This window comes from Carcharhinus amblyrhynchos, chromosome 6, assembly GCF_965287045.1.
Source record: "Carcharhinus amblyrhynchos chromosome 6, sCarAmb.v2.hapA, whole genome shotgun sequence".
Lineage (NCBI taxonomy): Eukaryota > Metazoa > Chordata > Chondrichthyes > Carcharhiniformes > Carcharhinidae > Carcharhinus > Carcharhinus amblyrhynchos.
In genome coordinates, this window is record NC_137329.1 from 114,449,383 (window position 1) to 114,593,561 (window position 144,179).

Below are 144,179 nucleotides of genomic sequence, written 5' to 3' on the forward strand. Positions count from 1 at the left end.
TGATAAGAGAGGGGATTAAGGGTTATGGGGAGAGGGCGGGAAAGTGGAACTGAGCCACAACAGATCAGCCATGATCTTATTGAATGGCGGGGCAGGCTCGAAGGGCTAGATGGCCTACTCCTGCTCCTATTTCTTATGTTCTTATGTTCTTATGTAATGGCACGATATAAATGCAAGTTCCGTCCTTCTTTCTAACAGATTTTGGAACTAGCCTGGTCTTTTCTAGGTCAGTAATTTCCATTGTTCCTATGTCAAGAGTGATTGAACAGTTTAGGCCTATACTCTCTGGAATTTAGAAGAATGGGGGTGGTGGTGATCTAATTGAGATGTATAAGATGATAAAAGGTATACATAAGGTGGCGTGGAGCGGATGCTTCCTCTTGTGGGGCATTGTAGGACGAGAGGGCATAGCACAAAGGGTAGCAAGTTTGAAACAGAGTTGAGGAGAAACTACTTCTCCCAAAGGATTGTGAATGTGTGGAATTTGCTACCCCAAAGTGTGGTGGATGCTGGGACAGTGAGTAAATCTAAGGAGTTAGACAGATTTTTAATTGATAATAGGTTGAAGGGTTATGGGGAGAAGGCAGGAAAATGGGGATGAAGAGCAGTCAAAATCAAATGGCGGAATGTACTCGATGGGCTGAATGGCCTAATTCTGCTTCTATATCTTATGAACGTATAGACTTAAGTGATGTAAAAGTAATGTTGCGAGTCTAACTGGCTTTTCACTCTTGTAGGGACTTCTTGTCAACCTGAGATGCAGAACGGAGACAAGAAAAATATGTTAAGCAGTTTTGTCAAAAATACAAAGATGATTGTAGTTGAACAAACCTGTAAAAGCATTGAAATGTACATAAGCATACAACACAGAACTGCCAAGGGATTTAAAATATCAAAAGAAAGGGACTTTAAACAAGTAAAATTAACAATATTTCTTTATTGCCTTATATCAAAAAAATACATTAAAAACCTTTGCGACATGTAATTGTGTGGCATGTTCCATTCCTTAACAGAAGTCTTAATGAAATAAGCTAGATTCTTCAAGATGAGTGTAGCTGCCTTGTCGCAGATGGTCATAAATAAATCAGAACAGCATTTCTTAAATGCAAATGCAGAGCCGAGTCAGCAGAAATTTATTCCGATGGTTAAAAAGGACCGTAGGAGGAGAGGTAATAAGCCGTGGATAACGAAGGAGGTGAAGGAAAGTGTTAAATTAAAAGTGGAGGCGTTTAGAGTAGCTAAGAGTAGTGGGCGAGAAGAGGATTGGGAGAGGTTTAAATGTCAACAAAGATTGACAAAGAAGTTGATAAAGAAGGGTAGGGTAAACTATGAAGCTCGGCTAGCGCTTAATATAAAAAAGGATAGCAAGAGTTTTTATAAATATATAAAAAGGAAGAGGCTGGCTAGGGTGAACGTTGGACCCTTAGAGGATGAGAGGGGGGACTTAGTGGTAGGGGATGGGGAAATGGCTGAGGCCTTGAATAACTTTTTTGTTTCGGTCTTCACGGAGGAGGACGTGAATAATTTGCCGGGTGTTAGCGATGGAAAGATGGTAGGACAGGAGAGTCTCAATTACATTATTGTTACTAGAGAGGCGGTGCTCGACAGACTGGAGGGACTGATTGTGGACAAGTCCCCAGGACCGGATGGAATGCATCCAAGAACATAAGAAATAGGAGCAGGAGTAGGCCATCTGGCCCTTCGAGCCTGCCCCGCCATTCAATAAGATCATGGCTGATCTGTCGTGGCTCAGTTCCACATTCCCGCCCTCTCCCCATAACCCTTAATCCCCTCTCTTATCAAAAACCCATCAACCCGCGTCTTAAAAATATTTAGCGAGGTAGCCTCCACCACTTCAACAGGCAGAGAATTCCAGAGATTCACCACCCTTTGAGTGAAGAAGTTCTTCCTCAACTCCGTTCTAAACCGCCCCCCCTTTATCTTGAGGCTGTGCCCCCGAGTCCTACTGTCCTTTCTGAGCGGGAAGAGTCTCTCCACCTCTATCCTATCCATCCCATTCATCATCTTATACGTCTCAATGAGATCTCCCCTCATTCTTCTAAACTCTAACGAGTACAAGCCTAGTTTATTCAGCCTCTCCTCATAGCTCAACCCCCTCAACTCCGGCATCAGCCTAGTAAACCTCCTCTGCACTCCCTCCAAGGCCAAAATATCCTTGCGTAAGTACGGCGCCCAAAACTGCACACAGGTTAATGAAATTCTGGTTTCTGTACAAAGTTGCTACCTACATGAATCATGCTTTATGAACATACAAAGTCAAGTCTCTTTAAACCAGAATTTCTGCACTCTGATAAAATCAGAATACATCTTGTAGAATCACAGAAGAGTGGCAGCTGCATTGCTGTGGCTCTGGAGTCAATATAGGCCAGACCAGCTAAGGATGGCAGATTTCCTTCCCTAAACGGTAGCAATTAGTGAACCAGATAGGTTTTCATAACAATGGTCATCATTATGATGTTTAAATCTTAATATCACTTGCCTTAACGGCCTCATCAGGGGAGGTCCTCAATAGCAAGGATCCTGTATGGTCGCCAGCAATGGGACTTGTCATGAAGCTCTCGCCGGTGGGACCGGAGGCCATTGAGGCTCCCTGGTGGTTGGGACGGGGGTGGGGGGGTCCTTCGGGAGTGGTCAGGACAGGGGAGGCATTGCCCCTTGGGCAGTGCTAACATGGCACACTGAGGCTCTTTGGGCTCCTGGCAATGCCAAGGGGCAGGGCCTAGGGAGAGATGGGGGGGGGATGCGGTTGTACACTCGGCAATCGGGGATTGCATGGGTGATGATCGACTGGGAGGGCGGGGAACGGGGGCATCAATCAGTGGGGGAGAGCAGTGATTTGGGAGTGGGGGGTGGTGATTGACTGGGGAATGTGGGTAATGGGGGTGGTGATCAGCCGGGGTGGGGGATGCAGACAAGGTGGGTGGTCAGGCAGTGGGTGGGGGGGGGGGCGCGGGTGCTGCAATCAGGTTGGGCAATTGGGCAGGTGTGACTTATCCCCCAGTGCATTAACCGTGTATTTTTGTAAACAGGTAGTGCACTGGGAGATTGGCACATGCGCAATGGCACCCTCTGCAATCAGCAGCCAGCACCCCAGCTTAAATAAACTCCATCCACTTCCTCTACCGATGAAAATCACGCCCTGTCTCTTTTTTTCTCTAAATGTCATTAGACTGTGTCTGAGTGCTTGCCCAAAAAATAGGCGTGATTCCCGTTTTCACACTTACTTAGCAATTTTTTTTGATAAGATTACCCCCATTGGCTTTGAAGTTGTCTGTTGCGTTCTATTTGATATAAAAATGAGGTTGGTGAAGCCAGCGTTGTTCTCCTTAAAGAGGAGGTTTTGAAGGGATTTGCCAGATGAAGAGTCATCTAGACAAGTGTAAATGAAGAGAAACTGCTTCCATCGGTGACAGGACTGAGAATCAGTGCACATCGATTTAAGGTGATTGGCAAAAGAGGAAAAGATGACATAAAGTGAAACCCTCTTACACAGTGAGAGCCTAGGATCTGCAAAGCATCATCCGAGTGTGTGATGGAGCGGATTCAACACTGACTCTCAAAAGGGAAATGGAGAAGCACCTGACAAGAAAAGAATGCAGGAGTATGGGGTGAGAGCAGGGGAGTGGGATCAGCTGAATTGCTCTTTCAGAGAGCTGGTATGGGTATTAAAAGGGTTAATAATCACACAAGTTTAAAAATCACACAAGCTGCAAGCTGTATCTCAGTCACACAGGGGAAGCTGCGTGAAAACGACAGGTCTTGATTAAAGCAGACTCAGGTAAGAGCCAAGGACCATTCAATTGAATAATGTGCAGCTGCAACTCACATTTGCCATTAGGACAAAGAACAATGGAAAGGGATGTAGAAATACATTGGTCAGAGATAGAACACTATGGACACTATACCCTTATGTATGCATGATATGACCTTAATCAATATCTGTGAGTGGATAGACATAGCTCCTCTGCCACAATTGGTATACGCTAATAACTTGTAATTGCATTTGAAACTATAACTACTTACATATTTCTGAATTCATAAGAACATAAGAAATAGGAGCAGGAGTAGGCCATCTAGCCCTTCCAGCCTGCCCCACCATTCAAAAGATCATGTCTGATCTGAAGTGGATCAGTTCCACTTTCCCACTTTCTCCCCATAACCCTAAATTCCCTTGTCTATCAGAATTCTATCTACCCGTGACTTAAATATATTCAATGAGGTAGCCTCCACCACTTCAATGGGCAGAGAATTCCAGAGATTCGCCACCCTTTGAGTGAAGAAGTTCCTCCTCAACTCCGTTCTAAACTGCAGCCCCCCCCCACCCCCCCCTATTTTGAGGCTGTGCCCTCTAGTTCTGTTTTCCTTTCTAAGCGGAAAGAATCTCTCTACCTCTACCCTATCTAGCCCCTTCATTATCTTGTAAGTCTCTATAAGATCCCCCCTCAGCCTTCTAAACTCTAATCAGTACAGGCCCAGTCTATTCAATCTCTCTTCAAAAGCTAACCCCCTCATCTCCGGTATCAGCCTGGTGAACCTACTCTGTACTCCCTCCAAGGCCAATATATCCTTTTGCAAATAAGGGGACCAAAACTGCACACAGTACTCCAGTTGCAGCCTCACCAGTGCCTTGTACAGTTGCAGCAAGACCTCCCTGCTTTTATATTCTATCCCCCTCGCTATAAAGGCCAACATTCCATTGGCCTTCTTGATCACCTGCTGCACCTGCAAACTGAGTTTTTGCGATTCGTGCACAAGGACCCCCAGGTTCCTCTGCACTGTAGCATGCTGCAGCTTTTCACCCTTTAAATAATAATCCCTCCTGCTATTATTCCTACCAAAGTGGATAACCTCACATTTGCTAATGTTATGCTCCATCTGCCAGGTCCTCGCCCACTCACTCAGCCTATCCGGATCTCACTGCAGACTTTCCGCGCCCTCCACGGAATTCGCTTTTCCACTCATCTTCGTGTCACCAGCAAATTTTGTCACCCTACACTCAGCCCCCTCCTCCAGGTCGTCTATGTAAATGGTAAACAGTTGAGGCCCCAGCACCGATCCCTGCGGCACTCCACTAGTCACCAACTGCCAACCAGAAAAGCACCCACTGATTCCAACTCTCTGCTTCCTGTTAGATAACCAATCCTCAATCCTACACTCCGATAGGTCTTGATGACTTAAGTCGGAGCCCATTAGCTATAATCTTTAATAAATCATCTTGAAACCACTCCACGACTTTGTCTGGCTACTTGAGGGAAATGATAGTTTTAAATACAACAAGTAAAACATTGTGACAGCCCTATAACAGGTATTAAGGGCTGAATGTCCTCCTCTGGGGTGAACATGCTATCAATCCAGATAACATTTTTCCTAACATGGGGTAACTAAATAACAGTCAAATAATAACCTAGAAAGTGCATTGTACTGATAATCACTTTTATCTATGGCATGCAGTTCTTTAACAGAAAGAAATATTGCTCCATTTGTCTCCATTGAAATTGAAAAGAGAGGGATTTAGGAAGAATGTGTTAAATCTTCATCTCTTTGTATCTAACGACATAATTTGAGTCAAATTTTACAATTGGGACCTTTTCCAATGGAGGTAACATTAATTTCCCCAATGGCCCGGCAGTGTGCCACAATGAAATAACTAATGGAGATGGCAGAGAGAAATTTGTATTGATTCACAGGAAATAAATCATCTTTTAAAATGTCTAATTAAAATGAAATAATCCTGCCAAGGGATTGGAAAAAATATGTTCATCTGGTAATTTAAGATTTAGAATTTCTGCAAATTCTGAATATTTCCGGCAAATTACATTTGCCAGTTTGGCAGGTAAAAATTATGTGGACAATTCAAAAACGTGGCAATGGAAATACATTCCAATGAGTTTCTTTTTCTAAGAAAAAAAGCAATGAAATTTTGGGACAATTTCAGAAACAAAATCCACTGATGATTGCCTATCAGCGAAGATTACAGCTTCAAAGTGGTGTCCGATCAAATTGTGATCAAAAAATGTTAAAGGGGTGCATATTCCTGCAATGACAATTCTTCCAAAAAGCCACCAAGTGCAGTAATTTCTGACGAACCAGACAGCACTTCAAACAAAGTGTGTTCAGAGGGTCCAGTAGAGAAAACTTGCCTTGTGCTTCATCCCGTTACTGATGTCAATCTTGCCCAGAGCAGCCGTCCATGGTAGTGCAATTGTCACTCCTCTGGCTCCATTCAATGAAGATCAATGGTACAGTAACAAACATGAAGATTATCCCGAAAGCCAGAAATGCCACAGCCTGGAAGAAGCAGGACACAAGAGGTAAATGACTTCTCGTTCAATAAAATTGATGTTGATCGGCATTTAAATCACCAGTGGCTTGCGCACCTGTGAGCTGTGGCCACGGTCATTCTGGCGGGGTCTGACATACACTTTAAGAAAGTGAGAACTGAGAGCAACAATTGCCAGCATCATCAGCAAGACGTCGCAGGACAGCACTCAGTCATTTCAAAATACTTACAATGGGATGTGCTTCGGTCAAAAGAGGAATGGTTATCTACTGCTGAAAGCATGTTAAAAAGGCAAGATGCATTCTAAGAACAAAGAAAAGTACAGCACAGGAACCAGGCCCTTCAGTCCTCCAAGCCCGTGCCAGTCATGATGCCGTAACTAAACTAAAAAAGAATTCTGCCCTTACTCAGCACATATTCCTCTACTTCCTCCCTATTCATGTGTCTCATCCAGATGCCTCTTGAATGTTGCTAATGTGCCTGCTTCCACCATCTCTGGCAGCACATTCCAGGCACTCACCACTGTCTGAGTGAAAAACTTCCCCCGCACATCTCCCTTAAACTTGCCCCCTCTCACGTTGAACCTGTGCCCTTTTGTATTTGACACTTACACCCTGGGAAAAAACCTCTGGCTCTCCAGCCTGTATATGACTCTCATAATTTTGTAGACCTCTATCTGATCTCTCCTCGGCTCAAAACAATTAAACTACAACACGTGTTGCACTCTCTGTAAAAATGACTACAAAAAAGCGCAGAAGTTGGTCATTTCTCTCTCCGAGTAGCAAACCAAGTTGAAAGCTCAAGAAGTGATGCAATATTGTCAGATGGACTGGAACATCTTTGCAGAGTTATATACAGTTCAAGGCGAATACTAGAGAAGCAGAAGGAGTCCCGTTGCTGGGGCAAAAAGTGGGGGAAGAAACTGCTCTAACAGTCAGCATGACCCGGAGCTGCCATGTCATTAAGGATAGTCATTTATCCCAAAAGCCAGTTAGTCAATCAGAGGACCAATAACTCAGCCAGTGTGGTGTCCAGGGCTGGATTTGGAGGAGGAGGTCACTATGATGGGCCAGCTGTGGGGAGGTGGGATGGAGGAAGGGCTGGAGGTTTGCTGATGGCACCCTTGCTGCAGCAGCAACTGCTGCTTTTGTGGGGGAGCAGCCTCTCCGTGGACCGAAGAGCAGCTAAAACATTACCCCCCCTTCCAATCCCTGGAGCCTGCTGGGAGGCAGCTAGAATTTGCCTGGCAGCCTCCCCAGATGGCAGACGGCCCCACAAGGGATGATAAAATGCCCAGAAGAGGTGGGACGAGGTCTTTAATTGGCTATTCCAGTGGCTCAATTGTTCTTTGAGCAGGAGACCCATCTGATGGGCATGCAACTCTCCACCTTCCCACACTATCTTGCCATCTCTCCGCCTCCCAGCCATTCCCCAATAGGGCTGGTAATACCCAGGCCTTTGTCTAGGGGCCCCTGCCATTCTAGCTTATTTGTCTATCCACTTCCTGCTGTCGTCTGCAGATGCAATTACCTCTGCAGCAGAATGAGATGGGTGCACACAAAAGACAGGTCCTCAAAAGTAAGAAGGCGCAAACAGAAGCAAACATTTGATATGAAGATGCATTATTTTCCAAAATGAATCTAGGTTGTAATTTTCATGCCCAGAAGCCATGTAATTGATGAGTGCAATATCAAATGTACTTACCCCAATCTTTTGCCAGCGACTTTGAGACTCAGCAAGTTTTAAATATAATGAAGCAGGAAGAATGAAGATCAGCATGTTAGCAGAAGTGGAGCCTGCACCATAGGAAAAAAATATACATTTGAGACTGATATCAAATGAAATGAAACCAATATCGTAATTCAGCTTGCACAGAAATTGCACCTACCAATGATGGCAAATACATCCCTTATCGTTGGAATGTATATGACCAAAAGGTCACAAGCAGCTAGAAGGAGGCCTGTAATTAGAAAATGATGACGCCAGCTGAACGTTCCCTGAAACAGCAACAGGACAATTGAAGAGCGGACCTGTGCAAAGAAAAATGACAAACATTTGTATTTAGCAACTGTTACAAACGCTGTCACAGTCAAATATTTCATATTAACTTCCTTCATGTTGCAAATCTCGACAATCTTTTTCTGTATGAATTGTTTAGCTGTATATATAAATATGATAAATTCATAATTACACACACATGTTGAATCACAGAATCCCTGCAGTGCAGAAGGGGACCATTCAGCCCATTGAGCCTCACTGACAACAATCCCACCCAGGTCCATGGCGGCATGGTAGCATAGTGGTTAGCACTGCTACTTCACAGCTCCGGGGTTCGATTCCCCATTTGGGTCACTGTCTGTGTGGAGTTTGCACATTCTTTCTGTGTCTGTGTGGGTTTCATCCGAGTTCTCCGGTTTTCTCCGACAGTCCAAAGATGTGTGGGTTAGGTTGATTAGCCAAGCTAAATTGCCCTTAGTGTCCCGGGATGCTTAGGTTAGAGGGATTAGTGAATAAATATGTAGAGATAAAGCCTGGATGGTCTATTGTTGGTGCAGACTCGATGGACCGAATGGCCTCTTGCTGCACTGTAGGGTTTGTATGGTTTCTTCTATGGTCCTATGCTCACAACCAGGTATATTTATCCTGCTAATCTCCCTGACACCAAGTGGCAATTTAGCATGGCCAATTAACCAAACCTGCAAATCTTTGGAATGTGGGAGGAAACTAGAGTACCTGGAGGAAACCCATGCAGACAGGGGGAGAATGTGCAAACTCCACACAGTTGTTCAAGGCCAGAATCGAATCCAGGTTTCTGATGCTGTGAAGCAGCGGTGCGTTTAGAAGGATGAGGGGGGATCTTATAGATATATAAGATAATGAAGGGGATGGATAGGGTAGAGGTAGAGAGATTCTTCCCGCTTAGAAAGGATAGCAGGGCTAGAGGACACAGCCTCAAGATAAGGCCGGGGGGGAAGGGTGCAGTTTAGATCAGAGTTGAGGAGGAACTTCTTCACTCAAAGGGTGGTGGATCTCTGGAATTCTCTGCCCGTTGAAGTGGTGGAGGCTACCTCGCTAAATATATTTAAGTCATGGGTAGATAGGTTTCTGATAGACAGGGGAATTAAGGGTTATGGGGAGAAAGCGGGAAAGTGGAACTGATCCACTTCAGATCAGCCATGATCTTATTGAATGGTGGGGCAGGCTCGAAGGGCTAGATGGCCTATTCCTGCTCCTATTTCTTATGTTCTTACCACTAAGCCACTGAGTCGTCCCACGTGAGCAAAAACCAAATGTGACGTTACAATGTGACATTTCACTGAACAGATGTTCTCAAGAATTGGATCTCTGCCAGAACATCACACACTGTAAAGCTATCCATTAATCAGATAAATTTTCCTCTAGCCAAAACGTTGAAATGGTCTGCGACTTGTTAACTTCTTCATAAAAATCATTAGTATCACTTTCTAATCTCTTACCAGTTATTATGCAATTAGGAAAAGTCACTTACTGAGCAATGAGTTCTGTGGAATGGAAACTTTTCAGTTCAGTGTGATGCACCATATTATTTACCCAATAATATAAATAAGATACATTCTCAAGATGCAGATAAAGAAAATGCAGCAAGATATCACAGCAGTAAGACACAACAAATAGGCCAGAATTTTCTGACCATTAACGCCAGCATGGTGTGAAGGGCAGGTAAGATCGTGCCCATAATCTCAAAAATTACATGTGCCGTTGTTTAATTAGCAAAAGGGCATTGCGATACCTAACTAAGCAGCATGAATAAGTAACAGAAGGGTTTTATTAATCATATTATGGAACCAATTCCCATCAGACTATATGCTTGTATTAGAAATATAATTTAATTCACTGCATCACCAATCAATAATGCTCCAGTAAATGAATAAGCTCAAAAATCTAAATGGAAGATGTCTAAAAAATCTAAATGGAGGTAAGTTCCCTTTATCCAATTATTGCTTTAAAACAAGTACCATTAAATGTATATGAACACTTCTCCATTACATTCCATGGAACTCAGAGTGATTTTCAGAGTGTTCCTTTAAAAATGGAGGATGGGATCTTGTTCTGGTACTCCCACCTCCAATTCCAACACTTCCAATTTTCACCAGCATAGGAAAAGGGTGCGGGCATTAAGCCCGCATTCTACACTCCCGACCTGGCTGGCTCCATTATGGGGGTAGGTATCTCTGAGCCTTCCACAGTTTTCATGGAGTGGGGCTAGCTTTTCAAGGACTCATGTTTCACAGCCCTTCAAAGATAACCATCGTCTGGATGAGTAAATCTTTTGAAAGGCAAATTCAAAAGATCTTACCCAGGCCCCCATGCAAACTTGTGCCCCATACCCATCCTCAATGACCTGTCACACTTTCCATCCCAGACGAGACATCCAGTCTGTCAAAGCAGCTGCACTTAAGGGAAGGTATTGTGCAATGGAGCTTTTTTTCTTCAATCTATTTTGTCAATTGCTCAACAGTTATTTACACAGGATAAACAGGTATCAAGTTACTGTGGTTTCTGCTATTGATAGTTTAACTAGTTGGTTGATTGACACTTTTATATTACGGTAACAACAGATCTTTTTAAGCAAGTTATGAATGAGTGGCTGTCTTTTAAGCTTCAACACACATGCCATTGTCACTACTGACTGATACATTGATTTTGTCAAGAGTGTCGTTCTGGTGAATGGGAATGGAAGTGCTTTGTGTTGGCATCGAAGGTATGAGGAGCCATTAGTGTGTGTGTGGGTTGGCATAAATAGGGCATGGGGAATTGGGAGGGTGGATAGGGTGAAGGCTAAAGGACCTAACTTTGAATAAAACAAGTGGGACAAGTCCACGGTGGACCTTTTAACCAAGCCGCCTTGGCATTCAGGAATCCTTGTGGCTACCTCCAAACTGTTTCCGGGGTGACAAGCCAGACTCCAGTATGCTGTGAGAATGTAAGGGGAAATCAATTTGTGGATCGTGTGCATCCTATTGACTTTTTGAAACAAAAATGTGCAGAACAAAATTGATCAATTTAACCAACTTAACCAGTAATACTCACAGTGAACAGAAGGACAGGCACAGTCAGGACTACTGCTATAATTACAGCCAAGCGAAGGATAATAATAATTAGGTCACTGCAGATAGCATAAGACAGGAGCAACTCTTCATTCACACAGTCTGTATGAAGAAAGAACAAGTAATCAGAAGTTCATTTTTTTAATGTCATTAGCTTGCTTTCCAAATTTACAAATAAACATAGAAGGTTTTGGAGCATAATTCTAGTTAATGCTCTTACCTAACTTAATTACAGATTTCTCATCATCCAGTTTCAATTAAATGTCACATATCCATTGTTATAGGGATACAGAAATGCATTGCTTATATGACAGGGTCAGTTCTTAAAGGAGTCACTGGGATGAGTGAAATATTGTGGACGGCATTTTCCCATCTCACCCGCCATGGGATGTAGCTACACAGACCATGCAAATGTCCATTGGCCTCAAATTGCATTTTCTGCAGCTGGAAAATCACACCCCATGGCTGGAATTTTACTGGCTCACCCACCCCAGAATCGTGGCTGGTAAAGCTTGCAGAATGGCATTCTCCATTGGCCTCGGGTGGGATCTTATGAGCCTTGGATGGACGAGGCGGTAAAATTCCGGCACGTTGGTCTAACTACTTTCTCTTGTGTTGAAGATAAGTGAATGCTTTCTGACTGGTTTCATCTCAACAACATTTTGCTGTTGAGGTGCTGGAATCCCATAACCCCACTCAGAAGCTATTGGCTAGAATGTAACCTCTTCACTTCCTTCCACTGACATTGCGTAAAAGAAAACGTAAAGAAAATTGCGTCTAAACTCTGACACCCAACCTAGGGCTGAATGTTTTTGTTTATTCCTGTCAACAGGATGATCTGGTCCCACCATTGGGTATCCCTCACCACGGGTTCCCCAGTCACGAAGGGTGTGATCAACAGTAAAACCCGTTGTTGCAGCGGGACTGGAAGATCCCATGGGGCACCTTTGCCGCTGCAAAACCCACAACGGGGGAAGGGGTGCGGAAAATCTCTTCTTAGGTTCCCTTTTGTGGTATCAGTGCCAGAAAAGAGAAATGCATGCTTTTAGTTAAAATTGAGAAATGTATTAGTTGGAAAATGGAACAAATCGACAAAGTAATTGAAACACATGTAGGAGGAGATAGAAGTTAGTCATATCAATGTTTGCTATGCCATTCCAATATCTGGCAGATCCCAGTGAGGGTCGGGTGAGGATGGGGTGGGTGGGTCAGGTTTTACAGGCCGGGGGAAGGGGGGTGGGGGGAGGGGGGTGAAGGGATAAAGGGATGGGTATGATCCATTTCTCTGTGCACAAAGAATTGCAGCGGAGGCAGACTGAGGTTCTTATGTGGCAATTAATTATCCACTAAATGGCCATAGTATGCCTTAAGGGTGGGCAGGCTGCCGGATACCTTTCCCACTCCTGGTATTATGGTGGATAGCTTGGGGATAGGTGGGAAGGTGGCGGACCAGCAGCCCACTTTATTTTACACGCTCCTCTCACCTTCAAACAGACGAGGATGGGGCAGGGGGCGGGGGTGTAATATTTCTGCCAAGAACTTTGAGTGCGGACAGAAAACGATTAAATGTTTATCATACTTACTATAGAAAGTCAGATATCCAAAGAGCGCTGTTAACAGGTACATCAAAAGCATTGAGGAGAAGGATATAGCTGAAACACATTCCATTTTTTTGTGTGTGTGACTGAAAAACAAAGTTTAAGTTTATTCATTATTATTATGAGTAGGCTTACATTAACACTGCAATGAAGTTACCGTGAAAATCCCCCACTCCAGCACCTTTTCAGATACTGAGGAAAAGTTTAGCGTGGCCAATGCACCTAACCAGCACGTCTTTTGAACTGGGAGAAGAAACCAGAACACGCGGAAGAAACCCACGCAGACACAGGGAGAACGTGCAGACTCCACAGAGACAGTGACCCAAGCCTGGAATCGAATCCAGGTCCCTGACACTGTGAAGCAGCGGTGCTAACCACTGTGCCACCATGCCTCCCTAATATAAGATTATTCCATTTATGGTCAACCTCACTGGAGTTGCAAATATATATTAAATATATAGCATACAGGGCTACGGACCAAGTGCCAGAAAATAAGATTAGAATAGATTGGTGCTTGGTGACCGAAAGACACAATGAGCCAAAGTGCCTCTTTCTGTGGTGCCAAGCTCTATGACTCTATCTATGGTTACATACTTAATTGAGTACACTTACTCCTTGAGCTCACGGTAGATGGGCAGGACTGATGGGTGGCACACAAAAGCAAAGGCTATGGTGGGCAAAGCAAAGACTGTCTGGAAAATAAAACAACAGTTCAAATTCAAGCATGACCAGAAACCAAAATCAACAACAAACATAAGCTTTAAGGTCACGGACACCACACAGGAAAATGTTACATTTTACATTTTTTCCAATGAATTTAAAATACTTTCAATGGCATTAATCTTGCTTGGGGGGGCTGATAAAGGTGTAAAACCTCACAGTCTTCAAAAAGTGTGTGGTATGAACATTTGAAACATTCAAGACTATGGGCTGGAAAGTGGGATTAGTGAAGATTCAGGTCATTCAGGACATCCTGGGCCACATTCTAGGCCCACCTGGCTACCAGTTAGCTTTGTTAGGGTTCCTTTCCCTTTATTAGATGGGAGCCCAGCCCCAAGAGCTGCAGGCCATTTGGAGCAACTGGGATAGTGGCCATTGCTGATACTGCGCCCAGCTGAGCAAACGTGGAAACTGCCCTCACAACTAGGTGAGTAAAGCCTGGAGTTCTCAGGACCAGCTGGGCAGGCCCTGTTGAGGGTACGGAATATGGATATATTTCTGAGGTCTGATGATGGTGTTGCCATGCGGGCAACCAATGGGGGTCCCTCCATGGGCTGCAGGGTCCCCAATTCGGCTGTCCCCTTCACAAGCCAGCAGATAGGTCACCAGGTTTCACCAGGCAGTTTCTCTATGTGGGGAAGTTTGGTACAGCTCTTTTGGGGAGGGAGGGGAGCGGTTTAAACTAATTTGTCAGGGGGATGGGAAAACGAGCTGTAGTCCAGAAACCAATGATGAGGGGAGTGAAGTACTGAGAAAGGTATCAAGGTCGCAGGAGTGTACAGGCAGACAGGATGGTGGGTTGAAGTGTATCTACTTCAATGCAAGGAGCAAACAGAATAAGGTAGGTGAACTTGGAGCATGGATTGGTACTTGGGATTACGATGTTGTGGTCATTATGAAGACATGGTTAGAACAGGGACAGGAATGGTTGTTGGTAGTTCCGGGGTATAGATGTTTCAGTAAGAGTAGGGAAGGCAGTAAAGAGGTAGAGGAGTAACATTGTTAATCATGGATAGTTTAAAGGCTGCTGAAAGGCATTGAGGGGGATCTGCCTATTGAGGTAATATGGGCTGAAGTTAGAAATAGGAAAGGAGCGGTCACGTTGTTAGGAGTTTTCTATAGGCCCCCAAATAGTAATAGAGATGTGGAGGAGGAAATGGCAAAGCAGGTTAAGGATAGGTGTGGAGGTCACAGGGTAGTTATCATGGGTGACTTTAACTGTCCAAAAGTGATTGGAACCTTTATAGGTCGAATAGCTCAGATGGGGCTCTTTTTGTACAGTGTGTGCAGGGGGATTTCCTGATGTGAATCAGCCAACAAGAGGTGGGGCCACATTGGACTTGGTACTGGGTAATGAACAGGGCCAAGTGTGAGATTTGTTTGTGGGAGAGCATTTTGGAGATAGTGACCACAATTTGGTGTCTTTCATTATTTCAATGGAGAGGGATAAGGTCACACGGCAGGGCAAGGTTTATAACTGGGGCAGGGGTAATTATGATGCAATTAGGCAAGAATTAGGGAGCATAAGATGGGAACAGAAATTGTCAGGTAAAGGCACAAATGAAAAGTGGAGCTTGTTCAAGGAACAAATACTGCGCGTCCTTGATAGCTACGTCCCTGTCAGGCAGGGAGAAAATGACTGAGTGAGGGAACCATAGTTCACAAAGAAGGCTGAATGTCTTGTCAAGAGTAAAAAGGAAGCTATGTAAGGATGAGAAAACAAGGTTCAGTTGGGTCGCTTGAGGATTACTGGGTAGCAAGGAATGAATTAAAAAAAGGGCTTAGGAGAGCTAGGAGGGGCCATGAGAAGTCCTTGGCGGGTCAGATAAAGGAAAACCCCAAGGCTTTTTACTCTTATGTGAGAAATAAAAGAATGACCAGGGTGAGGTTAGGGCTGGTCAAGGATAGCAGTGGGTAGTACATGGATTCAGAAGAGATAGGTGAGGCATTGAATGAATACTTTTCTTCTGTGTTCACTAAGGAGAGGGGCCATGTGATACAGGCTGATAGGATGGAGGAGGTAGATGTTCTGACGGAAGGTGTATTAGCAATTTTGAAAAACCTGAGAGTTGTTAAGTCCCCTGGGCCTGATGGAAGACATCCTAGGATACTTTGGGAGGCTAGGGATGAGATTGTAGAGCCTTTAGCTTTGATCTTTGGGTCCTCACTTCCACGGGGATTATGCCAGAGGACTGGAGAATGGCCAATGTTGTTCCTCTCTTCAAGAAAGGAAATAGGAATGACCCTGGTAATTATAGGGCAGTTAGTCGTACTTCAGTGGTCAATAAGTTAATGGAAAAGGTCCTGAGGGATAGGATTTACAACCATTTGGAAAAATGGAGCTTAATCTGGGACAGTCAGCACAGATTCGTGAAGGGTAAATTTTGCCTCGCAAATTTGATTGAATTCTTTGAGGAGGTAACTAAGTGTGTAGATGAAGATAGAGCAGTTGATGTCGTATACATGGATTTTTGTAAGGCGTTTGATAATGTTTCCCAAGGTAGGCTCATGAAGAAAGTAAGGACAGAAGGAAAGTTGGCCAATTGGATAAGTAACTGGCAGTCTCATAGAAGACAGAAGGTGGTGGTGGAAGGAAAATTTTCAGACTGGAGACCAGGTACCAGTGGTGTAACACGGGGATTAGTGCCGGGTCCTCTACTATTTGTGATTTTTATCAATGACTTGGAAGAGGGGGCTGAAGGGTGGGTTAGTAAATTTGCTAATGACACCAAAAGTGAAGGAGTAGTGGATGAGGTGGGGGACTCCTGTAGGCTGCAAAGAGACATTGATAGGAAGCAGAGCTGCGTCAAAAAGTGGCAGATGGAGTTTAACCCTGATAAGTGCAAGGTGATTCATTTTGGTAGGATAAACTTGAATATGCATTACAGGGTCAATGGCAGGGTTCTGAGGAACGTGGAGGAATAGAGAGGTCTTGGGGTTCATATCCACAGATCTCTGAAGGTTGCCATTCATGTGTATAGAGCGATGAAGAAGGCCCACAGTGTGTTAACGTTTATTAACAGGGAGTTTGAGTTTAAGAATTGTGGGGTTATGCTGCAACTATACAGGACCTTGGCAAGACCATTTGGAATACTGTGTGCAGTTCTAGTCACCTCACTATAAGAAGGATGTGGAAGCACTGGAGAGAGCATTGCAGAGGAGATTGATCAGGATGCTGCCTGGTTTGGAGGGTAGGTCTTATGAGGAAAGGTTGAGGGAGCTGGGGTTTTTCTCTCTAGAGTGGAGGAGGATGAGAGGCGACTTAATAGAGGTTTATAAGATGATGAGGGGGATAGATAGAGTGGACATTCAGAGACTATTTCCTCAGGTGGATGTAGCTGTTACTAGGGGACTTACTATAAGGTTCATAGTGGGAGATATAGGAAGGATGTCCGAGGTAGGTTCTTTATTCAGAGAGTGGTTGGAGTGTGGAGTGGACTGCCTGCTGTGATAGTGGAGTCGGACACTTTAGGAACTTTCAAGCAGTTTTTAGACAGGCACGTGGATCACACCAGAATGATAGGGAGTGGGATAGCTTGATCTTGGGTTCGGACATAGCTGGGCACAACATTGACGGCTGAAGGGCCTGTACTGTGCTGTATTGTTCTATGTTCTAAAGGGCCCACTCACTGCAAGTGGTAATGGGAAGAGGCACTTAATTTGCTACTTAAGTGGATCAATTGGTCAGTGGTTGGTGGGTCTATGATACAGAAACATAGATGTAAGATTCAGTATATGAGACTGAGCACAGCAGGAGAAACACAACAGGTTGTGAGGTTGTGCTACTTTATATATGTCCCCATTTGTTCCTCAGAAGTTCCTTATGCCACATATTATTTTTGCTCCCAGACCTTTTCCAGAACCAGTCTTGAGCTAACATTTGCAGGGCACAGGGCAGGTTAGATATCAATGTCCCCTACCAATTTTGTGCATCACATGTGTGTCCTGTACATTTGCTCTTGGAGTACCTTTAATAATTTTAAACAGCTGCACACACGTGTTACTTTAAAGCGGATGACTTGATAGAAACTTGCACAGTACCTCCCAAGGTTGCGGGACAGCCATGCAGAAGTATAGCTCACAAGAAACACTCACTCATTTTGTTGTCTTTCTAAGTATGCAGAACTAACTTTAATAATCACATGAATTAATTTAAGATCTCTTGACCCAAATAATTGCAACTGAAATATCTTAGTATTTCAATACTAAGATTTTTACTAAATACTATTTACTACTTATACTAGATAATGCTAAAAAATCTTATTATTGGGAATGCTCAATGAAACGCATTAGTACTTTAATAAAACCATCTGGGATATATTCATTCTGAAGGTTTGAATAATGAAATGGAAAATTTGGTACCTTATCATTCAAGACAAAAATCTTTGGTGTGGATATGACTGTACAAGAAATGTTTGAAACATTAGCCGGTACCAAAGGACAGAAATGGGCTGCCTGTTTGTAGATAACCTGAAATCAAGACAAACAATCACCACTTTTTATGTTTTTCTCGCCAATAATTTATAAACATACTTGACTTAACATATTTAATACCTGGTACAATCCTTTTTGTTTTAGTAGTGTCACAAGTAGGCTTACATTAACTCTGCAATGAAGTAACTGTGAAAATCCCCTACTCCGGTGCCTGATGGAGAATTTAGTACGGACAATGCACCTAACCAGCACTTTTTCAGACTGTGAGAGGAAATCGGGGCACCTGGAGGAAACCCACGCAGACATGGGAAGAACGTGCAGACTCTGCACAGACAGTGATGGGGAATCAAACTCCTGTCCTTGGCTCAGTGAGGCAGCAGTGCTAAACACAGTGCCACCATGCTGCCTAATCCTAATACCTATGCTCTGAATGCTGAAATACATTTCACACTTTGGCTGGAATTATCCAGCCATTCACGCCAGCAGGGTCCCCCAGTACCCTCGGCAGTGCACCCCCACCTGCCAGTTTCCTGTCGGTATGGGGTGATGCCAATGGGAATTCCCAGAGAATCCCGCCACTAGCAAATGCGCCACCACCCAGTGGCATGTAACAAGCGGCTGGGAGGCTGGAGAACCTTGCCACTGGTATTAGTCCTAATATATAGCCTATGCTTTCCAAAAGGCATATTCAACTTTTCCAGTAATGTATACTGTTATACAGTTTTATAACAATGTAATAGGAGCAAAATACTACAAAAGCTAGAAATCTGAAGTAAAAACAGGAAGTCCAGGTTCCAAAGAAGAACCATATTTGACTCGAAAAGGTGCCAGACTCACTGAGCATTTCCAGCACTTTGGTTTTGATTTATAACAATGTACTTAATTTCGCTGAATGGCATACGAAGTAATACTTACTACAATGAGGAAGAAAACCATGCAGGCAAGTGAAAATCCGCTGGTATATCCAAGGTACCCTATGAAGCAGAAGAATAATCTGTCACCTTGAATGTTGGTGCAATGTGTAACAGTGCAGAAGGCAGGGAGGGGTGGATTGATGGGAACAAGACATTTCTTTGGCCCTCACATTGTAAAGTTTTATATTCATTAACAGAATAATCACAGAAATCTTTACAATGCATTGGAAGTCTCCAAAATTTCAAAAGGTTTAGAAAATTACTCGATACTACTCTGTGTTCTGGCCTAGCAAAGCACATTGCCCGGATATTGCAATATATTAACCTGCGGAACCACTTCATCTTCTCCACCCTTGATGCCCTTTTCATTCAGTAAAATGTTTATTCTCTCTTATCATTGTCTGCTCCACTGGTATGGTCCCCATCTTCATTGCTCAGGTCTAAAAGTGTGCAAATGTGAGTAGATTTGGTGCACAACTGATTCAGCCATCCATCAGCAGGTGTGGGCAGACTATGTGAAGAAGCTTGCATCAGCCAAAGTAGAAAAGGAGTAGAATGACTTCAATGAGGCCAATGAGGTTGGTCTCTTAGAATATGGACTCCCTGTTTTAGCTTGACCTGGCAAGGCATGCCATCTACAGGTCCAGGCAGCGGGCAATCAAGGGGATCGTCCAACCCGACTGACTGCCTCTCTACCGTAGCTACATTAGCGGCTGGGTGTCCCTGGAAAGGGAGCATATGATGTCCAAGGGCATCGTTGAAGCCTTCCGTGCCCACTAGGCACCGCAGGCATGGGGATGTATTATTGACCCCTTTAATCACATTTTAATTTGATGTTTTAAATTTCCTTTCCGCTTTGCTTTTTGTTTCAGGCGGCTCCCCTCCTTTTAGGAAGCTGTTCTTTTTGAGTTGTCCCTAAGTTAATTTGATTTTGTTCATTTGGTTCGACACAAAAAGAGTTCCCTGATTGAGCTCCACATCAAAAGATGTCCCTGATTGAGCTCTGTCCAATCAGGGAGTCTTTGTTGGATATATAACTGGAGAGTGTCAGCTCTCCTGGCCTTCTGATTGCGGACTTAGAGATTGTAACACTCTATGAACTTAAATAGAGCTTGTAGATAAAGGGGAATCTAGTGAAAGGATACCAGCCTCTGCTGACTTATTTCAATGACGTGGCAAGGGGCAAGAGAAAGAAGAAGGGAAAGAAAAGGAACAGGATTGAATCTGGAGCAGCAACCAAAAGGCTCATGTCGATGGACAGAGAATTCATTTACAAAGGCCATCTCGCAATCTTTCATCCTCAACTTCCATGGGCTTAATGATTTTATTTCTTAGACAAATTACAGCAGCTGATTTTCATGCAATTACTAATGTTAGTTACTCTGGCTGGTATTTTCCCTCACCGCCGTGATGGGGCCTGGTGGTCCAGCCGAAACTCCATTGGCTTCCAGCAGGACCGGATGATCCCGGCAGTAACAGGACTGGAAAATCCCACCCTCTATTTTGTGATGCTGGTTAAGAGATGTGTATAAACTACAACAACAAAGAGCTCCCCTTCCTTCCTTGATCTGATAAGTCCACCCTGATGCAATATCTCATCTGAAAAACAGCCCCCACCAATGCAAAGCTCTCTCGGTACTTCACTCAAGTTTCAGCCTAACAGATGCTCAACCCCAGACTGGAACTTCACTGAAGCCACAACGTTCTGACTCATAGGCAAAAATGCTATCGAGAACAAAGCTGATAATTATTTTTTGCATACAGGAAGGGGATTTCCACACTTGGAGATAGATATCTTGCAATTAATTAAAAACAGGCCTGTACTGGAGCAAAACAGGGGAGAGTTTATATCAAAATATCCTAAGTGTAGTTTTGAAAATCCATTGATGGGGACCTGAACTTGGTTTATCAATCTATATTTTAGCGTCCAGAGATTGGAGTTTGAGCAAAAAAAAATTTTTATCAAAAGCAATAAAATACAAAAAAATCTTAGTTGAAATAAAAAAAAGTGAGCACTTTTTGGCCAGGGTTTGTGAGGTGATTTTCCACCGTCTGTTCAATGTTTAAAAGCTTCCTCAGTCTTGCACCATGCCCTACCTCCATATCAGTAGTGCAGTAACATAATGGAGCTCTTCCTGTCTCAATTCTTGACTCACTTTTGAATGGGGCAGCACAGTGGCACAATGGTTAGCACTGCTGCCTCACAGCGCCAGGGATCCGGGTTCAATTCCTGCCTCAGGTCACTGTCTGCGTGGAGTTTGCTCATTCTCCCTATGTATGTATGGGTTCCCTCTGAGTGCTCTGACTTCCTCCTACACTCCAAAGGTGTGTGGGTTAAGTTGATTGGCCATGTTAAATTGACCCTAGTGTCAGGGGATTGGCAGAGTAAATATGTGGGGTTTCAGGGATCGGGCCTGGATGGGATTGTGGTCATGTAGACTCGATGGGCTGAATGGCCTCTTTCTGCACAGTAGGGATTCTATGCTGGGCAGCGATGGGGATGGAGAAATTTAACTTGTACCAGATTTCAGTGTGAGTTGGGTGACATAATGCAGCCCAGGCCTGAGGGCCACAGCTCAAGACCTGTTGAAAATTTAATTGGAGGGGGAGGTGAACCAGAGGAAGCTCAGCCTGGGCTAGCAGCTCCCCACTGCACTTTTGTAGAAGCGCTGAGATGAAACTATCGGAAAGTTTTCCATAACTTCTCATGGGCGGCTTCCATACCTCACCTTAAAGACTCCTGATGGCCCATAACATCTGTGCAGGCCACAAGTGTGTCACACTGAGGGTTCTAAAGTTGGCTTTAAGACTCTAACGTGTAACTTCAAAGCATTGGTTTTAGGCATTGGATACAAGTGCACATTTCTGGAAGAAATAGGCCCAAAATTCACCACTCCAGCCTTAATTTCTCAACGTCTTACTCTCGCTATGGCAGGTGCTGGAATTTGAATTCAGTAAAAAAATGTCTGGAATTAAGAATCTACTGATGAAACAATTTGTCGATTGTCGGAAAAACCCATCTGGTTCACTAATGTCCTTTAGGGAAAGAAATCTGCCATCCTTACCCGGCCTGGCCTACATGTGACTCCTGAGCCACTGCAATGTAGTTGACTCTCAACTGCCCTCAGGCAACTAGGGATGGGCAACAAATGCTGCCAGTCAGCGACACCCATACCCCACAGATGAAAAAAGAAAAAGCACAGGAACCATCAGATTCCTAAGTATTTGGTCTCGGCCTCATTGTTCCTGTGGAGCAGAGTCGAGAGGCAGCGATTTTTTGGGCGTGTGAGGAGGCAAAAACAAGGTAAATTTTTCTGTTTATACCGTTTAACTTTTTATTTCTAGTACTAAGTCGCGAGTTTCGGCGGTTTTTTTTAAAATTAGTTAGAAACCGGAAGTCGTCACTAAGACGCTTACTGGTAGTTGTAGTTTTTTTTTCTCGTGCCCCTAACCCTACAAATTAGTGCAGAGAGGATACCCGATTCTCTACACTGGTAGAGAATCCCACCCTTCCACCTCCTCTAACCTAATTATAAGTGTGTAGGAAGTTTTTTTTTATATTTTTATTTTTCTGCTGGTAATTGATTCAGGGATGGCAGTTCAGGCAGTAAGCTGCATCTCCTGTGGGATGTATGTAGTGAGAGACTCCAGCAGTGTTTCAGGTGATTTTACTTGTAGGAAGTGTGATAGATTGCAGTTTCTGGAGGAGCGTGTTAAGGAGCTGGAGGTGGAATTAGAGGAGCTCCGCATAATTCGGGAAGTGGAGGAGGACATAGATAGGAGTTATAAGGAGTTAGTCACTCCTAGAAATAAGTCTTGGGTCACTGCCAGGAAGAGGGGAAAGAAGCAGTTGAGGGGACAATCCCCTGGGGCTGTTCCCCTCCAAAATAGGTTTTCGGTCCTGGAGGCTACAGTTGAGGAGAAATCAACTGGGGATAGCCAAAGGGAGCAGGTCTCTGGGGGTGAGCCTATTGGCAAGCCTCAGGTGGTTAGGGGTAAGAGATTGGGCCTCGTGATTGGGGACTCCACAGTTATGGGGACGGATAGGAGAGTTGGAGGTAAGGGTAGGGACTCAGGGCTGGTGTGTTGCCTACCAGGGGCTGGGGTCCGGGATGTATCGGACAGAGTATTCAGGACTCTTAGGGGAGAGGGAGATCAACCCCAAGTTATAGTTCATGTGGGGACACATGACATAGGGAGATTAAGGGAAGGGGATATTAAGCAAAGATTTATGGAGTTGGGGTGGAAACTAAAGGCAAAGTCTGAAAGAGTAGTTATATCTGGACTCTTGCCTGTGCCACGGGATAGTTTAGAGAGGAATAGAGAGAGGGAAAGTTTGAACTCGTGGCTGAGGGGATGGTGCAGGAGGGAGGGGTTCAGGTACTTGAGCAATTGGGGCTCATTCTGGGGAAGGTGGGACCTCTATAAGAGGGATGGTCTACACCTGAACCAGAGGGGAATCAATATCCTGGGGGGTAAATTTGCAAAGGCGATGCAGGGAGGTTTAAACTGATTCGGAGGAGGGGAGGGATAGTGAGGAAAGGGGGTGAAAGTGAGGGGGGCATAGTTGGGGAATGCAAGGCACGGCATAGTGGGGGTGGGGCGGAGCAGGGTTTGAAATGTGTGTACTTTAATGCGAGGAGTATTCGCAATAAAGTGGATGAACTTGCAGTGTGGATCAGTACCTGGGACTTTGATGTTGTGGCCATTTCAGAGACATGGATAGAGCAGGGTCAGGAATGGTTGTTGCAGGTTCCGGGGTACAAATGCTTTAGTCGGAGTAGAGATGAAGGTAGAAGGGGGGGTGGGGTAGCATTGCTAGTCAAGGACTGTATCACAGTGTCGGAGAGGAAGTTTGATGAGGACTTGTCAGTTGAGGTAGTATGGGCGGAGATTAGAAATAGGAGAGGAGAGGTCACCCTGTTGGGAGTCTTTTATAGACCTCCTAAAAGTTCTAGAGAGGTTGAGGAAAGGATTGCGGAGACAATCCTGGTTAGGAGTGAAAGTAATAGGGTAATTGTTATGGGGGACTTTAACTTTACGAATATTGATTGGAATTGCTATAGTTCTAGCTCGCTAGAGGGGTCAGTGTTTGTACAAAGCGTGCAGGAAGGTTTTTTGACTCAGTATGTAGATAGGCCAACTAGAGGTGAGGCTATATTGGATTTGGTGCTGGGAAATGAGCCAGACCAGGTGCTAGACTTGGAAGTTGGTGTGCATTTTGGTGATAGTGACCACAATTCGGTTACGTTCACCTTAGTGATGGGAAGGGATAGGCATGAACCTCGGGTCAGTAGTTTTAGCTGGGGTAAGGGCAATTATGAGGCTATTAGGAGTGAATTAGGAAGCATAGATTGGACTAGGAGATTACAGGGACTGGGAACGTCCGAAATGTGGAGTTTTTTCAAGGAGCAGCTACTGCGAGTCCTTGATAGGTATGTCCCTGTTAGGCATGGAGGATTTGGTAGATCTAGGGAACCGTGGTGCACTAAAAGAGTTGAGTCGATGGTTAAAAAGAAAAAGGAGGCTTATGTTCGGATGAGATTGGAGGGCTCAGATAGTGCACTAAAAAGCTTTAGATTGGCTAGGAGGGAGTTGAAGAGTGAGTTGAGAAGGGCTAAAAGAGGACATGAGAAGACTTTGGCTGATAGGATTAAGGAGAATCCTAAGGCGTTCTATAGGTATGTCAAGAACAGAAGGTTGGTCAGGGCAAGATTAGGGCCAGCTACAGACAGCAGGGGGAAGTTGTGTGTGGAACCGGAGGAGATTGGAGAAGTATTGAACCAATATTTCTCTTCGGTGTTCACGCAGGGGGACATGAATATAGCTGAGGAGGACATTGGGTTGCAGGGGTGTAAAATAGACAGTATTACGGTTGATAAGGGGGATGTGCTGGAAATTCTTGAGGGGCTGAAAATAGATAAGTCCCCTGGTCCGGATGGGATCTACCCTAGGATTCTCTGGGAGGCTAGAGAGGTGATTGCAGAGCCTCTGGCTCTGATCTTCAGGTCGTCATTGGTCTCTGGTGTAGTCCCGGAGGATTGGAGGATAGCGAACGTTGTCCCATTGTTTAAGAAGGGGAACAGAGACTTTGCCGGGAATTATAGACCGGTGAGTCTTACTTCTGTTGTGGGCAAGGTTTTAGAAAAAATTATTAGGGATAGGATTTATAGTTATTTGGAGTGTAATGAATTGATTAGAAATAGTCAGCATGGTTTTGTAGCGGGTAGGTCGTGCCTTACTAACCTTATTGAGTTTTTTGAGAAGGTGACCAAAGAGGTGGATGGGGGCAAGGCAGTTGACGTGGTATATATGGACTTTAGTAAGGCGTTCGATAAGGTTCACCATGGTAGGCTTCTGCAGAAAATGCAGATGTATGGGATTGTGGGTAATCTAGGAAGTTGGATCAGGAATTGGCTATCAGATAGGAGACAGAGGGTGGTGGTTGATGGTAAATATTCATCATGGGGTTCAGTTACGAGTGGTGTGCCTCAGGGATCTGTTTTGGGGCCAGTTGTTTGTAATTTTTATTAATGATCTGGATGAGGGTATAGTTGGGTGGATTAGTAAATTTGCTGATGACACCAAAGTTGGAGGTGTGGTAGATTGTGAGGAAGGGTGTCATAGTCTGCAGGGAGACTTAGATAGGTTGCAGAGCTGGGCCGAGAGGTGGCGGATGGAATTTAATGCGGAGAAGTGTGAGGTAATTCACTTTGGTAGGAGCAACAGATGTGTCGAGTATAGGGCTAACGGGAGGACTTTGAATAGTGTGGATGAACAGAGGGATCTAGGTGTATGTGTACGTAGATCCCTGAAAGTTGGGAATCAAGTAGATAAGGTTGTTAAGAAGGCGTACGGTGTCTTGGCGTTTATTGGTAGGGGGATTGAATTTAGGAGTCGCAGCGTCATGTTGCAACTGTACACTACTCTAGTGCGGCCGCACTTGGAGTACTGTGTGCAGTTCTGGTCCCCGCATTACAAGAAGGATGTGGAGGCGTTGGAGAGGGTGCAGAGGAGGTTTACTAGGATGTTGCCTGGTATGGTGGGGAGGACCTATGAGGAGAGACTGAGGGATTTAGGGTTGTTTTCGTTGGAAAGAAGGCGGCTAAGAGGGGATCTTATTGAAACATATAAGATGATTAGAGGTTTAGATAGGGTGGATAGTGATAGCCTTTTTCCTCGGATGGAGAAAGCTAGCACGAGGGGGCATGGCTTTAAATTAAGGGGGGGTAGCTACAGGACGGATGTCAGGGGTAGGTTCTTTACCCAGCGGGTGGTGAGGGATTGGAATGCCCTGCCTGCTGCAGTTGTAAATGCGTCTAGTTTGGGGGCGTTTAAGAGATCTCTGGATAGGTTTATGGACGAAAAGGGATTGGTATAGGCTAGTGGGTCATTGTTTTTGTAACTGGTCGGCGCAACATCGTGGGCCGAAGGGCCTGTTCTGCGCTGTAATGTTCTATGTTCTATTATTACAATCATCAGTTCCATTCTTCAGTAGGTCAACATTTAGCTTTTCATTCCCCTCCCCCTTAATTCTACCAATTTTCCACCTTGAAGATAGAACTACTATTGGTATCACTCACTCCTTCTTTCTTCATGGGGTGCAGTGCTTCATCCAACTAATTTTTTTAATTTTTTGATGAGATGTGGACACATGACAAGGCCAACATTTGTTGCCCAATCCAATTGCCCTTGAACTGAGTGGTCATTTCAGAGGGCATCTCATGCAGGCCAGACTGGACAAGGATGGCAAATTTCCTACCCTGAAGGGCATTCGTGAAACAGATGGGTTTTTAAATGATAATTGATGATAGCTTTTGGTTTATTAAAAATCCACCAACTGCTGCCATAGTGGAATTTGAACCCATGTCCCACAGCATTAGTCATAGTCATAGAGGTTTACACATGGAAACAGGCCCTTTGGTCCAACTTGTCCATGCAGCTAGTATTTACCACTAAGCTAATCCCAATTGCCTGCATTTGGCCCATATCCCTCTATACTCATCTTACCCATGTAACTGTCTAAATGCTTCTTAAATGACAAAGTTATACCCACCTCTATTACTGTCTTTGGCAGATCGTTCCAGACACTTTCAGTGAAAATATTGCCCCTCTAGGCCATTTTGTATTTCTCCACTCTCACCTTAAACCTATGCCCTCTAGTTGTAGACTCCCCTACCTTTGGGGAAGATATTGACTACCTACCTTTTCTAAGCCCTTCAATATTTGATAGACCTCTATAAGATCACCATGAAGCCTCCTACGTTCCAGGGAAAAAAAGCCCAGTCTATCCAGCCTCTCCATATAACTCAAACCATCAGGTCCTGGTAGTATCCTCATAAATCTATTATTCACTCTTTCTAGTTTAATCAAATCCTTTCCATAATTGGGGGACCAGAACTGTACACAGTATTCCAAGCGTGGCCTTACCAATGTCTTGTATAACTTCAACAAGACGTCCCAACTCCTGTATTCAATGTTCTGACCAATGAAACCAAGCATGTCGAATGCCTTCTTTACCACTCTGTCCACCTGTGACTCCACTTTCAAGGAGCTGTACTCCTAGATCTCCTCGTTCTATAACTCTCCCCAACATCCTACCATTAACTGAGTAGGTCCTGCCCCGATTCAATCTACAAAAATGGCTAGTCTGGATGTGTCTTCACCCCCTTTGGCACATTAGATACTTACCCAAGTTCTTGAATAGACACAAGGGTAAGATGACAACTAAAGTCACAAGCAAAACAAGGTAGTTGCCATACATAGACCACGATCTGAAAATAAATAAAAAGGGAGTATTACTTATCAGGAACAAGTGTCTAACTGAAAGGGCAACTTGCAACTTCGTTTCTTCAAGAGACTTACACAGACATGCAAATTCCAGAACTGTTCTCAGCTAGCCAGCGCATACAAGATATTCACAAGATATGTTCAAAATAATCAATGATTCTAACAGAGTAAATAAGGAGAAACTGTTTCTGGTGGCAAAAGGATTGATCGACAGGGAACACAGACTTAAAGGGAATTGGTGAAAGAGCTCGATATGGCACGAGGAAACTTTTTTTCCACAACAAGCTGTTGTAATTTGGAATGCTTTGCCTGAACAGGCGGTTGAAGCAGATTTGATGCCAATATTCAAAAGAGGTTTAGCTAAGTACTTGGAGGGTAAAAATGTTATGGGCTACAGAGGGATTAAAATCATTGAATCCCTGGGGAGCTGCTGTGAAGTGCGAAATTTCCATAACTGCAGATGAGCTGCACAAACAAGATGAACAAGAGTCAAGAGAATGGGAACATTGATAAATCACAAGGAAGTAAGCCAAGGCCTGCAGGTGTGGATCTTTCCATGGCGTAGCCATGCAAGCATGCTTCATTAGTTATTGAATAATATAATTGGGCAAACATGTAGAGGCTGTAATTTGTTAACTATATTCACTTGACACAAATGAAGTAATCAGAACTATTAGCTGTAATTGGACTTCAGAACAAATATATACTCATGATGGATTAATGCACATTACTTGTAGGATAACCATTACTGATACACTGTATCACTCAGGAAGTCTATATAACATCTTGTGGAGGCAGTCTTCCCTGCTGTGGCTTGAATAAAGGCCAATTTAAAACCCCAAAAGTTTTGTCTGGTCTCTTGAGGGGAGCCAAGTACATGGTAGCTGGATAGTTCTCTATTAGGCTATGGGATAGTAAGAGGAGAGCACTATGGCTTGCTTCAGTGTGGTACTGCTTCAGTTTTAGATGGTTAGAATCTGAAATTCTCCACCACGTACTGTTTTTGAAGTAGAATTCATGGTTTTTTCAAGGATGTTACAGAGCGTCATTTTGAATATAGAGTGTTATTCTCAAATGTTTCTCCTATTTAACTGATTTATTGAGGGCTCTGAGCATGTATGAGTCTTGGAGGGCTTTTCAGTCTGCCAGAGAGTGTTCTGCAAGCAAGACCTGTTTTACTAGTGCTTCTGTTTTCGCAGTTATGTCAGTACCATAGAGTTACTGTTAAGCTTTAATTATAATCAAGAAGATCATTCTTTGTACAACACATTCAACTATCTTTATTATGTTCACGTTTGCTTGAAAAAGAATATTAAGTAGTTTAGCGAATGAGCAGGAATACAGGATTAGAGCAGGTAGCTGGTGTGGAGGGGAATAATGGAGCTGTTATATTCTATGCATACAGTTGCAAGGTAGATACATTTAGCTTGAATTTTCCTTCACAGGATGAAACTTTGATGCCTGTTTTCATTGGTGCAAAACATTAAGGGGAACCAGGCCTGTAGTTATAAGATTCTCACTTAAGATGCTGAGTTTTTTTTTATATACACATGTATATACCCTAATTATCTGTCAATACCAAATGATGCAGCCAAACCTTCATAATGATTCCAACAATCTTGATACTAATTTTTTCACATTACTTGCATTTAATGAACCAACTTCTGTTAATGGATTTGTATATTTGAATTTGAATTTGAATAGATAAATGAATCATACTTACTGAGAATTGCTTTTCTCTGTAAAGAAGTAGATGACTTCTGGTAGCTCTTTCTTGACCACAAATAGGTAACTCAAAATGGCTAAAATAAAGGAAGGATTATTTTAATACAAAACCAGAGCAAATCATCATACTTTCCTCTACTTCGAGGAGGGCAGATGCATCACCATTCGCTAATTCCCCTGAGCGCCATCCTAACTTTGAACTCCATCGCCGTTCCTTCACTGGCACTCTGTCAAAATCCTCACAGCACCTTGGATGTACCTACACCAGATGGACTGCAGTCATTCAAGAAAGTGGCCCGCCATCACTTTCTTATGGGTAATTAGGGATGAGCAACACATGTTGGCCTTGTCAGCAACACCCACATTCCAGGAAGGAATTTACAAAAAACTTTTAACTTTCCTTCATAAACCAGACACATCCTATTACAGACCCTGTGGCATTCATCAGCAAAGTGCAACAGGAAAATGGGGGCCAAGTATAAAACTTTACAGGAAGGATATACTATGCCCAAGATGTTTCTATAGAATCCCTACAGTGCAGAACAAGGCCATTCAGCCCATTGAGTCTGCAGTGACCACAATCCCGAACCCTATCCCCATGACCCCATGCATTTACCCAGGCTAGTCCCCCTGACACTGAGGGGCAATTTAGTATGGCCAATTCACCTAACCCGCACATCTTTGGAGTGTGGGAGGAAACCAGAGCACCCAGAGGAAACCCACGCAGACACAAGGAGAACGTGCAAACTCCACAGAGTCAGTGATTCAGCATTGAACCTGGAAACCTGGAGCTGTGAGGCTACAGTGCTAACCACTGTGCCACTATGCTGCCCTTTGTTATATGTATTACCGTTCTGCCCTGTTGCTCTGCAATCAGTAACAGAAATTCTTAGCACCAATGCTGATATGAACTGGAATTTATATATCAAAGCAAATAAAATCAATATTCTATTTGATTTTTGTTATGTGTGTGCAGAAATACTTCTAACAGGCATGGAAGAATAGTCTCACAAGCTGCTGTAACTTAAATAAAGCAATCCTATTTATTGATTTTATGATTATTATTTCTCTTGTACCAAGTGCCAACAGCATCACCCCCCCACACTCCCTTTGCTGCACCATTCATGGCTGAGCATTCAGTAAGCTTGCCTGAAGCAACGAAAATCTCTCTAAATCTTCCTGCCTCCCTATCGCACTTCCTTTAGAAGTAAGGAAATTAGGAGCCACGACGGAAAAGGTTTCTGTTTCTCTGAACAGTTGACAACACAATGAAAGGTTTCAAGAGAAGATCTCCTGCTGTTCAAGTCATTGGGGTTCTCCAGTCCCACCAGCAGCGCACCCCTGACCGTGGATTTCACGCCAGCGTGGGGTGACATCTATGGGAAATCCCAATGATAACAGTGGGACCAGAGAATCCCACCACAAGTGGACAGCAAGCCTTCTCCCACCGGTGGGAGACACGTGGCTGGGAGGCGAGAGAATTTTGCCCAATATTAAATCCCATGAATGATAAAACGCTTCGTCCCGACAGTTTATCAATGTTATTTTAATATAAGTGTGAGTTGCCCTACTGTGCCTCAGGTTGGTGAGGAGATCCACACAAGTTCAGCCAATAAGCAACTCCTGGCAACTTAAAGGTTTGGCTGCACGGATTGACATGTGGGGTGAGGCTGGGATAGGAGGCGATGCATTGCGTAATTAAAGGGCCTTGTAGGAGCATGGGAAGGGGATATACAACCCCTGCTGAATTCCCAAAACTGCCAAATCAAGAAATTAATATTTCCAGGCAATGCTTATAAGCCACCACTTTAATTCACATTGGACATAGCCATCTCTGTGCCATTAATAAACAGTGAGAAAGAGAGCACCTGCTGGGGCTGAATAGAACAGCATTGTTGACCTAAAGATTCATTATTAATTTTGCATAGAATAACAATTTCTGGTGGAACCATTGGCTGCCTAAGTCCAAATCCAACTCAAACATTATTTCAGACTGGAAGTTTATTTTACTATTTATACCTCGCCCAGTTATTCTCTAAAAATCACAGGACTTAGGAGCTGGAGTAGCCTTCAGGCCTGTTCTGTCACGCAATAAGTTCATGATTGGTCTGTCTTTCACTTTCCAGCCCCATAACCCTCCACTCCCTTGTCTCTCCAAAAATCTAACTTAGCCTTGAATGAATTCAATGACCACATGTTTTCTGGGAAAGAGAATTCTACAGATTAACAGCCCTCTAAGAGTAAGCATCTCCATCTTAAAAGGGAAACCTTAATTTTAAATTGTATCTGCTAGTTTTAGTCTCTCCCGCTAGGGAGACATCTTCCTGGCGTCCAATCTACCTAGCCCCTCGAGATCACATGTGCTTCGTTACGATCGCCTCTCACAGTAAAACATTCTGAAGTGTTTTATAGGAGCATTATATTTGAAAATCAGACGGCAGCAAACCTCCAATGTATCCTGAGTTGAATGTAATCACACGTCATTCAGAAGACTGTATACAAAACTGGGGAACTAGTGATTTGAATGTTAACATAACACACTTGTGACTAAAATATCCACAGTTCTCTAAGCATTACCTCCAATGTTCTGTAGTGATGTTGATCCAAAGATTGCAAATTTGCCAGGTTTCCCAAATGCTAGTTGTCCCAGTGTTTCATAAACCACGGTATCTAAAGGCAGAAACATTTTTATTGATCAAAAGAAATTAAACTTTCAATGTAAAACTTCAAAGTGGTTAGATATGTTTTACAACAATTAGTTGCTTCATTAGTAGATAGAGATTGAAGTCACTGTGTTTTTTTTGTACATTTTCATTGACATGAGTGATATCTGATTTGAATTTTGCTGAAAAAAGACATTTTGTTGGAGCTTTGGATTGGACAACATTCGTCAAATAGTCCTCAGTGTGCTAAAATTATGCTGACAACTAACTTAGGATGGTCAGTCGGACTCCCTGCATGTACTGGAAGCTACATATATGAATACACAGGGTCCTGTTCTTTGTAGACAGAAAGAACTGGTGCATTCATTGCGCCTGTTTCAGCTAAAAAAAAATTAATAGCCATTCACTGATTCAATCCTCAGGGCAATGTTGTTACCAATCAGAATCCAGCTGCCTGGTTTGAATTTTCAAATGATTCTTGGTAGTTAACTGTTAGTCAACATTAACTGGTATATTCTCCTTGGCAACATCTCTATCAATCAGAGTCCACTTGCCAACAAATCAGCACTCTCTTCCCATACAAAGTTGTTGTTTCCCCTGGTATTGGTATTCTTGGAATTATCCTGATGAGTGCAAGACAGAAAGCTTAGACAAAATGTCTCCTCTCAGTAATGCTCAAATTCTGTGACACCAAACAACTATTTGTCTGATTTTGCCAATACAAGTTAAAGGCACGAAAGTTCTGCATTCTAAACAGTTCATTAGAAATGGTCTAAAACATGCTTCTCCCCCATTTTGGCTCCATCTCTCACTTGGGAGAATTAAATAAACTTTAGTGCCAGGTTTTCTGCTTACGTAAGTTTCTTTGTCTACATCACTTTTCTTTCCAGGGGTGTCAAATGTTAATGTCTTATTGATTACATTGTGAAGGTTTGCCAATGTCAGTTGTCAAAAGTTAAAAGGTGATGGGTGTAAATTGTCTTTGAGCATGTGTAAATAGGGGATCCTGTTCCTGGGCCTGACGAAGGTGGCCATTAGCAGATCCAAGCAGTGGCTGGTCAAGGGGGCTGTCCAACCCGATTGTCTGCCCCTCTACTGTGGCAATGTCCATAGTCTGGTGGTCCTGCAGAAGAAGCATGCAATGTCCACTGGTACGCTTCAGGCCTTCTGCTGCCAGAGGGTATCACGGGGGCTGGGGTGCATCATGACCCCCAGTAATGATGTTTAATTTTGATTAGCTAAGTTTCCTTTGAAGTTTTGATTTTTTGGTACAGTGCCTCACTAGAGGCTGTCACCTCCTCTTGTTAGTTTATTCTATAGACTTTTTTGGTTTATTTAAAAGATTATTTAGAGGGGATAGCTGGGACACTGGGCCGGAATTTTACTGGCAAGGCCACCTGAGGCTTCTAAGATTGCACCCTGAGGCCAACGGAGAATGCCATTCTGCGAGCTTTGCCCACCCCGAAATTGTGCCGGTAAGATCAGGGCCTAGGTGTGTGGGAGGAGAGTTGTGAGATTGACTAAGTTAACAAACTCCTTCAATGAGGAAAAGCACTGTGTCTTGGTTGTTGCTTCACTAACCGGCTTAAATCCTGTTAAAATGGAGTGCATCATGTCAAACCTCACACATTTATCCTGCTAATCCCCCTCACCTATACATCTTTGGACATTAAGGAGCAATTTAACATGGTCCATACATCTAACCTAGATATCTTTGGACTGTGGGAGAAAACCAGAGCATCCGGAGGAAACCCATGCAGACATGGGAAGAACATGCTAACTCCACACAGCCACCCAGAGCCCAAAGTGAACCCGAGTCCCTGGCATTATGAGGGCAGCAGCGCTAACCACTGTGTCACCGTGCTACCTTTAAATCATTTTATCTTGTAACATCTCTCACCAATATTCAAACATGAACTGATTGATAAGACTCTTTCTCGTCTGGATTATTGATCTAAATTTATGTATTCCAAGCAAGTAGGGACTAAAGTACTGAAGAGGCTACACTTGTGAGATAATGGATGGAATTCCCCAATCTCGTTCCCCTCCTGCTGCTGACGAGAACCGAGGATTTAGCGCTCAGCCAAAAACTCCACTCACTGCAACAGGAACGGAGAATCCCAACCTGCGGGGGAGGTTGGAGGTTTCTGGCAAATGTAATTAATAGGATTTTAGAATATATAAAACTGAAACTGCTTCTAACTTTTAATTTAAGGTAACTGTTAGGATTCAGTGCTTTAAAACATGATATGAATAAATCAATAAGTTCAAAAACATGGGAGGGAATTTTATCGTCCCACCCGCCACAGAATCGTAGTGGGCCCCGGGGGGGGTGGTGGTGGGAACTATACAAAGGTCTATTGTTCTCGGGTGGAATTTTCTGGTGTTGGGACGGGCACGCCAGGGAAATCCCACCCTTAGACCTGGTTGCTGGCTGTTTTTCCTCTTATTTATTTCCTTCAAAGGTTAATTTAATTAGTTAATTCTGTTTACAAGTTATTTAATTATCATTACAGATTCCTGATAAGAAACTCTTTTGTTCAAAAATAATATCTTGACAATCCGAAAGGGACTTTTGACTTTGTGGCACTTGAAAGCCTAGAAAATTCATGCTGTGACATATGTGCCCATTTTAGGTCATGAAGTGGGTGTAAACTTTGAAGTACAGCCAATGTGTTCTCCCATAGGGTTTTGTAATTTGCATATAACTTCCGCACATGGCCAAAAAAGTTAACCAGTGGGTTTCAAAGCCAGAACTGACATTTGTTTTATGAGTTGCTGACACATGCAATGAGTCCTGAAGATGGCAAGCAATTTAACAATGAGTTCTGGTGCTACAGTCTGAAAGAAAGTTCCATCATCTTACTTGTTAAGACTGAAATCTGGAGCAAAAGGTGAACAGAATAAAGCGACAACAGAGCCATACCAATTAAAAGGAACCTGCAGAAGAAAAAGGAAAAAAAGATATTTGTTCCCTTCTTAATTATGTTGCTTAGCACTTTCCAGATTTTTATTTTTATTTAAGCTTTGAAATAAAGAGATGTCTGACATAACCATTGACAAAGCAAAAGTGGGCATTTTGACTTTGGATAAGTAAAAAAAAAGAGTGATATTAACACCTCCCCTCATTATTCTTAAATGAAGATCAAAAGTGATACTTAACACAGATGAATCAACACCAACCATTTCACAGTACCAGCCAGAGTTAAAATCACCCTCAAATAATTGTTCTCATCCTTTTCCTTGATGATTTTGAAAGGACTTATGTTATGTATCCTCCTGAGCTTCATTTCACAACCTGCTTAAATACTATGGGTGGGATTTTCCGGCTGCACTCACCCCCAAGGCTGCAAATTCCCATCCAAGGTCAGTGGTCTTTTGCATGATCCGTCCTTCCACACTCCTATTCCCATGGCAGGCGGGACGGGAAAATTCCGCCCTATGGCCGGAACTATATAGCCCCTCCCACTGGTGGAATCTTCCGACCCAGCCCAAAGTCAAAGGACTTTTGAGCTGCTGTGATATTGTGGTTGCCTCTGTTGTTTAGAAACGCACTGCTGAACGCCTTATATTTATACTTACAAGAATTGTCAGACGCAAGCTAAAGGATCAAAAAACCCACAAGTAGCTAAAAGCAAAGAAATGATGCTGAAGGTGCCAACAGCCCTGGCTTACAGTAATGTATGCAGTCATGGTAAAAGACTAAATATGGTCAAATGCTATGTACAAATCTAGGTTAAGTGCCAGTAAAGCACCCGCAACAGACCACGTTTTACTAAAAAGGTATTCTTCCATTGAATGTGGGCGTATCTGGCAAGACCAACATCCACTGCTTTCCCAAATACCCTTTGAACTGAATGGTTTGCTCGGCCATTTCAGAGGGCAGGTAAGAGTCAACCACATTGTCCTGGATCTGCAGTCACATGCAGACCAGATCAGGTAAGGATGGCATTTTTTCATCCCTAAAGGACATTTGTGAACCTGATGGTTATTTACGACAACTGATGATGGCTTTGCGGTTACCGTTACTAAAACTAGCTTTCAATTCCAGATTTAATTAGAGAACAAAGAACAAAGAAAATTACAGCACAGGAACAGGCCCTTTAGCCCTCCAAGTCTGCACCGACCATGTTGCCCGACTGAACTAAAGCCCTCTACCCTTTCCAGAACTATATCCCTCTATTCCCATCCTATTTATGTCTTCGTCAAGATGCCCCTTAAAGGTCACTATCATATCTGTTTCCACCACCTCCCCTGGCAGCAAGTTCCAGGCACCCACCACTCTCTGTGTATAAAACTTGTCTTGTACATCTCCTTTCAAATTTACCCCTGGCATCTTAAACCTGTGCCCCTGAGTAACTAACTTTTCCACTCTGAGAAAGTGCTTGAACTTAAATTCTATCAGCTGCCATGATGGGATTTGAACATTCATCGTCAAAATATTGCCTGGCCATCTGGGTTACTCGCCCACTAGACAACTGTCTTCACCACCACCCCATTCTGCATCCCCCCACCCCGCCCGCCCATCTGCGAAGTTATTTGGGGTAACTTTCACAGGCAATTGTGGATGGGCAGCGTGCCATCCCACTGGAGTCAATGGGAAAGACTGGTGTTCATGTGTGTGTGCATGTGTCTTACAGTGAGTGGGTGACACATCGGTACATTTATTACTGTATATATTCAATTTTAGGAAGGTTGATTGTGAAGCTAGCAGGATTATAATACAGAGAACACACTGGAGAAATCACAAGATGGAAAATGTAAAATAAAATTAGAATACTTTTGAGATTGTTTTGGATAAGCTGCAAATGAAATGTATGCCATAACCAAGTAGCTGGTTAATACCAAAAACTGGAACTTGGTGATGACATAAAGGCCAAAACAGAGGGAAAAAATATTGGAAGCATTTTAAAAAACACAAAGAATGAAAGATCATGCAATGCATGAAAGAAAGCTAAAACTTCCAAATGCATTATCTATGGAGGATCAAATTAAAGAGTTCTAAGGAAAATGGGATTTTCCGTCCTTTCCTGATGGCGGGAGCTTCTAGTCTCACTGAAGACGACCCACCACCACTGGTTCCCCAGTGGCGGGGTGGGCAAGCCATGTGAAAGGCAAAACTGAAGGATCCCGCCCAAAAGACTTAACTATGTTCATGGAGAATTGAGCTTCAAAAAACAAGTGACTCTCTTAAAGACTAGTAAGGTGAGATAGTCGAAAAGGTAAAGATGCACACAGTTATGACATTTGTTTCTGCTGAAGAATTACAACATTCTTTTAACAGAAGATGTGTCTGCATTTCTTGAAAAATGGAGATTAGTAAATGAAATGCCATTTAAAAACTTGGGCACTTGAATATATATCAGGTGGAAAACTGAAATATGTTCAGGTACAAGATTAAGCAATGCAAGCTGCCGGAAAGAAAATTGTTGTAAATCCTTCATTGCATATCAATTATTATGAGTGATTATGAGATCCAGCACTCTCAGTCAAGAGAGATACTCATTCAAGGCACAACCACAATTAACCAAAGTATTTTCCCTGCAAGGGTTGTTCCCCAGTGGGAATGCTAAATTTTGCAATCAATCTACAGATGGGGCATTTTTTTTTTACAATTATTTTAAAATGCCAAAAAAAGGGTCCTTGCAATTAAGTCAATTAAATTAATATCCATAAAGGTGAAGGCATTGGAGCATTTCAGAAAGAAAACAATTCCACATCATTTAGCAAGCACGCAGGCAATAATTCGAAGATAACGCAGGTTAATGAAGGGAAACAATGAAAGTAGTGGTCATTAATTGCAACAATTCTCAACAGGCAGTTATAGTTGGAATATATCAGCACTCTGCCTGGAAACCTCTGCAGCTTACAACAGTTATAAATAATTGTGTTGACACTACTAAAAATGTCTTAAGTTTGAGAGCTACATACCTATTTATCAGTGAAAGCAAAGAATTCAGCAGAACATTAAGAAAAAAAACTCTATAGAGACTTAGTAACAGGATAGATGAATAAAAATGGGAATTAAAGTTGGGAAATATGAGCTAATACTAGTATTAATATTAGTATTCTGGGGAGGAAATGGTCACATGGTATTATCGCTAGAAACTCAGCTAATGTTCTGGGGACCCTGGTTCAAATCCTGCCATGGCAGATGGTGGAATTTGAACTCAATAAAAAAAAATCTGTAATTAAGAATCTATGTGAAACCATTGTTGATTGTCAGATAAACCCATCTGGTTCATTAATGTCCTTTAGGGAAGGAAATCTGCTGTCCTTACCTGGTCTGGTCTACCAGTGCCACAGCAATCATTTTAAAATGCCAAAATGATTGGATCCTCGCAATTAATAGTCAATTAAATTAACATTTAATGATATCTATTAACATCGGCTGGACAATCATTTTTAGCACTTCTGTTCTTCATCCTTACAACAATGACAAATATGTGTAGGTGGCTTTAAGGCACCAGTTCTATTGAGGATCTCGATGGAAATGAATCCTCATTTAATCTCCTATAATTCTTGAAGGAGACCAGTCAGTGTCCATGTGGATAGCCACGTGCATTCTAAGACAGTTGTGAGAACATATTAGCAAGCACTGAGCGCAGTCTCTTACTTTCTCTCTCTGGAAGTCGTAAGGTGTGTTATTCATTTTATGCACTTAGTGAAGATTAAAGTTTCAGTGGACTTTCTGGCCTGGATTTTCATGCTATCTAACAAGCTGTTCAACCAAGATTCAACTAATTTAGATGTATCTATTAATCTTCACTGGTTTCATTTACTGAGCAGTTTTCTAATGAAGCCAACTGCTCTGGATATGTTGAGCAAATTTCGCTGACTAAATGATTAGCAATTAAATCAATTCCCATTAAGTTGAAACTCGATCTCTTCCCATGTTTGTTATCAAATTATTTTCTTTTTCCTCGACAGGAAGTGAGCAAAATTGACCTGCATAAATATGCTGATTGTTCCTCACACAGTTCAAAGTGAGCTGGATACAATTTATCATGAGGCAAAAAAAAACAATCTGCTACACTTTGTCAGTGTACTTTATACAGCCAATCTCAGGCAGGATTTTCCGACTGTTCCCGTTAGTGGGTACTTCTGGTCCACTTGACGATGTACCCTGTCGCAGGTTTCCCAGCACTGCAGGGTGGATTCAATGGGAAATCCCATTGACAGTCCTGGGATCGGAAGATCCCACAGCAGGCCAATGGCAGGCTGCCACCGAGAAACACACTACGGGAGGCCAGAATGCATCCACATCCTAGACAGTTCCCTGTCATAAGTACAAACACAATTGCTCTCAAATCATCTTAGATTTTCTGATTAATGGAAGAGAATATGAGGGAGATCTTGACCCCATGCTTGCTGTCTGTGCAAATGCTGGAGGGTGCTTGCGATCCGGAAGTTTAGGAAGCAAGATTGGGGTTTCAGACCTTCCCCGCTTGCCGCCGGTGATCCAATCAGCATCATGCCGATAGCGGGCATGAATCTGCTTTACATGCATTTCAAACATTTTAGTACCATTAACTGGCCCCCTTGCCAGATATTTAACCCCGCCATGCATTGACACTTGTCCCGACATCAGGTTAACTTAGATATGAACCTGTCATAGGGATCTCCTCTGGGGCGCAAAGATAAGTATAACCCCTGTAGGAGAGGGACATAGGCAGATAATGGTCTGGCAATGCCCCCGGCACTGCCCCTTGGCACAGGTTGGCCCTGCCAGGTGGCACAGCGCCAACCTGTGCCAGGGAAAGTGCTGGAGATGGACCACAGTGGAGGTTCATGGAATGTCATTCGAATATGGAGGTGGGCTGGAGGGGACATGAGAGTTGGGGATACCGGCACTGGCCATTGGAGGTGAGGGAATGGAAGAGGAGGGGGTGCTGATGCTGACTGTTACGGAGAGTGGCGGGGGAGGGTCAACTGTTGGCTCCGACTGGGATGGAGTTGGAGGGGGGGATTGGAGGGAACCCTGAGACCACAATGGTGCGCTGAGGAGGAGGTTTATTGCTGTTCTGATCAGGGCACCCCGATCACTCCACAGCCATGTTTTGCCAGCATGTTAAGGCCTTCCCTCACCCATTTTCTTTGGCAAAGTGTCGTAAGATCTTGTGAGAAAGCTGACGTGTTTTGCTGTTTTTCTCACCAGAAACAACACTCTGCCATTTCTTTTGGAAGATTTTGCCCAGTGTTTGAAAGCAACTTTGAATGTGATGTGGATAATTCATATAGCATCTGAAAAGGCAAAATGCATTCTTAAAATTTTAGACAAATTTGATCAACAAAAATATTGTATTATAAATAAAATAGCATGCCACTGACCAATTGTTTTAAATCAAAAGAATCATGCAATGATCTCTTCAACAAACACAGCAATGCTGTGAGGTGTTAGTTTGAACAAAAGGAACTGTTCATTATAAGAAAAAGTATTAACTAATACATTAATGATAATTTTTCCATTTGATACTTACACAAACAGTACAATCCCTGTATTGGCCATTGCGTATGACAAGCCTAAGAGGCCAGTACCAACGATTGCATTGCTCAAGTTAAACACAGACATCGAAATGGAGGTTGTTCCCGCATACTAAAGAAAATAGAAAAATGTATTAATGTGACTTAATCAGACAAACAGACTATTTGTTTAACAAGCCTCCAACATATGAAAAGACACAATGCCATCCCAAACGATCATCAGAATTTTTAATATTTGCATTTTGTATAATGTAACTAAATTGGGGCGGCACAGTGACACAGTGCTTAGAACTGCTGCCTCACAGCTCCGGGGACCTGGGTTTGATTCCCAGCTTGGGTCACTATCTGTGTGGAGTTTGGACATTCTCCCTGTGTCTGTGTGGTTTTCGTCCGGGTGCTCCGGTTTCCTCCCACAGCCCAAAGATGTGCAGGTTACATTGATTGGCCAGAGCTATGAACCTGTACTCCTAGATCTTTTTGTTCTATAACTCTCCCCAACACCCTACCATTAACTGAGTAAGTCCTGCCCTGGTTCGATCTATCAAAATCACCTCGCATTTATCTAAATTAAACCCCATCTGCCATCCCTCGGCCCACTGGCCCAATTGATCAAGATCCCGTTGCAATCCCAGATCACTTTCTTCACTCTCCACTATGCCACCAATCTTGGTGTCATCTGCAAACTTACTAACTGTGCCTCCTATCTTCTCATCCAAATCATTAATATAAATGACAAATAACAGTGGACCCAGCGCTGATCCCTGAAGCACACTGCTGGTCACAGGTCTCGAGTTTGAAAAACAACTCTCTGCAACCACCCTCTGACTTCTGTCATCAAGCCAATTTTGTATCCAATTGACTAACTCACCCTGGATCTTGTGAAATTTAACTTTATGCAACAACCTACATTGGTACCTTGTCAAAGATCTTGCGGAAGTCCATGTGGACAACATCAACTGCACTGCCCTCATCTATCTTCTTGGTTACCCCTTCAAAAAACTGAGTCAAATTTATGAAAAATGATTTTCCACTCACAAAGTCATGTTGACTGTCCCTAATCAGTCCTTGCCTCTCTAAATGCATTCCAATAGTCAGCTTCACTAGACCACTGGCTACTTACATGCTCGTTTTCTTTCTGTCCATCATCAATACTTCTATGGCACACTGTACTTTCCAAATCACCTCCACCACATTTTCTGGAAAATAATTTAAAAAATCACGTAAATCTATGTTTATAGATGTGCTGTATTTAACCCTTGCTCTATTTCACATTCTCATTTTAATTATTGATTATACTATAATTAAAAATTTAATTAGGCATATTTTAAGTTCCCCAAAATAATTATAGTTAACATGGAACAGCATGGTGGCACAGTGTTTATCAATGCTGCCTCACAGCTCTGGGGACCTGGGTTTGATTCCAGGCTTGGGTCACTGTCTGTGTGGAGTTTGCAAATTCTCCCTGTGGCTGCGTGGATTTCCTCCAGGTGCTCCGGTTTCCTCCCACAGTCTAAAGATGTCCTGGTTAGGTTGATTGGCCATGCTAAATTGCCCCTTAGTGTCCAAGGATGTATAAGGTTAGATAAAAAATAGGGGTAAATGTGTGAGGTTGTGGGGATAGGGCCTGGGATGGGATTGTTGTCGGTGCAAACTCAATGGGCCAAATGGCCTCATTCTGCACTGTAGGGCCTCTATGATTCTACGATGATACAGCACTGAATTTGGGAAAATCCTTCATGTATTAGAAGTGAATTGACAGTTTTAATATAACTTATACTTAACTGTGCACCCTAATATTGAAAACCTTTATTTTGATGCTTAACAAGCAAGTACAACTGCAAAAAAGTTATGTATAGATTCCATGGTGTGGTATATCTTTCAATCCTCTATAGATCAATTAGCCTGACCTGGGTGTCTGATGAACAGAAATAATTCGAGAATTCTTATTCCATGATGTGAAAAAAGTGATTCTGATGAAACCACTGTCAATTGTCGGAAAAACCCAGCTGGTTCACTAAATATCCTTTAGGGAAGGAAATCTGCCGCTCTTAACTGATCTGGGCTGCATGTGACTCCATTGCCACAGCAATGTGGTTGACTCTCAATTACCCTCTGAAATGGCCTAGTAAGCCACTCAAGGGCAATTAGGGATGGGCAATAAATGCTAGCCAGCCACAAATGCCTATGCATCCATTTTGTAATACTAACTTTCCTAAGATACTGGAGCTGCACTCTTTTGGTGGCACAGTGGTTAGCACTGCTGCCTCACAGAGCCATTGACCCGGGTTCATTTCGGCTTTGGTTGACTGCGTGGAGTTTGCACATTCTCTCCGTGTCTGCATGGGTTTCCTCCAAATGCTCCGGTTTCCTCCACACTCCAAAGATGTGCAGTTTAGGTGGATTGGCCAAGCAAAATTGCTCCTTAGTGTCAGGGCAATTGGCAGGGTAAATGTGTGGGGTTAATGGGTTAGAGCCTGGGTGGGACTGTTGTCAGTGCAGGCTCGATGGGCTGAAGAACCTTTTTCTGCACGTTTTCTGCACTATGATGTCATGATTCTAACTGAAACTTTCCTTCCAAGGAAGTTAATTTGATACCTGTAATGAATACCCAAAATGTTACCATACAAATTATAAATAGAACAGACAAAAATGATCCTATTATTATGAATATTTTATAATAATGCTAAATATAAGTGAATTTTTACTGCATACCTTTCCATTGCAGCCCCTGCTTCTGCAACATCTTTTTTGGGTTTATCACCACCAGACTTGATACTACCCTTAGATTCCAAATCATCCATTCGAACTCCCAGTGCAGCTTTTGGAAACTTGCAGGTCGTGGAAGTCTTTACAAAAATTGTTCAATCTGATCTCAACGTGATTTTAACCTGTTTAGACCAACACATGATGTAATTTTAATCATTGGAAACAGGAATTAAAGGGAAGAACTATGCTGCTTGTTTATTTGGAGCGAGGTCAAACTTCTACAAAAATTATTTTGATTCATGCGATTGATGTGAATAACAAGGATTCTTCAATTAGTAAAAATGTGATGCATAAAACATTTAAGGAATCCCAAAATTAACATTGCTATGAAATAATTCTGGTCTTGTTGGAATGTGCAAAGCAGATTCTTTGTGGCAAACTCTTCTGGTGAAAGAGAGAGAGAGTTGGGGAAGAGATTACAACATGTTACGACTGTGTAAACTTTCAGGCTGTTAGCCCTAGGTTTTGTATTTTTGCTGAGTGACATTACTAGTCTTGGAAGAGCTGCAAAAGGATTCACCAAGAACACTGAGCATTGAGGAGAATGATGTGCAGAGAATACATCAAAATCAATCTGTTTATTGTTTATTTTTAATGAGGGCAGAAGCAACTTCACAGTGGCATAGTGATTAGCACTGCTGTTTTACAGTGCCAGAGGCTGAGGTTTGATTCCCAGCTTGGGGCATCCATGTCTACATGGGTTTCCTCCGGGTGTTGCGATTTCCTCCCACAGTTTGAAAGACGTGCTGGTTGGGAGCATTGGCCATGCTAAATTCTCTCTCAGTGTACCCGAGCAGGCGCTGGAACATGGCGATTAGGGATTTTCACAGTAACTTAATTGCAATGTTAATGTAAGGCTACTTGCGAGAATAATAAATAATTAAACTTTATTCTTTGGCAAAAATTAATAGTGAGGATTTAATCACTTGAAAGCAGTAACTGCACGGGATCAGCCACATAATTCTATGACTACATGAGCAGGAGATGAGTAATTCACCGAGAGGTTGGGTATTCTCTGGTGAATTACTCATCCCCTGTCTCCCAAAAGAATCGTCCACCCTCTACAAGATACAAGTCAAGTCTCTGATGGAAAATTCTCCTGGCTGGTTGAGTGCAGCTCCAACACTCAAGCAGCTTAACATCTCTCAAGATAAAGCAGCCCACTCTTCCCACCATCAGTGTACCAAGTCTACAGTATCTCCTATTTACATGATGCATTATTGCAACTTGGTAAAGCTTCTTGACAGCACCTCCCAAATGTGCAGCAGAAGCCTGGAGCACGTCACTTCCAACTTCCCCTCTGCCTCGCACACTATCCTGATTTGGAAATATATCTGCTTTCCTTCGCTGTCACTGGATAAAAATCTTGGAACACTCTGCCGCTGTTGAGTATCTTCACCATATGGAATGCAGCAATTCAAGAAGGTGGCTCCCACCACCTTCTCAAGAGAAATTAATCACAAAATTGTTACGGTGTAGAAGGAGGCTATTTGGCCCGTTGTGTCTACACCCAGCTCTCCAAACAAGCATTATGACTTAAAGTCATACTAAATACACAGTAATTGCTGGCCTTGCCTACAAACCCGCATCCTGTTGACGAATCAAAAATAAACAAGAGGTTACATGATGAACCCTGGGAAGCAGAAGGATCAGTGAGGGGGACATTTGTGTGTATATACGCTGGTCCTTTAAGGTAGCAGAGCAGCTAATAAGATTAAGAAGGCATATGGCATACTTGCTTTTCTTAGCTCAGGTGTAGAGTTTGAGAGCAGAGAGGTATGCTGAAACTGTATAAAACATTGGTTACATTATTGTGTGCAGTTCTGGAATCCACATTATAGGAGGGCTGTAGTAGCACTGGAAAGGGTGTGGAGGAGATTTACCAGAATGTTGCTTGGGCTGGAGAGTTGTAGTTATGAAGAGAGGCTTCCTTGGAGCTGAGGAGACTGAGGAGGGAGATGATTGAGATGTATAAAATTATGAGGGGCATAGAAAGATAGGAAGAAACTTTTCCCCATGGTGAAGGGATCAATGACCAATGGGCAGAGATTTAAGCTGAGGGGTTTAGAGGGGATGTGAGGAAAAACATTTGATGGGAATCTGGAATTCATTGCCTGAAAGGGTGGTGGAGGCACAGGCCCTCATAACATTTAAGAACTGTTTAGCTGTGCACTTGTGATGCCAAGGCATACAAGACTGTGGGCTAAGTGCTCGAAATTGAGATTAGAACAGTTGGATGGTTTATATTTGATTGGCATAGACACGAAGGGCTGAAGGACATTTTTCTAACCTGATTGTCTCTATGACTCTCTGGTATTCACGTATAAAACTTCAATAAGAAAAGTGATAATTCTAGACAACTGGTAAAAAGCATATGTAGTCCTTATCTTCAAAATGGGAGATAAAACCAAGAAAGATATAGACCAACTAGCTGAATGTCAACGTTATGAAAGGTACTAGAAAAAAATCAGTTAACAAGAGTGTGAAAGATAGCAGAAGCTTCTAAGAAGAAAGGTCATGTTTATCCACCCGTACTAAGTTGTTTGAAGAAACAGCAGAAAGTGCAGACAAGGCCAAGGCGTGGTACACAAGGCTTTTCAGAAAGCCTTTCATAAGGAACCTCAAAAGAAATTGAAGACAAAGACAAGTGACTGGATTGATAGCTGACTATAAAACAAATGGAACACATAAACAAGGAAGGGTAAAGTTACATGAATGTAGAACCATAGTTACCGAATCACTCTTGATCTACTTTATGCTGGTGAGGTGTAATGGTACATTTTAGATAAATATAAGTTTCCTTATACGTGATGGTTATCAATAAGCTTGAATTCAGATATAATCTATATTTACACCCAGCCACTTATGTTTTTTTTTAGTTCATTTGTGGGATATGGGTGTTGCTAGCTGGCCAGCATTTATTGTCCAACCTTAATGCCCTTGAACTGAGTGGCTTGAGAGGCCATTTCAGAGGGCAATTGAGAGTCAATCACATTGTTGTGCCTCTGAAGTCACAGGTAGGCCAAACCAGGTAAGGATGGCAGATTTCCTTCCCTTCCTTCCCTAGTCAACCAGATGGGCTTTTCTGACATTTGACTATGGTCATCAGTAGATTCTTAATTTCAGATATTTTTATTGAATTCAAATTCTACCATCTGCTATGATGGCGTTCGAACCTGAGTCCCCAGAGCAATCTCTCTTCATAACTAAAACTCTCCAGCCCAAGCAACATTCTGGTCAATCTCCTCTGCACCCTTCCCAGTGCTACCACATCCCTCCTAGTCAACGATAGTTTCACAGTTACTCTTTTTGTCTACATTTTGACAAGTTTTAAGTTTAGAGAAAGAAACATGGAACAGTTCTGTTTGGAATGCACTCCAGTTACTGCATAGAGGGAAGAGCTAAATGGCCTACTCCTGGTTCTATTTTCAATGTTTCTATGTTTCTGAAGCTCATGTTTCTCATCAGAACAAATGCAAGAAATTTGCATGTATCCTTTCTGGTCTTTCCAGCTCCTGTTACTACTTTTGGTGCTTTATGCATTGTTGTTTGGTCTCTTATCTTCCAAGGATTACATGGCCTCCTATATGCAGGGAGCCATTATCTGCAAAAATAAAGGAATATGGTCAAACCCTGCATCTTTCTTTGCATTACTTGGAAGCATGGGGAGTCTATAGTTTCCCATCACTTTCTCTATGGCAATGCCTCAACCAATCAACACTGTCTTTTCTCCAATGGTATAAATTGTTGTGGTTGTTTGAAATTTGGCATTCTTGCATTTGTCCTAATAGGTGCAAGACAAAAAGTTTCAGCAAGATGTCTCTCTTTTCAGTGATATTCACACTCCAATGTATTAAAATTTAAATGCAGATACAAATATAGTTCTCCTACATAGGTTGGATGCACACTAAGACAGTTCAAAATGTTTTTCTATCTGTGGCTTTAGTGAATCACAACCACAATATATTTTATTGATTGTATGCAGAAAATTCTGGCCCCTAAACCATTAAGCATCAATTAATTTTGAAGTTATGCATAATTTCTCAGCTATGTATAGCATATGGCATGTGGAAGATAACACATACATCACTGTAGACTACAAAACATTGGCATGGCAACCCATATATCTACAGCCAAAGCAAAGCCTTGCCATGATGCAAATATCACATTCTTACCCTTCATTTGAGTGTTAACTATTGTGTTTAGCCTACTATTTGGACTTATGTATGTCAATTGAAGCATTACTGTGCAACAGATATTCATCTCAGAGATTCATATGTATCTCTAATCATGACACTTTGTTTAAATGCAGATAGCATATTTCAATTTTGCTTATCAAAATGAGCAATGATTTAATGTTAAACTTCAATAAAAGATTCATAATTCTTATTGCCAATAAACACAAACATTGTAAGCTGTGGGGAGAGGAAATTTGGACCCTGAACTATGGCCATGATTTTCCAGCACCCCACCCCCCAGTTCCCTGGCATATTTTCCAGAAGCAGAGGTTTCTCCGGGATTCTCCGATCCTGCCGAAGTCTACGGCATTTTGCTTGGTTCGTCCAACCTGCCGCCGGGGAACTCACCATGAGGTGGTTGCCTTTGACGAGTCCAAAAGATCCAGGTGGCAGAAAGGGCTGGAAAATTTTGCCCTATATGTGCAACTTTAAGTAAGCAGAAGGGCGGATATAAACACAACTAAAATTACATTGCAAATGTGTTGTGAATTTGTAGAGGCGTCACCCAATGAACTAATGTGCTGGAAGTGTGTTCTGATTAATGATGCCCCTAGATAATAAATTTGTACTATTATTTCGAGACAATTGGATATAATTTAAAAATTTGTATTCAAACCGTATTCATAGTACTCTTAAAGATATATCACAACAGTAATATATCTACATGACAAAATAAATGGCCAGCTTATAAGCGATATATGTATTAGCCATGTTAATTGACACAAGAATTCAATTGACTATAGCTACCAAGCAACCTGATGACAATTACATGCATTAGACAGTTCGTGCCACAATTCTACCTGATCAAGTTATCAATTTGATTTAGCAATCCAGAATTCATCAAAATGAATACATTGATTTGTTCCGATTACTGCCAGCAGATGCTTCCCCTTGCAGTGATCCAAGGACTGGTTTGGGAGACGTCACACTTACGTTGGGTGGTGAGATTTTCAGCTGCTATGAGCAAATGTGGAAGAAAAGACAGATCATAGGAGCTTTCACACCCGCCCTGCTGACAACCAGCTGGCAATAAAGTTGGGAGTTATTGCTCTTTATACCAGGTTCAATGTATGAGAACATCGGAAAATTGCATGATAGAGTTATCAGGTTCACCCTACTCCTGTCGAAAAACAATTTGATTTGATTTGATTCATTATTGTCACATGTATTGGAATACAGTGAAAAGTTGTTTCTTGCGCGCTATACAGATAAAGCATATCATTCAAAGAGTACTTTGGGGAGAAGAAAAGGAGAGGGTGCAGAAAGTAGCACTACAGTCATGGCTGGGATGTAGCGAAAAGTCAAGTTAATATACAGTAGGTCCACTCAAAAGTCTAATGGCGGCAGGGAAGAAGCTTTTCTATATCTAGGCTGTACAGGCACAATCCACATCAATAACAAATGGGTAGAAAATTTACAAATACTAATTGAGTTGTGTGCAGCAGAAAAAGAATACAAAAATCAAAATGATTACATTCTTTTTATACAATTTAAAGCAGCTACGAATGAGCTAACGGAAATCTGATTGCTGCTGTTGGTCAGTATATTTCCTCATGGTGAAATAATGCAGTTTTGTAATTTGTGTGGTGTTTCTGACCACATCTTTGCTCATCGGTCTTGAATAGCTTGAGGTAGCACACATTGGAAAGACTTAAGCAGCCAGACCAGCTCACAAATGCTATTATTATAGTACTACTATACCATTAGTTAGATATTGACACCATGCACCCCTCCCACCAATGCTAGGCTTTTATAGGAGCATCCTTTCAGACTGGGCGGCACGGTCGCACAGCGGTTAGCATTGCTGTCTCACAGCACCAGAGGCCTGGGTTTGATTCTTGGCTTGGGTCACTGTCTATGTGGAGTCTGCACTTTCTCCTCATGTCTGCATGGGTTTCCTCCGGGTGCTCTGGTTTCTTCCCACAGTCTGAAAGACGTGCCAGTTAACGCATTGGTCATGCTAAATTCTCCCTCAGTGTACCAGAATAGGTGCTGGAGTGTAGTAACCAGGGGACTTTCACAGTAACTTCATTGTAATGTTAATGTAAGTCTACTTGTGACATTAATAAATAAACTTGGTGTTCACCATTTTAGCATAAGGGATAAAGAGAGGATTTCCCTAAATCTCCAAATACATTCAATGTTTCAATTGGTAATTGTAGAAGTGGGAGTGGGAGTGAGAGTTGGGGAGGGGGGTTACAAAGAGGTTTTTACTGCCAAGTTTACACTGAGCTCAGATTTTACATTTGGATTCAGTCAGCCATCACATCACCTACCCAAGACAGTATGCACAGGAGGTGCAGGAGTGTAAAATCCCTGGTGTAACAATACTGAAAATGCAAATCTTCCAAGGGAAGTAAGAATTGAAAACATATTCCAGTCAATGGAATGCGTTTCCCATCAAGCAGACTGTTTAGTGGCAGCCAAGTTGATGATGTCCACTTTATTCTATCACCCACAGTTAAAATGATACCCCTTTATACCAAATGGGCAGAAAGATTCCCCTCTCTGGGGGTGAGATGGGAACAACAAGTAAGAAGTGGAAGCGTTTTGGACAGAATCCCTTTCACCATCAGCCCTCTTATAGTCCATCCACACTTACCTGCCATTAATGCACTGGAGAAAACCTTGCTACAGATCGGTGGGTCAAAGAACAGAGAAGCCTGGGATTTCTGGCAATCCTGTTTAAAAGTAGTGTTCATACTTTGCAAACCGTTGATCAGAGCCTGCTTCACTCATTTCATCATTGCAGTTGATACTTCATGTAGCCATTCATTTCATTTGCAAACGTCTCTGACAACCTGCCACGCGGACATGATCCTTCATTCTCTCTGCAAGCACGTACAATGCAGTTGGAAAGCCTGCCAGGACATCAAACATTCTTTGCTGCTGCTCCAGAAGACATCTCCTCATCGACAGCTCCTTCCTTTAGGGAAGGGAGGGATTGGGCATCCTAAGAAGGGGTGTTGATGAGGGGTGGAGGAGTGGGTTTTGGAGGCCAGGCAGGGAGGCCCAAAGTGGGGTGGCAGCATATTGGGCATGCCGAGTGAGGGTTACCCTGATGCACATAGGGCACCTCCTGAAGGACGTATCCCCCCTCCCGCCTGCCTTTTAACCAGCTGAGTTGAAAAACAGCCTGCCCATTCCAATAATATTATGACTTGGGCAGCAGAATATTTGACTCCTGACGGCTGTTTTGAGGAAACCAGATTGGGCGGGGGGGTAGGTGTGGCTGCATGAGGGGGTTAGCCACCTGTGATATTTATGTGGTCTATTGACAAAAACATATCAGGTAGGAGGCTGTAAAAACCAGCCGAGGTAAAAATCCAATTATCTTCTTTACTGGTTCAACTGAAGTATGATTATTTGACCTGGTGCATAATCTGACTGTGTGCTCTGATGGTACACCCTCAGAGTGTGTGAGATCCTCTCAGGAATCTTCATCACCATCCTGGATTGTCTCCTGAAGGTTGTTTAATTGTGCCTTGGATGATTACGGATGAATTAGAACTGTCAAAATAGTAATGTTATCAGTGATCATTATGCACAAGATCATATTGACATCAAGTCAGCATGAGTGAGTACTGTCAAGTGGCTGCCTGATATTTATTTCTGTCTCTAGGTAGTTAGGAGGTGCCATCTCCAACACTCAGGCAAGCCAAAATTCTACTGCTTTACAGCATCTCCCCCTCTGCAGATGTTAGAAGTCAGATGACTGCAGCATGGCCTTTGTTTCTCTCCCTCTAGTTCTGTTCTGTTTTCAGACGAGAAGGTAAGGAAATGCACAGAGAGAGATGAATGTACAAAAATATACAAAGTAGGTGCAGGAATAGACCATACAGCCCGTTAAGCCTGCTCCACCATTCAATGTGATCACAGCTGATCTAGGGCTTCAACTCCACTTTTCCGTCCATTCCCTATATCCTTTGATTCCTTGAGAGACTATTGCATACCAGGTGGCATGGACAGGTTGGGTCGATTGGCCTGTTTCCATGCTATAAACCTCTATGACTCCTCTATGATTAAATATGTTCAAACATGGAGTATCCACAAATCTCTGGGCTGGAGAATTCCAAAGACTCCCAAAACTTTGACAGAATAGATTTCTCCCGATCTCAGTCCTAAGTGATCTTTGTCTGCAAGTTCAGGTGGTGAGTGGAGTGATGTAGTGATGTTGACTTGAGAGGATGGAGTGAGAGGGTTGATGTCACACACACATCAAAGTATGGTTGAATATACCACTGTACTCACTTTTCCTGCCCTGCGTAGGTCATCAAACCACTTTCAGCATCAAATCCACAGGCCTGACACCACACTCCTGCTGCTCACTTCTTGAGCAATGTTCCACTGCACCTTCTTGTTTAAAGATGCAAGCTTCTTCCTCCAGTCAGTGACACAGAGTATCTCCTGCAGGGCCTTACAGTCTGCAGTAATAAATTCAGGGAGGTTTCATTGAAGCACGACACAAGCTTAGCACAATGAGACTCGATTAGGGTATTTATTCCTTTTCTGTCTCCCATCGCCACAATCCCTGATTGACCCAAATTTGAGATTGACCCAAATGGCCTGTAATAATGCTTACTCATGCTGTTTGGTCAGGACCCTCAAGCGAGATGTATTTGCATTACTGTTTTGAAGAAAGTAGATCTGGGGGGTGGGGGGAAGGCGGGGTGTGGGAGGCATTTGGGTTAATAAGCTACTGATAGAGGCACTCTATATCTGGGCTCCCACGTGCAACTAAATACCACGTTTCCACTCACTGCCTCACCACACCCCACCCACTCATCATGCATGATTAAGTTAAAATCCCTCCCTCAGAGCACAAAGAAAATTTCTACAGGTTTGTAGTTGTTCCAGGGAAGGTCTAGGTTATCAAGATGTGAAAACCAAGCAGAAAATTGTTGGTTTGTTTTCCTATCTTAAACTGTGTATTATAACGGTCCCTGACAGACTGATGTATGCTGGTAACAAACTAGATGCAAGACTTTTAGAACACAGAACATAGAACACTGCAGCACAAACAGGCCGTTCGGCCCACTAGTTGTGCCGATCACTTCTATACCTACTAAGCCATAGACCTATCTATAACCCCCAATCCCAATAGATCCCATATACTCATCCAGAAGTCTTTTAAAAGACCTCCACCACCACCGACAGCAGCCGATTCCATTCACTCACCACCCTGAGTGAAAAACTTACCCCTAACATCTCCTCTGTACTTGCTTCCCTGCACCTTAAATCTGTGTCCTCTCGTAGCGACCATTTCAGCCCTGGGAAATAGCCTCTGAGAATCCACGCTATCTATTCCTCTCAACATCTTATAAACCTCTATCAGGTCGCCTCTCAACCTTCGTCTCTCCAGGGAGAAGAGTCCCAGCTCCCTCAACCTATCTTCATAAGGCATGCCTCCCAATCCAGGCAACATCCTTGTAAATCTCCTCTGCACCCTTTCAATAGCTTCCACGTCCTTCCTATAGTGAGGCAACCAGAACTGTGCACAGTACTCCAAGTGGGGTCTGACAAGGGTCTTATAAAGTTGCAGCATTACCTCCCGACTCCTAAACTCAATCCCTCGATTAATGAAAGCCAGTACACCATACGCCTTCTTGACCACATCCTCCACCTGCGAGGCCGATTTAAGAGACCTATGGACCCGGACCCCAAGATTCCTCTGCTCTTCAACACAGCTAAGACTCCTACCCTTGATATTGTCTTCCTTCATCCCATTGATCCTGCCAAAATGGACCACTACACATTTATCTGCGTTGAAGTCCATCTGCCACTTCTCCGCCCAGTCTTGCATCCTATCTATGTCCCGCTGCAACTTCTGACATCCCTCCAGACCATCCACAACACCACCAACCTTTGTATTGTCTGCGAACTTACTAACCCCTCCCTCCACTTCCTCATCCAGGTCATTTATGAAAATGACAAACAACAAGGGTCCTAGTACAGATCCCTGGGGCACTCCACTGGTGACTGACCTCCATGCAGAAAAAGACCCATCCACAACCACTCTCTGCCTTCTGCAGGCAAGTCAGTTCTGGATCCACAAGGCCAAAGCCCCCTGGATCCCATGCCCTCTCACCTTCTCAAGAAGTCTTGCATGGGGGACCTTATCAAACGCCTTGCTGAAGTCCATGTAAATCACGTCTACCGCTCTTCCTTCGTCAATGTGCTCAGTCACATTCTCAAAGAACTCAACTAGGCTCGTAAGGCACAATCTGCCCTTGACAAAACCATGTTGACTATTTCTGATCATTCTAAACTTCTCCAAATGCTCATAAATCTTGTCCCTCAGAAGCCTCTCCATCAACTTACCAACCACTGAGGTCAGACTCATCGGTCGGTAATTTCCCGGGCTATCCCTGTTCCCTTTCTTGAAAATAGGAACCACATCCGCAATCCTCCAATCCTCCGGAACCTCTCCCGTCTCCATCGATGATGCAAAGATCATCGCCAGGAGCTCTGCAGTCACTTCCCTCACCTCCCACAGTAACCTGGGGTACATCCCATCCGGTCTGTTTGCATTGATATGGCCAAATCTTACATTTGATTGTGGATACATTTATTTAATAAGTCAATTGTGGTGAATTCTTTTGTGCTAAGTAAGGAAGCTTTCAATAAATCTGTAATACTTATTGTCGGACTGACGTTTTCAGAGTGGGCAGTAAGGGGCGATGCTTTGAAGACAGAGCCCATGACAGGAAATTACATGGTGAATTGCTTCACTGTGATCTGTAGAAACTCAACTCACAGGATGGATGGAGGCTTTTCAATAGACCACATCTTTCATATAAACAGATAAATATATAAACAAATATTCTAAAGCTTGAATTTTATAACATAACAGATAATGAGGTTCGCAGCTGCTTCTGTATGAACTTTGAATGCTAGAAAAATCACTTATGTTGCAGCTGTCCTTTAATCAGAGATGAAGAATTATATTTATGTAGCTGTCTTGCTCTAAAACATAATGAAGTTGCTGAATCAGATCTTAAGCAAGGTTTAATTTCCTGACAATGAAAAGCAAAAAAAAATCTGGTGGTCGAAATGTATAGAGTGTTGAGATCATAGACTGATACAGGAGGATATTCAGTCCATTATGCCTGTACCAGCTCTTTCCTGTAGCCCTGCATGTTTTTGAAAATGTTCAAATATTTATTCAATTCACTTTTAAAAATAATTATTGACTCTGTGTCCACCAACCTTTCAAGTAATCCATTTCCAACGCCACTTCATTGAGTTACAAAGCTGCCTCCCAATGTTCCAGGTTGTTTTGCCATTCATCCTAAATCTTTGTCCTCTGGTGACCAACATTTCTGCCCCAATCTGAAACAGCTTCTTTTTTTTTGGTACCTTTTGATACTTTATTTCCAACCAAATAACTGAATTCAAAATGAATCCTATTCGTGATCTTCATGCAAGGGACAAATAATTTCCAAGCTAACAAGATAAGACATTGCACCCCATCTTGGGCTTGATTAAACAAGACCCAAGCTGACAGGATGAATAAGAAGTCTCACCAGGTTGGCAGGATGAGGCATTACACCCCATTCCCGGCTTGATCTAACATCTTTCAGACTGTGGGAGGAAACCGGATAAACCTTCTTCCTCCCAGAGAAACAGTCCCAGTTTCTCCAATTTATCCATATAACTTAAGTTCCTTTTCCCTTGAAACCTGTCTAAGGAATCTCTGTGAACCATTGTTTAAAGTTTATTTATTTGTGCCACAAGTAGACTTGCATTAACATTACAATGAAGCAACTGTGAAAATCCCCCAGTCCGGTAGCTGTTGCACCTAACCAGCATGTCTTTCGGATCTTGGGAGGGCACCGGAGGGCCCAGAGGAAACCCATACAGACACGGGGAGAACATGCAGACTCCGCACAGAAAGTGACCCAAGCTGGGAATCGAACCCAGGTCCCTGGCACTGTGAGACCGCCGTGCTAACCACTGTGCCTCCTTAAAGGGGAGAGAAGTTCATTATTTGATGCAGAGGAGGATGCAGGCCAGGGAAAGGGAGTAAAGAGGTAATAGAGGGATCCATCACAATAAGGAAAACTCCTCACCTACAGACTCTGCTGAATTCTTTCAGCCAGAAAGTTAATTCTTCATGCTCTGCTTATAAAATAATCCCCAAGAGAGCTTAAAGTTAGTCATGTAAAGGGAGAAATTGGAATTGCCGAATAAATAAAATACGTAATGGCAACATGTTACTCTTTCCATTGGTGATGATCACCTAGAGTTGAGGTTCCACCCATTTCGGAGTTCCCACTGAAAATCTTTCTGTGATATTCAACATTTAAGCTGCCGTACATACATATATATTCAAAAGTATTATTAAACTTGAATGGTAAAATGGAGAAAACGCGGTATCTCAACCGCAGATAAAGTCCCAAAAAACAGGAAATAGTTTCTCACTGCTTGAAAACATCCTGCCTTTGACACCAAATATGTTCTTATAATCTTAAAATGTAAGTTCTGATACCTTTACTGCCCTATTGTGTAAGGACATTAATACAAAAGACATCGAGGTAAATATAGGATTTTTTTAAAAAGTTTCACGTCTGCATATTTTTCCAGAATGCCCCAATTTTCTCCACAATTCAGTGAAAGCAATAATTAAACTTACACAATCTATCATTACAGAGACCCTCACTGAGATCCGATTCTATCAAGACAAGATTCCCTGTAAAGTAAGAAATAGAAGTAAGGCACGGATTCCGAAAGAGCGGTCAGAGCAAGTTTTAATTTTTTTACCTTTTACTTTCGAAGCTGGGCAAGTTCCCTGTTCTCTTGATGGGTTAGAAGAGTGGGTAAAATGTATTGTTGAGTGGATGTAGCTGGACCAGACCGCAACTGACTTTTATATCCGTGACTTTGAAAATTAGCGGGAAGATTTGCCTTCTGCAGGCGGTCCAGGATACTGATAAAGTGCTCTGCAGTTCAGTTACGGTCCCCCGCCTCGCCACCCTTATAATAGCATTCCACCACGTGATGTTAATCTTGCGGCAGTACATGTCAAGCAGGGTGAAAACATGTGTGAAAAATACACTCCCACATTTAATTGAGTGACATTCATAAACATGCAGCTCGAGGCTCCTAGACCATGTCCCAGCAGTTGTCCAGCACCCTAAATCGCTTCAAATCACTCAACATGTCAGTCAGCATCCCTGGGTACCCACCTGGACTTGTCTGCAGATGGTGACTCAGCTGCTGACTCCATCTTTGTTTTAACATAGAAAATAGAAGCAGGAGGAGGCCATTTGGCCCTTTCATCATAACCATTCGTTATGATCATGGCTTACCATCCAACTCAATAGCCCGATCCTGCCCATAACCTTTGATTCCCCTCACCTCAAGCGCTATATCCAACTGCATCTTAAAAAATATTTGATGTTTTGGCCTCAACTACTTGCTGTGGGAGTGAATTCCATAGTCTGACCACTCTCTGCGTAAAGAAATTTCTCCTCATCTTTGTCCTAAGCAGTTTATGTTTAGGTCTGACATCTGCAGTTTCATTTTGCCTTTATACAGAGTTAGGGAGAGGGGTCGGGGAGAAGTGGGAGATGGTTTTCCAAATGCTCTGGTTACATAAGAACATAACATAAGAACATAAGAAATAGGAGCAGGAGTAGGCCATCTAGCCCTTTGAGCCTGCCCCGCCATTCAATAAGATCATGGCTGATCTGTCGTGACTCAGTTCAGCCGTTTTCCCATTTTGTGCCACTTCTGTCAAACAATCAGCAATGAAGCAGAAGCATTCATTAGAATGAGGAAATCACGACCTCTGCTGTGTTTCCTGCCATTTATTTAGTTCAGACATTGAGTGCAGAAAGACTTAGGCTCTGGTGTCTAAGTCTGTAAAGTGGTAAATTTGGAAAAGGGCACCAGTAATCGCCCATAGTCAAATGGAAAGAAATTGCAAAGGTTAAGGAATAATGAAGTTTGTTTCAACAATCCCGATGGAAGGATTATGCCATTTGATTTGATTTGATTTATTATTGTCACATGTGTAGAGTGAAAAGTATTGTTTCTTGTGTGCTATACAGACAAAGCATACTCTTCATAGAGAAGAAAAGGAGAGGGTGCAGAATATACTGTTATAGGCATAGCCAGATCAACTTAATATAGGGTAGATCTATTCAAAAGTCTGAGGGCAACTGTTATTGAGTTGGTTGGTACGTGACCTCAGACTTTTGTATCTTTTTCCTGAGGGAAGAAGATGGAAGAGTGTATGTCCGGGGTGACATAATAAAAGCAACCAGAATAATCAAGGACCCCAAAGGGTCCTTGATTATGCTGGCTGCTTTTCCAATGCAGCGGGAAGTGTAGACAGTGTCAATGGATGGGAGGCTGGTTTGCGCGATGGACTGGGCATTGTTCAAGACCCTCTATAGTTTCTTGTGGTCTTGGTCAGTGTACCAAGCTGTGTTGCAACTAGAAAGGATGCTATCTATAGTGCATCTGTAAAAGTTGGCAAAAGCTGTAGCAGATATGTGTCCTTTGGTGGAATCTATGGGACTAAAATGGTAAATCTTCGCCTCTCCAAAAATAAACTGTGGGTGGGCATTGTTTGGTGAAAATGGCTTTGTGCTCTGTGGCTTGCCATATACATGTTACATTTGATGTCATGATATGTTAAGAGAAGCTTTCAGGTAGTAGCAATTTTACACAGCATGTGGAACATGGTGTCAGAAGTGAGCGACTGGGATTGAATGGATTTTAGTATTTGTCAGAGACAAAAGAAGAGAACAGGTTAAAATTGAGTCCTGTAATTTGGTGCGGGCATGTACGGCTGACTGAATCACCATGGTTTTGAAATTTCCAGTACCTGCTCCAATAAACATGAAGGTGGATTTGAGAGGGAGTTGGGAATTCTTCCAGTCTAAATGGCAGAATAATCAGATTGCCACAGAATTGAACATGAAACCTGAACAACTTTGAAAAGCAACCCTGTTGTTATTGATGGGAAGGAATGCCACAATCCAGCTGCATCTTCTGAGTTTGGACAACAGGACAGTGATCTCATCAGGGATAAGATTGCCGTTAGATCAAGAAATCCAGTCGGGACAGCATGTCTGCTGAGAGACGAGAAGCACATTCTCAAGGAAGTCACTGAATGTACGGAAGTTCTGAGGTGGCTAATCAAAGCAACCCTGTTGTTATTGATGGGAAAGAGTGCCACAAACTGCGCCAGACCTGTGAAATTATGGAGGCCTTGAAGATGAACTTTGAACTCTACGAATGTTATTTGTGAACATTACAAGTGGGACTTTCCACCTTCCCCCACCCCAGAGCTTCTTTGCAGTAGCAGAGATGGTCAGCCACTGACCAGCAGTGGGATCTACTGGTCTTGCCTTTGTTCGCACCCTGGGGAACCTGCTGTAGGGTGTTGCCGTCAGCACCAGAACATCCCATTGGCAGGAATGGCTTGAAAATTTTGGCCTATGTGTTTAACAATGAAGCTTATAAAAAGAGGGAGAATATTGATCAGGATGCGAGCGCTGTGAGAAATCTAGCAGCATTTTCTGGGCTTGGACAACAGAACAATCGTCTCATGAGGGATAGGATTGCCGTAGGAACAAGAAATCCAATCGGGATAGCACGTCTGCTGAGAGACGAGAAACATATTCTCAAGGAAGTCACGGAATGTACAGAAGTTCTGAGATGGCTAATCAACAGCTGTGATGGGAGAACCGATGAGGCTATACACTATGCTATACAGCAGTCCAAGCCATCCAAGGGCACATCAACAATAAAAAAGGAGAATTCTCAGAAGGTCCTGCAAAAAGACCAGAGCACCGGATGAAAATGCTGTGGAAAACACTACAAGAAGGAAATGGAAACATGCCCAATGTGAACAAAACAGTGTTTGGGCTGTGAGGCTGAATGACTTTGCCTGCAAATGTTTAGCTAGAAAGAAAAGCAAGTTTACAAAGATCATTGCTAGATAGATGTTGAATGACAATTCTGACAAATCTACTCTCTAGAACATGTCGGTGCCTTCAAGTCTCAAAGCAGAAAGTGGTTTTTGATAGTTGGAATGATGGCTGCAGAAGATGAAGATCAGTTTCCTGTGAAGTGTCAGGCAGGCACTGGTTCTATGTGCAGTATTATGAGCTTCGCAGAATAGTTAAAGTTGTTCAAGATGATCACATGAATGTGAAGCTGCCAACAGTCAAGTTGATGCTCTATGATGGACTGTTGCCTCTAGAGTATGCAGGTTCCCCCTCACCCACCTCTCCTTAGACCCCACCCCCATCATGACTCCACCCTTTCTCCTTAGACCTTGCCCTTCAGGGCATGCCCCCTTACCACTGCCTGGTGCCCTGTGGACAGTACCATGATGCCTGGTGGGCAGTGTCAGGGTCCCAGGCTGGCACTGCCCATGTAGTGCTGCCCTTCTGGCCTGACCTTCCAGAGAGCCTCAATAGCCTCTGATCCTACCAGTGAGGCCACCTCATCAAGTCACTGTTGACAGCGACCATATGTGATCCTCGCCAATGAAGACCTTCAACAGCAAGGCCGCTAAGGCAAGTGAATCCAGACAATTGCACCCCAGGCTCACTAATAATATTTAAATCATTATTTAAGTATTATATTTCTGGGTGTGAGGCTAATCTCAGTGGAAATCTGGGCCCAGTAAGATCGCAATACGAGAAAATCAGGCGCCAACTCAATTCTTTGCTTCTTGCACGATCTTGCCTGCCCATCCTGCTTGTCAATGGGTGGGACAAGCCAGTAAGATCTCTCCCATACAGTCATAGAGGCATGCAGCACGAAAAGGTCTTTCGGCCCTTTGGCTCTGCACTGACAATAACTACCATTAGATGTGCTGTAATCCTACTTTCCTGCACTTGTCCCATATCCCTGAAGGTTATGATATTTCAAGTGTTCTTTCAAATGCTTTTTAAAGATTGTAAGGTTTCCAGTCTTCGCTACCTTCCCAGGTGGTGCATTCCAGATTCCCACCACCCTCTGCAACAATTTGGCAAGCATTTTGTTCGGTAGCTTGGAGTCTATCTTTCCCAGTGTGGAATTAGTGACCAACTTTTTGAGCATGTTTGTTGACTCAACCATGGTATAGTGTCTGATGGCTGATACCTCAGCTTCCACTGCAGAAAAACAACATCCTAACAAGATACTGGCCCATAAAATCTATAAGCTGTGGACGCTGGAATGTGAAACAAAAACAGAAAATGCTGGAAAATCTCAGCAGGTCTGACAGCATATGTGGAGAGAGAACAGAGCCAACTTTTCCAGTCTGGATGATATTGGCCCACTTTTTGGGTGCTGCAATGTAAGCTCAGAGTGCAACCATTGTGCTTTGATGTACCAGTGTGCAAAGGAGCTCCCGGGATATCAAAACACTCCTGCAGTCTGTTCCTTATTGGGTTTGCTTAGTGAAGACTTCTAGCTGATGTGGTTTCTTGATGCAAGTCCTTCTCAACCTTTGCCTCACTGTATTCCTAGTAGCTGAACCTGCTGTACATGGTCTCTATTTATTGTCTGAGTTATGCTCAATGTCAAAAGGAAGCCCTACCCAGTCACCCATCTCTGGGGGCAACTGGCTTGAGGAGAAAGCTTGAGACCAGCAATGTATCCTTCACACACTTGGCATACCACTCCCTGTCGACATCTGTAAATTGAATCAACTATGGCAAGCAGCCAAAACAGGTAACACTGAGGCAGGTGTACCTATCCTAAACCAATGGTATATCTGCTTTGATTCTCAAATCCTGTTGCATTTGTTAAATGCATAAGGCACTGGCCTACTAAGCCAGAGACTGTGGGTTCATGTCCCATTTGGTATGAAATTATTTGAGGTCTCACAGTGGCACAGCTCTAGGGACCCAGGTTCAATTCTGGCCTTGGGTCGCTGTCTGTGTGGAGTCTGCACTTTGTCCCTGTATCTGTGTGGGTTTCCTCTGGGTGCTCCAGTTTCCTCCCACACTCCCAAGGTGTGTGGATGAGGTTAATTGGCCATGATAAATTGACTCTAGTGTTAGGGGTATTAGCAGGGTAAACATATGGGATTACAGGAATAGGGCCTGGGTGGGATTGTGGTCGGTACAGACTCGATGGGCCAAATAGCCTCCTTCTGTACTGTAGGGGTTTTATGATTTAATGTATTGCAATTTATCTCTAATGTATTTGATGCAATGTTCCCATATCTTTAGCTTGTTGTTAAAGTTATGGTTCTATTATAATTAATCTGATTTTCGATTTTTAATGGAAACGTGACCCTGTGAAGCCTGGAAAGTCCGATGTGTTTGTTTACAAGCAATAAAAAGCATTTGGCCAGAAGCGTGTTCCTGAAAACGTTGCCAATTTTAAAAGAAACAAAACGGTGGAACAAGTGCAAGTATTTCACGGATAACATACTTCATCCAATGAGGGTGTTCATTTTGAAATTGTCAGTAATTATTCTGGTTTTGTGCACTGTTTAATCTGCATAGGTTATGTTGCTAACTTAAGTTTATTGGATGCAGGATTTTTAAATTACTGTAAATTGTAGTGTATTAGTCAAGCTGGTGTGTAAGGTAACCTTCAAAATGATATTTTTGCTCACCCTCAGCAAATATAAACAGTCACAACGTGCTGTGCTCACATTGGGAGTAGTTCTCAATTTTTTCTCCCCACAAGTGCATATTTTACTCACCTTACCTTACACCTGGCCACTTGGGATCAAGCAGACAACATAGACCGTATTGCAAAGGTGCACAGGAATTTTAAAACATGCATCAGAAGCAGATAACATGTCAAAATAACAACTGCCCACAGTGGTGTTTCACTTTCATGCTCAACATGATAGGTGGCACGGTGGCACAGTGGTTAGCACTGATGCTCCACAGCACCAGGGAGCCAGGTTCGATTCCCAGCTTGGGTCACTGTCTGTATGGAATTGGCATGTTCTCCCCATGCCTGCATGGGTTTCCTCCAGGTGCTCCTGTTTCCTCCCACAGCCCGAAAGATTTGCTAGGTACATTGACCATGCTAAACTCTCCCTTCAGTGTACCCGAACAGGTGCCAGAGTGTAATGGTTAGGGGATCTTCAAAGTACCCTAAAATTGCACTGTTAATGTAAGCTTACTTGTGACACTAATAAACAAAATAAATATAAGTCAATCCAAGTTCATGGAGGGTTTTTTGATGTATACGTCGACATCTAGAATGCAGCACTAAGTTATATTGCTTGTAGGAGAGATCTGATTTTTGCATGATTATAATTGCAGGTATCTATAAGGACTAAACTGCTTTGTGTCTATAGGCAGGGAGGGGTGCATTCTATTTTTGTAAAGCTCTGCAAGAGCTCACACTCTGCAAAAACCCTATTATAAACGTGGTTCTGCCTTCAGATAAACTTGGAATGGGCCAAGTGTTGTTTTGACATAAGTTGGGAATGTTTAACAGGACAGATGGCTTTGGATAAAAAATGTGGAAAAATATCCATCTTTTGAGAATTTTAAACATATAAAAGAATAGGAGGATCATATTTTCAGCTGATTTATTGTGAGTTTGAGATTTTATGGTGAAAATAGAAGGATTGACTGTTAACTGGGTAGTGTACATGACAATGAAAGCAGAAAATGCTGGAAATACTCAGCAGGTATCCATGACCTTCTGAGAGAAAAGATTTCCTCTCATCGCTATCTATAAATATATACACAGGGTATGGCCCAAGCAATAATCTAACTTCATGTTTGTTACTACACAAATCTCTGTCCAGTCCACTACTGACTCTAGTCTCAGTTCATGTGTCTGATTACATCACGCGGTGGGCAATATTGTTTCACAACCCTTCTCTTGCAGTGTCAGATACCCTTATATTGCAACAGTGAAGTCTAGAGGTAATAGTGGCACAATTGAGGACTTTAGCAACTGATGAACTGACACAGGGGCAGAATCAAATGAACAATATACAAATGTATGGATTCAGAGCAAGAGTAGGCCATTTGGCCCCTCGAGCCTGCTCCATCATTCAATTAGATCATGGCTGATGCGATTGTGGCTTCAACTCCACATCCTGCCTGCCCCGATTACTTTTGATGCCCTTCTAAGTCAAGAATCTACCTCTGTCTTAAAATTATTCAATGACCCTGCCTCTGCTGTTCTTTGAAGAAGAGAGTTCCAAAGATTCATGACTTTCTGAGAGAAAATATTTCTTCTTACCTCCTTCTTCAATCGGAGACACCTTATTTTTAAACTGGCCTCTCTCACAAGGGGGAAACGCCTTTCAGCATCCACCCTGTCAAGTCTCCCCTAGGATCCTTATATTTTACAATAAGATTATCCCTCAGTCTTCCAAACTCCAATGGATTCAATTGCAGCTTGTCCAACATTTCCTCATGAGAGAACACTCCATCCCAAGTATCAACTGGGTGAGCCTTCTTTGTATGTATTTATGTCTTTTTTTTAAATAAGACCAAAACTGTATACAATATACCAAGTGATACCACCAATGTCTTGTTCAGCTTTAATGAAACATCCTTACTTTTATATTCCATTTCCCTTGCAATGAGCAACAACATTGTTCTCTCATTGCCTCCTGATCACTCGCTGCACCTGCACTCTAACATTTTGTGATTCAGATGCCTAAACACCCAATTCCTTTGCACCACAATCTCTCTCTAACTAATACGCTGCCATTCTGTTCTTCCTGACATAGTGGACAAGTTTATATTTCCCCATGTTATACTCCATCTACCAAATTTTTGTTTGCTCACTTAACGTATCTATGTCCCTTTGCAGACTCCTTTTGCCCTCTTCACAACTTGCTTCCTTACCTATCTTTGTGCCAACAGCAAACTTAACAATCATACATTCAGTCCTGCCATCCAAGTCATTGATATAAATTGTAGCTGCGGGTCTGGCACTGATCCCTGTGGCATTCCAGTCGCCACATCTCACCAAACAGAAAATGACTCATTATACCTACCCTCTGTTTCCTGTTATCCTCTACCCATAGGAAAATGTTACCCTCTACACCATGAGCTCTTCTTATTTTGCACAGTAATCTTTGATGTGGCACCCTGTTAAATGTCTTCTAGAAGTTTAAGTACTGCACACCAACAGCTTCCCCTTTATTCATTGCTTGTTACTTCATTAAAGAATCAGATGAGTTACAGAGATGAAAATATACCATCTTTGTGATGCCTTAGACGTGATCAAAAGCTTATTTTGGAGTCAGATACCATATTTGTGGACAATCTGATTCAGCCTCAAAAAGTTGCCAGGAAGAAGTTTAGAGTAGGTTGCTAAGAAATAGAGTTTCTGGTGGGGACTGAATACAATGGCTTTTTCTGCAACATAAAATCAATCCTTGAGTTTGGTTACTTTCTTCTTGTGTAACAATGTGCTATTGCAGAGCTCTCTGATTAGCTTTATCCCCACTGGTTTGAGACTGACTGACATGCGGAGTACATGTAACCAAGCATAATGCAACATTTGAAAGTTCCTCTAGTTACAGAGCCACCTGTCAAAGGAACTGCAAAGGATCCTGACCTTGTCATTCATTCAGATCTGACTTACACTGATATCGTTGTCAAGCCAAGCAATTACTTTAACAAGATTCCTTGTACGTCAGTCACTTGAGATATCTGAATTAACCTAACTTGTTTACGAGAAACTTATAGATCTGTTCCAATTACTTTGATCATACTGAATGCGTGAAATTAGCACTTGTTCAGACTGCTTTTAGGGACATGCCATAAAAGAAGGAAACTAATTTTTCTGCAGTCAATAGACATTACCATATATAATAAGCATTTGTCCCACAGGCATATTAATACATTGACATAAGCAATCAATATTTATATTCTTTGCAACTTGCAACAGAGCTAGCAGTACCCAATGGTAACCCCATGTGCATTTTGACATGCAAGAAAAAAAATCCATTAAATAATTCATTCATTGTTCACTGTGACAATATAATGAATGGAATTGTTCCTTCAGATATTACAGTCATAAAGCTAAAAATAAATGCATAGGAATAAGCCTCTGCAAGTCTTACAGAGAAAAAAAGCATTCCAACTTTACACTATGAAACCAGCTATTTGCCCTTCCCCAGACAATTGGAGAAATCTTTCAATGGCTTTTTCATTGTGCTCATTCTCTACTAACCTCAGAGGGTGGGCACAGCAATTTCCAGTGTGCTTGGGCATTCTGCAGTCTTTGGTCGCAAAATTGACTTGAACATTATAACTTCCACCTCCCTTCTGGCATGGATTGCTGGTGAGGTGGAATGGGTGAGTTGGGGAGAGGGAATTCAGGTTTATTTTTCCCATCTTTATCATTTCCCAATGTGAACCTCATTAATGGGGCTTTCTCATTATTTCTCAAATATTTTTGGGAATCTACCTTTGGGCCACTTACAGAAGGAGGTCATTTGACCGACTTGGGGGGGGGGGTTTCCGGCCTTATTCAACCCAAGGCCAGAAAATCCCAACTGAGGTCAACAGACCTTTGCACAGTCCGTCACCCGTCCCTATGATTCCCATGGTGGGCAGGGAGGGAAGATTCTTCCCATTGTGTCTGCGACAGAACTACCATTGCATCCTTCCTTGTTTGATGGGCCATATTTATTGGAGATATGTAAGACTAAGCTAAAATCAAATCAACAATTTGACTTTGTTAAGGTGTATAAACGAAAGGGGAAAGGAGAGAATAATTGTAGACCAGGACACATGGATTTTAGTCAGGCGTTTGATAAGGTTCCCCATGGTAGGCTCATGAAGAAAGTAAGGGGGTGTGGGATAGAGGGCAATTTGGTCGATTGGATAAGTAACTGGCTGTCTTATAGAGGACAGAGGATGGTGGTGGATGGAAAATTTTCAGACTGGAGACCGGTTATTAGCAGTGTACCACAGGGATCAGTGCTGGGTCCTCTGCTACTTGTGATTTTTATCAATGACTTGGAGGAGGGGGCTGAAGGGTGAGTCAGTAAATTTGCTGATGACACCAAGATTGGTGGAGTAGTGGACGAGGTGGAGGGCTGTTGTAGGCTGCAAAGAGGCATTGATAGGATGCAGAGCTGGGCCGAAAAACGGTAGGTGGAGTTTAACCCTGATAAGTGTGAGGTGATTAATTTTGGTAGGACGAATTTAAATGTGGATTACAGGGTCAACGGCAGGGTTCTGAGGAATGTGGAGGAACAGAGAGATCTTGGGGTTCATATCCACAGATCTCTGAAGGTTGCCACTCAAGTGGATAGAGCTGTGAAGAAGGCCTATAGTGTGTTAGCGTTTATTAACAAGGGGATTGAGTTTAAGAGCCATGGGGTTATGCTGCAACTGTCCAGGACTTTGGTGAGACCACGTTTAGAATATTGTGTGCAGTTCTGGTCACCTCACTATAAGAAGGATGTGGAAGCATTGGAGAGAGTGCAGGGGAGATTTACCAGGATGCTGCCTGGTTTGAGGGTAGGTCTTATGAGAAAAAGTTGAGGGAGGTGGGGCTTTTCTCTTTAGAGCGGAGAAGGATGAGAGATTTATAAGATGATGAGGGAGATAGATAGAGTGGACGTTCAGAGACTAATTCCTTGGGTGGATGTAACTGTTACTAGGGGACATAACTATAACGTTCATGGTGGGAGATATAGGAGGGATGTCCAAGGTAGATTCTTCATCCAGAGAGGGGTTGGGATGTGGAATGGACTGCCTGCTGTGATAGTGGAGTCGGACACTTTAGGAACTTTCAAGTGGTTATTGGATAGGCACATGGAGCACACCAGAATGATAGGGAGTGGGATAGCTTGACCTTGGTTTCCGACAAAGCTCAGCACAACATCAAGGGCCAAAGGGCCTGTACTGTGCTATACTGTTCTATGTTCTATATTGAAATGAAATGGCTACAAAATATGCTGAAAAGATTAAATGATTTATTCAAAGACAGGATTTACTCGGTGGAAATATTTATGTAAATTGCATAGAATGTACAGCACAGTAGGAGACTACTTAGCCCAATCAGTCCACTATCGGAGACAGACTGTAACACCCTCTCTATAAATCCTGTTGGAATTACCATTTGTAAATGTTGTCTCCCCTGATATATTTATCTTTTCAATGAAACTGGAGTGTTCTTTGCAAGGTGCGGGTTTATGGAGATCCAGAGCAACTCAAACATCAGGGTTCCCTTCTCAGCCTCCCTGTTTGTGTCCAAAGAAAGGTAAAACATTACTTCTGCCAGTCGATAGATTTAGATATCAGTGTGCTTTTAGGCTCATGAATGGATTTTTCTGTCAGTGTTTTCTCCTTCAGCCTTCATCTCGCCTGAGGTATTCACAAGGCAGTGGAACTATTTGCCAATAGCTTGGAGTTGAGTTGAAAAGTGCCAGGCTCCACATGCTGGTAAGCCTGTATACTGCATGCCTGGGAGTCAAATCTTCTCTGTGTTCCTCTGAAGCTTTAGCCTGGGTCTGTGAGGGATCCAGTTCCATGTGTCGCCACAAAGAGGCACATCTGAGAACTTGTGAATGGAGATGCTGCGAATAGACAGAGGGAGACTTACAGGGAGACTTGCACATTTTGTAACCCATTGGTGGAGGCTTAAAATGAGAAATAAACCAACATACTAAAGCAGAAAGCATGCTAACCCTCTTCACCCCACACACTGGATGCATAACATCGACTTATCTCTTTTGTAAATTGGAGGCAATAAAGAAATTCTCCTGTCCAGGTAAATGTGACAAGATCTGCAAATTTCCTCAGGGGTCATTGCAGATTTACAATTGCCCATAGAAATTTAGTTTTTAATATTCTTCTATTTGCAACAGTAGCAGGTGCAGCAGGTGGTCAGGAAGGCGAATGGGATGCTGGCCTTCATAGCGAGGGGGATTGAATATAAAAGTAGGGAGGTCTTGCTGCAGCTGTATAGGGCATTGGTGAGGCTGCAGCTGGAGTACTGTGTGCAGTTTTGGGCGCCGCACCTGCGCAAAGATATTTTGGCCTTGGAGGGAGTGCAGAGGAGGTTTACTAGGCTGATACCGGAGTTGAGGGGGTTGAGCTATGAGGAGAGGCTGAATAAACTGGGCTTGTACTCGTTAGAGTTTAGAAGAATGAGGGGAGATCTCATTGAGACGTATAAGATGATGAATGGGATGGATAGGATAGAGGTGGAGAGACTCTTCCCGCTCAAAAAAGACAGTAGGACTAGGGGGCACAGCCTCAAGATAAAGGGGGGGCGGTTTAGAACAGAGTTGAGGAGGAACTTCTTCACTCAAAGGGTGGTGAATCTCTGGAATTCTCTGCCCGTTGAAGTGGTGGAGGCTGCCTCGCTAAATATTTTTAAGACGCGGGTTGATGGGTTTTTGATAAGAGGGGGGATTAAGGGTTATGGGGAGAGGGCGGGAAAGTGGAACTGAGCCACGACAGATCAGCCATGATCTTATTGAATGGCGGGGCAGGCTCGAAGGGCCAGATGGCCTACTCCTGCTCCTATTTCTTATGTTCTTATGTAAACCAAGAATGTTGTATTAAAGTCATTACATTTATCAGGTTTATAAGATTATGTTTCGAACTGTATCCTTAAACTTAGGTTATAAATGAAGAGAATCATTTGACTATTCCAAATTCTCCTGAAAACACAACTGGGTAAGTCAAGATCTGACTGAGTAAGATGCAAAGTTCTCAGTTGGGAACAAAGGGCAAGGGCAGCTGTGCCAACTGTAAATAGGTTTGTTGGTATCAAGCTTTTGGGCAGAAGAGAAAAGCGAGAGAAGAAAGGAACAACAATTGGCATGGCAGTCAGAGAGAAGAGGCTACAGGTTCTTTATGAGCTACCAAAGTCAGACAACAAATGTCTTAGGCACATTCCAAAGACATCTAAGAAACCTGGGAGGTTCGTCCTGATATGTTCTTGCGGGGGGGGGGGGGGGAGGTGGAATAATCATTGGAGTGGCTGCTGGTAGTGGATTTGGAAAATTTTCCGAAAATTAATGGAAAGACCTGGAAACAGTCACTCGAAGTCACTACCTGACAAAATGGGAAAAGACAAACCTAACTGGAGCAACTATGAATTATTTGCTATGAGAGTGGAGAGTGCATAAGTAATAAAGGGGACATACCTTTCTGGAGTTTAAATTGTTGCTGACAAGATGGTATTGAGTTAATAGTATTTTTAGTCATTTGTTACAGTAAAAGTCTTGAAATATGAAATTTTGTCGTGACATCCTTTACCACTATTAATTGGAAGTGAGAATTTCATTTTAAATTTTATTGGTCTCCATGGGAATTGCGGCCAAGTATTACAAAAAAGCTACAATGAATGAAAAACTCATCAATGATAAAAACTAACACCGGGACCAAAATTCAACAAATGTGAATGTCAACTAAAAGAATACCAGAGCTTGTAAGCTAATTGTGCAATACAGATGTCCGTTAATGAATTCCATTTGGACACACCACATCACAAAATTCATCACATGCTAATGTTACATAGGCAAGCTCAACATGGGTTGGGGGAGGGAAGGAGGAGCAGCAGAGTTAAACACAAACTTCTACTCACTGTACAGTTGATATATAAATGTATTTGTACCAGAGTACAAAGTTATATTCTACAGAGCCTGAAGGGGAGTAAGGATTAAGGGAGAAGAAGGTCAGAGGAAAAGTTGAAGGGAAAAAAGTACCATTTGACTGCAGATGAAGATATGCAAAATGCCACGCACTTCGCCATGACTGAGAGAATTTAGTGTCCGGCATACTTTGGTGATCAGTCAGTGAGACCACATAAAAGTAGTCAGTGTTTGAATCAGACGCTCTGAAACCAGAGCCAAACTGATATATTCCTGGAGATCATAGATCATAGAAGGAGGCCACTCAGCCCATTGAGTCTGCACCAACAATCCCATCTAGGCCCTATCCCCATAACGCCACATATTTACCCCACTAATCCCATTAACCTACACATCCCGGGACACAGTGGCAATTTAACATGGCAAATGCACCTAACCCGCACATCTTTGGACTGTTGTGGAAACTTCATTTTTCCTAGCTGTCGGGAGAATAGGAATAAAGCTAAATGCTTAAATAGCAACTTGGAACTTTGGTTTTAGGTCCTTTTTTCGTTCATTTTAAATCCAGAGATTTAAAATGTATGTCCAAGGGTTAGGCAAACTAAAGGATCACCAATTTCTTCATCCAATTTGATAAACAGTCACATGCAGCCTAAATATGGAAGAACTATCTTAGGAAACTCTGAGGAAAATTTAATTTCTGTTATTTATACATAGTAAGTCTGCAACCACTTAATTTAGGGCTAAATGGTGAAAGGTCCAAATTAAAATTTCTCTTTCTGCTTTACAGCTATACTATATACATCCATTCCATTCCAATTTTCTTCCTGCATCTGCTGGTGCACTAAAGTGGGTTTTCTACTGTTTCCATAGTGAGTAATTCCTAGAACAGGTCACTAGTCTGTTGCCAGAGGTTCAGAGCTTGAGGGGTGCCACTCTCCACCAAACATGGCTCTTACTGCCAGCCATTGTCATGTTTGGAAGAATTTGCGGGTTGACACACTTAACGTTATGAATGCACCTTCCTTTACCATCAAGTCCTGCAGCAGGATTCGAACCCGGAGCTTCTGGCTCAAAGCCAGGGGTGCTACCCACTGCGCCACAACACCTCCTAAAATATATGTATACACACAAATGGCTATTTTGGCTTGTAACCCCCAGGCTCTTAATAAAGGTATTTTTATGTGTCGTAGTTCACACTGCACTTACATACTAAGCAAATGTTATTGTGAATTTTATGACTGTTGTGATGCTGTATGTGCATTCATATCACAATGCAAACTTAACTCGGATATAAATACATATGTATGGTGTAATATTAAATTAAAAACACAATGCTTGATTCAGCCACTGTGATTGTGATATATATCTTGACATAGGTTTCACATCCTGTGACATGTGAGGCTGCACGTTCTCCTTGCATCTGCTTGGGTTTCCTCCGGGTCCACTGGTTTCCTCCCACAGTCCAAAAGACCTGCTAGTTAGGTGCATTGGCCATGCTAAAGTCTCCTTCAGTGTCTCCAAACAGGCGCGGAGTGTGGCGACTAGAGGATTTTCACAGTAACTTCATTGCATTGTTAATGTAAACCTACTTGTGACACTAAATAAACTTAAAACATATCATTCTGCTGTAAAGTCCAGTATCCCCACTATTTTAGATTATAAGGTGAAAATGTATGTTGATGGAATTGTGTGAATCTGATCATAACTATTGTTGTATGTTGAATTAAGGTGGCTTAATGAATTTCATCACACCTCATCTCACATAATTGTTTGTTAGGCCTGTCCTTGAATTGCACTCGTTTGAAAATGTGATGATACTGTGCCTTTAAGAAATGTATTTTTGTCTTGTTTCTTGTAACAAGTATGTTTAAAATTCAGCTCTATTTTACATGGTGCCAATTTGTCTGCAGAACAAGCAACTCATATGCAGCGGAAGTCACTAAATGCCAGTAGGCAATCATGGCAGACCTGAAATTGTAGCAATATCAAAATGCATTGATGGAAAATTTGTTTCAGAGTATAACTTTATTTACAATATATACAGTACAGTCAGTGTTTCATTGAAACAAGAGTGTAGCATTGGCAATAATGGACTCTCTTTGCTAACAACCAAAATCCCTCCCTTCACATTGTCAGCCTTTCACAGTTAACGGTATAGAAATATACATACAAGATGACTTTTACATAATGTCAGGAAAAGCCTTTAACAGTGTCTGAAAATGCAACATACATGAAGGCATTCTACCCACATTAACTAAAAGGATATGCTAAGGGCAGCAGTCATGCTTTATAGGCTTTCTGCACTGCATGCTTGCACTGGTACAAATATTTAAGGTGATTTATACAAGTAATATCAATGCACAATCTCTTTTGTTAAAAGTTCTGGTTTTATGTCTTCAAAACATGAACTTCAGTAGTAAGTCACAGTTCATCCTAATGCATTTTCTCAAAGAGAATGAAAAATTAACATGTTAATTGGTTCTTTTTTTTAGAAGGGGCAATGGTTCGAGTTTTCTGTAGCAGTAAACTCTTCAAATATTCGTTTTCATTCACTACAATTTACTCTAATCCTTTCTGTCAAATCAAGTATGGTTACAAGGTTGAACGACTGAGAGTTCCGTTTTGACAGTAGTGACTGGTAGTTCAGAACTCAGGAAAGTTCAGTCACCCAACTACATTGTGCCAGTTCATTCATCAATTTGGCATGGTCACACCGTTTTAGCACTTGACATTGTGTTACACAAGTTACATCAAACAAAGTAAGCACAAAGCACTGAAACAGAATTCTTTCTACCAGTAGTCAGCCTAAGTTCTTCAAGAAGCCTTGTTGTAGCTTTTGCTTGTTGACTTAAATGAGGGTCCATTAACTGTTCTCATAAAGACTTCATGGAACCATAATACCTCTTAAATATTGACAATATATATGTACATGTTATCCAACAGTTATATACATTTGTATTTACATAGTCATAAATATGTTAAATTATACTGATTTCCTCCAGGTCTATAAATATTACATGAAAAATAGCAAATTAAAAAAAAACATCAGAGCAGGTTGAACTGTCATAGGAAGCACAATATGTAGGTTTTCTTTCAAGTAACCAGGGTGACAGCAGGATGACACTAAAACACTGCGAGGCAGAAAATCAGTCAGGATTCATGGGCAAATACTGAAAGACAATATAGCCTTGAATGCAATTTTACATTTTCATTTAGATCCCTCTTTCTAAGTTCCCCTACTGCCATATTCCACCACTTTGTCGTCACTTATTTGCGACAATGTTGAAAACGACTAAACTTTTTTTGTGCTAGCAACAGATGGCAAAGGGATGTAAAGGGACTGGAAGTGAGTAGTTTAGTGTTTTTTTTCAGCTTTAGTTGTTGATAAAAGTACCATATTGTTCATTACAATCACACAATTTCAACTACCAACAATTGCTGCTTGGTTTCAGACATGTGATGTAGAAGGGACAATGTAGTGGGGCTTTTCTGCTCATATGTTGTCACGAGTTCACTTTGTGAAGGGCTTAATACAGGTACGACAATGTGTGCCAGTGATTTTATAAGCAGAAAACAAAATGGCACTCCACAGAAAGAGACCACTCTCCCATGTCTACATCGCATGTCCAGCAACTGCTGACAACAAGTTTAGCAAATACAGACTAAAGTTTGAGAAGTGGAATAAATAATAAACCTATAGATCTGATTAAATGCTGCAACTGTGATGAACACAAGGTATAAAAGTTATCTGAAAAGTGTAAAATCTATTTAAATTAGTTAGTGTTAATTCAGATTCTAGATGCTAATTTTCTCATACTTATTATACACATTGTAGCACTGTAACAAACAGCATTATTAAACATGAAAACCCAGCTTCACAGAAATACTCTGAACATGCTATTTTTTTTACAATGTACGATACCATGCTTGACTCTATACACTATCTCCTCAAGCTTTTGCCAATTAAGGGAAGTTATAGCACTTCTGTAAAGTAAATCGGGCTATTTCAGAGTCAGAGCTTTCCACTGTGTGTTAATGTGTTCTTTTTATAAATATTATTCTGAACTGAAGTAAACACAACTCTCAACTAAAAATTCAGATTACTGTCTCAAAGTTGAACTATTCAAGTCAATGCCCATAAATAGCCTTTTTTTAAAAAAGGTCAAAAATATTGTTATATGTTTACGTGCTACTTTTTAATCTACCAATATACAGTGAACTATTCAGGCACACCTATGGGAATCGAGATACTGTATCTACAAACAAAAAACAATTTTAAGGGTCTGTAACATTTTGTTCTGCCAAACATGTGGCTTTATAAATACATACTGTACACCAATTAGTCCATTCTTTAGGAATGGTATTATTACTGTTGGGGTCCGACATTACTCAATAATGATTATATGACATATAATCTACTCTTTGCAAAACAATTGCTATCTTCTAAGAAGAGAGCAAGTGTGAAGTTTGCCTTCCTGAATTCTTGGAATTTTGAAGGGGGAAAAAATGCAGTTATTGTTCTTAGGGAGAAAGATTCATAGAATGTCTTTTTCCTTTCAGTTGAGTACGTGGTTTACTTTGCTCACACCTTAGTGACCATCACTCGTTGGTTGATGGTGGGTCCAGTCGACGATGATGAGTGTCATGCTTGCAATCATAACAAATATGCCAGTGATAAGGAAAATTAATGCCTAGACAAAAAAAAACTACTTAATACAGAATTCTTTTCACATGATTTATACAGTTAAAGATGCATTGCACATATGTAACACGATTCACAACAAGATATAACTGGGCAAGATTTTAATCTAACCAAAACCCAACTTTTTTTCAATTCATCTGTGGGACATGGGCATCGTTGGCTGGCCAGCATTTACTGCTCATCCCTAATTGCCTGAGAGCAGTTGAGAGTCAACCACATTACTGTGGCTCTGGAGTCACATGTAGGCCAGACCAGGTAAAAGGCAGCAGATTTCCTTCCCTAAAGGACATTAGTGAATCTGATGGGTTTTTCTGATAATTGACAATGGTCATTAGTAGATTCTTAACTCCAGATTTTCTTTATTGAATTCAAATTCCACCACCTGTCGTGGAGGGATTCAAATCCAGGTCCCCAGAACATTAGCTGAGTTTCTGGACTAATAGTCTAGTGATAATACCACTAGGTCATCACCTCCCTACTTGCACAAAGGTAAAATTAGGTCTCTTAATTATTCTATGGATGTAAAATTCAACTTTACACGGATTACTTAAGTATGTTCGTTGCCTAACTCTGAAGTCCTGAGAAAGGATTACAATGAAGAGACATACGAGGTAAAATTCAATTTGTCAGTGCTACACAACAATTGGCCTCCTGATACCCTCTGCACTCCATTTTCCTTTAGATCAGAAGTGGTATTATTTCCCTCAAACTTTTGAATTATATAACGACAGCTATAATTTCCTATAAAAAAATTCATACTATCTGCTGCCAAAATGATTTGATTGATTTATTAGTGTCACAAATAGGCTTACATTAACTGTGCAATGAAGTTACTGTGATAAGCCCCTAGCCGCCATACTTCGGCACCTGTTTCAGAACAAAGAGGAACATATTATCAAGACCAATGCACCTAACCAACATGTCTTTTGGACTGTGGAAGGAAACAGGAGCACCCGGAGAAAACCCACGCAGACACGGGGAGAATGTGTAAACTCCGCACAAATAGTGACCCAAGCTGGGAATCAAACTCAGTTCCTGGTGCTGTGAGGCAGCAGTGCTAACTAGCAGTGCAATGTGTAAATAGGACAGTGGAAATGTACGGTCATCTATCAAGGAATCTGCTTATATATAAACAGGAACTGAATTATTGGATCTTTGTTATTATTAACAAAACTATTCAATGTACTTCAAAAGCCAGCTTGATACATACCCCAATCTTCTGCATTGACTTCATAGGCTCTTTCTTTACAAGTTTGAGGTAAAATGCAGAAGGCAGTATGAAGATTAACATAGCAGCAGCAGAGGAACCTGAACAAAATGAGGAACAAAATTAGATTTGATGAACCTACATGAAGTTCAGTTCATTTCTGAAGTGCAGGTGAATGGCATTGAAAAGGAAACATCTCTTGCTTCATATGTACACTTACCTATGAACCCAAAGATATCTCGAATGGTAGGAACAAAGATAACCAGGCAATTGATGGAACCAAGAATTGCAACAGTGATTATGGTGTGACGTACCCAACTGAATTCTTTACTGGAAAACAGCAGCTGCTGAACAGAGGTACGGATCTGTGGAAAAAGATTATCATTATTTCAACATTCCTTCATGTGACACAACATTTATCAAAGTTCCAAGTATTATGCCACCAACAAATGACATGCAAATAAGGTCAAAGCATGGGTTATACCACTGCTGCAACATTATTAGTCTCTCATCCTGACATAAACCACCTAAGGAAATGGGCAACACAATGGCTTAATATTTATTAGTGTCACAAGTAACTTACATTAACATTGCAATGAAATTACTGTGAAAATCCCCTTGTTTCCACAATCCGGCGTCTGTTCGGGTACACTGAGGGAGAATTTAGCATGGCCAATGCATCTAACCAGCATGTTATTCGGACTTTGAGAGGAAACCAGAGGAAACCTATGCAGACACAGGGAGAATGTGAGGACTCCGCAGACAGTGACCCAAGTTGGGAATCGAACCTGGGTCCCTGATGCTGTGAGGCAGCAGTGCTAACCGCTGTGCACCCATGCCACCATGGGATAGACTGTAGGTGGATTCAGGTCTATCAATAATGGAAATTAAAATTACTTCCCTATTGAGAATAATGATTCCAAGTAAGGCTAGATTGGGAATATCTGACTTTACATTGTCCAAACTCGGTCTCATTCAAAGCCACAGGATAACTGGTTTTAAAAACCACATTGATGCAGCAAGTCTTTCTGTTCTCAGGTTGGGGCTTGGACACAATAGTAGGGCATAACAATTCAAGCTGTGAGGCAATATCTCTTTACCTTTATCAGAATTGTGCTATGTTTTACCAAAATGAAATACAAGGTTAATGGAACAAATTAATATTCTGAAACAGAATTTAATGTCCCATGAGAATAGAATCATAGAATCTTACAGTGCAGAAAGAGGCCATTCAGCCCATTGTGTCTATACTGATCACAATCCCACCCATGCCCTATCCCCAATAACTTCATACATTTATTTTAGCTCGCCACCCCCCCCCCCCCCCCCCCCGCCCCCCCAACCCCGCCTGAAACGAAAGGGTAATTTAGCATGGCCAATCCACCTAACCTGCACAACTTTGGATGATATTTCACAAGAGTACTTAAAGAAGAGCAGGAAAAAAATAATGAAGTGGGTCAACAAAACTGGCCAGCAATATGTTGATATCAGCTTTATCGGTTTATAAGACAAAGTATTCTTAAACTATGGGTGTGATCTTACCAGCCGTTCACATTGCGCTCCTGCTGCAGCAAGGTTGGAAAATCTGATGGTCAGCCAAACCTCCGTTCATTGCAGCAAGATGGGAAAATCCTGCTGGTATGAATGGCTGTAATGTCCTGGCCTACATCTTTTCCCAACTGAACTAGATGTAATCTTTCCTAGTTAACTTTTAGTGTACCAGAAAGGCATAACCGCAACGGTTTAAAAAATGTAAAAATTTATATATAGTGAACTTGAGTCAGGAGCCTTATTTTGATGGTAGATACAAGTGAAAGCACTCGACTATATTGAAGAGAAGATTTATGTTCACTGAATGTACTTACTGGAAATAGAACAACTGGAACTGTCAGTATAACAGCAATGAGCACAGCCAGACGAACAATAAGAAGGATAATATCAAATCGGTACACTTTTGAATAAGTGTGAAGCAACTCTGGCTCAACCTCTCCTGCAAAAAGGATTCAGATCATTAGTTTTCATTTTAAGTCTGATTTACTTTGCTTTGAAATATGCAGTGAAAGAAAATGCCTCAGGGTATTTTCCAAAAGATTTCCAGTCATTTCTTTTGGTAAATGTCTATCTCATTTAATTAGCAGCAATCATTTTATGACTGATTCTGAGAACTGGCGTTTAATGTTTTGACTCTAATTTGTCAATTCCTTTCTTGTAATGGCTTATTTGATCATTTATAATGAATAGTCAAGTTACCATGACTACACCACCAAATGCAGTTAAGATGTGAACTCAAGAGTTATACTGTATAATAAAGCTTGATCTATCACTTTTTTGTTTACAAGCTATCTTGCTGACTCCATGGCTCTTTAATATTATCCGAACCACCATTTTGTATTAAAATATACAACTAGGTTGCCTCAGTCATGCATTTATTGGAGTGTCTCATATGGCTAGTAAAACAGGCAACAATTCTCTGTTTCTATCAAGAGGCGCTAGATATAGCACTTGGGGCGAATGGGATCAAAGGTTATGGGGATTAGGCTGTTAAGTTGGACAATCAGCCATGATAGGGGTTCCATTCGTAGACATGCAGGGTAGAATAGGTGTAGGATGATGCGGCGGCGCGGGCTCGTTGGGCCGAAGGGCCTGTTTCCCGTGCTGGGTTGTTCTTTGTTGTATAACAAATGGTGGAGCAGGCGCGAAGGGCCGAATGGCGGCCTCGTGCTCCTATCTTCTATGTTTCTAACGCAGAAAAATGCATAAAATTTAACTGAGACATTCTAAAAGTTTAGTTCAATGAGTTTCACATCAGTCGAAATTAATGCAATCTGCATAACACATTTGTGATCATTTATTGAAACTCTCACCAAATATGCCAGAATTTTATACAGCAGAGTAAAAAGGGTACAGAATGTTAAGTGGAACTTACTATTGAAGGTCAGATAGCCAAAGAGAGCAGCCAACAGGTACATAATAAATATAAAGAGAAATGAAACATTGGACACCCTCTGCATTTTCTTGCGAGACCGACTGAAAGAGAAAGAGAATGTCGCTTTTATTAATTCATTCAACTCAATGGTACATTAGCCCCTAACTGGGTATAAATATTAATTTTATCAGAAAGCTGAAATTATTGGATTCATGAAAGTCGATTATAATAACTTATTAGTAAATGATCATGCACTTCAAGCTACAGCTTTGAAATGTGACGCTGAATATCTTATCTAGGGAATTAACAAGAAATATCCATTTATTGTCAAGTGTGAGTGCTGACTGTGAAGAACAGAATGTTTTTTTCACTCTGGGAAGCCGGTGTTAAGATCAGATTTGTTTATTGTTAATTCGTGAGACATGGGCGTCGCTGGCTGGCCAGCATTTATTGTCCATCCCTAGATGCCCTTGAACTGAGTGACTTGTTAGGCCACTTCACAGGGTTTTGGGAGTCAAACACATTGCTATGGCTCTGGAGTCACATGTAGGCCAGACCAGGTAAGGATGGCAGATTTCCTTTCCTAAAAGGACATTAGTGAACCAGATGGGTTTTTCCGACAATCGACAATAGTTTCATGCTCATCAGTAGATAGGTTTTTGATGGACAGGGGAATTAAGGGTTATGGGAAGAAAGCGGGAAAGTGGAACTGATCCACTTCAGATCAGCCATGATCTTATTGAATGGCGGGACAGGCTTGAGGGGCTAGATGGTCTACTCCTGCTCCTATTTCTTATGTTCATAGTAGATTCTTAATTCCAGATTTTTTTTTAAATGGAATTCAAATCCCACCAGCTGCTGTGACAGGATTTGAATCTAGGTCCCCAGAACATTAGCTGAGTTTTTGGATTGACAGCTTAGTGATAATACCACTAGGCCATCACCTCCCCATATGTAGATGTTGCAAGCTTTGGTAAACCAGATGCTAAAAACAGAAAACTGGTTCTTTCTAAGCAGCTCCTGAGACGTGCTTCACTATCAACCTCTGAAGAGTCCCTGTTATGAATTCTCAAATGCCTTAATTTAGGTGCACATACAAGAGGTCTCTTTTAGTCAGTGTCCACTTCTCCAAAACAATGAACAGTTTTAATCTGCAAATCTATTCAGCCTAGGGACTGAATTAGAACCATCCACAATTTATTTAATGGAGGATGCTTCCAATTAACCCAGAAAGGGGATCTCTAATCCTAGATTGAAGCAACATAAAAATTAAGGTATCCTTACTCTTTGAGTTCTTCATAGATGGGAAGTACAGCTGGGTGACACACAAATGCAAATGTCAGAATTGGCACAGCATAGACAGTCTGCAAAATAAACGGAGAATGGATGTGTCAATCACACATCAAAAAATAGAAGTACTCAACATGAATTTCAATAACAGATATTCAGTGATGTTTTGCAGCACAATAATTGCACTGTGAAATATCATAATTAACAGTGTCCCAATTACATACAAATACCATGGGTCATAAATTGGTGTGCTATATGAAAGTACACATTATATGATTAATTTATACATGCCTGTGAATTGAAGATAAAATATTTTGGCTTGCAGACGTCCTCATCGGTCACATTAAATAGTAAAGTGGACTCGGATCCACTTGTCACTGTTTTATATGCAGCCGTCACAGTTGCCATTATGGTGGCGTTCAAGGTTATATTCTCTAGATCTTGGTCCAGTTCAGGCAAAGGACAAGGGATATGAGCGCTCTTGTAAATCACCTGCAGGTTTTTGGAAAGTGAGATTATGGTTTAAAGGGCTACAAATGAATGGCTACAATACAGAATGATGATGAATGCAAAACACATTTACTTGCAGTTAAAAGATACTTCAATTTTTAAAAGATATTTTAAATTGTCCTGCCCAGCCCCTTGCCACCAGATCATCAGTGATGGCTCACTGAGTTCATGCCTCGTGTAATATGACACAAGCCAGGAAGATTCCAGATTCAGTGCATGCTCTGAACTGAACTAATGATTCTCAGAAATGCAGCAATACGCTTATCATAATGGATCTCAACATCTCCCAATGCAGGAGGGGACAACATCAGCCAAAGTTTCTGCTTTTGAATGACAATTAGAAATTGACTCTCCTGCAGAGCATCATACCTAAGTATTCCCCTCCCCCAATCCTATCTCTCCATGACCCCATGGATTTAGCCCACTAATCCCCCTAACCTACACATCTTGGGACACTAAGGAACAATTTGGTATGGCCAATCCACCTAACCTGCACATCTTTGGACTGTAGGAGGAAACCGGAGCACCCGGAGGAAACCCACCTAGACGTTGGAGAATGTGTAAACTCCACAGAGATAGTCACCTGATCGAACCTGGGACCCTGGCGCTGTGAGACAGCAATACCAACCACTGTGCCACCGTGCCACCCTGAATACAAGACCTTTGCCAGAGTTAGCACTTAAGGAGGAGTGGGGAGGAATCTGTAATGTGGGGTAATTATGAACTAAAACCTACTTTCCATTTCCCTGCAAACAATATAAACACAATGCAACTTGGCATTGAAAGGAAAGTCAAAGTCAATAAGACCCTCTGCAAGACTGAGACTGGCATTCAATATTTTACTCAGGCTGTGTTATCTTTTCTAACAGTATAAAACTAATCTCATACTTACAACTATTAGGAAGAAAAGCATACAAAGAAGAGACAGTCCACTGGTATAGCCCAGGTAACCTGTAAAATAGGACAAAAAATTGTGATGATTAGGAGTCAGCAATAACTTTCAACTCTTCTCCAACTAACGATTTAATACGTGTGCATAACAAGTGTAGCAAAATTAGAAATACATTTTTAATGAGGAGATTTACAATTTTGCCACACACACGAAAAACATTTTCCCTGAATTTTCTTCAGTTAAGTTTAAAGTTTAAGTATATTTATTCATAAGTAGGCATGCATTAACACTGCAATGAAGTTACTGTGAAAATCCGCACTCCGGCACCTAGTCGGGTACGCTGAAGGAAAATTTAGCATGGCCAGTGCACCTGACCAGCATATCTTTAGAACTGTGGGAGGAAACCAGAGCACCCAAAGGAAACCCAGCCAAACAGATGGAGGATGTGCAGACTCTGCATAGACAGTGAACCAAGCCGGGAATCGAATCCAGATCCCTGACGCTGTGAGGCAGCAGTACTAGCCACTGTGCCAAAAGTTGCTATTCAGATTCTTCTCCCAGTGATGAACAGATAAAACACAACAGAAGAAACTGACTGACTACCATCCCCCCTCAACTTTGAGTGTACCATTAAACTGTGCTGAGGTATGCAACATTTGGCACACACAGCAACTGCTGTTTGTCAAGTTCAAAACTGAACATGGCTACAGGATAGAGCTAGAGCTGGGTGTACATGATTTGAGTTCTGTCATTTGCCTTGCTAAAGACTAAGGTTCAGTGACTGTCTCAATCCTATCACACCGACCAACTTGTGCACATTATATCACAAAAAATTAAATGAAAATAGGTATGAGTTACAGCATCCTGATCTTTTTATATTGTGATTATAATTTTGGAAATTTCTAGACAAACCATGTAAAAACCAGACACTCTGCTCCAAAAGTAATAACTAGCATAAATCAAGGCTTCGTGCACCCACTGGCGACAAACTTGCAGTTCAAGCTGCTCACCTAAGTTCTTTAGAAGAGACAAAGGAAGAATTATGATGAAAGCCACCATAAGAACCAAGTAGTCACCATTCAGATACCAATGTCTGCAAAAAAAACAAATAAATTTCTATAAGCATTACTTTGAACAGAATGATGGAATTTTCTTAACACAGTTATTTTAACATTCTACATCTTTCCTAAAACTGTAATAAATTCTGAAATTTGGTTTAAAGCTTTGATATCAGGGTTGCTTTTGCAATTTAACTTCAACTTCATTTCAATGCAACTGTGATTTGTTTCCTCTATCCTTCCAGCTAAAGGAAAGCATTGCACGATACTGAGATCGGAGCCGGTTAGAACCAGTTTGTAGGCTTACTCCTAAATAAAAACATGAAAGTGGAACGAGATAATACCAGTCCAAAACATTCATTAGCCAGATGACACCTGAGACCGAGTGGCGCAAAAAGAAAAAACAGGTTGCAGCCATTCCTGACGCAGCAGAAAGACTCCGCCGCAGTTTTATAAATGGAAAGATAAATAACTAAAGTTTACCGCTCTTATTTGCCTTAATACTGGCATATTCATATCAAAATTTCTGACTGAAATGCATTTAACCACTCGTACAAAAATAACTGGAAAAATTTGCAGCATTTGTTTAAAGAAAATCCAGAAATTATTTTTACCCTTGACACAGGTTGATTTCTAATCTTTGCCAGGCAGCTTTGTGGTGTCTAAGCCTTCCTGGTCCAGGATTAAGAGTTTCCAACTCGTTATTGTGCTGCCAAGCATTTTTAAATTGGCCCAAGCACTTTGTCACTATTAATGGAGCCCTTTCTCATGGAGAAAGATATATTGTAGTTACTGATAGCGTTGCTATTCTACTGTTCCGAATGCCAACCTTATGGTTTGAAACAAACTGAACGTAGACTGATACTTTGACCTGTAACCATGGGTTACGCACCAGTTCATGTAGCTTCCAACATCATACATATTCATGTGAACTTGCTTCTGCAGGTTTCATGTCAATTGATTTGTCATTGCTATTGTGTCATAGTACATTAAAGGACTCAAAAATGAATTAAATAGTTATTTTCAGGAGTCATTTAATTAGAAATTGAGAGAGACAGAACTGTGTCATTGTAAAACTAATTTCTGTTACACTGTGAATAATGTGCAAAAGTAATCCAGTTATTAAAAATTACTATGCCATTCTTTACTGTTAGAAGGCACCCATGCTTTAGAAAAAGATTTAGGATAGTTAACCTAAAGCTGAACATAAGCCCAAGTTCTAATGTTACATTATCTCTTCGAAAGAAATTAGTTTATATCATTTAACAATAAGTATTGAAAATTCGAGGAAGAATGAATGTTCACATTTTAATGTGATTTCCCAATCACTGTTGTACTTATTCCATTACGTTGTTCCAAATTCTATGAATCATTTACAAAGTCTCCCATTATTATGTATCAGAAATAGGATTTACATTATATATTTGCATTGCTGAATAACTTTCAGTTTGGTGATACAGTGGACTGAGTTTTTCAGTCATTGGTGAACTGGTGGCACCAACCACTTACACTTGCCCATAGCCTCATTGTGGGGTTTTGCATTGGAACTTGCAGGGGTTAGTAAACTATTTTGGGGCAGCCCCCTCCACATGTGGTCTGTACGAACAAGTCAAGCAACAGTTTATCTTCTTAAGCAGACTGGGAAATTGTGACCGAGGACTGCATGGTTTGAAACAGATGCTGCAAGTTGGAATATTTACTTAAATGTCAAAACAAATAAGAAAAGTGAAAACAAGAGAGGGGGAAAGCAAGAGATTTAGAGAGAGAGGGATTGGAGACACAGGAAGAAAGTGAAACAAAAATCTAAGTCATTTTGCAAGATACTGTTATAGCAAAGCTTCTGGAGGAGCAGAGCAACTTGGACCCAATTTCCTGATTTCCATTTTTAATTGCATTTGTGCAGTCAACGGATGTTGTAGGCTGATTTTCACTTTGATAATTGTGCTGCTAGCCTCACCCTTAACTGTAAAATTTAGGTTATCAATGTGACCAGTGCTTCAAATTCAAACTGTTTACTCTCTTGTGACAGAATTCACAGCACCACTGGCAAGCTTGAAACAACGTCACTTGGCTCCATAGCTGAAATGCAAGCGAGACTGTTCTTTCCACAGAAGCTGACTCACTTACTGGGAATTTCAGTAATTCTCTGTTCTAAATTTCCAGCAACTGCAGTTTTTTTTTGCCTCTCACTTGGGCATATTTGTGTTTGTAGAGTTAATAGCCACAATTCTGACTTTAATGCAAATGCACATGCTTGGCCAAAAGCCATGACTGTGGCTCTGTGCTGACCTTAGAATTCACCGGCAAAAGAAGGTTATACATGTCAGGAGCACAGAAACCCCACTTCACTTCAGCCAAAACAAATTGGTGGCCTGTGGCATCCTACATGCAATCTATAATAAGAACATGCCAAGCACACATACTACTTTTCTTGGATTGTGTTTTGGCTAATGCAATTTTGGTTAGAATTATTGAATCATAGACTCCTACAGTGCAGAAGGAGGCCATTCGGGCCATCTATTCTGCACTGAACACAACCCCACCCATAACCCAGCCCTATCCCCATAACCCCATGCATTTACCCTAACTAGTCTCCCTGGCACGAAGGGATAATTTAGCATGGTCAATCCAGCTAACCCACACATCTTTGGACTGTGGGAGGAAACCGGAGCACCCGCAGGAAACCCACACAGACACAGGGAGAATGTGCAAACTCCACGCAGACAGCAACCCAAGCCGGGAATTGAACCTGGGTCAATGACACTGTAAGGCAGCAGTGCTGACCACTGTGCCACCCATCATTTAGTTAGAAACTAAAGATGTTACTTGTATATAAATTAAATGTTTAATTGTATTCACGAGGTTGGAATTCACTGGAGATTTAGCTGTACTCATACATATCAAAATTTGTTAAATGTTAAAAGACAATGCTCCAGTTCTATCCTTTGCCACCTGTCTATCCCAGTTGAAACACAAAAGGGTGGCACCATATTACATTCCAGGGCTGTGGCTGGATATCTTTGTCTGCTAATGAAAATTAGCCTTTCACAAAGCATGGGACACTAAATCAATAAGTAGCATTGTTAGAATAATGATGGATAACAACTCTATTGGGCCAAACATGGGCAATTGGGACTATGTGGGAGGGCACCATGGTTGACATGGACTGGTTGGGCTGAAGGGCCTGGTTCTGTGCTAAATTACTCTAAAACATGTGTGGCATCAAAATCCTCATAGTTTGAGTCAAATGAAGCTTTCTAATTAACCAAGGAACTAGTACAAACCAACATTCTGAACTAGATTCTGAAGAAACCAGAAAAATGTCATCTTAAATCTAAGCCTAGGTGCTTCTTGTTACAATGTGATTTAAGACCTTTACCTGCTATGGTAACTATTAGTAGGTGAGGGAGTTATTGACAAGATTAATATTTCTTGAACAGAGCTGAAATATATTGAAGATGTATTTGCCAAGGTGTGCCTAATATTATTAAGCAACTGATTCAACATACCCAGTATTTTCCTCAAGTCCCAGGAAAGCTTGAATGACTATTGGTAGCTCGTATTTCACTATGTAGAGGTAGCTTGATGTAGCTGCAGTCAGAAAATGAAAAGGGGGAGAAAACCAAAAAAATTATAGACTCTCTACACTATGATATTTAGTCTAAAAGTGCTTATGTTGGAATAAGTAAGACATTAGAGAGGAGATTGTCCTTTTAAACGAATAAACTGCTATTTTAGGGAGGCAAGTAGGATTTTACCTCCAAAATTCTGCATTGTAATTGAAGTAGACGCTGCCAATTTCCCCGGCAGTCCAAATGCTTTGAGTCCCAGCTGTTCATAGACCAGTGAACCTAGAACAACAACAAAAAAAGGTATAATAATTCAAGGCAAAGAAAATAGTTAATAAACACTGGTAGATTAGAAGAGTCACTTAAACCAAGAGTTTATCCATTACCTCCTTCTTTTGCAGTCTTCAACAAAAGATGTATAGAATATAATGAAAATATTGCTACAGCACTCAAAAGGATCCTGCAAAAGGAAGAAAAGCACATTATAATGAGAATATTAACAAAATATATTAACAAACAAAATTGAAACTAAAGCATTAACTGTCTCTGCCGTATTCTCCATGGCAAAACTGCTACCAGTTAGAGTCCACTTGCCAACCAGTCAGCACTTCCTTCACATGCAGTACGAATTGCTGTTCCCTTTACTGATGCTTTATCTACTGTTTCTGTCCTGATGAGTGTACGATGTAAAGCTTTGATATTATGTCTCTTTTTTCAGCAACGCACAATATTTTTAATATGATGAGAAGCAATGAATCAAAGACAACAGGGTGAATCCTCCTTAACTGGCATTTGGAATTTAATTCGCACTAAAATCAAAATAACTGGCTTCAGTATGAACAAACATGTGTTTAATTGTAATTAAATGAAGTGATTATAATCAATTTTTCATTATTTGTCTCAAAAGAAAAATTGGTTTGCTGGTTTGAAAATTGGTGTTCACAAAATTAATTTTAAAATGTTAACAGTTTGAATTTGGATAAAAAGCAGGCAGTCTTGACAATACTAAATCATTATTAAACCGTGCCGATTAAGAATGGAATATCTTATAAAGCAGAATTTACTGCAACTTTACCACTCACTATATCTAACGTTAGAAAGTGTCTTTATTTGATTTCATAGGTTTCAGCACGTGGATGACTTACTGGGTACAGAACTGAGTTTCACATACTAGGGACACTTCCTGACAATCTCTTCCTTATATTGAACATTTGAAATATGGATTGCTCTCATTCACAGCAGATCAAATTCTCAGAGTAACAGCAAATGTGAATCAACTGATACTACACTCGAACTATAAATAACTCCTTTTGGAATAAAGTGTAATCCATTGTCTTTGTAATCCATTGTCTTTCTTCCCCAGTGACATAAAACTATGTGGCACATACAAATATTGAACTCACTCCTTTGTTCAAACCTTTGTGAAGCTTGGGCAGATCTTATGATCATTCATGATAATATTAAACCAGCGCAAAGATGCATGAACAACTGGCCACTTCTCTTACTGGTTTCTGACTCCATTTTAAAGATATACATTAACTCTTTTCAGTTGCTCTGTCTGGGATACATTTCAAAATAAATAGATCAATAGAACTGTACTGGGCTACAGACATCCTTCAAAGGCAATATTTTTAAGGAAAAATTCAAAGTATCTAAATAAACGTAGGAAGTTACTTTCTTACAATTATCCTCAAGATTAGAATTCAGGAATAGCACTTTCAATTTCCCTGAATGCATTGAACAAGCAATCAAATCTGAACTATTCCATTGTTTCTTTGTCCACTCTTGTAAATGTTGATCAACTGTGCCTTTGCGTACTGCAATAGCAGCAACACTAAATGTACTTAGCTTTTAAAGATGTTTATTTGAACACAGATGCACTTCACAGTTAAGAAATTTTTGATATTTTCATTGATGAACCACTATGTTGTTTAATTAAAGCTTCTGTCGCTATATGGACATGACTAATCTCACTGGGATAAAGATCTGAGCCTCCTTCTTTGAGGTTGTCACAAGATCACTTATCTTAAACTATAAGTTTAGGAGCTCAATTATTTACTTTGTTGATTCAAAGAAACACATCCTTATTAGATAAGTCATTTGAGGACAAATATTTTAAATGTCCCTTGGCTATGAGTTTAAGGTATGAATGACAACAGCTTCCCTTATTAATACTACCAACACACATTTCATTGTGTTCATCCCTTAAAAAGATATCAAATAAATAAATGTTTTGCCACACTACAGCCTGCATATTTTGCCCTGTTACATTTTGCCTAGCTGCAATCACATGATAAATCCATTCCTGCAACATAATCTACTGTCTGATCATTAAGGCAATTACAGTATTTATCACAAGTCTGACCTTCTTAAACAGGCTTAGAAACATAATTCTGTTAATTCATTCATTCAATTGAATGCAACTGATCACTGTTGAATGCTTTGTTTGTAAACACCCCTTGGTCACTGCACCCCTTCCCCCACACACCCCTTCCCGACAAAGAAATATTGCCAGCGTCTCAGCCTTGTCTTGCACAATTACTCAAGGTTGCATTTAACGAGTAACCGACAAGAACAGAAGGATGCCACCTTGAGTTCTACTAATAGATGATTAATCTTGAACTCATTGAACCAGCAACCAAGTCTGAACTGTTCCACGCTGCTTTCGTCTACTCATCCCAACACATACAGACGTATCCATTACTCATTATTACCTGAGTTGGCTTATGACTGTTAAAATGACATTTCAGGATGATTTAAAATACTGAAGTTACCACAGAATATAGAATGGCCAGAGACAGTGACAAGAAGCCCCAACTTTCCTTCTTATTTAAAATCTGCAGTTTTTCCATATTGAATTATTTACTCGCTGGTAACCGTGTGGAAGCTATTATCAGCTCTCCACCCACCGCCCCCCCCACCCCCCATTAAGCTACCAATTTTATCAAGGCAGCACATTCTTATATGCAACAATGGATTGTTGCTGCTAGTGTATCTGTCTGCAATAATATTTCAAATGTCAATCCAAGGGTTGTTGGTATACTGAAATCTCATGATTTTAAAGCACAGTATTGTTTCCCTCCCCTCCCCCCTCTCTTAGGCATGTGATTAAACAGGAGGTAAGGCATACAGTAAAGGACCGCATTAGGTTCTGCTGCAGTCAGTGCTGCACTGCAGTGTCAGCAGGTTAAGAGCTGCATCTTAGAAAACACGTGCTTTTTGTTTTGTCGTATTTCAGCCACTTACACAAAAAGTGCGATCCCAGTGTTGGCCATGGCATATGCCAGTCCGAGGATTCCGCTGCCCATGATTGCATTGCTGAGGTTGAATGCAGAAATTCCAAATGAGGTATTGCCCGCTCTCTGCAAGAAAGAAAATAATAATACAGGTCACCAGAGTCACAGCTGCTCCGCAGTAGCAGGTTTTCAGGTATATCAGATGCCCGATACTCGAAGGAGGGTGATGATAAACAGAACATGGTACACTTACATATTCTTCTTCAAATTTCTTCTTCCCGTAATATAGATTTGGCAGAAAATTCTGGCTCTCTGCATCGATATCAACATACTGACTGTAAAAAAAAATACAGTTGTGGTATTATACAAAACTGATTTGCTGGTATACTAATGCTAAATGTAAATCATTAATTTTTAATGCATCGAATCACGAGTTGAGAGATTTGAATTATTCATTACACCATGTGATGGGCTTTCCATTTCAATGCAGTGGCGATGGTACTAAATAATTAGGTATTGCAAATAGTGTTCTGTTAAGTAGAATCAACAATAGTATTTTATACAATTTAACTTGCCATTTCTCATTCTGAGAGATTAGAGGCCACCCCTTACCTACTGATGGGAACCTTTTTAGTGGTAGCATTTTCTGGGTAGCTGTATTCATTGCTGTTAGTGCTGCTGCTGTCGTCATCAGGACTGATGTTGAATTTGTTCATCTCCGTTATAGTCATGGTATAGCCAGCGGATTTTCTAGAACGCTGCAAGTGTTGTGTCGGGTTCTTCTGCTCTTGTTGTTGCTGGTGCTGGGAGATGCAATCCTCTCCCTCTCTCTCTGTTTTCCCTCCCTCGAGTCTTGCCTCCTTCTTTTTGCCTGCGCTTTGGTCCGTGTGGTCCCTAAGGAATGAGTGAAACATCAGTAACCAAGTCCCACCGGCAGAATAGCCTGCTTTAATTGTCTTCTTCACACGTGACTCCGCAATGAGTACAAGCAACCTCGAATGGAAAAGTACTGAGCGGCAATGTGCGGGAGTGCTGAGCGGTGTAAAACACCATCAACACAACAGCAGCTACGACACACAGCAACAACAAAAAAAATCCTGGATACATTCGAACCGAGAATTAGCCTGTGCACTTACTGACAAATGATGCGGCAAGCTCTCAGATCTGTCCTTCCTGACAAGTCAGTTTCATATTTGCGGCTAACCTTTATTTTTATTTATTTTTGATAGCCGCCCCTCTTCTGAAATTAAACATATCTAACGTGGGAGAAAGATCACGATCAAAACAGTGCTCTGCGCTGGTGACCACTTCTGCTGATCCCACCTGGAGGGCAGGGTGGCAGTGACTCACGAGGCTACAACATTGAGATGAATAGAATTCCTTACCGCATGGCTGATTAAAGCGCCAATTCATACAGGGAAACAAAAGTCGAGATACGTAGGGTCGAAATAAAGTCAGATTCACACATGGTGCATACAAAATGAAAACATATCCTTCGAAACAAACACACACACACACACACACACAAACCTGATCATTCATGTGTTTTTATCACAGAAAGCGAGCAGACAAAATCGAGTTGTTACATCATCTTCCCCTTCTGAGAATCCGCATTACACATCAATGCTAAATGTATCCAAATATATAAAAATGCCGCCCGCAATAAAATCCAATCCATGTTAGACATATACCTCCATTGTTTAGCAGTGTATCAAATCATTCTGGGATAATACATTTAATCTGTTGGTTACATAGACAATAGCTCGAACACAATCTCACCTCCCAGGCGATGACCTTCTCGATCCGGCTCCTTGCTCCTTTATTTACAATTCAGATGGGTATATGAAATAAGCAAATCTCTGTTTTGGATCCAAAGTCAAACACAAATCAGCATTCAATAAGAGTTCGAATTATTTCAAGTGGCAGAGATATGTTTTCAAACACTTAGTTCTCAGGCTGTCTGCTTTGAACGTTGTTCCAGTTGATATATATATATATATACGTACTTCTATAAATAAATTAATTAAGGGCTGCACATTAAAGGATTGAGGTGATGTCCGAATAATCCACAGCACAATGACTAAATCTATGTTACTCCGGCGCGTATCTCATCTCGAATGAACGGTAGGTCTCTCTGACTGATATAAGAAGCAGTTGGAATTGCATCAGGCGGGGAGTGGCTTGTCTTGAAACTCCGTGCCATTCATTGGTGAGGATCAACCTTGCCCACAACTGTAAATGAAAGATGTATAGAATTTAATGTTTGTAAACAGAACCTTACTTTGATCTGCATTAAGCGTTAACACGGATTCACGCAATGTTTTAGTGATTGCAGGGGCTATGCTTTTGTTTTCGGGGGCGGGGGGAGGCGAATGCTAGAATAAATGAAAATATTTCTCATCTGACACCCTTTCTATATTTCCTGCCGCGAATTCATGCACACTCACAACAGAATCAAATCCCCTGCTTACAACCCAACCTCAAAATAAGCCATGACACGAAACACCGCGGGGTTGAATTTAAACGTGGGTAAATCATTTGCTTCGAACGAGAGGGGGGGAATCAGCCGTTCAAATTAAGGTAGGCGTTACAGAGAGCGATGTAAGGCAACACGCCATTATTTAAACACCCGCCACTTTAAACACGATGAATGGAATCTTTTTTGTGTGTGGAAGAGACATTAAAACATGATTAGCTGGCAAATTAAATGTAACCCATGCAAGGGTTACAGATCAACGTACACAGAGATGCGATGCTTTTTCAGATTTTGCCCCCTAGAGAAATAATGAACTCAAAATCCCCAGAGTAACAGGTATTTTTGGTACAGCTGGTTGTTGTTTACATTGTGAATTAAATGTTTCTTTGTCGGCGAACACGTGGCTGGAAAAATACCACGTTCCTTTTATTATTTTCCATCGCCCCCAGTTAACGAGTCTTGTCAAAGAATAAAAAGACTCAATTACTCATAACCAGTCGACTCAAGAATTCATGCGTCGCCGTGACTCAAAATGCAGCCACCCCTTAGTTCAACTTCCCCAGAAGGTGACTATCCCTGCTGGAATGGGTGTACCACATCACACATACACATGTTTGTATACAGCCGCATGGGCGCTGCCAAGGACATGTCTGGGGCGAATAACATGCTCAGAATCATAAAATCTACTGAACACACATGGAATTGCGACAGACATACAACCACTTCCATTTTTAACCCGAAAAGCGTCTGCCTTTACATAGGATACGATGCTATTGAATGCAAATGCATTTAAAAGCGCAATTCTTTCACAGCAAATCGCACCACCTGTCGGAACATTCTGTCCAACATCTGAGAAACCAACAGAAATTGCATCAATTGAGGAGGAGTTTTAACTGACATCCTTCACAGTGAGGCTAATCTCGCCGCCAAAAGAAATACAGAAATATGTAATACTGGTTGAAGTACATCGTCCTTTCTTTGTTGAAAGTGTGGTCAATTTTGAAATCGAATGTGTGGCGTAAAAAAAACAACAAACTGTGCAATTTCCTCCACGAACTTGTACTGAAAATGACCAATCATTAAGTCAGACGGTTGAGACCAGTAAATCCTGAATTGATTAGAACTGTTGCAGACATTTGGAATGGGCAGCACAAGTGGCACAGTGGTTAGCACTGCTGCCTCACAGCGCCAGGGACCCACTGTCTGTGTGGAGTTTGCATGCTCTCCCTGTGTCTGCATGGTTTCCTCCAGATGCTCCAATTTCCTCCCACAGTCCAAAGATGTGCAGGTTGGGCTGATTGGCCATGCGAAATTGCAGGGGAAATATGTGGGATTATGGGAACGGGGCTGAGATGGGATTGTGGTCCATGCAGACTCGATGGGCCAAATGGTCTCCTTCTGCACTATAGGGATTCTATGGTAATAGATTTAGGAGTGTGCAAGTTCCTTTCCAAGTCACTCACCATTCTGACTTGGAAATTTATTGCCATTCCTTCGCAGTCGCTGGGTCAAAATCCTGGAATTCCCACCCTAATGGCATTGTGGGTCAAACCGCAGTATGTGGACTACAGTACTTCAAGATGGCAGCTCACCACCGCCTTCTCAAGGGCAACTAGGAATGGGCAATAAATGCTGACCAGCCAGCGACGCCCATGTCCCACGAATGAATAAAAAAATGGAGCAGTGGACTGGATCAGTATGTCATTGGTAGGGTTTCAAACTCTGAACATATTTCTGGATGCCTTGTCAGATAGAACCTTCCCCCCTCCCTCACCATCTCCAACAGCCCAGCCAGGTTAAACAGCCTCCCCCCAACTTCCAAAATATTTATATCTTAAAATGTCAAACATAAACTAAAACAAAACATATTTTTAACGCTCCTGACTTTTCCTCCCCAGATTGCTTGCGATAGTATCTAGGCGATTAAGCTTTGTTTTCCTGGACATTCCAGAGCAATCCTGGAGGATTAGCAATGATCAACAAAGCAAATGGAATGTTGAACTATTGTAAAATAAACTCTGCAGATGCTGGAAGTCACAACATCAAAAAAAAGGGGAAACGTGTCCGAGGTCAGTCAGCATTCAAAGGGGAACAGAAGTTTTTGAGCACAATAGTGCATTAATGACAGAGCAAATTATGTATGGTGCTCTGTTGGAATTCATCCTGAGTGCAGTGCCCACCTTTGGTTATCAAGACAGAAGAAAGTGTAGGATTTTGGGTCTTCACCTGGATTCATTAACTGCTAAAGGAATCAAATCCGGTTAAAAGACTATTAAAGTGACTTGATTTTGATTTGATTTGATATCATCACATATATTGGGATACAGTGAAAAGTATTATTTCTTGCACGCCATACAGACAAAGCATACCATTCATAGAATGGGGGAGTAGGAAGGGAGAACGTGCAGTTGTTACTGTCATAGCTAGGATGTAAAAAAAGTCAACTTAATATAAAGTATGTCCATTCAGAAGTCTGATGGAAGCAGGGAAGAAGCTGCTCTTGATTTGCTTGGTAGGTGACCTCAGATTTTTGTATGTTTTTCGCAATGGGAGAGAGCACGTCTGGGGTATGTGAGATCCTTGATTATGCTGGCTGCTTTTCCGAGGCAGTGGGAAGTGTAGACAGAGTAAATAGTTGGGAGTTTGTACAGCGTGATGGACTGGGCTACATTCAAAACCCTTTGTAGTTTCTTGCTATCTTGGTCAGAGTAGGAGCCATACCAAGGTGTGATACATCCAGAAAGGGAGCTTTCTATGGTGCATCTATAAAAGTTGGTGAGAGTCATAATGGACATTTTCAATGATGCGCTGGAGGCATGATAGAGCTCCAATACTGTTGTACAATCTGTCTCAAAATCTATAGGTAAAGAAGATTTTGAAAGACTGTCATACAAAAACAAGCACAGACATTTTTGGCAGCTTTAGTGTGTGCAACCATGGGAAAAAAAGACAATGGAAAATTACCGAGAAGTTCTGATTGCCAGCAAACATGATATAAGCAACATTCTACAAGACCGACCAGCGCTCACTGCATGGGTTAGATCGGAAGAACGTGATTCATGAGTCAGTATGTTGGTGGATTATTAACCTTTTAACAAGCAACATGTCAGCTGAGAATTAACCTTCCATTTTCATGTGTCAAAAGAATCAACCATTTATAAGTTTCAAATTGTATTCCTGATTTAAAGATCTCTATAAACCTCGACTGCACTAATGCTAATAAAACCATTAGTTGGAGAAGTTTAAAGTCAGTGTCATTACAAACAGAAGGTGGCCACTCGGCCCATTGAGTCTGGTCTTTCTGTATATGCAATTTAGTCAATCCTGCAGCCCTGCAGGCTTATTTCCCTTGAGGTGCCTTTCCAATTTCATTTGGAATTTATTTATTAAAACCCTTTCTACTTCCCCTTTAGGCAGCAATTCCAGATCACAATTATTCAATCTTGATTGATCTCTCTTTCATTACCCTACTAGGTAAAACAAAATACCCTACAAAAAGATATTCAAACACTTGGGTGGGGGGGGGGGGGGTCAAAGGACAGTACAAAGCAAATGCCTCACTTCAGATTCAAATCTAAAGACTGTAAAATGTTGGACTTTCATGTCTTCAAAGAGGAAATTGAAAGGTGGCCTCATTATGTTACATAATCTTAGATGTTCCTGTTGGGTGTTGAAAGCATTGACGTGTTCGAGCAGCCATGGTCATTGTGACGATTCCATGCCTTTAAGAAACATATTTCACATCATGTTTCTGGTGAAGGGAATGTTTAAAAGACAGCTCTGTTTAACAATGCCAAATTGTCTACGACTGGTAGCCCACATGCTGAGCGCGCAGAAGGATAATTATTCCTAATTATTGGAGTGCTTACTTCAATCTGAGCTGATGCATTTTTGTTACTCTTAGGTTTGCCCCCTGGGATTTCAGAGTAAGGATTAATTATGTTGATTGACAAGAAGAAAATCATGTGAATGGATCGAGCTAGGATTGCAGAGAGAAAAATCAGGCAGTTGCTATTTGAATTTATAATAGCAGGAGCTGTTTTCCTCTCTCCATCTCTGTCTCTCTTGGAAATTGAAGTTTGGGACCTGCTAGAAAATGAGTATCTCTCTCCACAGTGTGTAAAGGGCAAGAAATGTTTTCTCCCTCTCCCTTTGTATCCTTCTCTCTCTGGAGTTCTGCTGTGTGAAGACAGATTTATCTCTGGAGCCTGCTGTCTGACAATCAGAAGGCAACCGTCTCTCTATATCTCTGTCCAGGGATTAAAAGGCTGGAGGTCTGGTAACTTGTGTAAGCTTATGTGTCTTGCTAACTGATCTTGAAGAGAAGTTTATATGTATGGGGATGTTGCTTAAATTGGAACTGATAGATAGCTAACTGTTAGCAATTATACCTTGCTATATTTAAATATTTCAATTGGTAAAAATTATGCTAATTCTTTTTGTTGCATTTTAACTGTATGGCTAATTAAAGCTTGTTTAATAAAAGCTTCCTGGTAGGTCAATAGGATCACATCTGGAATGAAACATCTTATGCTCACACTAATACCAAAATCAAAAATAGTTGGAGTCTAGGCTGACTTCACCCCCTGGAGTTTCTGATCTGGTTCCTAATGCTATATTAAATGGTGGAGCATGCTTGAAGTGCTGAAAGGCCTTCTTCTGTAGTTATATTCCTGGCTTCCTATGCATAAGATATGCATTCATGTGAAAAAGGTAGATTTAAAAAATTACTTTATACTAAATTATGAGGGCAGAATGGTGGCACAGTTGTTGCACTGCTGCCTCTCAGCGCCATGGACCCAGGTTTGATTCTTGGCTTGGGTAACTGCGTAGAATTTGCACGTTTCCCTCCCGCGCCCCACCATATGTCTGCATGGATTTCCTCAGGGTGCTCCGGTTTCCACCCACATTCCCAAAGACATGCTGGTTAGGTGCATTGGCCATGCTAAATTCTCCCTCAGTTTACCTGAACTGGCACCGGAGTGTAGTGACTCAGGGATTTTCACAGTAACTTCATTGCAGTGAAAATGTAAGACTACTTGTGACACCAGCAAATAAATAAAAATAATAGAACGAGAAAGTTCATGTCCAAACTAGCAAAGGCAACTCTAGCACTCATATTAGAAAGTTTGCCACACATTGACTCATCAGTGTGCTAGGATTCAGGTGTGCACCAATTCAATAACTTTATTCGAGATATTCTGATGGTTGTTTTGGGGATTAATGTGATTTTATAAAGCCCTGTCTCTCCCTCCTGTTTACTGCACAGGGCTATCCGAGAGAGGAATGCCACACTTTTAGAGAGCTGCTAATAAACACATTTAATCCACAGATGGGGGAACAAAAATAACACTAGCAGCTGCCTTTGACAGGAGTGCCTCCCTTTCCCAGCAATACTGCTGCTCCCCAACAGTCAGTCTTACAGTATCGAGAATTCCCCAAGGCAGGTTGTGATTAGAGGAGAAAAGCTATAGTATTCAAAAGAGGAGGCAGATGTCAGTCCATTACCCTCTTGTGGGAGTTGACTGGGGTATTTATTTTGTGTGGATCAGCTGTTTCTGTTAATGTGTTTTTCTTCAATCAGAAGTTACTCAGCCAGCCATTAGAAGTGACAAAATGAACTGAATTTTGGCTGAAACTGGATACTTGTGCATCGGAGCATCAATTGTATACTGGGTGTATGTTCATGTCTACAATCCTCATAGTGATGAACTCTGGAGTCTTGATCATGATGTAATTGCAAAGTCTACACAACTCCTGTCCATTGGAAGAAAAGTTCAGAGGGAAAGTTATTCTGGGCTACTCTTACCTGCGAGAAAAATATTGACAATGTCAAAGACTTGAGAACAAGTAATAATACCAGTCTCTGTATAGGAGCTGAGAGTAATGAGCAATGTACAAACAGGGATTCAGATGATAAACCTAATTAAAGAGTTGGATTCATTGTCCAATGTTAATGTGCTAAAGTCAATTAAAAGGGAGATGACAGACATTAGGACTGCTGCAATTTGAACCAGTACCTCTTGATGGGGAAGAGTATGCAATTCAGGCAGGGTTCCTACCCCTGAGGAAGGGCTATTGTTGGTGCAGATATTGTCTGTGTACTATAAGTTTCAACAAAGTAAACTTGTGTGCAAAAACCCTCTTTTGCTACGTAAAGTGCACAAAGAAGTCTCTCCCTCTGATTATGACATGGCGGCACCTGCTGCAAATGACACTGGACAAGGTCGAGATTAGGTTTAGTTGTAATCCCTCCCTTTCCCAAGCAGCATTTAAACCCCACACCCACACATTAAAAAATGTCAACTAGCCAAGGAGCCTGTGATACCGTATCTGAGCACCAGAGAGGAGGATAGAAAAGTGAAGAAAATTGATAAAATTGGTATCCGGCTGTCCCGGTAATTGTAATGTTTTCCTCCTTGAGCATTTCAATTCCTGCCTGTTAGTTTGCTTCTTTTATTTCCAACCTTTCCCTCATTTCTTCTGACTCTACTGAGTTTTACTGGGGTAATAAGCCCATTCACCTTTTGCCATTCTTTACTCTACCGATGACCCATTCTTATGTATGGAATCTGACGAGGAAAAGTTTACATTTGTACGCATTTCACAATCTCAGAATGTCCCAAAGCACTTTATTTTCAGCAAAGTACTTTTGAAATGTAGTCAGTGTTGTAATACAGCAAATGTGGCAGTTAATTTGCATCATGCCTGCTCCCACCAAGAACAATGTGGTAATAATTGACCAATTTGCTTTTTAGAGACGTATGATTGAGGGATAAGTATTGGCTATGATGCAGCAGAATCTCTCCCTGCTCTTCTTTGAAGTAGTCTCATGAGATTTGAGTTATAAGGAGAGGCTGGATAGACTGAGACTTTTTTCCTTGCAGTGTAGGAGGCTGAGGGGTGATCTTATAGAGGTCTATAAAATAATAAGGGGCATAGATCAGCTAGATAGTCAATATCTTTTCCCAAAGGTAGGGGAGTCTAAGACTAGAGGGCATAGGTTTAAGGTGAAAGTGGAGAGATACAAAAGGGTCCAGAGAACCAATTTTTTCACGTAGAGGATGGTGAGTGTCTGGAACAAGCTGCCATAGGTAGTAGTAGAAGTGGGTACAATTTTTCCTTTTAAAAATCATTTTTCTTTTTAAAAGCATTACATGGGTAAGATGGATATAGAGGGATAGGGACCAAATGCAGGAAATTGGGACTAGCTTAGTGGTTATGAAAAGGGAAGGCATGGACAAGTTGGGCCAAAGGGCCTATTTCCATACTGTAAACCTCTATGATTCTATGACTCTATGAGGCCTTTTACACTCACGTGAAAGGTCCAGCAGAGCCTGAATCTGACATCTCATCCAGATATTGGCATCTCTAGCAAGCAGTTTGTCCCTATGTACTGTACTGGAGAGTCAGCCTAGACTTTTGTGCTCAAGTCTTGATCCTGAGAAGATGTGAGCATGGGCAGTCATGGCATTTAAATCAGTCTCCACCTCCCCATCCCATTCTTTCATACACCTCTGCCCTTGTATAGACTGGGCAGGGATTGTATTTCTGACAAGGCCTATGGAATCCTAGTCAGAGGTCAGGACCTGATGTGTATGATCCCTGAAAGCTGTGTAGGTTGTGAGACTTGAACCTACAGAAAAACGAGTGCTGCTAATTGTGCCAAGGCTAGAGAAACAAAACAAGTCAGACATGGCACCTAAAGACCCAAATTGCTGAAAATCAGTTTGAATTGCAATGTGAATGCGTCCACTGAAGATCTCCACCATTGACCCTGACCCAACATGGGGATTTCCCCCTTTGTGTGCTGGAGGTGAGCGCCTGGATTACGAAGTGAAAATCAGAGGCATGCAGTGGTTGAAGAATGCCACAGGATTGTGGCACTGTTTGCCAGGTCTGGAAAGGAGATGGCAAATGTTATTTAAAAACTTGCATATCCTCATTGATCCTGAGAAGATGGGAGCATTGGAGTCAGCCTCTGGCTTCCCATTCGTGAGGTGGGCAGAGGTTTCAAGGCCTGTGGAATCCCAGTCTGTGATCAGGATCTAGTCTGTATCTCCCTGAAAGGTGTGCAGCTCTTGAGGGGTGAGTCTTATAGTAGGATGCACTGAAAAGGCCATGGATTGTCGATTCCACATCGTTAATCAGTGGATAGCAGGAAAGACAGAATGGCTGAGGTAAATAGCCTAAACGATCACCATACTAATCAATTAGAACAGCAAAATTAGTGATGGCAATAGATATGGAGGGCTCCTTCGATCATTGTAACAATGTTTTGGGAAGATAGGCAATTAATAGCTGGGAAGAGTTGATCATAGGAATCAAACCGAAGCAAAAGATGTTATGTTAATGAAGGGTTTAATCCTGGCTAATCCCAATTTAATCATTCAGAACATCAAAAGATAACAATTATCAACCATTTCAGAAATCAGCTGCTATCTACTGAAGTGTCCCATTCACTGCCAGCTGTTCTTTTCCCATGCTTGTGAGACATTATGCAGCACATTAAAGGTCACTGCTTAGCTCCTGACATAATAAAGTCAGGAGACTCAAATCCTCTCACCAGATTTTAGATAGACTTATGGACAAGTTGAGCAAGCAGCTGATTCTCAGGAACACAGATTCTGTATCGAACTGAATGGCTGGATTTGTACTGTACACATTGTATACGAAAACCGTGACAAAATGTGAAATCCAACAGATATATTCTCACGATTCTAAACTTGATGTAAATGGGGAAGTCTCAAAAAGAACAATTTTGAGCAAGAAAAGTTCAACTTAAATTAATCTATTAGACTCCAGTTGAAACTTCAGTAAATTTAGTGTTCACAATATGAAATGCATTTGAACCTAAACTATCAATGGAACGTCATGATCAGAAAATCATAGCTCACCCTCAGCAAATTTAACATTAATAAAACTCAGGTCCAGACTTACCTAAATTTATGATGTCTAAACAAAGAACTGAATTTTCCATTGTGCATAATGATCTCTGAACGCCTTTCGACAAGTATATCTTTTTTAAAACTTGGCACGTCAATTGCCGATTTGAAAATAGAGGTCATTGCCGAAATCGCGAACTGCAAATTTTCTCCAGGTCGTATCGGGAAATGCGTGTGTCTGCCATTTTGCGGGTTCCCTGCGAGCATTTACCAGCCATGCGCATCTCCAAATGGAAAAAAATGGCACTGCCGGGGCCATGCAGAAAACTAGCTGATTTATGTTACTTTCCGTACTTTAGCATGCCATTATCAGGATAGACACGGCAATCTCCGCCCACGTTAAGAGTCTCCCACCTCTTTGGTGTGAAGTCACTTTGATGTGAATCAGAGTAGGTACGTAAAAGTCTGAACTTGGTGTGGCAGCCTTGAACTGGCGTGAGGAGGTAAGTGATGCTAGCGGAGCACGGGGAATGTTGCATACAGGCCCTGGAGATACTGGTGGTCTTCTTCCTGCTGTCTCCAGTTGCTGGTCCATAGACCAGTGACATCTGGGGTACGAAGTTCGGGGGGGCTTATATTCTTACAGCACTCAGTGTCGGAGGTTCCATCAAGGAGTCTTGCTCGCCCTTACCCTCCACAGCGGCGCTGTAGCTCAGTGCGGAAGGCCCCATCAAGGAGTCCTGCTTACCCTTCTCCTCCAGGACAGCGCTGTAGCTCAGTGCGGAAGGCCCCATCAAGGAGTCCTGATCACCCCTCTTGACTTTGCAGTGGCATTGTCTTGCTGTGGGGTGTGGCTGGGGACTCGGCTGAGTGCTGGTGTTCCGGGGTGGGGGAGAAGTGCACCATGTGCTGACTGAGGCCTAACCAGATGAAGCAGCTGCTGCTCCAGGCCGAGGTGCAAAGGTTCAGATATGGACTGCATGGAATCTGCTGTCACTGGGCGCACATCTAGTGCTGATTTGCAGTCTGTTTCAGCCCTGTGACATGGATCAGCAACACATGCCTTAACGGATGCTGCAGTTGCACACATAACAATGGCTCAAGCTTGCACATTGCCCACGTCTGCCCACTGACCTGCAAAATCTGTGCCAGCGTTTGCCATGATGAGAATCTCTCACAGTCTTCATCAGGGCACGCATGGCACCATGGATTGTGTGGTGTTGCCAACACCCATAAGTAGGGGTACAGGCCTAAGTGAGGGATTGGGGTGGTGCTGGGTCTACGCAGCCAATGATAATAATCCGTCATCCTGCGCCCTTTCCAAACCCCACTGTGGGGATGGATCTCGGTTTGCTCGATCTGGAACTGGCCTTGATGGTGGCAGCAGGGATGGAGGAGGAAGAAGCAGCTCAGGATGGGCCGGGCGTGGAGGGGTCACTGCAGGAGCAGTCACTACCGGTCTTCCAGGAAGGAGGGCAGGGGGCTGCCGCTCAGGGCCAGGAGGTGAGTGAGCAGGTTCCTGAAATGGTGCACAGAAGGCAGAGGAGGTACTGGCCCCACAAGTCATTCGAGGCCCTCTCGGAGGGGATGTGACGTCGCTGGCTGTGACTCTCCAAGACCACAGTGGGACACATTTATGAGGTGCTCACACACCTGGCACCTCAGGGGAGGGGGTAGCCACCCGCTCCCTGTTGATGTGAAGGTTACGGCTGTCCTGAATTTTTATGCCTCTGGCTCATTTCAGGCACCCAGTGGTGATGGCAGGGTGACTGGCCTGAGCTCCAGAAGCTCCGGCGTTACCTGGCTTTGCCAGTCCTGGAGGCCTCGTTGTGTCTGCCCCTTGATCTGTGATTCCTCAGCCCTGGCCCTCTGAGACCGAGGAAAGCTCTGGAGTCCCTCCGCTACAGCATTCTGTGAGCGAGCCAGGCTCTGGAGCCCCTCAGCAGTAGCCCTCTGAGCCTGGGCTAAATTGTCAATGCCCACAGCCACAGCCTGCTGTGTCTCCAGAATGCCAGCGAGAGCCCCAGCCATGGCCAGCAGTGTCTCCCACATGCCCCTGACACCCATGGCCATCAAACGCTACGCCTTCTGGATGCTGGAAACACACTCGTCGGTAGCCCATTGTATCTCCAGGATGGCCTGGACCCTGTCACCCATGAGGACAGGCCCCTGAGCCAGACTTTCCACTGCAGTCGCTACCCTTGCAGTGTTGGCCTGGTTCGCACGCTGTGTTGGCACCACCTCCTGCAACAGCACTCTGTTGGATGCCCCTAAACAGCCTTGCAGTCGTAGCATGGGTGCTGATGCATCTTCACCAGACTTGGGAGGAACAAACCCAGAGGCCCAGCAGCTGGCTTGAGGACAGCTAAATCCTGGTTGTCGGCAAACCTCCTTGTGCCCGAACCCTCGGATGTGCCCACCTCCCCCTGATGTGCGTCAGTGCCTTTGATGCACGCATCAGTTCGTGACGCAGAAGCCTCAACACTAAATGTACCCACCTTGGCGATAGTCTCTGTGTTGGTGGGTTGTGTGGTACATTTTGGTGACACTTCAGTGATGCTGCCCTCAGAGGGTTCCTCAGTGCCTCTCTCCGAGGTGTCATCCCGGGGGTCATGGGCAGTTTGTTCCAGAGCAGCAGGGGCGGTGACAACACCCTAGGGGCTGGGCTCCTCTGGGTCCAGAGCTGGAAAAAAAGTAGACATGTTAGGGAAAGGGAGGCAAAAGCATCACGTTTACTTTGAGGAGGACCTAGGTTGAGGGTGCACTTCTGCTCACTTACATGCTGGACACTGCCCTGGCTGTCGGTGACCAATTGGGAAGGCCCGCCATCCCCTGCCACATGCTCCTCCATGCTACTCTGCTGCTGCAGGTCAGGCACACCACCACCAGTCTGTGTCGTCTCCCGTACATTGTGAATGTTCTTTTCTAGTGGGGACATAAGGTGGATAGCAAGCATTAATATATTGCAGTGCATGGTGTACAATGTGTGCCTGTGTCTTGGGCATTGTGCTGGCAGTTTTGGGGAAAGTGGTCACCACTGAAGGGTGCTTGTTGAGGAGTGAGGGGAAAGGGTTAGATTCTGTTCCTGGGAGAAGGGTAATTTGTTGCATGCCCTTCAGGTGTCTAAGCAGGGTTCGAGATCCGTGCCAAGCATGTGCAGTGTTCCAAGTGGGGCGCTCACTCACCCTTGCTGCTGAAAGAAGGTTGTACATTTTTTTCCGACACTGCCAGCCAGAGCGTGGTGTCAGGCTCCTGCCATTCATCACTTCTGCCACCTCCTCCCACAATGTTTTGGCGGATACATCCCTTGGGTTGGGGCTCTCTCCGGGGAAGATTTGCTCACACCTCTCCTCCATCGCATCTAGCAGGTGCTCCTGGTCGGCCTCAGTGAATCTGGGTGCAAGTTTGCGTACAGATATCTTTGTGGTGTGACTGGCTGCGTGTCCATTCCTGCAGCTTATATACAGCTCTGGCTTATTAGGGGAATGCGGGTACAGTGAACGTAGCCAGTCAAGGGCCCGTTGGCAACAAATACTTATGAGAAACTTTGCTAGGTCCAAGGGTGGTGCAATACTCAGAACTCCTAATCGATAAGCACCCCAAGATGCACCCAATTTCCTGTTAGTTTTGGCCCTTGGACGAGTCCAAACTGATCCAACCGAAGTTGGATTTTTGACTAAAAGTTTTAAATGGTAGGTTCAGCTTTAAGAGGTCATTGAAATCCAAGATGGCTTCACCAATTGTTTGATGGCAAAATCAAAGACCAACCTTGGTGACCATCCACTGCAGTGGCACTTACGCTCTGCCTTGAAAAAGTGTAAACAATGGCTGGTTAGACTTACTAGGTGCAGACTTTTCCTTTCCATTGTTATGGCACAGTGGCGCAATGGTTAGCATTGCTGCCTCACAGCTCCAGGGACCAAGGTTCAATTCCTTGCTATGATCACTGTCTGCGTGGAGTTTGTACATTCCTCCCGTGTCTGCGTGGGTTTCCTCCGGGTGCTCAGTTTCCTCTCACAGTCCGAAAGACGTGCTGGTTAGGTACATTGGCCATGCTAAATTCTCCCTCAGTGTACCTGAACAGGTGCTGGAGTGTGGCGACTAGAGGATTTTCACAGTAACTTCTTTGCAGTGTGAATGTAAGCCTATTTGTGACTAATAAATAAACTTATAACTTACTTTTAGGGCCACAAAATCCTTAACTTTGCTAATCTTTAAAGCTGGTTCTTTATTCGCCATTCTTCCAAATCAATAAATTAATGTTACATTTTCCTTTTTGGAGCGAGCACGGATCTCATGGGTTAAGACACCGGCTCGGGGATTAGGCTTCTCTGATGGAATTTTTAAATGGCAATTTCTGACCACTGATCTATTAAGATATTTTTCATGGCATTTGAATGTTTTAGCTCACCCCTGCTAAGTCTACTGGTTCTGCACTCTGGGGATTGAAGTTGGATTTCCAAGAAATCCCATGGATTCTTCTGCTGCAGCCAGGAATATTAAATGTCTGCCTTCAGATTTCAAGCCTTTCTTTGGAACTTTTCCTCAGCATTTTAAGTAGATTAGCTGTTGGTATTTATTAACTGCAAGAGCTAGGTACATGTACATAAATAATAAGGGGGTCAAGAGTTTGCAAATTCTCCTCGTGTCTGCGTGGGTTTCCTCCAGGTGCTCTGGTTTCCTCCCACAGTCCAAAGATGTGCAGGTTAGGTGACTGGCCATGCTATAAATTGCCCCTTAGAGTCCTGAGATGCGTAGGTTAGAGGGATTAGCGGGTAAATATGTTAAGGATATGGGGGTAGGGCCTGCCTGGGGTTGTGGTCGGTGCAGACTCAATGGGCTGAATAACTCCTTTCTGCACTGTAGGGTTTCTATGATTCAATCTAGAAGCTGTCTCCACACTTGCTTGTGCACAGGGCTCTATTTAACACTAGTTGGGCCCCTAGGTGTGGGTCATGTGTTTTCTTACATCAGAATGTGGGTGGTACTGTGCTCAGTCCCACTTTAACCCAATTCGTGCTTATGCTACAAGTCCCAGGAATCATATAAGGCACAACTTAAGCAATCTTCGCCAGTTAACTCTGCAAAGTCCTCCTCTAACATCAAGCTGGGATATGTATATGGCAGATTGTTCAACAGACTCCATCTCCTATCCTGGATACTCTTTACCACTCACAGAATAGAATCAGAAGCGCAGACATACCAGAAAGCAGTTGTGTTGGAATCCTTAGCTTTAGATCTGGACTGCATGAAGTCCCGTCATTATGACTGGTGACTTTGGACCTTTAGCTCTCAAAGCCTTATACCATTTGCTATTTCCTCATGTCATGCCTCTCTCTGTCTGTTACAAATTAATTAATAGCGATGATTAATTAACATCATTGTGTCTTATGACTATCACGAGATGGACCAAATCAATCATGATTTTTTTAACCTCCGGCAATCCCTACGTTCTGTGGTTCTAAGTGACTGGATTCAGATTTAAAAGTGAGGGCAAAATTCAGTGAACACAACTGGTAGCTAGGCTGTGTTTTTTGAAACAAAGGGACGTAATTACAGTATATATGCATTTTCAATAATAAATCACAGACTGGAACAAACTGCTGTCTATCTCATGTCTGCTCTACAGTATTTATGCTCCATTGAAAACAATCTTACTTGGGTGATATCCATCCTGGTTCACAGAAGCTTTTATGCATGGTACAATCTTCTATCTAGAGATAATTGCACATCCAATATCCTTTTTGACCACCCTGCAGTATGAAGCGGATTCCTTCGGATTGTGGAACAGTCTGTTTCACGTTAGGATCAGGACTCATTATCCTGAGCCTAATTTACAATGGCATAATTCTGTGAATACCATCCTAACACTTCATGGTAATGTGCACTTCAGAATAGTATTAGGACATCAAAGAGATACAGAATTTGGCTATGTCTAGACTGACCCAAACCAGTATGCATGTGATTTTCTCTAGCTGAGCACAGCACCAGCTAGTTTCAGGTGATAAACATGCCTTGCCTAAGAAACTGTGCAGGGATCTCATATATGTTCATTGTCACACCTTGAACGGGATTGACCTCCCAACTACACATTGGCTTTGGGAGCAGTAATCTGTGCTACTCACCTACTCACCTTGCATTCCTCTCCACTGTACAACTAAATTCCTTGTCACGGCTGTTTCAAAGCATCAAGGTGGGCTGTGATCCCCACAGAAGCTGCTTAGGCGCCCACTTTGGTCATTTCAATGAAACTGAATATTCAGAAGTGTCATGATTGTAAGGATTTGCCAGACAATGGCACAGTGGTTAACACTGCTGCCTTATAGCGCCAGGGACCTGGGTTCAATTCTGACCTCAGGTCACTGTCTTTGTGGAGTTTGCACATTCTCCCCATATCTGCATGGGTTTCCTCTGGGTGTTTCGGTTTCCTCCCACAGTCCAAAGATGTGCAGGTTAAGTTGATTAGCCATGCTCAGTTGACCCTAGTGTCAGGGGATTAGCATGATGAATATGTGAGGTTACGGGAATAGGGACTGGGTGGATTGTGGTCAGAGCAGACTCAATGGGCTGAATGGCCTCCTTCTGCACTGTAGGGACTCTATGAGGATTCTATAAAGATCTTGAAAGAGCTGTAACAGAATGTGGTCGGTCAGGACTTCTGCCAATACAATGACCTCACATTTATACCACCAGAAATCATTGAGCCAAAGATATGCATGTTAGGTGGATTGGCTGTGCTAAATTGACCCTTAGTGTTCAAAGATGTGTAGGTTAGGGGGATTAGCATGATAAATGTGTAGGGTTATAGGGATAGGGCAGGGGGTGGGTCTGGGTAAGATGCTCTGTCAGAGAGTCAGTGCAGACTTGATGGGCGGAATGGCCTCTTTCTGCGCTGTAGGGATTCTATGAACTCATTAGAATATTATTAAATGAGAAGTTTGCCCAGCAATTGTTACACTGCACTTGGGGGAGTTGGGGAAATCTGTCAGAGGAGTGTTTATGATCGTGTGGCGGTGTGGGGGGGGTGGTAGTGGCAGGGAGGAGGGAGTGGATAAAAACCATTCCATGAGTGCAGCTGAAGCTTTTAAAAAATCAGAGTACTTTAAGAGAAGAGCTGTGTGTATAGGAAGTTAAATGTGGTTTCAACAGAAGCAAAGAGCAAACCTTTCAGGCAGTAATATAAACTTTCTTCTTACTGAAATTAGGCTTAGAAAGAGTGGATGGCAAGGCTGATTCAGCAGTCAGAACCATATGATAGGAAGTGGTGAAGTTAGTAATCGATAATTGCCTAACCACTAGGATGCCTCGTCAGTGAACCCAAAAGCACATTGAATGCCAGCAAGAATGTTTATGGTTGTTAGCCACTTTTAATGGAAGTCAGACAGTAGGCATATGTATGTTTACACCTTGTCCAATTTTGAAATCATTCAATGTTGAAATTGGGCTGGACAGCCCAAGCCTGTTCTTGTCCCTTATGATAAAGGCAAAATACAATGGAAACTGGAATCTGAAACAAAAACAGAAAATGCTGGAGAAACTCAGCATATGCTTGTCTACATCAATGGGGACAAAGTAGAAAGGGTCGAGAACTTCAAGTATTTAAGTCAGCAGATCACCAACAACCTGGCGTGGTCTCCCCATGCCGACACCATAGTTAAGAAAGCCCACTAATGCCTCTACTTTCTCAGAAGACTAAGGAAATTTGGCACGTCAGCGACGACTCTCACCAACTTTTACAGGTACACCATAGAAAGCATTCTTTCTGGTTGTATCACAGCTTGTAATGGCTCCTGCTTTGCCCAAGACTGGACGGCACTACAAAAGGTCATGAATGTAGCCCAATTCATCACGCAAACCAACCTCCCATCCACTGACACTGTCCACTGCCTTGGCAAAGCAGCAAATGTAATTAAGGACCCCACGCACGCTGGACATTCTCTCTTCCACCTTCTTCCTTCAGGAAAAAGGTACAAAAGTCTGAGGTCATGTACCAATCAACTCAAGAACAGCTTTTTCCCTGCTGCTCTCAGACTTTTGAATGGATTTACCTTGCATTAAGTTGATCTTTCTCTACACCCTGGCTATGATTCTAACATTACATTCTGCATTCCCTTGTTTCCTTCTCTATGAATGGTATGTTTTGTCCGCATAGCATGCAAGAAACAATACTTTTCACTGTACGTTAATATATGTGACAAGAACAAATCAAATCATATCAAAAATCTGTAGCGAGAGGATAGAGATAATATTTTGAGTTGGCATTGATGGAAGGTTACCTTGACTGGAAAAGGTGGTTCTCTTCTCTTGCCACAGATTCTATCAGATCTATTGAGTTCCTCCAGCATTTCCTGTTTCTGGTCTTGTTCCCACTGGGCAAGTTAAAATATGAAGCATAGTCTTGATTTTAAGTTAAGTATTAGTCCTGTGGCAAAAAATGCCATACAAGTTCAGTGTAAATGTACACCTGAAATTCTGACTTTCACATTATGTAAAATGCAGTGTGTAATTAATGAGCAGCCATTGTACTGCTGTTATTGTGGGATTATCTCAGGGTTACTTGAGAAAAGCCCTTGTTGGAGCAGTGTTTTTTTTTGTTCAATAACATTTATTTACACACTAACTATTTTAAAAGTTTAAATAAGACCAAGGTATAGCTGGAGCTACTCTCTGAGATGCTTCACACCATTTCCTGCTCGGTAAGTGACATCGCTCATTACGCATACGCTCAATAGAATCACAGAATCCATAGAATTCCTACACTGCAGAGGGAGGCCATTCAGCCCATTGAGCCTGCACAGACTCTCTGACATTGCACACGGGACCACACCCCCATTCTTTCCCTGAAACCCCATGCACTTACCCTGCTGGCCTCCTAACGTATGCACTAAGGGGCAATTTAACATGGCCAATCCACTTAACTCGTACATCTTTGGACTGTGGGAGGAAACTGGAACATCTGGAGGAAACCCATGCAGGCACGGGGAAAACATGAAAACTCCACACAGACAGTTATCCAAGGTCATAATTGAACACTGGTCCAAGGAGATGTGAGGTACCAGTGCCAACCGCTATGCCACTATATATCTATCATTAACCCTTTACTGTGCATCTCCTCCTCCCCACAAGCCTTTATCCCCATGCTTTATACACCCATTCACCTATACCTCACTCCAAAGTCTCTTAAGAAGGGGAAAATTCTACTCTAAGCGTCAACTTAACATGGTCAACTAACCTAATCCACACCTAACCTGTGGGAGGAAACTGGAGGAAACCCACGCAGGCATGGTGAGAATGTGTCACCCAAGGTGGGAAACCTGCGGGCGGGGGTGTGCTGCCAGTAGGACTGGAGAATCTGGCTGGCATGAACAGCCAGAGAATTCTGACCAATGTTGGAAAACCCCGCCAGTTGCTTTGAATTTAAGAAGAATGTCAATTAATTGGAGTGCCATTTAAAACCATTTATTTGAGTAAGTAATGGTTTCCCAAGTTAAGTCACTTAATATATAAAATATTATATAAATTCATTGAGATTAAATGTTGAATATTAAGAGTTGTTAGATTGTCAGCCAGAAGTGCATGTATTTTATACTTGAAAATTATTCAATAAATAGCACAAGCAGTGTTTTATTTATTTGCCTGGTTTTGATTTTTATTTATTCTACTATTCATCTTCGTGGTACATTAAGAATTTACAAATGAATAGGATCGTCACTAATTTGATGATTTGAGGAAGCACTGAGATGTGATTTTCATTGATTCACTTTAGATGGTTTCACAAGCATTAAAGCTCTATGATATTACAATGTTTAGTGTGATGAATTTAATTATGGCATCCCCTTGGGATTGGTATTTAACCATCTGAAAAGCCATTATGCAAACCAGCCTCCCATCCATTGACTCTGTCTACATTTCCCTCTGTCTTGGCAACATAATTAAGGACCCCACGCACCCTGGACATTCTCTCTTCCATCTTCTTCTGTCGGGAAAAAGATACAAAAGTCTGAGGTCATGTACCAACTGACTCAAGAGCAGCTTCTTCCCTGCTGCTGTCAGACTTATGAATGGACTTACCTTGCATTGAGTTGATCTTTCACTATACCTTAGCTATGACTGTAACACTTCATTCTGCACTCTGTCATTTTCTTCTCTGTGAACGGTGTGCTTTGTCTGCATAGTGTGCAAGAAACAATACATTTCACTGCATGTTAGTACATGTGTCAATAATAAATCAAATCAAATCAAAGCTATGAATTTGAATATGAAGCACGTGAACATTTCAGATGGGACCTTTGTCTTTAGATCCACAGTAACAAAATGTAAAAATCCACTGCTGAACATGGTCGAAAGCTTCAAGTTTCTAGGTGTTCAGGTCACTAACAACCTGTCCTGGTCCCAACACACCAACGTTATAGTTAAGAAAGTCCACCAATGCCTCTACTTTCGCAGGAGGTTAAGGAAATTCAGCATATCCACTACAACTCTCACCCATTTTTGCAACTGCATCATAGAAAGCATCCTATCTAGATGTATCACAGCTTGGTATGGCTCCTGCTCTGTCCAAAGTCGCAGAAAACCACAAAGGGGTTGTGAAAATAGTCCAGTCCATCCCGTGGGGGTGGCACAGTGGCAGAGTGGTTAGCACTGTTGTCTCACGGTGCCAGGGATCCAGGTTCAATTCTGGCCTGGGGTGACTGCCTGTATGGAGCTTGCACATTCTCCCTGTGTCTGTGTTTCCTTCAGGTGCTCTGGTTTTCTCCCACACTCCAAAGATGTGCAGATTAGATGGATTGGCTGTGCTAAATTGCGTCTTAGTATCCCAAGATGTGTAGGATAGGGGGATTAGTGGGATAAATACTTGGAGTTATGGAAAACAGATCTGGGTGGGATTGCCCCTTAATGTCTGGGGGGTTATGTAAGGTTACAAAGATAGGGCCTGGGCGGGCTTGTTGCCGGTGCAGAGTCGATGGGCTGAATGGCCCCCTTCTGCACTGTAGGGATTCTATGATTCTACAAAACAGTGTCTCATCTATTGATTCCGTCCACACTTCCCACTGCCTTGGAAAGGCAGTCAGTATAATCAAGCACCCAGCACATACTCTCTTCCAATTTCTTCCATTGGGAAAAAGATGCAAAAGTCTGAGATCATGTACCAACCGACTCAAGTACAGCTTCTTCTCTGCTACCATCAGACGTTTGAATGAATTTAAAATATATTAAGCTGATCTTTCTCTATGATTCATTGATGAAAACAGACAAATTACTTACCTTCTGACTTTCCTTTGATTGAGATTAATAATAAACAAAACAATGAGAAGCAGGCAGAGTGAGAAGGAGTTTTCAGTTAAGGAGAGGAGGCAAGATCCGAGACAAAGCAGAATCAAGCAGGGCCAAACTTACAAATTCAAAACTCAAAGGAAAAAGGGCTTCTGCCAACTGAATGAACTGTACTTTCTGTAGGGAAGTGGGGGGGCAAACAAGAATTGTTGTTATCTATTCATGTTTTTTAAAATTTAAATGCACCCCCCTCCCTCCCCATTGTGGCAAGCCCACAATGGTTTCATTTGTCCTGCTATCTGAACCATTAATGACCCACTAGTGAACCTAGAGTCACAAAACAAATGTTCAGAATGTGTTTGTAACCTATTTGTAAATAAACAAGCAAAAGCTGATGTACTAGAATTCAGTGGTAGATGCTTTGGGGCTTCAATGATCTTTACAGTATCGCATCCGCCATTAACCAACTGCATTAAAAAGCATTTATATGGCCAATCATCATATCGAGTTATTGAGTAATATAATTCCAAAAATAGACAATAAATCAACTAACAATTTAAAATCCAATCAACGTGTTCTCATAGTGCATTCCATTAGATGGTTATCGTAAAAGAATTGCAATATGTTTGATTTGATTATTATTGTCACGTGTATTCGTATACAGTGGAAAGTTTTGTTTCTTGTGTGCTATACAGACAAAGCACACTGTACTTAGAGAAAGAAATGAGAGATTGCAGAATGTAGTGTTACAGTCATAGCTGGGGTACAGAGAAAGATCAACTTAATACGAGGTAGGTCCATTCAAATGTCTGATGACAGCAGGGAAGAAGCTGTTCTTGAATTAGTTGGTACATGTCCTCAGACTTTTGTATATTTTTCCCGATGGAAGAAGATGGAAGAGAGTATGTTCGGGGTGCTCAGTGTCCTTGGTTATGCTGGTTGCTTTTCTGAGGTAGCAGGAAGTATAGACAGAATCAATGGACGGGAGGCTGGTTTGAATGATGGACTGGGTTTCGCCCACGGCCCTTTGTTGTTCTTTGTGATCTTGGACAGAGTAGAGCCATACCAAGTTGTGATACAATCAGAAAGAATGCTTTCTATGGTGCATCTGTAAAAGTTGGTGAGAGTTGTAGCGACCATGCTAAATTTCCTTAATCGCCTGAGAAAGTAGAGGCATTGGTGGGCCATCTTAACTATGTGGAAGGACTAGGACAAGTTTTGGTGATCTGGACACCTAGAAACTTGAAGCTCTCGATCATTTCTACTTCGTCCCCATTGATGTAGACAGGAGGATGTCCTTCCCTATGCTTCCTGAAATCGTGACTATTTCCTTTGTTTTGTTGACATTGAAGGAGAGATTATTGTCATTGCACCAGTTCAGCAGATTCTCTATCTCATTCCTGTACTCCATCTCATCATTGTTTGAGATCCAAGCCACAAGGGTGGTGTCATCAGCAAACTTGAAAATCGAATAGGAGGGGAATTTGGCCACACAGACATGGGTGTATAAGGAGTATAGTAGGGGACTGAGAACATAGCCCTGTGGGGCACAGGAGTTGAGGATGATTGTGGAGGAGGTGTTCTCACCATTTATTACTGAGTGCATGCATTTTGATAAACATTAAACTAAAAGTTTAGAGTTTATTTATTAGTGTCACAAGTAGGCTTGCATTAACACTGCAATGAAGTTACTGTGAAAATCCCCTAGTCGCTACATTCTGGCACTGAGGGAGAATTTAACATGGCCAATGCATTTAACCAGCATGTCTTTGTGTCTGAGGAAGGAAACCGGAGCACCCGGAGGAAATCCACGCAGACATGAGCAAAATGTGCAGACTCTGCACTTCCCAAGCTGGGAATCGAACTTGGGCTCCTGACGCTGTGAGGCAGCAGTGCTAACCGCGGTGCCACTCTGCTGCCCACAGTAGAATCAAATGCTATCCTTTCTCTCTTGTGGTTCTAACACCAATAATCAATATGACAATTAACAATATTCAATTACAAATAAAATTGAATGTGAGGCTACTCCACTAGGCTTATGATTTTGACTCAGGGGATAAGCAAAAACCCAGCCAGTTTCAGCTTAATTGTGTTCCATTGGCAGCACGCGCATGGAGAGAGAGAGGTGTCATCATTGCTCTGACTGACGCCAAGATAGGGTTGGGTCATAGGTGGAGCAAGCAAAGGTGATCATCAAAGGTTCAGTCGTTAGTATGGATGACATTGAAACCGGGAGACTAACACTTCAGAAAACCTACCTTCTCTTTTCATTAAAAAAGACCCCAATGGACTCAAAGTATTCTCTATTATTTCTATGTTCTGTTTGTTCTGTGTTCCACTGTTGTAATCTAGGCCCTGCACTCACATACATAACATTGTATGGAATACCATTTATTTATATTGGCTATCAGGGAGGCAGCTCCATATATGCAATGTCAAAGAGCTTATCTAAATTCAGGTAACAAATAGCTTCAGTGATGGTGGGAAAAGATGTGAAAAAGAGGGAACAACTTAACTAAACCAAATAAATAACTGTGAGAGACGATGGAAAGAGAGAAAAAAGTAAGCTTTTCTGAGCAGAGTGTCTAGTTAGTGAAAGTTTACCTCAGGGTTATGAAGAAAGAAACACTTGGTAAGAAGGCTAAGGAAGACAAGTGCTGTCTACTGTTCACAAGCGCTGTTTTCTAACATTTGTTCATGGGATGTGAACATTGCTGGCTAGGCCAGCATTTACCGCCCATCCTTAATTTCTTTTGAAAACTAATGGTGAGCTGCCTTCTTGATGTGCTGTGGTCCATGTGCTGTACTTGATCTGCTGTGGTCCATGTGTTGTACTTGATCTGCTGTGGTCCATGTGCTGTACTTGATCTGCTGTGGTCCATGTGCTGTACTTGATCTGCTGTGGTCCATGTGCTGTACTTGATCTGCTGTGGTCCATGTGCTGTACTTGATCTGCTGTGGTCCATGTGCTGTACTTGATCTGCTGTAGTCTATGTGTTGTACTTGATCTGCTGTGGTCCATGTGCTGTACTTGATCTGCTGTAGTCTATGTGTTGTACTTGATCTGCTGTGGTCCATGTGCTGTACTTGATCTGCTGTGGTCCATGTGCTGTACTTGATCTGCTGTAGTCCATGTGTTGTACTTGATCTGCTGTGGTCCATGTGTTGTACTTGATCTGCTGTGGTCCATGTGCTGTACTTGATCTGCTGTGGTCCATGTGTTGTACTTGATCTGCTGTGGTCCATGTGTTGTACTTGATCTGCTGTGGTCCATGTGCTGTACTTGATCTGCTGTGGTCCATGTGTTGTACTTGATCTGCTGTGGTCCATGTGTTGTACTTGATCTGCTGTAGTCCATGTGTTGTACTTGATCTGCTGTGGTCCATGTGTTGTACTTGATCTGCTGTAGTCCATGTGTTGTAATTGATCTGCTGTGGTCCATGTGTTGTACTTGATCTGCTGTGGTCCATGTGCTGTACTTGATCTGCTGTGGTCCATGTGCTGTACTTGATCTGCTGTGGTCCATGTGTTGTACTTGATCTGCTGTGGTCCATGTGCTGTACTTGACCTGCTGTGGTCCATGTGCTGTACTTGATCTGCTGTGGTCCATGTGTTGTACTTGATCAGCTGTGGTCCATGTGCTGTACTTGATCTGCTGTGGTCCATGTGTTGTAGGAACAACCACAGTGCTATGAGGAAGGGAATTCCAGGCTTTTGACCTCCAGTGACATGCGACATTCAGAATCTTTTGCCCATGGTTACTGACTGCTCCTTACACTCTTTCAATTAATTCATTAGCTCTTCCATTTGTTTCTTAGAACTTTCCTTTTCTGCATTTAAAGACAGGATTTGCTCTTACAAAAATCTAAGATGGCGTACTCTCTTCAGTAAGAAGTCTGACAACACCAGGTTATGCAGCACTTTTCCAGCAATTCCTGGTTTTGGCAGGCACCTGCAGTAATGGTGTTCACAATCTCAGCATTGATATTTTTTCAATAATTTCTGCCTAGATCGATTGGCTTGAGTTTTCCCTGCCTGAGCACAATGTCGTCAGGTCCTGGAAGCATCAAATTCGGGCTTTTACCAAAGCCACCTACTCAGTCACAGTTCATTAATTAGCATTTTTTCTTTGCTCAGAGTGAGCTTTGTCGCCTCGTGTTCAGGTGTCAACTTGCTAATTGGATTTCTCAGATTGCATTTGAAATTGCAATTTCTGATAATTGCAGTACTTAATTTATTTTTCATGACTTACGTTGCCCAAAGATTTAAATTTTTAGCTCATCCCTGCTAGATTTGCTGACATTGTACACTCTGGGTACTGAAGCTGCACCTTTATGGGTGTCAAATGCAGTGACAAATTTAATTTCTGCCTTCAGCTTCTAAGCCTTTCTTTGGAGATGTTTTCTGGTGGTCTCTTTCTGCGCCTTCACTTCTTGAGCTTTTCCTCAGCTTAGAATAATTATTTTTTTCCTTTAGTCTTACAGAATTTTAATTTTCTTCTGCAGTCTCTATGAAAGTTTGAGATCTTTGGAAGGTGCTTTCGAAGGCTTTTTAGTGAGTTGCTACCTTGTAGATGGTACACATTGCTACCACTGGCATCAGTGGTGAAGGGAGTAAACGCTGAAGGTGGTGGATGAGGTGTCAATCAAGTTTTGTCCTGGATGATATCGAGCTTCTTGTGTGTTGTTGGGGCTTCACTTATCCAGACAGATGGAGCATATTCTATCATATTCCTTACTTGTGCTTCGTAGCTGTTGGACAGGCTTTGTTGCTTCAGGAGGTGAATTACTCTCTGTAGACTTCCCAGCCTCTGAGCTGCTCTTGTACCCATTGTATTCATTGACAGCTCTAGATCAATTTCTCATCAATGGCAACCCCCAGGATGTTGGTGACTAGGGAGTCAACAGTGGTAATGCCATTGTACCTACACCATTACCGAAACTAGCTTTATATTTCAGATTTCTTAATTGAATTCAAATATCATTAGCTACCTTGGCGGGATTTGAACCCATGTTCCAGGGCATCAACCTGGGCCTCTGGGTTACCAGTCCAATGTCACGACCACCATACCACCATCTCCCCCCCAAATTCCTGATTCAAAATTGTGGAATTTCATACCTAACAGCATTGTAGAGGTACCTTCATCACTGCATGAACAGCACTGGCGGAGGCAAGTGCCTGACCACCATCTTAAGAAGAATTAAGAATTGGCAATGAATGTTGGCCTTTCCAGCATTACCCGCATTCCATGACTGAATATATATTTTTCAAATTGTTTACCTGCAATCATTGCATTACCTATAGCATTGAGAGTGGCGAGATGGAGGCTGTGTTTTTGTGAGGGGAGGCAGTAGGGTGTGCGGAGGCTCTGTGGCAATAGATAGAAAGGCCATTGATCTTTTGGTGCGTGGGATTTTTGCTCATTGCTTCTGAACAACAGCCAATTGTTCCTGTAATCAGCAGATGGCCCATGACTGCAGGTCTCCTGGGGCACAACATGTTTACTGCTGGCGGTTCAACAATCTTATCAAATGGAGAACCCACACAAACTTTGCAGGTGTGTTTTCTTGATTCCCCCGGGCGCATGCTCCAATTACGCCTCTCCATTTTGTGCTCGTTTCTGACACTAGTTGAATCTGCTCAGTTTACTGATAGCCTTCACATGCCCACTAGGGAGATTGGTAACTTTTCACTGCAACTGTAACATGCCACCTTCTGAGTGACAGTGAGTTTTAGTAATAATGCATTCTCTTTCCAATAATGAGTGAAATGTAAACTTTCCCACTCTCTCAATGTGTTCTCTTCCGAAGCACAACTGGTGTACAAAATGGAGCTGTTCTTTAGAGATTTGCAGCCATTCCTGTTCTTTGGGCCAAATTGTCTGCATCCTGTGGTGGCAATGTTGGTGTGTATTGGGAAATTGTGGACAGTGTACCTGGGTAAGGTGCTCTGCTGGAGAGTCAGTATGGGCATGATGGCCTCCTTCTGCGCTGTAGGAATTCGGTGGTTCTATGATCCCTTTACCTTCCATTGCTAACATTTGAATTTCATGAACATATGATTTGTAGTCCACCTCAGCCACTTCTGGTGTCCTGTATAGAGTTACTAACATTTTTTCCTTGAAGAATGAAATAGTATTTTGTTACCACAATCAAAGAGGTGCGGGAGGAGTGGAGAGGTGAACCTGTGAGGGAGACTAGAGGGCAAGTGAGAGGTAGAAAAAAAATCAAATCGTGACATCGCAACCAGCAGGTAGGTGATTGGCTGGTGTCTGGTAAATTATTTTTCTTTCTTCTTTGTTCCTTTCTTTCTCTTGGCATTATAGTTGTTGTTGTAAGTTAACCCTTAATGGCAGGAGATCCTAAACCCATGTCATGCTCCTCTTGTGAGATGTGGGAATTCAAGGAACTTTCATGTACCTCTGGCTCCTTCATGTGCAAGAAGTGTGTACAACTGCAGCCCCAGTTAGACTGCTTGATGGCTCTGGAACTGTGGATGGATTCACTTAGGAGCATCCACAATGCTGAGGAGGTCGTGGATAGCATGTTCAGTGAGTTAGTCACACCGCAGATAAAAATTACTGAGGGAGGTAGGGAATGGGTGAACACCAGACAAAGAAAGAGTAGGAAGGCAGCGCAGAGGTCTTCTGCGGTTATCTCCCTCCAAAACAGATATACTGTTTTGGATACTGTTGGGAGATGGCTCACTGCGGAAGGTGGCAACAGCCAGGTTCATGGCATCGTGGACGGCTCTGTTGCACAAGAGGGCAGAAAAAAGAGTGGCAGGTAGTGATAGGGGATTTAATTGTAAGGGGAATAGACAGGCGTTTCTGTGGATGCAAATGAGATTCCAGGATAGTATATTGCCTCCCTGGTCCAAGGATCAAGGATGTCTTGCAGCGGCTGCATGGCCTTTTAGAGGGGGAGGATGAACAGCCAACTGTTGTGGTGCTTAAAGGCACCAACAATATAGGTAAAAAATGGGATGAGTTCCTACAAGCTGAATTTAGGGAGTTAGGAGTTAAAATAAAAAGCAGGACCTCAAAGGTTACTCCCTCTAAGGGTTGCTCCCACTGCCATGTGCTAGCCAGAGTAGGGACAAAAGGAGAGCCAAGATGAATATGTAGCTTGCAGGATGGTGCAAGAGGGAGGGATTCAAATTCCTGGGACATTGGAACTAATTCTGGGGGAGGTGGGACCAATACAAATCTGCACCTGGGCAGCACTGGAATCAATGTCCGAGGGAGAGTGTTTGCTGGTGCTATTGGAGAGGGTTTAAATTAATATGGCAGGGGGAAGGGAACCGATGCAGGAAATCAGAGGGAAGTAAATTGAGGGGCAGAAACAAAGACAACAATCAAAATGGGCCACAGTACAGAGCAGAGACTGTAGAGAACTCAGTGAATGAGTCCAATAAGGCTAAGAGAAATAAAACACAGGGAGAGTGTACAAAACATGACAGTGCAGATGGTCTGAGGTGCGTTTGCTTTAACGCAAGGAGTATGATAGGTAGGATTAATGAACTTAAAATTTGGATTATTGCATGGAACTATGACGGAGACTTGGATGAAAGAAGGGCAGGAATGGCAACTTAGGATTTAGATGCTTCAGGCGAGATAGAAATAGTGACAAAAGAGATGGGGGTGTTGCTTTACTGATTATGGAGAATGTCACAGCTAAACAGAGGGAGGACACCTTGGTGGGACCATGCAGTGAGGCCATATGGATAGAACTCAGGAACAGGGGTCGTGCAATCACACTGTTGGGGTTGTTCTCCGGACCTTCCAACAGCCAATGTGAAGTGGAGGAGCTGATATGTCAGCAGATTATGGGAAGATATAAAAGCAACAGAGTTGTTGTGATGGGTGGTTTTAACTTCCCCAACATAGACTAGGATTCCTTTAGTGCCAGGACTTGGATGGGGAAGAGTTTGTTCAGTGTGTTCAAGAGTGCTTCTTGAGGTAGTCCAACCTGGTTCTGGGAAAAGAGCCTGGACAAGTGATTACTATCTTAGTGGGGGACCATTTTGGGAACAAAGTCACAATTCTATAAGCTTTATGATACTTGTGGAAAAGGATAGAAGTAGTCCCAGAGTGAAAGTACTGAACTGGAGAAGGCTAACTATGACAGTATTAGTTAGGAACTAGGGAATGTAGCCTGGGGGCAGCTGTTTTAGAGTTAATCCACATTTGATTTGTGAGAACCTTTTAAAACATAGTTGCTAACAATTCCGGACAAGTCTGTCCCTGTAAAAATGAAGAATAAACTTGGCAAGGGAATGCTGGATGACAAAAGAGATTGTGAGCTTAGTGAAAAAGAAGGAGGCATACATGAATTTCAGGAAATTGAAAATGGATAAGACTCTTGAGGAATATAAAGATAGCAGGAATGAGCTTAAATAGGGACTTAGGAGGGCAAAAGGAGGACATGAAATGTCCTTTGCAGGCAGGATTAAAGAGAATCCTAAAGCTTTTTATAAAGAGGAAGAGGGTAGCTAGCTAAGGAAAAAGTAGGTCCACTTGAGGGTGGTGGAGGGAATTTGTGTGGAGCCAGATGAAATGGATGAGGTCCTTAACAAGTACTTTGCATCATTATTCATGAAGGAGAGGGATGTGGTGGATGGTGAGCGTAGAAAGGAGGATGTTGACATTCTAGGACATGTTGAGATAAAAAAGGAGGAGGTATTGGAGGTTTTGACAAAACATTAAGATGAACAAGTCCAGGGCAAGATAAGGTCTATCCCAAAATACTGAGAGAGGTGAAGGAAGAAATTGCTAAGGCCTTGGCCAAAATCTTTGCATCCTCTTTAGCCACATGCGGGGTATCAGAGAATTGGAGAGTAGCCAACATTGTTCCTCTGTTTAAGAAGAGCAGAAGAGATAATCCAGGAAATTATAGGCCTGTGAGCAGGGGAATTATTGGAGGAGATTCTTAGATATACTCACGTCTGGAAGAGAATAGGCTTATTAGCGAGAGGCAGCATGGCTTTGTGAAAGGGAGGTCGTGTCTCACAAACTTGATTGAGTTCTTTGAAGGAGTGATAGTGGGGTTTAGTAAAGCCTTCAATAAGATTCCTCATGGCAGGCTGATACAGAAGGTGAAGCCGCATGGGATTTGAGGTGAGCTGGTAAGATGGATACACAACTAGCTTGGGCATAGAAAGCAGGGAATAGCAATAGAAGGGCATTTTTCCAACTGGAGGTCTGTGACAAGCAGTGTTCCACAAGGATCAGTGCTGGGGCCTCTGTTGTTTATAATATCTATAAATGTGGGTGGTCTGATTAGTAGATTTGCAGATGACACAGAAATTTGGGGAGTAGCAAGTATTGAGGAGGATTGTCAAAGGATACAGCAGGATATAAATGGGCTGGAGACCTGGGCTGAAAGTTGGCAGATGGAATTGAACCCAAACAAATGTGAGTGATGTGATTTGGAAAGTCTACTGCAGAAGGAAAGTAATCAATAAATGGTAGAGCCCTCAGAAATATTAGCATAGAGGGACACAGGCATGCAGATCCACAGTTCTCTGAAGGTGGAAACTCAGGTGGACAAGGTGGTCAAGAAGGCGTATGACATGCTGGCCTTCACCTGTTGGGGTGTTGAGTATAGAAATTGGAAAATCATGTTGCAGCTGTATAAGACTTTGGTTAGGCCGCATTTGGAGTATTGTGTACAATTCTAGTTGTCACACTACCAGAAGGATGTTAATACATGGGAAAAGTTGCAGAAGAGATTAACCAGGATGTTGACTGGTTTGGAGGATATGGATTATGAAGGAAGGTTGATTGTTTTCACATAAGAACATAAGAAATAGGAGCAGGAGTAGGCCAACTAGCCCTTCGAGCCTGCCCCGCCATTCAATAAGATCATGGCTGATCTGTCTTGGCTCAGCTCCACATTCCCGCCCTCTCCCCATAACCCTTAATCCCCTCGCTTATCAAAAACTCATCAACCCGCGTCTTAAAAATATTTAGCGAGGTAGCCTCCACCACTTCAACGGGCAGAGAATTCCAGAGATTCACCACTCTTTGAGTGAAGAAGTTCCTCCTCAACTCCGTTTTAAACTGCCCCCCTTTATCTTGAGGCTGTGCCCCCTAGTCCTACTATCCTTTCTGAGCGGGAAGAGTCTCTCCACCTCTATCCTATCCATCCCATTCATCATCTTATACGTCTCAATGAGATCTCCCCTCATTCTTCTAAACTCTAACGAGTACAAGCCTAATTTATTCAGCCTCTCCTCATAGCTCAACCCCCTCAACTCCGGCATCAGCCTAGTAAACCTCCTCTGCACTCCCTCCAAGGCCAAAATATCCTTGCGTAAGTACGGCGCCCAAAACTGCACACAGTACTCCAGCTGCGGCCTCACCAATGCCCTATACAGCCGCAGCAAGACCTCCCTACTTTTATATTCAATCCCCCTCGCGATGAAGGCCAGCATCCCATTCACCTTCCTGACCACCTGCTGCACCTGCAGGCTGGGTTTTTGTGACTCATGCACAAGGACCCCGAGGTCCCTCTGCACCGTCGCCTGATGCAGTTTTTCTCCACGTAAGTAATAATCCTTCCTACCATTATTCCTACCAAAGTGGACCACCTTGCACTTGCCAACATTAAATTCCATTTGCCATTTCCTGGCCCATTCGCCCAGCCTATCTAGATCCTTCTGTAGACTCTCCCCCCCGTCCGCACAATTTGCCTTTCCACCAATTTTGGTGTCATCAGCAAATTTCGACACCCTACACTTGGTTCCGTCCTCCAGATCATCTATATAAATGGTAAATAGCTGAGGCCCCAGCACCGACCCCTGGGGCACTCCACTAGTCACCATCCGCCAATCCGAATAGCACCCATTGACCCCCACTCTCTGCCTCCTATTTGACAACCAGTCCTCTATCCACGCTAACACCCTACCCCCAACTCCATGCCCCCTTACCTTCTGCAATAACCTCTTGTGAGGTACCTTGTCAAATGCCTTCTGAAAATCCAGAAAGACCACATCCACCGGCTCTCCTCTATCCACCGCCCTAGACACATCCTCATAGAACTCCAGTAAATTTGTCAGACACGACTTCCCTTTAAGGAAACCGTGCTGCGTCTGCTCTATCAAGCAGTTCCCCTCAAGATGCCTCGCTATTTCCTCCTTGATGACGGATTCTAACATTTTACCTCTGTTAAACTAACAGGCCTATAATTCCCCGCCTTTTGCCTGGCACCCTTCTTAAACAACGGCGTAACATTAGCCGTTTTCCAATCTTCCGGCACTTCCCCGGAATCCAGTGACGTCTGGAAAATAACCACCAAGGCATCCACTATCACCTCCGCCATTTCTTTCAGAACCCTCGGATGCATTCCATCCGGTCCTGGGGACTTGTCCACAATCAGCCCCTCCAGTCTGTCGAGCACCACCTCTCTAGTAACAGTAATGTCATCGAGACCCTCCAGTCCTATCATCTTTCCATCTCTAACATCCGGCAAATTATTCATGTCCTCCTCTGTGAAGACCGAAACAAAAAAGTTATTCAAGACCTCAGCCATTTCCCCATTCCCTACCACTAAGTCCCCCTTCTCATCCTCTAAGGGACCAACGTTCACCCTCGCCAGCCTCTTCCTTTTTATATATTTATAAAATCACTGGACCATCGGAGGGTGAGGGGGGACCTGACCGAGGATTACAAGATTATGACAGGCTTGGGCAGAGCGGATAGTCAGAGACTTTTTTCCAGGGTCAATTACATGGGGGCATTGGTTGAAAATGAGAGGCAGAAGGTTTAAAGGAAATAGAAGGGGCAAGTTTTTCACACACAGGGTGGTGAATGCTTGAAATGCACTGTTGCAGGAGACATTAGAAGCAGATTCTATAACAACGTTCAAAAAGCATCTAGATTGATACATGAATAGGCAGGAAATTGAGGGTTATGTACCACAGAGAGACAAGAAAATATTAGATTAGAGAGGCATCTGTGTCAGCACAGACTTAGTGGGCTGAAGGGCCTGTTCTTGTGCTGTACTGTTCTTTGTTCTTTTAAAGATCAAAACTGTTTGTAACTAAAGCAAACCATTCCTGCTAGGTGTGGAAATGCTTTTCATTCCATTGCCCTATCATTGCAAACTTGGGGAAACATGCGAGGCACAATATTCACTGTAAGCTTACAGAACGAGACAAAATAATCCATTTGAAGTAACTCCTAATAATAATTCCACAGCTTTTACTTCACATCTTAAATCAACCTTTCATCCCATGGACAGTTTGGAAGGAACAGCTTGTAATAACAGTCATGTAAGCAACATTTTTTGCAGTGGGAACCAAATGAAAGTATTGTTAACTCCAGAAGCACTGGAAGTATTTTCACTAGTGAATTGTAAGGGGAAATGTGATTCTTTTATTAAACTCTACCTCTTTGCAGGAATAGTTTCAATAACTAGTAAAGTCACATCGGAGGTCTTGTGAAGCAGTGTGTAGCATCTCTGCTTCTGAGCCAGAGGCTCTGGGTTCGAATCCCACCACAGGATTTGATGGCCAAGGAAGGTGTGTTCTTTATGCAGCCAACGGGTTGAGTTAAGACCTGCAAATTCCTTCCAACACATGCCAAGAGTGGAAGAGACTCCAGGTCATCCATGCTTGATGCGGAATGATACTCCTCAAGTTATAAACCTCTGATGACAGACCACTGAAATCTTTCAGGAGAAGCCCCGCTACGTGAACCGATGAAAGTCCATCTTGTGCAGGAAGGGAAGCAATCAAGGCATGTGGAAACTACAAAATAGCTCAAGTGTTGGCATTTGAAGCCTATCTGCTCCTCTGAAAGGGAAACTGCTTTTTAATTTAAGTGAACCAGAGCAAAAGACAGAGGTAGCAGAAGCAAAACGAATCTTTAACCAACAGTTTTCTCTGCATATTTCCACAACTTTGGAATAATAAAGTTGCGGAAGCTATTATTTGATTAATCTGCATCTGCCCAATTTTGTTGTGGAAAACCTCATCCAACTCCATTGGAAACTAGTGAGGAGCCACCCCTCAACTTCCTTAGTGTGCACAGGAAGCAAGCAAGTTGAGATATGTCGCATTTTGGTAATGATATAAAGACACCAGTCATCCGTAAGCGTAAATATTTTGGGGGTTCATTTATGGAAACAAGGCATGTGGGAATATTTATACGTAGTTAGAAAGCTTATCGACATCAGAGCTTCAGAGTTATGTGTGTGTACTTCACTGAAAGCAAAAGCATAGCCAAAGCTGGATCACGTGACACATTTCCTTTCTTCGCATGCTACTACCCCTTAAAAGCATATTACAATATTCCCCCTTTCTTTTTAAGGATTTTTTCCTCTTTCCAAAGATTTATAACTATTTACAGTACATATTCATGTTTATATGTTGCATATATGCCCAAAAGTGTTCCAAGAATGCTTTGGGAAGATTAGGTACTATGGCCAAGATCTAACTGGGCCCAAAGGCCTGACCTACATACTTCAAGGCATGGCCGACACGCTATGCTCTACGTGGCAAGGCAGAGGCTGAATTGAAACGTTGAGAGGAACTTGGCATTATATACCCAGTACAATTTGCAATCTCCCCTATGGAATTGTGACGGTACTGTGTCTTTAAGAAATATATTTTAATCATGCTCCTTTGCAGGATGTTTCTAGAAGGTCCTGGAAGTTGTTGGCATTGAGATGTCTCTAACTGGTGCCCTCTAATTGTTACTGAAGCAATATAATGGACGTCATGCTGATTTTAATCTGGCCTAATCAGTGTTCTGTGGTTCAATGGTCCTTTGGGGATTGCTGAGTAGAGCTCGGTCAGAGGACGATTGATAGGTCAGGTGAAGTCACATATGATGAAGATGACAAAGGGACATCCAGACTCGAAACATTGGCTCTATTCTCTCTTCACGGATGCTGAGTTTCCCCTTCATCTTCTGTTGTTTTTTTTAAAGATGTGGATTGAACTGTTTAGCTTGGTTACCAACCCATTTTGAGATCAATTAAATAAATAAAGAATTGTCCTTGAACCAGCGGTGATTAAATTGACTAGCCCATGAAAATGGGAATAATGATTGAGATATGTGATTAAACTAATCATATTCATTGAAACGCCGGCAGAATCTAAAATTCACACTGTTTGCCTATTTAAGATGTCTCTGCATACAACCAGTTGACATTCCTAAGTTGGTCAAACATCTTTTTTACCCTCTTATCCATGCTACTGTTATATAAAGACTGGCAAATAGTGCCCAGCATGAGATTAGCTAAAAGATGACCTCAACTGATGAACCCGGTGAAGTGACACCTTTTGGGTACATAATCCTGCAGTCATTGGCCAGAGATCTTTGAACAAGTGATTGACACAGGGGTAAACAAAACCAGCCCTTGGAAATAAGATATATTAAGGGTTATTTGGGGGCAGGGTACTCCTTGTCATGTAGCTGCCTTCTTCAGGTTAAAAGGAAGACCAGGGAAGGTGGAGGAAGGTTGGGGACAGGGGTTGGAGGATCTGCCTAACACTTCCAGCAGTCAAACAGGTGGCTGCTGCCACAAGCTACAGACATTAACCCACTCTGTGCCATCTGTCTGTTTGCCCTCCAGGATCAATAGACCACTCTAACCTTTAATGTGCTTTTCCTACCTGTTCAGCTGATGCATGTCTAAACCATTGATTCTTAATAAATTTAGTAGAGTACCTTAAAATCACTCATGAGTTCTCAAGCATCTATTTCAGTTAGTCAATAACTCAAACATCAAAGCTTACAAGGTGTTCAGCAGACGGTGAGAAGGAATGGAGGCAGAGGTTGATGCCAGGAATGTTGCCTCAAGAACGTGGATATGGTAGAAGAGGAGGTGATCTGACATGAATTGTCACTGTCAGGAAGACATTTTTAAATGGTACATCCTCAGAACTACATCACTCATCTCCTTTACTACTCATTTCACACATCCCTATCATTTAATTAGCAGCAAGCTATATGAATCATGATGAGGGTGTCTGCAGGAACCTTCTGTCATCTTATTTCCTCCTTATTGCATTATCCCTTCTGACCCAAGCATTTTAATGTTCCCACTGTGATTCACCCTTGCCCTGTTTTTTGTTTCAGATATCCAAAAACTGGAACCTTCCTCAGCAAACGAGGAAGAGGAAGGAGACACATTGACATTATTTGATTTTAACTCGTAGCCACCAGCTCAGAGAATGACATTGCAAGTACTTTAGAGGCTTGAGGAGGGATCCACACTTGATGAGACAATGGATACAAGTGCACGGGGGGAGGGTCACGATTATAGTAAATCAGAGAAGACTGGTGTCAGCTCACTGGAGGATAAGGGTGCGCACTGGTTTCTCTGCAGAGGAGTTAGATAAAGACTTTGACGGACCAGGTGAAATGGACTGTCACTGAGCATGTACAATCAAATGCTTGGCGTATGGAAAGCATGCCAGAAAGTCTGCACATAATGTCATAGAGCATGAAAGGTCCGGCACCATCTTGGCAGAGGACCTTGCCCAAAGCTTGGACTCAACCCTTTCAACATGGAATGGATGGATATCTCCATATGCAGACCTGTGGAACTCACCATGGACAATGACCCATGACCAGTGCCACAGCTAGCTTTGCAGCATAAACACTTTCTGTCCAAGGTCGGAATGCTATAGACGTAGAAACATAGAAAACAGGAACAGGAGGAGGCCATTTGGCCCTTTGAGCTTGCTGCATGATTTAATATGATCATGGCTGATACTCAATCTCAACACCATACTCTTGCACTCTCCCATTACCCTTCGACACCTATGGAGTCTGCAGCCACAATTTACTGGGCAAGTTAGCAATGGGGGCAAATCCTGTCATGGCCACTAAATCTCACGAGAGGCTAAAAATGGGATTTGAGCCAATGGGATTTCTGAATTTGATCTTCCCAGCCCCCTCTAATGACACACTCAGGCCCATGCCCAGGAAGGGCATGGGCCTGATTAGCATATATTATAATACATTTTAATATTATTAATAGGCTTAATGCTGCTGCTTCTGCCCTCAACCTGTCATCCCACCCAATCCATCAAAAATGAAAACCAGTCATGATGATTGGTGAGGGGGCGGGGGGTTCCACAGGCAAGAATAGCTGCTGGGTATGAGAGACATGCAGGGCAGTGCCCTGGTATTGCTCCCTGGTGTGGCCAACCTGGCAGTGCCACCTTAATATGCCAGGTTGGTTTTCAGTGCCATGGTCAGGCCCTCTGGGGGTGTCCTATTTGGGGGTGAGCTCCTTATGTGTGATGTGGAATGGGTGTTCCCCAGTGCCTGTGACGGGGATGGGGTGTGATGCCTGTGAAGGGGAGGAGTGCCCCAATGCTTGAGAGGTTGGGGGGAGGGGGATCCTCCAAGTCAGTGGTGGAATATGGGGGTAGTTTATTATCAATGTAGATCAAGGATGTCCTTTAAAGATGGTGCCCTGATCACTTTGAAGCTGGCATTGCCAACTCTATCGGGCCCTGCCCCGCCAGAGTAATGGCGCAAACCATGCACCCATACTCTCCACGCACTGAGTGTCAGAACTTGGCTGTGCATCTGATTTTGACACTGACAAATCTTGACAAAATTCTGCCCTAGAAATCTATTTCCTTTTTAAATATATTCAGTGTCTTGGTCTCCACAGCCTTTTGTGGTAGAGAATTTCATAAGTTCACCACCCACTGAGTGAAGAAATTCCTCCTCATCTCTGTCCTAAGTGGCCTACTCATATCCTCTGACTGTGACCCCTTGTTCCAGACAACCCCAGCCAGAGGAAATATCATCTGTATGTCCAGTCTGTCTAGACCTATCAGAATTTTATATGTTTCAATTAGATTCCCTCTCATTCTTCTAAATTCCAATGAATGCAGGCTCCCTCTTCACCAATGTCTTTGCCCTCCTTTGATGTTTATTGAATTTCTCCCAATCCTTGGGCTTGCTACTTTATCTACCAACTCCATGTGATTTCTCTTTGCATCCAATACTATCTGTAATTTCCTTTGTTGACCAGGGTTGGGCTGCTTTTCTTACTGTACTTTTTCACCAGAAAGGAATGTATAACTGTTGCAATACATACATTTGTTCCTTGAATGTTAACCATTGCCTAACCACTGTCACAGCTTTTAGTGACTATCGGCTAGATAGTCAATATCTTCTCACAAGAGTAGAGGAGTCTAAAACTAGAGGGCTTAGGCTTAAGGTGAGAGGGGAGAGATACAAAAGGTTTCAGAGGGATAATCCTTTCACACAGTGGGTGATGAGTATCTGGAACAAACTGCCAGAGGTCGGAGTAGAGGCGGGTATAATTATGTCTTTTAAAAAGTATTCAGATAGTTACATGGGTAAGATGGGCATAGAAGGATATGGGCAAAATGTAGGCAATTGGGACTGGCTTAGTGATTTAAAAACAGAGCATGGAGAAGTTGGTCCGAAGGGCCTGTTTCCATGCTGTAAACCTCTATGACTCTATGACTCAATGAAGTTTCCCATTCCATCTTAGCTAACTCATGCTTTATGCCCTCATGGTTTCCTTTGTTTTGATTTAGGACCCTAGTTTCAGATTGGACTTTTTCACTTGCCATCCTAATGAAGCATTCTGTCATGTTGCGGTCACTATTCCCTAAAGGACCCTGAATAACAAGATTATTAATTAACCCCTTCTCATTGCATTATGCCAAACCTAGCTTAGCAAATCTAGGAAGCTTGTTGGTTCCTTAACACACTGCTCTAAAAAAGTCGCCTCGTACAAACTCCAGCAATTCATCTGCCACAGCATTGTTTGCTAATTTGATTTGCTAATCTATATTTAGATTAAAGTCACCCATGATTATTGTAGCACCCTTGTTACATGCATCTCGAATTTCCTGTTTAAGGCCACCCCCTACCTTATCATTACTGTTTGGACAACTATCATTAATCTTTACTCACTCTTCTATTTGATTTGACTTGTTTTTTTCTATTTGATATTGTTACATCATAGAACAGAATCCTTACAGTGTAAAAGAAGGCCATTCAGCCCATCGAGTCTGCACTGACCACAATCCCACCCAGGCCCTATTCTCATAACCCCATAAATTTACCCTAGCTAGTTCCCCTGACATTAAGGGGCAATTTAGCATGGCCAATCCACCTAACCCACATATCTTTGGATTGTATTGTACATGTATTACTATACAGTGAAAAGTATTGTTTCTTATGCATTATACAGACAAAGCATACTGTTCATAGAGAAGGAAATGAAAGTAGTGACAGTTACAGTCACAGCTAGGGTGTAGATAAAGAACGACTTAATGCAAGGTATGTCCATTAAAAAGTCTGATGGCAGCAGGGAAGAAGCTGTTCTTGAGTCAGTTGGTACGTGGCGTCAGACTTTTGTATCTTTTTCCTGACGGAAGAAGGTGGAAGAGAGGATATCCGAGATGTGTGGGTCCTTAATTATGCTGGCTGCGTTGCTGAAACAGTGGGAAATTTAAACAGAGCCAATAGATGGAAGGCTGGTTTGCATGATGGATTGGGCTACATTCACGACCTTTTGTAGTTTCTTGCTGCCTTGGGCAGGGCAGGCGCCATACCACGCTGTGATATAGCCAAGAAGAATGCTTTCTATGGAACATCTGTAAACATTGGTGAGAGTCATAGTTGACATGCCAAATTTCCTTAGTCATCTGAGGAAGTAGAGGCGTTGGTGGGCTTTCTTAACAATTGTGTTGGAATGGGGGACCAGGACACATTGTTGGTGACCCGGACACTGAAAAATCTGAAGCTCTCGACCATTTCTATTTCATCCCCACTGATGTAGGAAGGGGCACGTTCTCCACTACGCTTGTCGATGACAATCTTCTTTGTTTCGTTGGCATTGAAAGAGAGATTATTGTTGTCGCAGCAGTTCGCCAGATTCTCTGTCTCATTTCTGTACTTGTCAGTGTTTGAGATCCGACCCACAGTGGTGTTGTCAGCAAACTTGAAAGTCTTGTTGCTTCTTGTTGCTTTTTAGGTCCACCCAGATTGACTCTATATCTAGATTTTCTGAGCCAGTATCATCTCTTGCAGTAGCGTTGATTCACCCCTAACTAACAATACCACCTCACCTCCTACCTCCTTTTTTCTGTCCTTTCTAAGTTTTGAATACCCTTGGATATTCAGTTCCCAGCCTTGGTCACCCTGCAGCCATGTCTCTGTAATCTGAATCATATCACGCGTTGTTCCTTACTGAAGCTGATTTGAAAGAAATGCTCCTGAAAGGCCACTTGCAGATGGGTAGATACCTGCTGAGAGCCTTTCTTCCACTTCCTTTTTATGTGACTTGTCCTGACCTGCGTGGCCTCTCCTCATTCCTTCAGTCGTGTTCACTTTCCAGATAAAGCCCTACAAGACCAATCATGTCACAAAGCAACTTGCTTCAGTGCAGACTTTTGAATGAATAGGAAAATATTTCAGAACCATCCAGAGCACCCCCTGTAGATTGCAGCTTGTAGATTGAAACTTTATTGAAGTATAAAATATGTTCCAGTGATACTTACAAATTAGTCAATTTCCAGTAGGAATAATCTATCACCTGATTTTTCCGGTCGCTGATGTTGGGAGAGGGGTGGGACAGGGGCAAGGGATGTCCTTCATTCACTGAATCATAACATTTCTACAGCGCGGAAGGAGGCCATTCGGTCCATTGAGCCTGCACCCAGCAAAGCATCCTATCCAAGCCCTATCTCCTTAACCCCACACACTTATCCCACTAATCTACACATCTTGGGACACTGAGGGGCAGGTTAACATGGTCGATTCACCTAAACTATGCATACAAAATCATAGAAATCATAGAAACCCTGCAGTGCAGAAGGAGGCCATTCAGCCCATCGAGTCTGCACCAACCACAATCCCACCCAGGCTCTACCCCCATATCCCTATATATTTACCGGCTAATCTCTGTAACCTACACATCTCGTGATGCTAAGGGGCATTTTTTTTTAGCACAACCAATCAACCTAACCCGTACATCTTTGGACATCTTTCGAATGTGGGAGGAAAGCACAGCACCCAAAGGAAACTCACACAGACATTGGGAGAATGTGCAAATTCCACACAGACAGTCTGTCAGTGCTGGAATTGTAACCAAATGCCTGGCGCTGTGCCGCCCCAACATCAAGTTCAGTTGTGCAATATTAAAACAGGGTGTCAACTGGAGTGTGGTATTCATAAATGTAATGCTGACTTCAAACAGTTCTGCACACTGATTAATGACATGATATGCTTGCATTGCCAGCTGTTGGCAAGCGTGTTGTAGGCCAAGATGGTGTTGGGTTGATTTCCTGCCGGAAATGTCAGCATGCAACTTAGACAAACTTTATAAGAACTGAGTGGTAACGTAGTGCCGAAAATACAAGCACTGCATAGTCCAATTTAGACGATTATGTTTTAAAATATGCTCACCCTTCCTTACATATTAGCATTGCTGCACATTGCCTCTTCAAAAGCTAAATTGTAAATATGAGTAAGATTATACGTTGGTATAATATTACTTTGAGCTACTTGCTTTATGATCTGTTTATGATCTGGGTTATCACTGATCAGGAGTGTGATGGAATACTCCTCCCAAAAAGACTTTTGGGAGAATCACCCCCAAATTGTCTCCCATGGTCAGTAACCAGAGGACTCAGATTTAAAGTGATAGTCAAAAGAGTCAGGAGGTACGCGAGAAACCCTTTTTTTTGACACGGGGATTGTTATGATCTGATGTGCATCTGAATCAATAGCAACATTGAAAAGACAAAAGGATGTACCCTTGAAGGGAAGAAACATTTCAGGGTTTCAGGGAAAGAGGAGGGCAGTGGGATTGGGTAGCCCTACAAAACAGCTGGCATAGGCTTAATGGGCCAAATAGCCACGTTCTGTATGGTATCATTGTACTATTTCTATGAGTCCAAAGATGTGCGGGTTAGGTGGATTGGCCATGCTAAATTGACCCTTAGTATCAGGGGAATTAGCAGGATAAATACATGTGGTAACAGAGATAAGGTGGGATTGCTGTCAGTGCAGGCTCGATGGGCCGAATGGCCTCCTTCTGTACTGTAGTGATTCTCTGATTCTATGAGTTCTGCTTCCCTGATATAGAATGTTCCTGAGCCTGACCATGTTTCAATGACAAAGGATCAAGTCGGTGATAAAGAAAATTGGAGAAAATTCAATACCCAAGACACTCCAGTGTACATCCTGTCTGCAGTGGGGACTTGTGTCTGAGTATACCCACCCGGAGCTGGGATGTTCCAAGCCCTCTTTCGCACATTAATATCGCTTTGAAAAGAGAAGATTCCATCCAGAAAGTTAAGTCCAATTGAAATTAGGCGGAACTGATTTCTGCCGAATTTTGTGGTCTGCTGCACGTTGGCTTTGCTTGAAAATAAACATGGGACTAGGAGTCTCAGACACGGCAATCTGCTTCCTGAGCTGTACACATGTCTTTTTTCTGATCTCTGCTCCTGAGCTTTCGACTCTGATCTTATGCAGGAGACAAAACTGAATTCTTGGCTGCTGGGGCATGAGGGATCAAAGTGTTCTGTGAAGTGATTGAACATGGCTATTAACCAAATTTGCAGACTTCAATTCAACACACTTACTTAAATCCGTTGAAAATTATCAAGAGGCTGTCTTGTTATATTATAATTGAGTGCTATTTATTACTTTCAATTAATACATTCAAGTGGGATTCTCACTGTAACAAGGCTTCCACTACCTGGATTGCCTCGAACAGGAATACAAAAACTCTGCAATTAATTTTTAACCCAAGTACATTGGTGAAAAAGCAAGTTCTGTTTTAATGCCTGATCTATTGGATAAGAATTAATTTAAACACTTGTAAAAACACTGCAACATGAACATCGCTAGTTTTGTTTTGTTAAAAGTAAACCTGAAAAGATCCATAAATGGCAAAACTCCATGCACGTTCGGCCAGATGATGTGGTAACAAGGAGTAGGTTGGGAGCCTGGATAGAATGGACATGGAGAGGATGCTTCCACTAGTGGGAGAGACGAGAACTCGAGGGCACAACCTCAGAGCGAAGGGACGCTCCTTCAAAACTGAAATGAGGAGGACTTCCTTCAGCCAGAGGGTGGTGAATCTGTGGAAATCATTGCCACAGAGGACTGTGGAGGCCAGATCATTGAGTGTCTTTATGACAGAGATAGCTAGGTACTCGAGCAATAAGGGGATCAAGGGTTACAGAAAGAAGGCAGGAGAATGGGTATGAGAATCATATCAGCCGTGATTGAATGGTGGAGCAGACTCAATGGACCCAATGGTCTAATTCTTCTATATTTTATGGTCGTATCGGATATTTCTTGCATTTTAAATTATTTTATGGCTTGCGAAGCCAACATTTGTTGTCCATCTCTAATTATCCTTGATAATCATAGAATTTCTACAGTGCAGAATAAGGCCATTTGGCCCATCAAATCTGCACTGGTTCTCCAACAGAGCACCCCACCCAGGCCCTATTCCCTTAACTCCATATATTTACTTTGCTAACCTCCTAACCTATACCTATGGGAACACTAAGGGGCAATTTAGTATGGCCAATCCATCTAACCTGCACATCTTTGGACTGTGGGAGGAAACTGGAACACCTGGAGGAAACCCATGCAGAGAATGTGCAAACTCCGAGCAGACAGTTACCTAACGCTGGAATTGAACCCAGGTCCCTGGCACGTGAGGCAGCAGAGCGAACCACTGTGCCACCGTGCCAGTGGGGGTGAGCCATGTTGAACTGCTGCTGTCAACGTGGCCTCGGTACACCCACAGCGCAGTTCGGAAAGAAGTTGCAGGTTTTTGACTATGAAAGTGATGGGACTGTTGTATAGGGCTGAATTGTAGCATCCCCCTATCCATCCTCCTGCCGAGTGCGTTGGCAGGAAAGGGTGGAAGGGGCAAGTAACATAGGAGGGGTGGCTAGTCCACCATCTTCACACTCATGCCTGTGCTGTGCTCCATAATATGGGTTGGGGGGGGTGGTGGGTGTCAAAATCAGTAGCCTGCCCACTGCATGTAAATAAATAAGGGTCAATTGAACTTGTTTATAAGCCAATTTATTATGCTACCCATGTAATAACACAGTTTGCATGGCCAGGAATGTGGGAGTGGGCAGGAAGAAGGTGGAGATACTGTCTTCTGGGGGAGGGGGTGTGAGGGGGAGCTCTTTGTGCCCCTGGAAATATGCTCCTTTCGTCCTGTCTCTCTGCACTGCAAAACCCACACACCCGAAGGCTCTCCCTTATCCTATAAAATCCAGCCCATGGTTCCAAGTCAGGATATAAGGCTTGGAGAGGAACTTGCAGGTGCTGCTGCAGTTGTGCGTCTGCTGTCCTTTTCCTCCCAGCTGGTGAACGTCATGTGTTTGGAATGTGTTGTCGAATGAGGCTCAGTGAGTTATTGCATTGCATCATGTGGATGGTGCTCACAGACTTCTGCTTTCATTTACTGTAACCAGGTGGCACGGCGACGCAGTGGTTAGCACTGCTGTCTCACAGCACCAGGGACCTGGGCTCGATTCCTGTCTTGGGTCACTGCCTGTGTGAAGTTTGCATGATATCCCCGTAACTGTGTGGGTTTCCTCCAGGTGCTCTGATTTCCTCTCATAGTCCGAAAGACGTGCTGGCTAGGTGCATTGACCAAGCTAAATTCTCTCTCAGTGTACCTGAACAGGTGCTGGACTGAGGCAACTAGGGGAATTTCACAGTAATTTCATTGTAGTGTTAATGCAAGCCTTACTTTTGACAAATAAATAAACTTCAACTCATTTACACCAACTGGGCAGCAAGGTGGCACAATGGTTAGCACTGCTGCCTCGCAGCACTTGGGACTCAGGCTCAATTCTGGCCTTGGGTTGCTGTCTGTGCGGAGTCTGCAAGTTCTCTCCATGTCTGCGTGGGTTTTCTCCAGATGCTCTGGCTTCCACCCAAAGATGTGTAGGTTGGGCTGATTGGCCATGCTAAATCAACCCTTGGTCTCAGGGAGATTAGCAGAATAAATACACAGGGTTACAGGGATAGGGCTTGGCTGTCGGTGCAGGCATGATGGGCCGAATGGCCTCCTTCTGCACTGTAGGGGTTCTATTCTTTTCAACCGAGGACAGATTTAGGTGAGCAGGCAGCAGAGCCAGGATAGAACACATACACACACACAAAGGGTGAATGAGGCCTGGAGTATTTTAACTCCTGGGCCTCGCCTGCATGCAGTTAGTCAGTTTCCCAGCTGAAGTGAGGATTGAAGCAGCCTCTCAAAGGACAGAAGCGGAAGTTTGGACCATCAGAAGGCAAGTAGGTAACTTTGTCTTGGCAGTTGGGTAACATCTACCACATGATGGGTACATTTTTCCAAAATCCCCCTGCCACTGCAGACAATTTGTGCAAAGCTACACGGCAATGTTGCACCTGTAGAAAAATGCTGGAAGTGAAATCGAAAGCGTTGCTTCACCCCCTCCCCCGCAAACTTTACTAATAATGTGTCTCCTTGAGTGTCAGCAGCCTTCAGATAACTTTAGCCTGTACAGCTGCTTCCCAAGTTTGTGTGGAGTGAGAGGATTTCACCTGGGTGTGAGACAAGCCACATTTCCTGAAAAACTGACGAACTGCCCTATTAGCTCATGCACTAATTCCAACTCACAGAGCAAATTTAATAAATCCCATGCTGAATGTATGACTTCCCCCTAAGAAGTAACTGTAACTCATCGAAGAATCAATGGAATCTAGATTTCCATGCAATAAAATACAATCCGGGCTGCTCAGTTAAGTAATGATGTCCAAAGATGTGTGGGTTAGGTTGAGGTACTAAATTGACCCTGGTGTCAGGGGGATTAGCAGGGTAAATATGTGAGGTTATGAGAATAGGGCCAGTTTGGGATTGTGATAGATGCAGACTTGATGGGCCGAATGGCCTCCTTCTGCACTGTAGGGATTCTATGAATGATCCTAATGCATAGTTCGTTTTTAAAATTCGGAGGTAAAAGAACGTAGGTTATTTCTGTGGACTTCCCTGAGTATGATCGTGAACAGTCACTTCCTTGCTTTTAATACTGTTATTGGTCTGAATGGTTGTGAAAAACTAATTAGAAGAATTTGGTGATGTTGGAAGGCATTTGGAAACACCAGTGAATTTTCAACAGATGGTTAAGACAATAAAGTATCACAATTGGAAATAGCCCTGCATGAATCCTTAATCCTTAAGAATCCTGCTGATTCTTAATATTGCAAACTTTTTCTCCAACAATACATTGGGAGTCACATTAGTTGTGTAAATGTATATAAGAAATATAAAGTTTACTTATTAACATCACAAGTAGGCTTACATTAACACTGCAATGAAGTTACAGCAAAAATTCCTGAGTTGCCAACTCTGACACCTGTTTGGGTACACTGAGGGAGAATTTAGCATTGCTAATGCACCTAACCTGCACGTCTTTGGAGTGTGGGACGAAACCGGAGCACCTAGAGAAAAGCCATGCAGACACAGGCAGAATGTGCAGGCTGTGCACACTCAGTGACCCAGGTCCATGGCGCTATGAGGCAACAGTGCTAAACACTGTTCCACCGTGCCACCCAGTTTGAAAGTGCTTTTAGGTTCAGGTCTTAGATTATAGCTGACAGTATTCTGATTTTTCTATCTTGTTACTCAAAACCATTAATCTGATTATGAAGCAGCCTACAATTATAATAATTCAAAGATTTGTTTGATTACTTGACAATTTACTGGAATATTTACAAAGCTATCTAGTCAGACTCCCCTAGGCTTTGGTCTATTGTCGAGCGAAATGACAATGATCCAGTATAGTTTAAAGTGTTAGGGTAATTTGATCTGTATTTCTCCTGAATTTTTTTCGCAGTGAAGGTAAGATAAGGCCATCTCATTGTAGTCAGATAAATTATACAGTGGATTCTGGAAGGAAAATACAATGCAATGTCTTTGTTCAGAAGTTTGTGAGAGGTCCTGCCGAGGATCCTTTTAGCATTAGGAAGCTGCAATTTGTGCTTAATATTTTCCATGGTCAGACGGTCAGAAGAATCATGCTTATGATTACATAAAGTGATAACTGCAATTCTTCATTGTCAGGTAGAGTGGCTTTAGGTGTGGATAGGCTGAGGAAACATTGGCCATTGAGTAAATTGGCACTGAATGCATCACAAATATCATTGACACTACAATCAGAACTTCAGGGAACATGGTAATGTGTACAGGTGAAGGCCACAGATCAATCCTTTTCCTTACGTAATAAGACTGCAACAAACCAGTCCCCAGCCTAATTCTAGTTACGGATAAATTGTTTCTATATGGGAAAATCTAGTGTAGATTTTCTACATGAACTGTTACATTATTTAATCTTCCATAGTTCGGATCTGCTAGACCATAATTCAATATGCAGAATTACATAGTAATCCTCCTGCTGGTGGGAAAGTGATTTCAGTCGACAACTGTGGACAAAAAGAACATAAATATAAGAGTGATCATGGAGGTGGAATAAAATTATATTGACTAGGTCCCAGGCGTTGTTGCAGTGAACTAGTATAGCTTGTCAATTATTCAGAAGCTCTAAGTCACGTTTGGCAAAAATCATTTCCAGTTCATGCATTCCAGAATTGGAGTCACACACAATCTTTGTTTTGTGTCTACTGACTAATTACCTATACATTCTAGAATCCTGTGCATTTAAGAACAAAATCATTTGGGTTAATATTGTGGTGCCAAACTCCCATAAAAATGTGGTTTCTGTTTTTTTTTCAGGCTATCATGATCTTTATAACAATTGTTTTGATGTGTATCTGCCTCTTGATCCTACTGCTATGTGTCTGAAGAAAAAAGTATCCTAATGTGCATTTAGTTGCAACAAATGGTTTTTGTGTTTAGCCTCATCATCTACTGACTACAAGCCTGTGGAAACTAATGAAAATATTTTTGATGCTTCAATTCACTAGATGAATCATTTCACTATTCCTCATTTGTCTCATAGGAGATTAGTCCTTTCCTGACAGTTCATTTTTATTATCCAAGGTAATTACAAATTAGCGCAAATGTGGATTTCCTCTGGGTTCTCCAGTTTCCTCTCACACTCCAAAGATGTGCAGGTTAGGTGGACTGGCCATGTTAAGTTGCCCCTTAATGTCAGTAGGGTTAGCAGGGTAAATAGTGGGTGTTGCAGGATAGGGCCTGAGTGGGATTGTTGTTGGCGTAGGCTCGATGGGCTGAATGGCCTCTTTCTTCATTGTAGGCTTCCTATAATTGTATGATTGTTATGATACCAACTAATTGGCAATGTTATATAGTGAAGCTAACTGTTAATTACAAAAGAGTAATGTAAAACAAAGTGGCCATAGTCCCAATGACAATAGGCTGGTGGTGATTTAACCTGAGGGTCACCACACCACAGGCTAGGGGTGAGAGTAAGAGATAGGCCTTCATGACTAACCTCAGCTAGTACGGGAATTGAACCCACACTGTTGGCATTACAAAGCTATCTAGTCAGATTCCCTAGGCTTATCACAAACATCAAATCACAAATCAGCCACCCAGCAAGCTGATTGAACCAAAAAATATAATGCTGCGTTGAACATGTGGTGCCGAAACAGGCTGTTCAGTCCAATTGTAAAAGCCTATGCTCCATAAGAGCCTCCACTCATCCTTTGTCATCTAAGGGTCATGGGATGGCACAGTGGCACAGTGGTTAGCAATGCTGCCTCACAGTGCCAGGGACCTGGGTTCAATTCCCAGTTTGGATCATTGTCTGTGTGAAGTCCGCACATTCTCCGCATGTCTATGTGGGTTTCCCCCCACAGTCCAAAAGACGTGCCGATTATGTGCATGAGCTGAGCTGAATTCTCCTTCAGTGTACCTCAACAGCTGTGACTAGGGGATTTTCACAGTAGCTTCATTGCAGTAAGCCTACTTGTGACTAACAAATAAACTAAATCTATCACACAGATGATGTAGGGAGTGGTCTGCTGAGGTTGATGCTGAGGAAACTTACACTGTGATTTCACGACCCCTGACCTCTCATTTCCGATGCTGTTTAGAATGGGCGATAAAAGGGGAAGGGTTCTATTCCTGAACACCAAATGTTCAATGTTTTTACAGGTATATATTAAGTAAGAAGTCATGGCCATTGGTGGGTTAGTTAAGGCGGCACACTGGAGTCAATGAAACCGTGCCGCACAATTAATCAGAGGCTTTGGGAGAGGGACACTGACAATCATGTCCCTGCTTTCCAAATAATTTAGCATGGAGTTTTTCCTCATCGACCTTTGCTGGAGCAGTTTCACTCAGATTGGGGTATTTTGGAAAGTCAAAATTATTGCTGAGAAGAATTGACAGATCACCGTTAATGAGCATATTTCTGGAATTGTGGAGGAGGTATTATGCATGAGTCGATTTGTAAGCAGCATAGGAATGTAAGCTTGAAGAGAGAAAAAAATGACTGAAAAAGAAGTAGGAGTGAAAACACTCATGATTCAGACATCTGTTGTGCAAGTCACATGGTGGGATGTAAGACAGAGAGGAGACTTGTACAAAACCCCCTTTCTCTGTTTATAGGCTGTGCACCTGAAAGCATGTTTCGACTGTGAAGGACTTTTGCTTTTTAAGCCTGTATAAGATTTAAAAAGTTACAGTAACTTTTTTTATGCAGTGCCTTTAATGTGGTAAAAAGATAAACATTTTACAGCAACATTTGAAAACAGAGTGTGACACCTAGTTACAGAAGGAGAGATAACCAAAATATGACGTGGATCTTAAAGGAAAGGAGGCAGAAGTCACAGAGGTCACAGAGGTTTACAGCATGGAAACAGGCTCTTCAGCCAACTTGTCCATGCTGCCCAGTTTTTACCGCCAAGCTATTCCCAATTACTTGTGTTTCATCCATATCCCTTATATCCATCTTACCCATGTAATTGTCAAAATTGTACCTACCTCTTCTACTGTCTCTGGCAGCTTGCTCCAGACAAAATTGTACCTACCTCTACTACTGCCTCTGGCAGCTTGTTCCAGACACTCACCACACTCTGAGTGAAAAAATTGCTCCTCTGGTCACTTTTGTATCTCTCCACTCTCACCTTAAACCTATGCCCTCTAGTTTTAGACTCCTCTACCTTTGAGAAAAGACGTTGACCTTATCTATCACCTTATCTATGCCCCCCATTCTTTTATAGACCTCTATAAGATCACCCCTAAGCCTCCTATGCTCCAGGGAAAACAAGTCCCAATCTATCCAGCCTCTCCTTATAACTCAAATCAACAAGTGCACAGAGAGAATTTAGGGTGGAGATTTCGGAGTCGTGGACCTTGGCAGTTGAAGACTTATCTGCCAGTGGTGGGAATGCTCAGGAAACTTTAATTGGAAGGGTGCAGGTACCTTAAAGGTTCTGGAGCTGGGGGAGTTACAGGGATGAGGAGGGGTGAGGCCATGAAGAGATTTGAAAAGTAATATGAGAATTTTAAAATCAAGGCGTTTCCTTACCAAGAGGCAGTGAGGACAGTGAGCATAGAGGAGATGGGTGAATTGTAGGATCCCTACATTGCAGAAGGAGGCCACTTGGTCCATTGAGTCTGCACCAACCACAATCCCACCCAGGCCCTATCCCCATAACCCCATGTATTTACCCTAGCCAGTCCCCCTGACATTAAGGGGCAATTTAGCATGGCCAATCCACCTAATCTGAACATCTTTGGACTGTGGGAGGAAACCGGAGCACCCGGAGAAAACCCATGCAGACACAGAGAGAATGTGCAGACTCTGCACAGACAGTGACCCAAGCCGGGAATCGAACCAGGGTCCCTGACACTGTGAACCAGCAATGCTAACCACCATGCTGCCTGGCATTGGGAGTTGGTATAAAATAGTACATCGGTTGCAGAATTTTGGATGACCTTCAACTTAAGGAGGGTAAAAAATAGGGAGGTCAATCCTGATTTCATTTGCAGTATTCAAATCGTGAGGTAACATAGGCATGGGTAAAGGTTTCAGTAATGGATCAGCTGAGGCAGGACAGAGTGGAGCAATTTTATGAGGTGGAATTAGAGCCTTAATGATAGTGCAAATATATAGTTAGCTCAGAATCAAATATCGGGCCAAAGCAAAGCTTCAGACAGTTGCTGGGGAGAGGGATGGAGTTGGTTGCTAAGCAATATATTGTGTGACTGGGACTGAAGACAATGTTCCCAAAATTCAGCTGGAGGAAATTTTTGCTAATCCAATATTGGATGAACAGTCTGACAACTCAGAGACAAAAGAAGGCATCATGAGTGGTGATAATGAGGTGGAGCAGGGTGCTGTCAGCTTACATGGGGAAACTAATGGTGTGTTTCTGAATGGTCACTGAGAAATAGGAGGGTGCAGCAGGAAGAGAAGCCATTACAAGTGCATCCCTGTCCAGCTGTATACACACCTCTGTACCCACATTTATTTATTTATTAGTCTCAAGTAGGCTTACATTAACACTGCAATGAAAACCCCCTAGTCGCCCCACTCTGGTGCCAGTTTGGGTATACTGAGGGAGGATTTAGCATGGTAATGCATCTAACCAATACATATTTGGACTGTGGGTGGAAACTGGAGCACCTGGAGGAAACCCACGCGGACATGGGGAGAATGTGCAGCCTCCACACAGACAGTGATCCAAACTCGGAATTGATACCAGATCCCTGGTGCTGTGAGGCAGCAGTGCTAACCACTGTGTCACTGTGTTCTGCCCCTTACAAATCCTTACAAATTTCCACACTTTAAACAAATCCAGGTCATGCCTGGATCAATGTACTTTAGGCAGAGATTATTTGTTAGTCAAATTCTGCCAGTCTTTGCGCAGCAGAATTTGTTAACAAAAGCATTTTTTTTTGATCAATATTCTGCAAATATTCTGCAATATTCCACAATATTCTCCTCTCAAAATAATTAATACACACAACTTTGGATTTCAGTTTAGATAAAACTGAAAAATAATAAAATGCTTTCATTAACTTTCTAAACAGAGATAGCACTTTCAGCTGCAGGCAAAATAACTTGTTGGAGCTTGAGAATTTTGCTTCCACCTTCTTTGAAAAACTCTTCTTGCCTTCTGTACGACTTATCCTGTTGCCCACCCCAAAGCTGCCAGTGTTGTCAGCCTCAAAGGTAGTTATGGCTGAAATATCAAAGAAATACCAAAGACCCAGGTTTGATTCCTGTTTGAGTCACTGTCTGTGTGGTGTCTGCAGGTTCTCCCCAATGTCTGTGTGGGTTTCCTCCAGGTGCTCTGGTTTCCTCCCACACTCCAAAGATGTGTGGGTTAGGTGGATTGGCCATGCTAAATTCCCCTTTAGTGTCAGGAGGATTAGTGGGTAAAATTCTTGGGATTACGGGGATAGGGGCTGGGTGGGAATGTTGCCAGAGCAGGCTCACTGGGCTGAGTGGCCTCCTCCTGCACTGGAGGGACTCTATGACTCCATGAAGAGGGTAAAAAGTCTGACAACACCAGGTTTTAGTCCAACCTATTTATTTGATAATATACTCACAAGCTTTCGGGGTTAGCCCCTTCGTCAGGTGAATGGAGAGTTCTGGCCTCAGACAGAGCATATAAAGCACAGACAGTTTAGAGATTACTGATTAGAATGCGAATCCTTACACCTAACCTGCTGTTCAAGACCTGAAGTGGCTGATAATGTGAGTGGAAGGAGCACTGATCACAGTTTAAAGAGATGTGTATTGTCTCCAGACAGTATAGTGAGTGAGGTTTTGCAAACCCAGGCAAGTCACGGGGGTTACAGATAGTGTGACATGAACCCATCTTGGGTTCATGTCATTATCAGCCACTTCAGGTCTTGAACAGCAGGTTAGGTGTAAGGATTTGCATTCTAATCAGTAATCTCTAAACTGTCTGTGCTTTATTTGCTCTGTCTGAGGCCAGAACTCT

At 42.5% G+C, this 144,179-nt stretch overlaps 2 protein-coding genes across 2 annotated transcripts; both read right to left on the bottom strand.

Annotated features, from left to right (window-relative positions):
- Positions 1–4,842: 4,842 nt before the first annotated feature.
- On the bottom strand, positions 4,843–56,652 carry LOC145344552 (sodium-coupled neutral amino acid symporter 1-like). The gene is made up of 16 exons (XM_080191748.1): positions 56,484–56,652; positions 43,429–43,604; positions 41,837–41,912; positions 40,713–40,828; positions 35,099–35,172; positions 32,147–32,239; positions 29,568–29,646; positions 27,746–27,828; positions 19,056–19,114; positions 18,069–18,176; positions 13,599–13,678; positions 12,972–13,072; positions 11,372–11,490; positions 8,190–8,331; positions 8,006–8,097; positions 4,843–6,309 (listed from the first exon to the last, which is right to left on the bottom strand). Exons 2-16 carry the CDS (start codon positions 43,515–43,517, stop codon positions 6,187–6,189), a joined length of 1,434 nt encoding a protein of 477 aa, XP_080047874.1. The 5' UTR covers positions 43,518–43,604; positions 56,484–56,652; the 3' UTR covers positions 4,843–6,186.
- Positions 56,653–72,245: 15,593 nt separating this feature from the next.
- slc38a2 (solute carrier family 38 member 2) lies at positions 72,246–91,793 on the bottom strand. Its single transcript, XM_080191255.1, has 16 exons — positions 91,409–91,793; positions 90,242–90,523; positions 89,883–89,964; positions 89,640–89,755; positions 86,780–86,853; positions 86,583–86,675; positions 86,334–86,415; positions 82,777–82,859; positions 81,767–81,825; positions 80,656–80,856; positions 80,359–80,438; positions 79,075–79,175; positions 78,014–78,138; positions 76,369–76,513; positions 76,152–76,249; positions 72,246–74,930 (listed from the first exon to the last, which is right to left on the bottom strand). The coding sequence occupies exons 2-16, from the start codon at positions 90,358–90,360 to the stop codon at positions 74,829–74,831; spliced, it is 1,560 nt and encodes a 519-aa protein (XP_080047381.1). The 5' UTR covers positions 90,361–90,523; positions 91,409–91,793; the 3' UTR covers positions 72,246–74,828.
- Positions 91,794–144,179: the final 52,386 nt, after the last annotated feature.

Bases quoted from the DNA above. Each gene is read 5' to 3' on its own strand.
- LOC145344552 (XM_080191748.1), bottom strand. From the start codon at position 43,517: ATGGATGATTTGGAATCTAAGGGTAGTATCAAGTCTGGTGGTGATAAA. The intron at 8,332-11,371 runs GTGAGTATTACT...TTCTTTGCACAG, and splicing joins TGCCTGTCCTTCTGTTCACT to GTCCGCTCTTCAATTGTCCT. The intron at 8,098-8,189 runs GTAGGTGCAATT...CCTATGGTGCAG, and splicing joins GGATGTATTTGCCATCATTG to GCTCCACTTCTGCTAACATG.
- slc38a2 (XM_080191255.1), bottom strand. From the start codon at position 90,360: ATGACTATAACGGAGATGAACAAATTCAACATCAGTCCTGATGACGAC. The intron at 80,857-81,766 runs GTAAGTATGAGA...AAAAACCTGCAG, and splicing joins TGCTTTTCTTCCTAATAGTT to GTGATTTACAAGAGCGCTCA. The intron at 76,514-78,013 runs GTAAGTACATTC...CTTTTTCCACAG, and splicing joins TTCCAGTTGTTCTATTTCCA to ATCCGTACCTCTGTTCAGCA.